The 121,227-nt window shown below is 39.7% G+C and overlaps 2 protein-coding genes across 3 annotated transcripts in view; both read left to right on the top strand.

Annotated features, from left to right (window-relative positions):
- LOC149297868 (prefoldin subunit 1-like) overlaps positions 1-11,932 on the top strand; it is a 15,941-nt gene extending 4,009 nt beyond the window's left edge. The window contains exons 3-4 of the mRNA XM_089488110.1: positions 1,984-2,068; positions 11,849-11,932. Coding sequence (XP_089344236.1) covers positions 1,984-2,068; positions 11,849-11,932 — 169 coding nt within the window. The remainder of the gene's footprint in view (positions 1-1,983; positions 2,069-11,848) is intronic.
- Positions 11,933-33,528: 21,596 nt separating this feature from the next.
- On the top strand, positions 33,529-120,891 carry LOC149297867 (rap guanine nucleotide exchange factor 6-like). 2 transcript variants are annotated; one of them, XM_089487999.1, is made up of 30 exons: positions 33,529-33,597; positions 39,379-39,449; positions 41,780-41,836; positions 44,022-44,105; positions 71,486-71,555; positions 74,122-74,265; positions 82,683-82,814; positions 87,563-87,743; positions 88,245-88,381; positions 90,187-90,345; positions 92,676-92,828; positions 94,224-94,388; positions 95,622-95,729; positions 96,337-96,540; positions 96,800-96,908; positions 97,606-97,852; positions 98,859-99,016; positions 99,719-99,733; positions 104,284-104,527; positions 104,844-105,227; positions 106,835-107,046; positions 107,462-107,585; positions 108,226-108,249; positions 111,965-112,185; positions 112,701-112,889; positions 113,125-113,259; positions 114,558-114,768; positions 114,973-115,005; positions 115,178-115,620; positions 120,869-120,891. In XM_089487999.1, the coding sequence occupies exons 1-30, from the start codon at positions 33,529-33,531 to the stop codon at positions 120,889-120,891; spliced, it is 4,506 nt and encodes a 1,501-aa protein (XP_089344125.1). The 2 variants fall into 2 exon arrangements, with proteins under 2 accessions (XP_089344125.1, XP_089344126.1); XM_089488000.1 differs by lacking the exon at positions 99,719-99,733.
- Positions 120,892-121,227: the final 336 nt, after the last annotated feature.

The following is a 121,227-nucleotide window of genomic DNA, read 5'->3' as shown; positions in this document are numbered from 1 at the left end:
ATGCATATTGGTCACTTTTTTTTTTTTTTTTTTTTGCATTTGGTGTTCATGGTATTTAATATTGAGTACTGTGAAACCTTAAATGTAATATGCACAAATTACTGTATTTGCTCGATTATAAGACGAGGCCTCGTCTTATAATCGGGGTCGTTTTATAATCAGACCTCAAATAGGTCTGACTATGAGACGACTAAGATCCAGATCCCCCGCACCGCTGCAGGGGACCTGGATCCTCCTGTCTCTCTCCCCCCACCCCACTTACCGGTACTTCTGATTCTCCGGTGTGTAGCTGGGGCAGCGTGTAAATGTCTATGCGATTTGTGTAGACAACTTCCACTGCAGCAGAAAGGAGGCGTGGCTAGCAGCGGGGGTTGTCTGCGTCCATCGCGCAGACCTTCCCCGGCTGTCAGAGATCAGAGAGGAACTCTGATCTCTGACAGTCGGGGAAGGTCTGCGCGTAGGATGCAGACAACCCCCGCTGCTAGCCACGCCTCCTTCTGGCTGCAGCGGAAGTGCGTGGGATCTACATGCTGCCCCGGCTACATGACAGGGAAGTTAGAAGCACCGGTAACTTTGGGGGGGGGGCGGGGGAGTGTTAAATGGGGGGCATAAGGCATTTCTGGAGGCAGAGTGCTCTGTGAAATGCTTTTTAACCCCCTTAATGGCACTCTGCCTCCAGAAATGCCTTTTAACCCTCTATACGCCACTCTGCCTCCTGAATGCCTTAAACCTCCCTATATGCCACTCTTCCCCATAATATGCCTTTTAACCCTCTAAATGCCAGAGTGTCATATAGGGGTAAAAGGCATTTCTGGAGGCAGAGTGGCACATAGGGGGTCAAAAGGCATATCATGGGGCACAGTGGCATATAGGGGGTATAAGGCATTTCTGGGGCAGATGTGCATAACTGGGTGGCAGGTTGGAAAATAGAAGGAAATAAAACCAAAATATTTTTCTCAATCATAGCTTTTATTAAAAAAAAAAAAAATACGTTTACATGAATTAACATTTACTGGTAAAACTTTTTTCCTATAGGGTCGTCTTATATTCAGGCTTTTTCTTTTTTCCTAAATTAATATTCAGATTTGGGGGGTCGTCTTATAATCGAGCAAATACGGTACAAATTTTTAAGCAACCCCTTAACTGCCATAGGCAGCCATGACCACCTCACCCCACTGCATTATCTCTAATGAGAGTGATTGCAGCATTTACATTAACTAATGCGTTAAAGAATAAAAAATAAAAATAACAGCATGGACCTGGAAGTCAAAGGTGCTTCCAGGTCAGCTGCACTGTCTTACCTGTCATAAGTTTTTATTTATTTTTTTACATACCTGATCAGTGGTTAGTGTCATTTTAGGTCTCTATTGATTGGATTCACTGGCCTAAACATGTCACTGGATTCAGTGGCTTTAACATGTCTCCTACAAGTTATCTGATCGTGTTTTTCCTAATTGCTATGTGGTTAATGACTCTTTAGGTCACCAGTTATAAGACAGTGACCTAATCTAGTAGGTGTGTATTATACAGAATCTCATAACAGGTATTGCTCCTTTTTATAATAGCTTACAATTTCTAAATATGGAAGATGATTCAGAGGTTATTTTTAGAGGATTATGTTTAATTTCATTTGCCTGCAATCAGTTTCCCAGGCTTTGTGCAGAGCCACTTGGATTTCCCCCTTTTCAGATTTAAAGCGTGTTGGGCTGTCAGCAAGCCAGAGTGCCATTGGTACTGATGGGTGGCTACTGCAAGGAGAATGCATGTCAGCACCCAGTGCCTGTTAATGTTTTGCGTTAGCATGGGCAAAAACCTAGTGGCGCTGCCTGGCTTACTTGGAAGCAGCCAATGGGGAAATTGTCAAACAAATGAAACACTGTTTAATCGATAGGGAATTAGAGAAGCAAACGGCTTGCTATGTCACTGTGCTATTTATCGTGGAAAATAGCTTAAAATAAAAACCGTAATGTTTTTGTATTTCAGGTTTGTACTTCAAACAAAAGAAAACATTCATTCCCAGTTGTTAAACAAGCAGAAAATAGCTGATGAGAAAATTTCAGAGTTGGAGGTTGGTCTAAAATATTGCTTATTTCGAACATTGCAAAAGTAATTGTGCCGTTTTATGTCCCTGACAAACACCCCCCCACACACACACACACACACTAGAGAAGGATGCATATTAAAGTAGTCTGAGTACTTTAACCCCTTCAATCCCCTATAGACGTTCCCGGACTACCAAAAAATGCCCACTAAGAAACCCCTATGGATGTCCCGGTACGTCCAGCCCCTCGTGCAGCGTCAGGGACACATCCCTGCCGCTGCACGGGAGACCAGGCTGTCGATTGACAGCCTGGACTCCCCCCTGGCAGCAGAAGCCGGCTTTGCCGGCTTTCTGCTGTCCGATCGCCTGTAACAGCTTCCGGCGTGGAAGCCGGTAAGCTGTTACACGTAAACTGCCCGATCGCGCAGTTTCAAACGCGCGATCGGGCATTCCCTTCCGGATATCATGGATATCCTGCCCTCCGATGAGGCACAGGGACCCTGCGATCTCTATGCAGGTCTGTGAGGACCTGCATAGAGATCACAGTGTGATCGGTGCAGGGGGATCGCGGCGGGGGAGGGGACTGAGAAACCATCTCTCTCACTCCCCCTCCTGTCCTGTAACAGAAAAGCTGGAAAAAAAAAAAACCACGGTTAGTCATTTAAAAATATTAAATAAATCATTAAAATAATATAAATACTAAAAAAAATTATAATGTGAGCTGTGACATCACTGGCATGTTCAGGAGGTACCTAGGAGGACCTCTAACCATTACTGTGTAAAAAAAAAAAAAAAAAAAAAAAAAAAAATATATATATATATATATATATATATATATATATATATATATATATATATATATATATATATATATATATATATATACAAAAAATGTAAATAAAAAAAGATAATAAAAAAAATCTTAAAACCTTACATCCCATTGCCCTAGCATAACATCTAGCCAGTATAACCCTCCTGCCCCCGTTCACAACCCCCAAACCCGTTAAGCCATAGGCATAAAAATTATACAAAATTGTACACCTAATAGTATGCTCCCTGGTGCTGGGAAAGTCTGGAAAATCTATATAAATTAGGTATTTCTGAAATCAGGACACCTGATGAATTGATGAACTTGGAGGGGATTTTCCATCACTTTACCTAATTTTGTGAGGATTCAGAGGGAAAATGTAAAAAAAAAAAAAAAAAGTTTATTTTTCTAATCTTCGCTAGTTTTTACTAAATTTCTCATTCTAAATTTTCAGCTAATCATCCAACTATGGTATCAAACGAAAGCTCTATCTCTCCTTGAAAAAACAATATATAGTTTACATGGGTACACTATTCACAGGAAAAGAGAATCATCGCTAAACCGACATACCCCAAAAATGGCAAAATTGCTCTGGGCTTTGAGGTACCAAAAACCCCTGGGATTGAAGGGGTTAATATGCATCTTCCAAAACATAGAAGATGCTGCAGCAGCTCTCTTCCTCCTGATTGATTGGCTGCAAAAAAGAAGCCAATCAGTGGCAGGAAAGTGCTCCCATTAAAATCATTAGGAACACTTTCATACATGTACTTAAAGTAGATATAGTTTCCCCCAAATTGTTACAGTTCAGTGTACTAAAGTAAACATGAACGTGCTTACAAATGAAAATGTTCTTAACCCCTTAAGGACCGGGCTCATTTTTCGTTTTGTACCCTGTGGGACCGAGGCTGTTTTGACACTTTTGTGGTGCTTGTGTTCAGCTGTAATTTTCTCCTCACCCATTTAGTGTACCCACGTAAGTTATATATTGTTTTTTTCAGGACAAGATGGGCTTTCTTCAGATACCATTATTTTGATCGTATCATCTTATTTACTATAAAAAAAATTAAAAAAACATGGTGAAAAATTGAAAAAAAAAAACATTTTATGACTTTTATTTGAAAAATCTTTTACTCACCTAAAAAAGCAAGTAAAAAAACTAGCTAAATAGATTCTACTACTTGTCCTGAGTTTAGAAATACCCAATGTTTTTTTGCTGTTTTTTGTAAGTTATAGGGCAATAAGTACAAGCAGCGTTTTATGATTTCCAAATCTTTTTTAACAAATCTGGTCAGTCTGCCTCCATCTCCTCTTTGGAACATCTTTGAAGCCGGTTAACTCAATTTAACCCATTCAAACCATATATTATTGAAAACTAGACACCCCAGGGTATTCCAAATGCTGTTATTTTAACCCTTTCCATGCACCAATTATACAACTACACTTTGTCAAACTTTGTAATAGTAATTTTTTTTATTTTTTTTTCCACACAAATTGTACTTTAGTTATAGATATACAGGTGCTGGTATATGTCACTGTCAAACAACACCCCAATGTGTGTTCAGCAACATCTCCTGAGTACAGCGATACCCCACATGCATGGGTTTGTCAGATTGTTTGGCTGGTAAAAGACTACTTTTGGGGCATGCGTAATTCAGGTGGTCATTTGGTCATTGTGCCTCCCTCTCCTCTTTGGAATATCTTTGAAGCCGGTTAACTCAATTTAACCCATTCAAACCATATATTTTTGAAAACTAGACACCCCAGGGTATTCCAAATGCTGTTATTTTAACCCTTTCCATGCACCAATTATAGAACTACACTTTGTCAAACTTTGTAATAGTAATTTTTTTATTTTTTTTTCACACAAATTGTACTTTAGTTATAGATATACAGGTCCTGGTATATGCCACTGTCAAACAACACGCCAATGTGTGTTCAGGAACATCTCCTGAGTGCAGTGATACCCCACATGCATGGGTTTGTCGGGTTGTTTCAGATTTAAAATGCCACATTTGGGAAGTGCGCTTTTTTTTCTCCATTTTGGTCAGTCTGTACCTATGCCCTATCTTTGAGCTAGGCCACTCCAATTTACCCCATCAGCCATTTTTTTTATATATTAGACACCCCTTGGGTATTTGAAGTGCTTTTATTTTATTTATTTTTTTCAACTTTGTTGAGATTTTTGAGAAATTTTAGCACTTGCTCAAAATAATAAACTTTATTTTTTAATTTTATTTTTTTAATACTTTTTTAATATTTTTTTTTACACATTTTGCTGGTACTGGATGGTTCATCTAGTGACATCACTGCATAATTTTTAAATGTTAGCACATTTTTTTTTTTTTATTTTTTTTTACTTTTTATTTTTTATTTTATTTTTTTTTGAATATTTTACTAATCACATAGTGATTAGAAAGCTGGGCTCCATTGACTTGCATGGTTGAATGCAGTACCTGTATTCAACCAGCAAGTGGAGCCAGTTCTCTAGAGGGTCTGGAGACCCTCTAGCGAACTTTTTCGTCTTTATTGTTTTATTTCCCGGGCCGCCGCCATCTTGCTTGATGGCGAAGATCACCGGCAGCGGCGGCTGTGACCGCTCTCCGGAGCGGTCACAGCCCACCCAGAGGTAAGTGTTTGGTGTCGCTGGATGCCTCCTGATCGAGGCATTCCAGCGACACCATTTAAGTTTAGGAGGCGATCGTTGATCGCCTCCTAAACGCTTTTAAAACGGGCTGTTGACGCCCCGGGGAGGGGCCAGACATGGCCCCCGATGCCGATCTCGGCCTTGCTGAATGCCTCGACATCGAGGCATTGCAGCAAGGCCGTTTAAGCGAAGAAAGTGATCCTTGATCACTTTCTAAGCTTATTTAATTTTTTGACGGTTCAGGACCGTCAAAGGTCATTTAGTGACCTTCTTGTTATGACGGTCCTGAACCGGCAAAGGTCGCGAAGGGGTTAATAATACGAATAAGATCTGACTTATATGTAAAATGCTGGGGGCAGCCGTCATCTTTACTTCCTATTCTCAGGATTTGTATGATTATTCTCCCTGTTAGTTTATTTCCTATTAGTTTTTGATACGTATTAGTGAACCACCATTCATAGAGTAAGAATCACACAACATTTGACCTCATATGTAATGTAATCTTTACCGACATTGAAGTACAAATGTCTTTGGACTGTCACCTCTGTGACGAGTACTGCAGTAACCATTTTTGCTTCCTTGTTGCTGGCTGTTAGCATAGCTAAATTCATTTTATAACCTTTAGATTTCCAGCTATGCCTCACATTTACACTTAAATACCTAGCACCCTTCTGGTAAGGGAAAGTTGCTGATCAATATGTGACTTACAGTAGCTTTTCTGTCAGCACAATAAATATTTTTTCCTTAAATGATACACCATCGATGATAAAAGTTGATGGAAGTTCACTAGAGGACAACATAGACCTCCCCCTGCTGGCTGATTGCACACATTGTGTTTGGCAATGCAGGCCTATGGTGCACTGCATGCTCATCAGAATGATCAGCACAGACAGATAAGAGGGAGAGACTTCCAAAAAAAATTATTATAAAAAGTGTTCAATATCTTTTCAACCCCACCACTACAAGAAAAAAGTATAACAAAAAGTAACCCATTGAGCTAGTATTAATAAATGTATAATAATGTTATATGTGAAGTATGGATGGGACCCTTTTGAACATATAAAAAAATATGTAAGGTGTAAATGCGGTCAGGGAATGTTGCCCAACATAAATTGTGTCATTGTTTGGCTGTGGCACCTTCTATGTAGAATCTACATATCACTGTTGTGTGTAGGTCTATGATATTGAAAGAAGGCACCACTTGTCTTGAACAAAACAATGCATCGTTTTGTGTGGGTAAATCAAATATGGAGGTGGTTGGCTTAAGGTACACAAAAATTTTAGTCCTGAAGTAGTAAAGCATCAAATCAGTAAGGGGTGGTGCAATACAACTAGGGCTGCAACCAACGATTATTTTTTTCAATTAATCGTATAAAAAAATGAATGTAAATCTTTCATTTATTTAAAATAATTTAATAAACAAATGATGTTAAAAACAAACAGCAGAATAAAAAAAAACTTTGCTAAAATGCATTTCTTGTCTTTATTTCCCAACCTGTCCCCTCATTTTATAATCGATAAAAATCGATTCAACTAATCGATAATGAAGTTTGTTGGCAACAATTTTCATTATCGATTAGTTTTTGCGGCCCTAGTTACAACTTCACTTTAAGGTAAGATTTTATTTTTATTTCAAGGAACTGCTTGTTTTCTGCTACCTAGCCAAGGAACATATGGTTCCAACCTGTGCTTGGATTTCAACCATTGCAGATGCTGTACTTCATGTCAATCCATTAAACCCACAAAAGAACTCGCGTGCAGATTAACTTGTACATTTTTTATTATGCATCACACTTTTACTTGTAACCATGGCCTACAATGTATAGGCAAAGCCTTTCCCTTTCCATCCTCTGCATCAGTAACCGTAAGACCCCTTCTGGCCAGTTTAAAAAAAAAAACAATAAAAAACTATTAAACCCTCCACTCCACTTCCACGTGTTTCCTGCCCTACCAGGTAAGGGAAAAGTCTTTTCTTTCCTTTTTAGTGTTCTTTAGTTTCTAGATGGGCACCATATCCCTGCTTTGTTTACATGCCCACATTAGCGTATGCCATTTCCACCTTCCTTTCTGGGATCTACAGCTAGGCCTGTGCATGCAGGGGAAGCATTTTATGTAGGTCAGGAGGAACCACTGTACTATGTGGAGAGTGGCTGGAGATATTTTCATTCATGTGTGGTCTAACATAGTAACATAGTTCATAAGGTTGAAAAAAGACCAAAGTCCGTCAGGTTCAACCTATATACCTATTGTGTCCCTACTGTGTTGATCCAGAAGAAGGCAAAAACCCTTATGAAGCAGATGCCAATTGCCCGATACCAGGGGGAAAATTCCTTCCCTACTCTAAATATGGCAATCAGAATAAATCCCTGGATCAGCGTTCTGTCCCTATTAATCTAATATCCATAACTTGTAATATTATTGCTTTCGAGAAACACGTCCAGGCTCCTGATTCCTGGAACAGTTGTGCGTATGTGTTTTTTTTGTTTTTTTTCTTTTCCCATTTGGCTGGGACATCTATGCAGTACTTACTGCAGGTTCTGGGAGCCCTGTGCATATGTTGTTTTTTCCAAGCTGTACCCTTTGGTCTGCCTTCTGCCCCTAGGGTCTTCACAATTATCATTTTCATTGTAGTAGCCTATCTGAGACAGCAAGGGGCCACCTATGTTCCACACCTGGACAACTGGATTCTGATAGCAACCTGAACTGTCTCTTGGCTTTGCTCCTTTCTTTGTAACAGATTAACCTATAACCTGCTGATTTGTTTCTTTCAAAATCTCACCTCTTAGTGTAGAGTCTAACCTCCCTGTGAAATTAATCATGAGGTCTCTGAAATCTTGACAGCAGCGTTAGTTTCCCTGCACTGAGGTTGCATTCTGTAAGGGCAGCAAAATTATTAAGAAACAATGTGAGAGACTTCTGCATGTCAAACCTTTCCTTGTCCAGAACTAACTGTTGTCCATCTCCCATTTTTAGGAAATTTGTTTGTACATCTCATACTCCAATTTATGAATCTTCTGGTGTAAAAGCGAGAATTGCTAGATAGCGCTTTATACTAAATGCTATCCTGATGAAAAGCAAAACAAACACACTTTAAGGATTTTGACAAGTTTATGCAAAGACTCAATAATTGCAGTGTTGACCCTTTTTTTTCCCCCAAGACCTCTACAGTCCGCCCTGGCATGCTGTCAATTAACTGATGGCAGCCCATTTTTACATAATCAATGCTTGGAGTTTGTCAGAACTTGTGGGTTTTTGTTTGTCCTCTTGAGGATTGACCACAAGGTCTGAGGAGTTTCCTGGCCATGGACTCAAAAATGACTTGTTCCCTAAGCCACTTAGTCATCAAGGTGATCCATCTTGCTTGAAAGGCATTGTTCATCACCAAACTGTTCTTGGATGGTTGGGAGAAGTTGCTCTCGCGTTCACACCTGCCTGCTGCCAATCCTGAGCAAGCTCTGCACTGGTGGCGCCCCAATCCTGCAGCTGGATCAACTTTAGGAAACGGTCCTGGCACTTGCTGGACTTTCTTGGGTGCTTTGACGCATTCTTCACAACAATTGAACCTCCCTCCTTGAAGTTCTCGATGATCCGATAAATGGTTGGTTTAGATGCAGTCTTACTAGCGGCAATATCCTTGCCTTTTTTTGTGCAAAGCAATGATGACAGCACGTGTTTCCTTGCAGATAACCATGGTTAACAGAGGAAGAACAATGATGTCAAGCACCACCCTCCTTTTAAAGCTTCCAGTCAGTTGTTCTAACTCAATCAGCATAACTGAGTGATCTCCAGCCTTGTCCACGTCAACACTCATCTGTGTTAATGAGAGAATCACTGACATGTCAGCTGGTCCTTTTGGGAAATTACTTTAATTCCTAAACTATTTACCCAATTTGGATGTAAATACACTCAAATGAAAGCAGAAAGTCTACACTTTAATCACATCTTGAAATTAAATTTTTATTTTTTATTTTTTTTTACCTAAGTATATGGGGGCTATCACGAAGTACCCTGAGCTGTCTTAGTTTAATTCAGTTATTCATTAGGTCTTCCTACTTATATCTTCTAAATAGCACAAATATAGCGTGTGTTATACATTAAAAAATGCTAGGGAATTTATACAGATGGAAAAAAAAACATGATTGCTTATTTAGAGATGTGAATAATTAAGATGTTAAACTGTATCTGTGACTTTTAGTGCAATCAAGAGGGACACCTAGTGGATAGATACTAAATTGTTTATGTTCAGTATGTATCTGTAAAATAAGACAAGGAATTTGGTTGTACCATACCTTTTATGTTAAACTACTACATTTTGGTTTGTGCTATTGCTTGTTTCTGGAATACAAGACCTAGGGTTACCCCCTTCACTTAGTAATTGCAATTTGATATAGGCAAAGTTATACTTGCCTTAAAGCAGCTGGTGCCATTTCCTTTTTGTAGGTGCATAGCCCAGTCTGAGAAGGGCAGCCTGGATAGTGGTAAACTGCTTCAAGTTGTCTCTTCCTAAAGTGACCACTGCTTATTTTCAGAGCTTTCTTTTTTTTCTGAAGGTTGAAGTATGCTATGCTGATCACCTACATGTTATACAAAGAAGCAGTGCTGGTTATAGAACCCTTGGGGGCTCAACAGTCCACGAGGTATTAGCTGCTATGCTCTTACTGCACCTGCCTCCCAGATTCAGAAGTCTGCATGATTCAGCTACTGCTGATTGCTGGAGGCTGTAAAGTAACTGGAATAACCCCCCCCATATAATCATAGGTTCACACATGAGTCACTGGCACATGCCTAGTGGGCCCGATTGATAAGCCGCTAGTACAGAGGAGGAAGCATTCTGAGCTGCCCATACATTTGTATGTTTTATAAGGTATGGTTGTAGCAGCTGACCTGATATATCGGTTAGAAGGGTGGAAGAATAAAGATTATCTGCAAAGACTAAGGGACCTCAATTATTATAGCTTAGAGGAAAAGAGAGAGGGACATCAAAAACACTTAAATGCATAAAGGATTTAACATGGTAGATGAATATTATCACAGGTTTAGGAGGGAAAATGTTAAACATGTTTTAAATCTAACAGATCTGATGTAACATGAGGAAGTTTTACTTTACTGAGAGGGGGGGGTAGATAAATGTAACTGCCTATAGGTAAATGCTAATATGGTAAGGGAATTTAAGCGTGCATGGGGTAGCTGTATGGCTATTCTAAGTCAAAGGCCCAAGGATTAAGTAAGTATTGTCTTTCTACCAGGGAAATGGACACACTAGATAGACCAAATAGTTCTTATTCAGGGGAGGGCTGGTAGCCTAAGGCCTGGGGGCAAGTCTAGTCACGTGGCCCGTTGCACCAACGAATCGGTCCACCATCCATGCCCATCTTTTCCTTATTTTCTAATGCATATTGATGTAATGTGATGTGATTGAGAGTAATCGGTACACTTTAAAAAAAAAAAAAAAAAAAAAAAAAAATCATACACGGAACACCTGAAGCCACAATTTACCGCCACTAATCCTTTTTAATAAAATATGCAGATTGAAATAGAGTAAATAACACAAAACCTTTACTTTTCCTCCCACTGACTTCTTGGCCTTGAAAGTTGTTTTTTTTTGTCCTCAAGTGACTACAAATTCAGGAGGGAGCTTTATCTCTGGATAACTAAAAATTAAATTTTACAATTTATTCCTAGAGAAAGTAAAGTGCCAGGAACCAGATGACCAAATACACACCAAGACAGGCTCTGCCACACCGACACCCAAACACGCATACCAGGACAGGCTCTGAAAGGCACAGTGTATCCTGTCACACCTTCAACAAGATTACATACCAAACCTTGCACAACGGGAAAATTACCTCTTTAATGCCATTCTTTTCTTGAACTGCGTTAGGGATTAAATCTTGTATTGGTGATAAGGAGCCAAAGTCTTGTTTATTGGGTACCTGGTTTTGCCGCTGAAATGCATGTAGTGGATGTTACCCTGCATGTTGTGTTTGGGAAAGCTACCATGTAACAAGAGGCGTTCATGGCCCAGTAGGACCACATTGTGGGCTTATTACCAACCAACGTAAGAGAGGTTGTTTAAAAATTGGGCTTTAAGGTGAGGCTTAACCACAAGAGCTGGGATTTAAAAGGTAGTATATTAATTCATTTTTAAATGTGGTTATCACCAGCCCTGCCAACATTTCTGACAATTCCTTGTTGGTACTGAAACAAATGTAGGATTTAAAGAACATGCTATGTGGAATGCAGAGCTTCAGGCAAGCTATATCTATACTCTTCACTCTATCCATTAATACTGTTTTAATTGTGACATTAACAATGTATTTTTATCTTCAATAATTATATATCTTTTGTTTTGCAGCAAAAAAAATCTTATTTGGAGCGCAGTGTAAAAGATGCCGAAGATAACATAAGAGAGATGTTGATGGCTCGAAGAACACAATAAAAACTGTCTATTTTCCATTGTTTTAACTTAAGTATGCTAAATAAAAGTAATTTACTTGCTTTACAGCTAATATACTGCGAGTGATTACTAACACACAGGGTGAATGCAACATTTTGAACTAAAATATAACTTTGGGAGGGAATTATTTATATTTTCGACCTTTTTATGGCTTTCTGTGACAAAATAAAGTTAGCATTCAGGAATATGGGTAATTCATTGTACCACAAGGAATATAATTTCATGGTCAAGAGTATGGGACAGAATACTCATTTAAGAATTATTTTCTAAATATGTTTATGTAGACTGAACATTGCATCATCACAGATTTTAGCATAACTACATTTTATTAACGAAATACAGTTTGTCCCTTTTGTCAGTTTAATTGATTTTGTTTAATGGATGCTGAGATGGACAGCATGACTATTATTGTCTGATCAATATCATGTCCTAATATGATCATATAGAAACAAAGTCGAAGACATGAATAGGCAGCCCTGGAAAAACACCCTTCAGAAAAAAAAACCTCACTTCCCCATAGTGATGTCGCATGCAAACAACCCCCCCCCCCAATATCTGGAGTACACTTCCTGAAGCTTTTTACACATCATACCTGCTGCTGCTCTCAGGCACCACGAGAACTTGAATCCTCACATTTTACCTTCAAAGTTAATGACTGACTAGACACCACAAGACGTTGCTATTATTTATAAATAATTAAAAGCAAAGGGTTGTTTATTGATTGGGCATTTCCCTATGTCTAAAACCAAATAGGATGTTTTTTGTTAAGAAGACACCGCAATTGGGCACCTTAATGTATATGATGGCGTAGTGGAGCGACGTAATACCAGAGAGGAGGAAGCATGTTACTGCTCTAGAGGTGCAGCTTCTCCTTTGGGTAAGTGGGGGTTTTTTGTGTAAGTATAAAGGATACATATTAAAGTATGTGTTCTCTTACCAAGAGGCTGCCTGGGTAACACAAAGCTCCAAGATGCTACAGTTGTGAAAATGTAACCATTTGGGCTGCAGCTTTTCAACTAATTATGTTAAAAACTGCCAAAGCTTTAAGTTGCAAAAGTAACAAAACTACTATGCTTTACAGAGTAGTGGAACTACTTACCTGAGTGAGAAGCTTCATTTCTAGAGCATCAACGTGCTTCCTCCTCTCTGGTCTGATGTCGCTCCACTGTTTGGTGCTTTTTTAAAAAATTTATCAGTAGAGATGGGTGGACGCGTGGATTTTTTTCTAGCCCTGCTAATGTGTTTTCCTAAACTTATTTTGGTCAAGCAATAAAAAATGTTATTAATGTTTTTTTTCCCCATAATCCAGACCTTTTATCAGCACTTCACCATATGCATACAATGCATACATACATATTCTAGAAAACCAAGTACTAGAAACTCAGGGTTGTGGTAAATCCAACTGACATTCCAGAGTTACTTGTATTGCATAATGCTGTGAAAGTGTCTGTGGGGAAAAAACTGGTCCATAATGACAACGTTTGACAAGTTTGGTATGGAGGAACTGAAGCGATCCTGACTTTAACCCCACTAAACACCTTTGAGATGACTTGGAATGCTGATGGCCTCACCTCACAAATGCCGTTTGGATTGTCAAAAGCCTTCCCAGAAGTGTTATATCTGCAAAGGGCGGGAGGCACTCTATATTAATGTCCATGTCTTTGGTGTGATGGTCAGGTGTCCGCATACGTTTGCTCATACAGTATAGAAACTGTGCAGTTTGGCAAATAAGGTTCAAAACTGAGTTCCTGCCAGATCTCTGGCTCACAGAAGGAGTAAGGTGGCAGTTCTTGTATATACTTTAGGCCATGCCAAATCAGAAGTATTGCTTGAATCTCAGGGATATACACCTGTAATCTAGGCCTTGATTATGGGCGATAAGGTGGTATGGCAATCATATCCAGTACATCGTCATTGTGGGCTTTTTGGTAATATCCATAAAAATGGTTAGCACCAATTAACTCACATTAGTATATTTCACAATATTTCATTGGTGCTTTGCTACAACACAAGTTAGGTTTTTCAGCCAAAAATTGTTGTTCTAATTCCATGGCTGGCAGGAATATTTGTGTAATTTACTCAGATGAAGATAACCACCCCTGTGTAAAAATGGCCTGTGTTTGCTATACTTTATATTCCGTCAGTGTATTTATTGGATTTAATTTTAAAACAATTTTAAAGTAAATACCACTTGAATTCCGAGGGATTCCTCACTAACCACCAATCAAAATTACTAACTAAAATAACTATTACGCTGTTAACTCTTAAATACTATTGTTTTTCCTTAAGCAACAGTACTAATGCAACTAGAACTTACTAAAACTAAGAGGTATTATTAGCTACTTAAGTACTGACTTTTTTCACTTAACATTATGCTCAATAAATAAATATAAGGAGTTCCCTGACAACTATTACTTCATCCACAATTACTACTAATTTGTTCAAAGTAATCAAAAGTATGTAAAAATGTCCTAAGGGACAAAAAATTTGAATTCTGGTACGCAAAACATACATTATACAAAATAAATGAAATTAACTTTCTTATAACTAATTTAACAACTTTGGAATGTTTAGAATAGGATGTGGTAACACAAAGTTCTGTCTCTATACATACAAAATGAGGAAGACGGTGAAATTGAACACAGGCAAGGGCAGTGCAGTCTATTCACTAAAGGAGAGCTGGCAACAGAATTGTGGTTTCAATTCACTCACTTCACTATTGATTACCAAGGGCCAACACTGCCTGGTTCCTCTTGCTGAGCCGGCCCTGCATAAAGCATAATTAAATATGTGAGGAATGGAAAGTATTGTGCGGTTTTCTTTTTTAAAACAATTTTCGCTTTTCTGTTAAATGTTTGTTTTTTCATAATACAATGTTTTTAGACAGCTGCAATTGTTTATTTTTTTGTCTTATCATAGTCAAATCTAATACACAAGCATGTTGACTCCTAATAATGCAACCAGATGCCAAGGTTGATGAATGAAGAATCAGATCAGCGTGGTGTTTTAGCAGGAAAAGCCACCCAAAATATCACGGCTGACAATGGCAGCCTCCATGTGCATTTGGAATAAAATGAGATAAAAATCATGAATTTACCTTGGTAGACATTCCCGGTGGAACAAGTCAAATAGCAAAGTGGTTTAAGTAAATTAGAAGGATAGTCAAGAGTGTTGGCAGCTGCTGTTCAGTGTTCAATGTAAAATAATGCATTCGGGACTTAAGGGTAAGAAGACAATACAATAAAGATCTCAAAAAGCAAGTGATAAAGCTTATATAGCTAGAGGCATAAGTTACAAGAAGGGGGGACGTGGTTCCTTTACAGATTTCTGGTCAGATCTCACCTAGAGTGCTGTGTACAGTTCTGGAGACCCCATCTACAGAAAGATATTGACATATCAGACAGCATTCAAAAGAAGGCTACCAAATGAATGAATGGTTTTCAGGATAAATGTAATAGGAACATAAATACATAAAGGGATTTAGAAGTACAGGAGGGAAGTTTTATTTCAAGGGGGAGAAATGTTAGAACGAGAGGTCATAGTCTAAAACTAGAAGGTCAGAGGTTAAAAGGAAGTTTTATTTTACTGAAAGGGTGGTAGATAAATGGAGCAGCCTCCCATCAGAGGTTGTAGAGGCTAATACAATGAGGGAATGTAAACATACATGGCATAGCCATAAAGCTGTCCTGAAATCCTGAATTTAAAACAAGATCAAGGACTGATCAAGACCTGAGTCTTACACCAGAAAACATGGTCAGACTAGGTGGGCCAAATGGTTCTAATCTGCTGTCAAATTCTATGTTTCTATGTTCATTACATGTCTTTTTGTTTGCATTGTTAGCATTATACCTGCACGTTGCTTTCTGTATAGCTCTAAAACGTTCAATGATATGCTTACTTCTCCGCCACGTTCACAATCTGCATCGTAGATCTGCATGATGGTATTTTTCTTTCCCAATAAGGTGTAGTTGCTCTCCCTCTGCAGAATAGCATTTTCATAATCTCATTACTCAGCGATACGGTAGTTACCTAACTTTACCTGCAGCTCCTCTGACTTTAATCATTTGAGTGCCAGAGGCGTGGATGCTGTAAGGCTTTCATACTTCATCTAGGGGAGCCATTTGCTATATGAATCTGCCTTGCTTCATCTGGGCTCCTCTAGGATTTAACAATGATACTTATTGGGGACAAGTTTATTTTGGCTGCTTACATGTTACATTCAGAGCTTTATTACTACATATGCATGTCTTACAATTCTTACAATAGTATTGCTACAGAATTGATTCTTTTGCAGCACATGGAATATATTATTTAAACGGCATATGCGTTGTTCTTCAGATTTGTTACTATTGGGTTACTCAGAAGAGTCTGTATATGATCTAATATGCTGTTAAGTATTGGATAAATTGTATTACAATTGTATTGTTTTACTTTATGCTATTATGTATTATACATTTTCTTTGGTCTGTCCAGGAATAAGATATGATACATGTCCCAAAGGTCTGTTTTGTGACACGAGATGACAAATACACAGCTGGGAATTTTGTCCATCAGGCACTTATTGGGACAGGAGGGACTGGATCACAATTGGCATTCCAATACATCCCAAAGGTGTTTCAATTGAATTAAGGCCAGGGCTCTGTGCAAACCACCCAATTTCGTCCACGGAGCTTGTCAAACTATTTCTTTATAGAACTTTCTTTTTGTACAGGGACAGAAGTCAGGCTGGTACAGGAAAGGGTCTTCCACAACCTGGTACCACAAAGTTGGATGCATACAATTGTATAAAATGTCTTTGTATACTGTAGCATTAACATTACCCTTTACTGGAAATAAGTGGCCGAGCCCAAACTCTGAAAAACAGCAATGGACCATTACAGTATCCATTATGCATTCCAGTGTTCGCTGTCATATGCCAAACCCAGATTCGTTCTTCAACTTCCAGATAGTGAAGTGTGATTCATCAATCCAAAGAACACGTGTCCAGTGGCAATGTGCTTTACACCACTCCAGCTGACTGCATGAAATTGAACTTTACTCGAAAATCTGATATTCTTCTCAATAGTAGGCATTCAACTTCCGGGCTTGGAGCATGTTTCTTTTTCAATAATGGCATTACATTTGCATTTTATTGGAACACCTCCAACTGTAAACACATTAAGTTAACCCATTAATGACAAGACTGTTTCTTACTGTTTTAACAATTTTCCAGTGTTGCCCTTTATTTTTGAAAACTAGATACCCCAGGGTATTTCAAATGCTAGAATTTTAACTCTTTCCATGCACTAATTCTAACACCAGCCTTTGTCAAACTTTATTGTAGTAAATTTATTTTTGTTTTTTTCCCCACACACATTGTATTCAGGTATGAGTTTATAGCTTCTTGTATATGTCACTGTCAAACAACACCCCAATATGTGTACAACAGTGATACCCCACATGTATGGGTTTGTGGGGTTGTTTGGGGACTAAAAGGCCACATTCAGAAGAATTTCAAATGCTGGTATTTTAACTTTTTCCTCTTCGGAGCAATCACAAGGAGATCGGGGTAGGGAGGTTGTGTTGCTAAATGCTTCGATATCGAGGCATGTCAGCAACACAGATTACGCTTAGGAAGCGATTGCTGATCACTTCCTAAACTCTTAGCTGGCTGATGCCATCTTTGCATCTGCGATGCAGGTTTTTGAAAGCAGCCCTTACATGAACGGGCTTTGTCACAAATGCATTGCATCATGAGCCTGTACATGTACGGGCCTTGTTGCAAAGGGGTGTAGGTCTATAAGTTACTGTATCTGATGTTGTATTTACCCAATTTTAGACCTGCTAAGGAACAGATGATTGTTATTATACCCTGATATGTAAAACTATAGAATTCAAAGAGGGTGTGCTTTCACATGAATGCACAGTCTTTCTGTTTACTTTCTGTAACATTCATCTATATGTTTTTTTCTTTAATTTATGTCACCTTCCTATAGAGCCAGATACGTTTTCTTTTAGTTGATCTATTTGCTGTTAGATTCCCTGTAATCAGTCTTTTTTTCTTTATAAATGTGTGGTGAAACCTTTCATCCACTACTATATTAAACTGCATTGACTGTTGATCATATGATCCCAGGTTTTCAGCCGCAGACAGACCTAACACTGCATCCCTGTGTGCGAATATAATATATAACATTACCTTAAAAGTTTATTCCTTAGATTGTTTTAATGATGTCCCCTATAAGGACTCTTGATGATACAAGTGCCATCTAATCCACTTTTGACATAATTCCCCATTATAATGCTTCCTTCGTGTTCATTATATTATATAACATATAATCATACAATGAAAAAAAACAATTGTACCACTGCCCCAAGCTATTATTATATTGAAGAAGAAGCATTGAAGGGAAACTTATATTTGACCCTATGGTAGAAATGACACATCAGTATCCACCAGGGTTTCTTGAATTGTGAGAAAAAACTGTGACAGGTTATTAATCACATTGTGGTCAGCTAGCCCATGACAAATCCAATGCTTTTGTGTAGAAACCGTATGTTCCAGTAAAAGTATTAAACAAGATTTTCCAGCAGTGTTTTCCCTGTGTGACAAGCTGGAATTTCTACTGAGAAAGGGAGCGAATTGTGTGATAATGATTACTTCCCCCAGAACAAATCAAGTGGTGCTGCTAACTTTCTAGGTTTCCAATGAGACTCCTACACATTAAATACATTATTGCTCATAGTTCTACTTAGCTTTGCAGGGAAGTTTTTGTCACCCTTGGGATTGACTACATAATTTTTGATCCAAATTTCATGTAAAGTGTTTAAATGCAAAGATATCTCACTGTGTCTAAATCAAAATCACGTCATATCAGATGTAACCCTTATTGCCAATATGAACTCTAATACTTACACCCACTAATTGTATGCCCACCTCCTATCTCCTTATAACACGTCTCATACTAGCATTATGCTAGTTGTTTCCCTAGCTGTTTGCTAGATATCAAATTGATAGGTAGTTATTAAAATGCTTAATATGGTATACACTGCAAAGAAAGCAGTTGAGTATTACAGGACAATGGGTTGATTCAGGATAGTTTGCATGAAAAGTTTGATTCCAACTTCTTAACTTGACTATGCATTATGATGGAAAATGGCTCCCTTTATAAGGCATATTTGAATTTAGTTATGTACCGTATTATAAGACGACCCTGATTATAAGACGACCCCCCAAAATCTGAATATTAACTTAGGAAAAAAAGAAAAACCCTGAATATAAGACGACCCTAAAGGAAAAAAGTTTTACCAGTAAATGTTAATTCATCTAAACGATTTTTTTAAATAAAAGCTATGATTGAGTTACGCACATCTGCCCCCAGGCTTGCCACACCAATATGGCACTGTGGCCCATGATATGCCTTTTAACCCTCTATATGCCACTGTGCCCCATGGCATGCCTTCTGACCCCCTATGTGCCGCTCTGCCTCCAGAAATGCCTTATACCCCTATATCCCATTCTGGCATTTAGGGGGTTAAAATGCATATTATGGGGCAGAGTGGTATATAGGGAGGTATAAGGCATTCCAGGAGGCAGAGTGGCATTAAGGGAGTTAAAAGGCATTGTATAGAGCACTCTGCCTCCAGAAATGCCTTATACCCCTATATGCCACACTGGCATTAAGGGGGTTAAAAGGCATATTATGGGGCAGAGTGGCATATAGGGAGGTATAAGGCATTTCAGGAGGCAGAGTGCTCTATTAAATGCCCCCTTAACGCCACTCTGCCTCCTGAAATGCCTTATACCTCCCTATATGCCACTCTGCCCCATAATATGCATTTTAACCCCCTAAGTGCCAGAGTGGCATATAGGGGTATAAGGCATTCCAGAAATCCCCTATGCCCCCATTTAACACACACACACGCACACTTACCGGTGCTTCCAATTTCCTGCTGTATTGCCGGGGCAGCGGGTCGACGTCTCCTTCCGCTGCAGCTGGAAGGAGGTGGCGTTGGCAGCAGGGGTTGTCTGCGTCCGTCGAGCATACCTTCCCCGGCAGTCAGGGAAGGTATGCGTGACGGACGCAGACAACCCCCGCTGCTAGCCACACCTCCTTCCGGCTGCAGCGGACGTTGTCTACGCGGATCGCGTAGACGTCAACCCGCTGCCCCTGCAATACAGCAGGAAGCACCGGTAAGTGTGTGTGGGGGGGTGTTAAATGGGGGGGGAGACAGGAGGATCCAGGTCCCCTGCAGCGGTGCGGGGGATATGGATCTTAGTCTCATAATCAGACCTCTATTTGAGGTCTGATTAGAAGACGACCCCGATTAGAAGACGAGGGGTATTTTTCAGAGCATTTGCTCTGAAAAAAACCTTGTCTTATAATCGAGCAAATACGGTAGTTAGATTTTTTCAGTGTGCTCACACATTGAATTTTGCATTATATAGGGCCGGTTTTCCCTCCTTGCGAGACAAACCAGCCAATGAGGTCTCTTCATAATGAGTAGTGGACGCATTAAAAATGCAGACTCTTCTACCAAATGAATGAACACCAAAACAACCAAATCTGCCCCCGATATCCAAACTGCAGTAAACCTTAGACATGTGAGCTGCAACTGGCCAAGTAAAAAGGTCCCAGTTATGTGTGTTTTATTACCTGAAGACACTGCTGCCTCTTGAGATTTATAGGTATGAACATTTTCAGACGCTAACCATATCATGAGGTTTGGACCAGAAGTTACTTCCACTTGGTAAGATAAACAGGTTGAAGGCCTTCTTCCTTGAATGCTGGACATACACAGAGAGATATCTCACCTATATCTAAATTGCCATTTCTACCTCAATCTTCCTGATCAATTTGAAAAGAAAACAAAATGAGGGAAGGATGATCTCATAATTAGCTTAAAAAAAAGAAGATGAAGATAAAAATGGTTCATATAAATTAAGTCCTCATTGAACGGTCTAGCACAGAGACACTAGCATAACACTAGACTCATAAACAGACCTTATTTGCAGAACTGCTTTGAAGAAATGCAATACCTAGATCTAGAACCCATCTGAACAGTCAGAGAGCTGAAACCTGGAGTCTAAGGAAACTGAGTCAACAAACTGTCCAAGCTGAAAACAAGTCCAGTTACTGAAAACCTACCAGTTTCTGTGGCTGTGGAAGAATGCTTGTATCCCTGCAATAATAATAATTACTTAAGACCTTAAAACTGTTGGCTTAATCTCCACTTGTTAACTTCAAGAGATGGTATCTCCAAGCATCAGTACAGACTGTCAGTGTTCATAATGTTATGGCTGATTGTATGATTGGCTAGTTCCTGTAGAAGACCATAGTATGTGACAGCAGATGCTTGTAGCTGGAACATAAGGTAAGGTAGAGGCTTGTAGCGAGAGTCTGAGAAAATGTAGAAACTTGTTGCAATTGACTAGATTATAAACTTGTAAAAGCGGGGCCCTCTTCTCTTTTTGTATTAGTTTGTTATTGTCTGTGATTTTAATTTATTTTACTGACTGTTGAAAAAAAAAATGCTATTAACATCAGGGATCCAGCAGTATGTACTATGCTACTCAAAGCTATCAAGGAGGAGAGCAGGGGCAAGAAACTGGATAAATTAAGAAGGTAACAAGCAGTAGACTCTGAGGGTATATGTTTTGCTTGGTGCCTAAGTAGTATGCATGAAGTTCCCTGTATCGTTGTGCCTTATTTTGTGTTTCTCTGTTCTTTGTATTTAATCTGCCCCACCCTGCTCCTTTGTTTCTTTCTTACCTGCTACAGGTTCTGTTTTCCCTGTTTAAGGGTTAGTGTTGGGACTTGCCTGATGTACTGTGAAGTGGTGGCAAGCTTACATTTTATGGCCATATGATAAAATAAACCTTTATATATTTGCATTCGTCTCAGCTCCTAGAGTTCGCTTGTATGTTTTGTTTTCATCACTATTTTGCTTTGTGCTTTGCTGTCCCTGTCATTTTGCTCCTGTTTGCCATGTCTGCTTGTTACCCAGATCTGGCTACACACTTGTGCCATCAGATCAGGCCTGAACTTGGATGAACTCGGATCCTGCCGATATGGCTTATCTTTGTCTTTGTACCGGATGCCTACTAATGTATATTGGACTCCATCTTTCAACACCAGACCCCTTCCCCCTTGTCACATGACATAGATAAAACCATAGTCAAAATGCACACTGGCTGACATACCCAATAAAGGAGCTAATTGTACCAGCGTATGCAGCCAGGAAAGTAGTCAACAAATGCAAATGCAACTGGCACACACACTTGACATTTCTTTTAGGAAAATGCTGCCAGGACAATTACTTATATCTGCATGTGAAAAGCATAAAGTGACCCACAATAAAAACAAAATATAATCTGAAATTCCAGGTAAGGCCTCCCCTCTCACTCGGTAACTAACAGGCGCACTAGCACACACACATTTACTGTACAACTACACACTCATTCTACGATACAGACACATTAGTACACCGTCACTCTAACTCACAAATAGCAGGAAGTATAATATGCTTGCTACTATGGTAACAAGATCCATCGGGGGGGTATAAGTGCCAGCATGCTACCATCTGATCTATCATGATATCAGATGACTGGCATGTTGTTAAAAAGTCTGGGCTTTCCTTAGATTCATATCTAATAGTCAACTTTTTCATAATTACATAATTTGAACACAAGTTTGTGTTACTCCACAGACCATCAAGACGTGAAGCCCTTCTTCAGTTTGTAACTTAATCTGAAAAACGTGTTAACTTTTACACATTAAAAAACTGGATGGTCATAAATGTCCAGGAAAACTTTGATTTGTAATGCATTTACAGACTCAGTGGTAGCAGTATTCCCTAGGAGATAAAACCAAGTATCACACTATTGCTTGTAATAGTAAGGAAATAGTAAAAAGTCTCATTATCAGTGGTATTTGTTCTCTGTCTAGTTCCAGAGGTGTCTTGACTTGTATGTGATATTCAGTTGTTAAAACCGCGATACCATGGGCTTGGTTCAATCACCTGATTAAATCTAAGGAAAAAATAGAATGAGCGTACATTTCATGGTAGGACTGCACAGAGGTTGCTACAGTTAAACCCTAGAAAACCTTGCCCTTTCATCGATTCGATAAGGTGCTCAGTTTGTATGGGCACCAAAATTGACACATTTTTGCCTCACACATTTAATACTATCAAATCTTTCTTCTAAACCTGACTGAACTAAATGTAGACACAGTGCAAGAACCAATTAAACACACAGCATATGCACAGTCATGCAAACATAAACCTTACCAAGGACGTGTAATCGTTTTAACAGTGACACCACCATGGAATATATCTCATTTGAACACATTCACCATATTGGGGCTTTTCAGGTTATTTTATACCATTTGATTCTGCAAACAGAAGAACTAAGATATTTCTAAATGTGTCCATTACTTTAGTTAAATGTCATACAAAACAGTAAAGTGACACTAGAATGTATCGAGGGAGTTCAAATGAAAAGAAAACATTAAATAGTTGGAATCAGCATTTCCTATGTCAACAGAACATACCAATGCGGCTTTGTATTTGTCCTTTGATCTAATTGGTGGTTAAATGGTTTTGTTGTTCTCACGTTGAAAGTTGTGGTATGATTAGGTAATATCGACGTTTACTACTTATAGGCATTTTGCCAAAAACAGTCAATCATCAGCTTTTAGTCAGGAACATTGAATTGCCCAGTACATACTGTGTGCAGGACGACTGTTTCAATTGAATCAACCTAATTATCAACCTTATTATGTCTGAGCTTAATTCCAATTTACTGAACAGCAGCAAGAAGTGAAAATCAGCGCCATATTTAGAAACAAATTACCAGTGCTCAAATTCAAACCAACAATTCAGACTTTCAATAAATGAGGCTTTAGTACTGCATTTTGGTTAAAGCATTTAGGCTCATAATACCCCTATGAGAGGTGTCACTGACAGTGTCACTGACAAAATGGTTTGGCTCCCAAATGAAGGGCAAAGTTTATATACCTCACCCATTTAAACTTTAATATATATATATATATATATATATATATATATATAATCTATATATATTTCACCTGAATGCTGTGCAGGTCTGATCTGCAGCTACCAGAATCGCTTGATTGATGTTACTTCTGCCAAAGGAGGTTTGGCCAGTTATTAAATGGAAGGATTCACTTACTTTTTTCCTCCAGCACTGTGAATGTTTAATGGGTGTGTTCAATAAAGACATGAAAGATTACTATTGTTTGTGTGTTATTAGCTTAAGAACATTGTGTTTGTTTATAAGTGTGACTTAGATGTAGACATTATATGAACAATTAATGCAGAAAACCAGGGTTTGTTTACTTTTTCTTGCCACTGTACATTTGCCTCATAAAGGCCATCATAAAAACAGCATGCTCTCTCCATCCCCCCCCCCTTTTCTTCTCTCCCTCTCCCCTTTTTCTTCTCTTTACACAGCCATCTTTGTTCTCTACCTCATCTGTTTCTCCTTTCTCTTACCCATTCTTCCCTCTCTCATCCCTTACCCTTTCCTCTTTTACCCATTTTCTCCCACTGTATTATCTTCCATCTCTCATTTCATCTGTTCTCTCCCTCTTTCTTTTCTCATTTTCTTTGCTCTCCCCTTGTCCCTCTCTTCTTTTTGACATCCCACTCTTTCTAATATTTTGCCTTTTTTCTCTCCTCTATTTTACTTTATTTAATCCCATTTTTCTTTTATCCCCATTCTCTGTTCTATCTCTCTGTTCTATTTCCACAATCTCTTTCTCTTGTATTTTCATAATCTTTTTCTTCTCTCTACCTCTCCTTTTCTTCTTCCTCCTTTTTTGTTTCTCTTCTCTCTCCCCTCTTTTTTCGCCTCTTCTTCTGCCTCTCCAGCCTGCCCACCATCAAAAACAATATGAGTTAGCAGCCTCTCACACTCCATACTGCCAAGCGCACCACAGTCCATGAATGAGCAGCCTCTTGCAAATTGGTGGTCAAGCTGTATTTAGGGTAAATCAATATTTATTGAAGTTTTTTACGAAGGGAGATGGGTACAGAAAAGAAAAATGGGAGGGGGAGGGGAAAATGGCATGAGGATTTATTTGAGATACAAGGAAGAGCAACAAGTGAATACAACATGAGCCTAATAGCAAGGAGTACAGTTTAGTTGACATAAAATATAACACATCTAGCCAGTATGGTCACAAGAGCATACAACAGACGGAAACATAGTGGCTTTGCCCGTGAGAGAGGCAGTAAGCGAATACAACAAGTGCTTAATAGCAGTAGTTGGCGTAAAATATAACACATCAAGCCAGTATGGTCACAGGAACATACAAGAGGTGTAAACGCGGCGGCTGCGACCCAAAGAGAGACAACAAGTGAATACAACATGAGCTTGATAGCAGGTGAGTATCAGGCAATACTGATCGGAAATGTGACACAACCGGCAAGCATGGCCGGAAGAGTATGCAATGTGTGAGAATAAAATGACCCCAGCCAGAAGAAAGACGACAAGGGAGTCAAGAGGAACAGAGTGAGGTTAGTCAAGCTGGATTTAATGCAAAGGCCCAATCAGACTCCAGCACATGAACTCTGATTTGACTTTTACCTTAATCCCTGCCTGGCATGACCTATTCCCATGGTGACAATGATATATATACCACCCATTCCCTTCAATGTATTTAGACAGCTGCATACCCCAGAGTTATTAGAGACATTGACCTTACAACTGACCTTGTGTTAATGGTGTAAATTCAATTTCCATACCAAAATCAAATTTGCAGATTTCCTAATATATGCTTCTTAGAAAGGAATGGAAAGCTACCACCCCAAAGCAATTCAATGGGGTGCGCAGAGTATCAACACAGATACATTTTTACATGTACATTCCACACTATAAAAAAGAGGAAATGTTTAAACATGTCTAAAGGTCTACCGTGGAAATCTGAAATAAATTCACTGTGCATGCACAGATGTGCAAAAAGACTGCATACCAGTGAAGACTTAACCCATTCGATATAGTCATTTTTATTATAACATAAAAAATTAGAACCTGGACTTCCCAAACATCAACATGCATTATTAAGACATGAACAACTAAATATAGTGAGTGCTATAACCATATAACAAAATGCTATAACAAAACATTAAAAATAATTACATAAATTACAATAAAAAGTGATTAGTGTGCTTGGTGATATAACTGTAATAAAAATTATTCATTTTTTCGGGTTAATTTCTCAAAATAAACATGATATATAAATATACAGTGAAGGAAAAAAGTATTTGATCCCCTGGTGATTTTGTATGTTTGCTCACTGACAAAGACATGATCAGTCTAAAATTTTAGACATTTTAGATATTTTTGAACAGTGAAAGGCAGAATAACAACACAAAAATCCAGAATAACGCATTTCAAATTAGTTATAAATTGTTTTGCATTTTACTCCGTGAAATAAGTATTTGATCCCCAGCAAGATGTATTTAAAAGGAGTGCTCCTAATCTCAGCTTGTTACCAGTATAAAAGACACCTGTCCACAGAAGCAATCAATCAGATTCCAAACTCTCCACCATGGCCAAGACCAAAAAGCTGTCCAAGGATGCATGGGCGTAGGAACCCCTAAAAATCTGGGGGGACATCATTTTCCCCCATCAGATCCCCACTTTCTCCCCATCTCTCACACTATCTACCCCCTCTCCCCTTCTCACATTATCTACCCCCTCTCACACTTTCTTACTATCTACCCCCTCCCTTCTCACACTATCTACCCCCTCCCTACCCTTCTCACACTATCTACCCTCTACCTACCCCCCTTCTCACTAGCTACCCTCTCCCTACCCTCCCTTCTCATTAGCTACCCTCTCCCTATCGCCCCCTTCTCACTAGCTACCCTCTCCCTACCGCCCCCTTCACACTAGCTACACTCTCCCTACCCCCCTTCTCACCAGCTACCCTCTCCCTACCCCCCCCTTCTCACTAGCTTCCCTCTCCCTACCCCCCCCTTCTCACTGTCTACCCCAGGGGTGTCCAAGTTTTTTCTGCAGTGGGCTACTTCATCAGAATTGTATACGTGCGCGGGCCGCACTCATTTTTCACTGTGAGAAAATATGGCCTTTAATAAAATATGCAGATTAAAATAAAGTAAATGACACAAAACCTTTACTTTTCCTCTCACTGATTTCTGGGCCTAGAACGTTTTGTGACTACAAATTCATAATTAATTCATAATTAAAAATGAAATAGTTCTATTTATTCTAAGGATGCACCAAAATGAAAATTCTGGATCAAAACATTCACGGTTCACTTAGCCAAAACCGAAAATGACCCCCCACCTTTAAAAATAATAATAAAAACACAAATTTTTAATAAAAGTAGGTAACACACCACAATTGGACAAAAAAAATATCAATATGACTTGGCATGATAGGAGTGTGATTGCTAACAGCAATCACACTCCTATCATACCCAGGCAGCCAGTACATGCTGGTACAGGGTGTCTGTAAGTGATGTGCAGACCCCATATTGCTGGCAGCATCAATACACAAGGGGGGCAGCTAGCTAGGTTTCAGCATGTACTGGCTGACTTGGCATGATAGGAGTGTGATTGCTAACAGCAATCACAGTCCCATCATGCCTAGGTTCCAGGACTTACACATCCAACTAGTAAATGCTGGAACCTAGGCATGATGGGACTGTGATTGCTGTTAGCAATCACACTCCTATCATGCCAAGTCAGCCAGTACATGCTGGTACAGGGTGGCTGTAAGTGATGTGCAGACCCCATACTGCTGGCAGCATCAATACACAAGGGGGGCAGCTAGCTATGTTTCAGCATGTACTGGCTGACTTGGCATGATAAGAGTGTGACTGCTAACAGCAATCACAGTCCCATCATGCCTAGGTTCCAGCACTTACACATCCATGCTATCACACACACACTCATTCATTCATATACTCATTCATTTACAGATTCATTCCCTCAATCACGCATACTGATTCAAACACCCTCCCCACCCCCTTACCTGCACTGCAGCTCCTCAATGCCGCTCACAGACTTCAGCAGGGGGCGCGGCCTTACCTCTGCGTTCTCTGGTACTGCACAGAGGAAGCAGGATGTGATGTCACGTGAACTCTGCTGGGTTCCACTTCCTCTGTGCAGTACAGAAGACCCTCCCACAGGTAAGTAGCAGGGCTCTTGTTGTAGCAGGGCTCGAGGTGCGGACCGCGTAAGATCGGTTGCCCTGGCTGCCGATCTTACGCGGGCCGCACCTCGAGGTCTTGCGGGCCGCATTTGCATTTTCTATTTCTATTTGGGGGGGGGTTCCTACGGCCCTGGGGGGATTTCTTCATTATCGGTCCCCCCCGTATGAGTTACTGGGGGGGATCTGTCCCCCCCCCGTCCCCCCTGGTTCCTACGCCCATGCAAGGATGTCACGGACAAGATTGTAGACCTACACAAGGCTGGAATGGGCTACAAGACCATCACCAAGCAGCTTGGTGAAAAGGTGACAACAGTTGGTGCAATTATTCACAAATAGAAGAAATAACTGTCAATCTCCCTCGGTTTGGGGCTCCATGCAAGATCTCACCTTGTGGAGTTTCAATGAACGGTGAGGAGTCAGACCAGAACTACATGGGAGGATCTTGTCAATAATCTCAAGGCAGCTGGGACCATAGTGACCAAGAAAACAATTGATAATACACTACGCTGCGATGGACTGAAATTCTGCAGCACCCGCAAGGTACCCCTGTTCAAGAAAGCACATGTACAGGCCCATCTGAAGTTTGCCAATGAACATCTGAATGATTCAGAGGAGAACTGAGTAAATGTGTTGTGGTCAGATGAGACCAATATTGAGCTATTTGGCATCAACTCAACTAGCTGTGTTTGGAGGAGGAATGCTGCCTATGACCCCACCGTCAAACATGGAGGTGGAAACATTATGCTTTGGGGGTGTTTTTCTGCTTAGAGGACAGGACAACTTCGCCTCATCAAAGGGACGATGGATGGGGCCCATGTATCGTCAAATCTTGGGTGAGAACCTCCTTCCCTCAGCCAGGGCCTTGAAAATGGGTTGTGGATGGGTATGACAAAGCATACCCAAAACACACAGCCAAGGCAACAAAGGAGTGGCTCAATAAGAAGCACATTAAGGTCCTGGAGTGGCATAGCCTGTCACCAGACCCTGATCCCATAGAAAATCTGTGGAGGGAGCTGAACGTACGAGTTGCCAAACGTCAGCCTCGAAACCTTAATGACTTGGAGAGGAGTGGAGCAAAATCTCTCCTGAGATGTGTGCAAACCTAGTGGCAAACTACAAGAAACGTCTGACCTCTGTGATTGTCAATAAGGGTTTTGCCACCAAGTACTAAGTCATGTTTTGCAAAGGGATCAAATACTTATTTCACTGAGTAAAATGCAAATCAATTTATAACCTTTTTGAAAATGTAAATTAGGTATTTCTGAAATCAGGACTTGAATTGATAAATGTAGAGGGGATTTTCTGTCACTTACCTAATTTTGTGAGGATAAGAGAGGAAATTACCGTACTGGCTTGAATATAGGCCGCACCCTTAAAGTTTGGTGCTTTTTTGAAGAAAAAATACACATTAGTGGAATGGTGAAACAGTATTTTATCTAATGAACAGGCATACATGCGTTTTTGTTAACAATTTAACAAACAGAAAACCAATAGCCATTTTAAGGTCCCCCTTAATTCATAATGCACCATACTTATAGATATGCCCCCAGATATGCCACTCTGTGACCCAGATATGCATTATAACCCCTGATATGCCACTCTGCCCCCAGATATGCTTTATAACCCCTGATATGCCACTCTGCCCTCCAGATATGCCACTATGCCCCTAATTTGCTTTATGCCCCCTAGAAATGCCCATCTGCTCCCCTGATATGCTTTATGCCCCCATAGAAGTGCCACTCTGCCCCCTGATATGCCACTCTGCTTCCTAGAAGTGCCACTCCCCACCCCCTGACATACCAATGCAACCCCAGACTCCCTGGTGTCTAGCGGAGCTGGCCGGTGGACATCTGCACGATGCCCAAGGTTGTCTACGCACATCGCCGCAACCAATGAACGTCTGCCCGTAGACAACCACCATAGAAGCGGAGGTTGTCTACTTGCAGACGTCCACAGCTGCCGGAGAGAAGGATCCAGGTCCCCTGCAGCACTTCCGGAGATCCGGATCCTAACCCTGCTGCTTACCAAGCAGGGATAAATGAAAAATAAAAAAGGAAACACCCTCCCGGAACTGCATGTTCCGGGCGTCAGGTGATACGAACTGCGCATCCCTGCGCTAAACCCCAATTATAGGCTGCACCCCCACTTTAAAGACCTAATTCGGGCCAATGACCCGGAGATTGCCGGGTGAGTACTGCTTTTCCGGGTCAAGACACGAATCTTGACACGCCCTGCTCCCTGCCCATTTTTCCTTTAAATGGGGGTGATTCCCACTGCCATCAGCAGGAACTCCCCCGACGGGACCGCCCACTTACGTCAACGTGCAGTCCTGGCCGCTTCCCACAAGGGAAGGCTCCGGGTAGCGGAAGCCCAGACGTTCCCAGGTATGATAATCACTGAACCCCCATATACCGCAAAAATGGCTCTTGGACTTGAGGTACCAAAAATCTCTGGGACTGAAGGGGTTAAAAACATGAAAAAACTAAATTTTATGTAATGTATTTAATATTTCATATAGAAATATGAAGGCTACACCAAAATATTATATTTCAAAGTAATGTTTATTTTTGTTGCCTGTAAAGCTCTAACACTCCTGCGTGTGGTTGAGGACAAAATGATGGACAAGGGGGGGCTGCAAATATTACAGGAGTTATCTAGAACCCTTACTGCAATGCCAGATGGTTCTAGTGGTTAAGAACCACCACATTCTAAAGAGGCCTTCACAAGAACTAAAGAGCTTTAGAGACCCCAAAATATATATATATATTTTAAATTAACGCTTATTATCTCCTAACCTCGACCCTCAAACAAATAGCACTATAGCTGACACTATAATCTGACTAAAACCCGATATTGACTGAAGCAACAGCATCCCTTTTTTGCTTGGCGGCCTCTTGTGGCCGGTAGTGATGTCCGGATCATGAACGAATCGTTCATTTGATCCGGTTCTTTTTAGTGATCCGGATGAGTCGGTTCACTAGACTGAACGATTCGTTTGTAGCGGTTCAGTCTGTGAATCATCATGCAGCTGTAACCTGATCCTAGAGCTGTGAGTCATCTGCAGAGCACTCTGGGGTCAGGTTACAGCTCATTAATTCTCACAGGAACGATGACTCATAGAGTCAGAGATTCGTTCAAAGAGTCGAATGATCCGAAGAGTCGAATGAACCGAAGAGTCGAATGAACCGAAGAGTCGAATGAACCGAAGAGTCGAATGAACCGAAGAGTCGAATGATTCGAATCTTACAGGGATCCGGATCTTACAAGGATCCGAATCTTACAGAGATTCGAATCATTCAGAGAAAATCACTGATACCATACTTTTATAAATAAATACATTAATAATGTTCACACTGCCCCCAGGATTTAGATTCCCCTGAGTTTGCCCCCCTTTACCTATAACTGCACCTACAGTTAACTTTATTAAATTAATTAAATTAACCCTCAATCATCAGCATAAAATTAACCCTTATACCCCATCAACCATAACTGCCCCTGAAATTAACCGTAAAGATCCCATTAACCATAACGGCCCCTGAAATTAACCCTAAAGACCCCATTAACCACAACGGCCCCTGAAATTAACCCTAAATACTCCATTAACCATAACTGCCCCTAAATTAATTGCATGTACTCCAGATAAATTACCTAATAAATTGGTATGGTTGATGGGGTCTTTAGTGTTAATTTGGGGGCAGTTATGCTTAATGGGGTGTTTAAGGATAATTTAGGGGCAGTTATGCTTAATGGGGTCTTTAGTGTTAATTTAGGGGCAGTTATGCTTAATGGGGTGTTTAAGGATAATTTAGGGGCAGTTATGCTTAATGGGGTCTTTAGTGTTAATTTAGGGGCAGTTATGCTTAATGAGGTGTTTAGGGTTAATTTGGGGGCAGTTATGCTTAATGGGTCTTTAGTGTTAATTTAGGGGCAGTTATGCTTAATGAAGTGTTTAGGGTTAATTTGGGGGCAGTTATGCTTAATGGGGTTTTGAGTGTTAATTTAGGGGCATTTATGCTTAATGAGGTGTTTAGGGTTAATTTGGGGGCAGTTATGCTTAATGGGGTGTTTAGGGTTAATTTGGGGGCAGTTATGCTTAATGGGGTCTTTAGTGTTAATTTGGGGGCAGTTATGCTTAAAGGGGTCTTTAGTGTTAATTTGGGGGCAGTTATGCTTAATGGGGTCTTTAGTGTTTATTTGGGGGCAGTTATGCTTAATGGGGTGTTTAGGGTTAATTTGGGGGCAGTTATGCTTAATGGGGTGTTTAGGGTTAATTTGGGGGCAGTTATGCTTAACGGGGTGTTTAGGGTTAATTTAGGGGCAGTTATGCTTAATGGGGTGTTTAGGGTTAATTTGGGGGCAGTTATGGTTAATAGGGTGTTAAGGGTTAATTTTAGGGGCAGTCATGGTTGATGGGGTGTTAAGGGTTAATTTTAGGGCAGTCATGGTTGATGGGGTGTTTAGGGTTAATTTAATGGTGAGGGTTAATTTAATTAATTTAATAAAGTTAGCTTAAGGTGCAGTTGCAGGTAAAGGGGAATGTAAATCCTGGGGGCAGTGATTATGAATGTATTATTTATAACAGTATGGTGACATTCTCTGAATGATTACAATGCCAATGAAGGCAGAGAGTCGTTCAAAGATCCGGATCTTACAATGATCCGGATCTTACAATGATCCGGATCTTACAATGATCCGGATCTTACAATGATCCGGATCTTACAGTGATCCGGATCACTGTAAGATTCGGATCCCTGTAAGATCCGAATCTTTGAACGACTCTCTGCCTTCATTGACATCACTGGAGGCAGGGGGGAGGATTCATAATGAAAGGGGCGGGGCCAATCGTTAGTGTGCCTGCACGGAGTTACTGGAAAACAGTAACTCCGTGCAGACACACTGAGTGATCCGAAGATCCGGATCATGAATCGGATCATTTCAGTGAACGAATCGAAATGATCCGATTCACTTTAATGATCCGAACTTCCCATCACTAGTGGCCGGAGCGCAGTTCACGAGTGGGCGGTGGTTTCCCGCCCGCGCATGTCAGTGCTGGCTGTGGGCGGTCTCCTGAAGAGACGACTCATGAAGTAACCTGGAAGAGTTATCTGAGACTCACGAGTCTCACGAACTCTATCGGTTCGGATGGGCAGAAGTGACTCGGTTACCGTTTGTGAAATTACAATGCGTGCTTCGTTGATTCTTGCGACCGGGGAGAGCTTCATATTGCTTTGCACTCACTTTAAGTTGTAATGAGTCGTAAACACTGCCTGAAGTGAAGAGGAAGTCACTGGTTTTTAGGAACGGAGAAGTAATGTCTGTGGTTTCTTCTGGTTCTTTGTCTTCTTGTGTTACGTTTGGTATTTAAACGACAGAAATATATATTTATACAATGTCTTTCCGCATCGAGCACAAGTTTAAAGAGGCATTGAGGAAAAAGCCTAATGAAAGAACCCATGAGGTAATTATGTTCTTTATGTTTATTTTCACCGTGGGACGGATACACACGGGAAGTAGATGGCAGGAGATATAAATCCAGTCTAGACCCAAAGACGGGCCGGTTACGTTCTGTAATGATTTAACGCAGCCAGCAAACAAAGGGTTGAATTGCCAAAAAAAACAACTGGGGCAAATCGCCAGTAGAAGTGCCCCATGCGGCGCATCCTATGTCGCTTTGCCCTGTAACGTGCTGGCTTTATTGGTTGGATCGGTGCCATTGATCATATTGTGAATCGTTGCCAAAAGTTACAAATTATCTTACTTCTGTGTTTTGCTGCTTAACGTATTTTTTCCACCAAATCCTACTGTTTTAACCACTTGATGACAGTCATTCATAATCAAACGTAACTACTATTACTGGTCAATGCCCTATCCTTTTCTAGAAACAATTCTTATTTTAATTTGATTCATTCGTATATTTTGTTTTCCCATGAACTTTTTTATTTTCATTGATAACAAAGTAGGCTCTCATAGGTTGTTGCTATAGAAACTGAAAACACTCTTTTTACATCTTTATGTGGTTAAACATCTAAAGAGACAAACTAAAACAAATCTGCTGACTTAAGTGCTAGAGATTAACCCTAGCCCTTCCTGGCTAGACCTGAGCTTTATTTTTGATTTGTGGAATTCTGATTCTATTTTTTTCATGTATTGTTTTCAAGGGAGGATACGATTTGTGTTTGAAACTATTTTAGATGCTTAGTGCATTACTTAGTAAAAAGATATTAGAGACAAACTTAAGAAATACTTGTTTTCTCTCTAATGAAATTGACATAACTCACAATATATTAATTTAAAGGGGCACCGCAGCCACCATATGCACTTTAACATGTTTGACATGTGTTCCTCTTGCAAATGCGTAGGGGGATTCTGCAGAGTCCACCAATATTCATTTACCAACGGGCTACTTTCTGTGTTTGGCCGAACACATCTCATGGCATGTGACGTATTTATCGCCAGTCAGCTCCAGAATAGTTTATATTTTGAAAGCAAAGCAACCGTATGATAAAGTGTTTGAAACTTATTTTGGGTGGGTGTATTGCTACACACCAGTGGCCATTTGTTTGTTCCAAGGAATCTAAATAAGAGAAAATCTGAATGTACCAGTTTGTGGAAGTCCCTGGAACAGCTACTGATGGCTGAGGCCTGGCGGGAATGGCGGTAGTAGCTTGAGTCTCATCTGATGACTATTTCAGCGCACATTCACACATTCATTCGCAAACTGTGTGGGGGGAATAGGACTAGAAAAATGTATAAGGACGTTCTCTGATTCCAAATTTGCAGACCATGGTGGCTAATAATAATTTTAAAACAAATATATATGTATTTCTTTCCTGTGGCACTTTTTTTTGTAAAATATATATGCATTTTCCATGGAAATTAAAGCCAAACCAACGGCAGCATTTATCATATTTGTGATATTCAGTGTGGCTGTAGACCAAATCAACTCTGAGGATGTAGTTTAGTTGTTCTTCAGCTTCCTTTGCTGTTAAGGACCGGTACTATGTGTATGTTAGAAAGAACAAACACATCCTCTCTGCCTGTATAAGAAAGGGCTAGCAGTTCCACGTTGCGTAAAGCTATTATTGTGATTATTGTGCCACAATTTTTTCTTGTGTACCATTTAGCGGGGTAAACCCCTTCTGTTTTTAAAAACCGTGCCACAGGCCAAGATTTAGATTTGTTTTATAACCATTCATAGCTGCTAAAAAGGATATCTAGCCAAAAGGTGTCGTTTCTTTATTGGTATACAAAAAGTTAAATGATGAGTTGAAACTTCTGACTTCCCTAACCAATTTACAAATATCACAATGTAACAGGCCAAAAGTTTCATTCTTTAGTTTTTTTCTTCCATTTAATGTATTTGAAAAGAGAGGTTGTGGCATGTCTTGCTTGTGATGTTTCTCATTTTCTACTTTAGTCATCCTAGCTGCCTCACATACACATTTCATGTGTCTGGATTTTGTAAATGATGCTGCTGATCCCTTTGATTTATGTCTTAAATGAACTTCTCTTTTTAACTTCCTGACTGGCCGTTGTGTTAAGCCATGCTGGTTTTAACTTGCTACCCAACAATACGTAGATATTTTATTAATATTAGTTTCCATCTATTCCACAAATGTTAATGGCCCAGGGCCCAATGGTTTACATCCCTGTGTGCTTGGTGAACTTAGCCAAGAAATAACCAGACCATTGTTAATGGATTTCAAGGATTCTCTCATCTGGCATGGTGCCAAAAGACTGAACTAAAGCAAAAGTGGCACCAAAATTAAAAAAGGAATCAAATTCTCAGCCACGCATGTGAAGCTAATATCTGTGGTAGGGAAATTATTTGAAAGTTTAATAAATAATATTTGAGAAAACATTCCCCCCCCCCCCCAACAATATCATTGTCAATGTGGTTTTATGAAAGACAGGTCGTGTCAGACTAAGTTAATTGCATTCTTTGACATGGTAAGCAAAACATAGATGAGGGTATTTCAGTGAATGTGATTTATTTAGATTTTTTTAAATCAATTTATACAGTTCTATATAATATTATAGTACAAATTGAAAGAGACAATATTTCTTGCACTTGACCCATTGCTAGTTAAAGGTGCTATTCCACCCAGGGGGCCTCTTAAAATATCACCAGCTAAGTACTGTATTATGTAGAGAGAAATAAAAGAAACCTATGTATCATTTTGGTTTTCCCCTTTATGCTCATTGTCTCATTAACTGTGTTTCAAAGTTTATTACTGCAAAGGCCTCCTCTATGTATTACATCATAGCAGGCCGACCACCTACAACCACTCCCATGCCATTTAATGCTCATGCGCGGGAAACAGCAAAGATCTGCAGACCCCAATACACCGTGATGAGGAGTGCGTTATGATTTGTTATAGATGTGATAGGTGTGAGTGAATGGGATTCCTATAAATCAGAAGACAAACGTAACACCCCTTCTGTGATGTCAGGGATTGGTAGCCATAGTGGAGCAGACGGTCAGGATTAAGAGGCCCTGTATTGTGTATTTAACATAAAAATACAGCAAAATGTTTTTTTGCTGTAACCCCTTTATTAACCTTTAGATGTGCATGCATGTCCACAAAAGTTGTGGTAAGATTCCCTTTAGGATGTATCTGTATGCACTATGTTTTTCACAGCGACAGGGACAGCGCTTTTTTTTGCTGCATGGGAGATAAGGCTGTCTATTGACACCTTAGAATCCCCATCAGCAAGCACCTGAGATCGGGCATTCCCTTTCTGTCACTCACTCCTCTTTGGAGGAGAGATCCAGCAGGGAATATCTACACCCTACTGGAATCTCCGATTGCTCCCCCGCAGCGACCGCAGTGTGATCAGTGCAGGGAAGATCATAGGGAAGAGAGTGAGAAACAACGTACCAAATAGACATGGTATCCATGCTACTGTAAACAGTGTCGCTGGCCACAATCCTACGTCATTTGTTTTTTTTTGGGGGGGGGGGCGAATTTACCAGGTCTTTGCGTGTGGTGGAAGGGAGGGGGGTGACTGGTTGTGGTGTAGCTTCTACTTGCCTGCATGGTAACTAACTATAGATCAGCTGGCAGCCTGTTGGCACACTCTTTGTAAGTGTAAACGTGAAGCTCCATACATATAGGAAGTCTTCTCTTTACATGTGATTGTGTGAGATTTCTGATGCTCGTGTACGGACAGTAATGGTTTTTGAGGACTGCACCAGGAACCATGATGTTCCATGGTGCTCTTTTTCCAATGGGATTAAAGGTCATAAAAGTGCTAAGGGAATAATATACATAATAGTGTGTGTGTGTTTTGAAGTCATATCACACACAATATCATTGTAATAGTGTGATTTTCAGCACTCTCTTAAATTTTCCAGGCGTGGGTTTCAGACTAGGCATCTTTTGGCAGAAGAATAGTATTTGAAGCTGATGTTCTTTAACCCCCCAGCGTTCTAATTGATGTACTATGTGCCAAGAGTACCCTTGGACATAACAGTATACTCATTTTTTGCAGCAGAAGCTGGCATCATTGGGTCTGTTTTGACAGCTCCGGGGTAACAGCCTGATCAAGTGATTCAGTTCTGTGTATTTATTGCTCATTTTTGCAAGTGTAACACTATATTATACTTGAAGCAAATTGTGTTTAAAAAAAAAAATAAAAAATGTGGCATTCAGGAATGAGGAATATTTGGTTACTTGAGTAAACAAGTCTTTACCTTGTGTTGATGTGCGATTCTATGCTGTAACTTGCAAAAAATGTTTTGTTCCTGTGGGCTATTAAGCGGTGGAAAAACCTATGAAGAGCTGGACTATATTTCAAAGTATAGGAGGCAAACTGTTATCCAATTTACACCACTGAAAACCTATAAGATATTAACACACAGCCAGCCGATAACTGCATACCATAAAAAGACCTGTTGCTTATGGGCCCCGATATTTTCTCCTGTCTCTTCCATGTCTCATTTTCCTGCTATACCCCCACCTACCTCCCTACCCTTTTCAGTTAGGGGGACTGCATTCAGCCATTTTTCCACGACACATATACATTCACTTACATTTACTCTCCTGTGAGTTTATATGCCCCGCATACTGCAGGCAAACACTTGCATGCTCAGGTCAGCAACACCATGCGAAATGTGTGTGTGTGTGTGTCCTATATGCTGGATGCGATCGCCCTACTTTCAGTAGCAGGGTATATTTTAGTTTTTTGAGCTAGTTACCTACAAAAAAACCCATTTAAAAACCAGTGAAAGGGCTTTTTTTCCTTATCTCTAGAAGTATTCAAGTTTACACAGATGCCTATCTTGGGATTAAATGTGCATTGTGTTAGGAAATGTAAGTCTTAAATATATAAATGTAACGTTTGAAAATAAACGTTATGTTTCCTTTTTCCAGGGATTGGTGACCAAACTGGCTGCCTAAATGCTCCTAGTGAACTAACCTGTTTTTTTTTTTTTCCTCCCTCCAAAAAATACACCCTTGGGTGTGAGAAACTCTCAAATGAAACTTGGGCTTCAGAAAATAAAATCTGAACACTTGAAGTTTGGAAAAGGGAACAGGCATAGTTCTGTTTTGTGCCCAGTAATTTCCAGAGTGCTTTAAATTCAGGACACTTAATATATTTAGTGGGGTTTTGAACACTTTTTCTTTATTATGATATCATATTAATACTAAATGTTAGACTACACATCTAAAAATTGTATCAAAAGAAAGCTTGTATCTGTCCTTGAGAAAACATATATGTGCGGGTGCATGAAAAATGAAAAAGGAGAATCTTGGTGTAAAAATGCTGAAAACACCTCGGGTTAAACACCCTTAGTAAAGAGAGGGTTAATATAAAACAAAAAAAACCATACCCTGAAGAATGCCTAAGCAGCATGCCACGTCCTCTGCTGTCTGGGTTTGGCACCGGTTTTGGAGCAGCTAGTTACTAGCAGGAAAGCGCTGGGTGACACATGCCTGCACATTGGTAAGCTGGGCAATTCTGACATTCTGAAGAATCCTTCCATGTATTTACACTGGAAAAAATTAATTACGCTCCATATGGTAGCGGGAGTGTCCCTAAAAAGAAAAGTTAAATATTTTTATTTTTTATTTTTAAAAGTCTTCCTTCCCTGGATTTGTATGTAATTATCCTAACTTACTTGACAAGCCAAGGCACATGTGATTCTTAAAATTACTAAAATCAATTTAATCTTGCTGGATAATTTTATTAAAATAATTGTACTCTAAAATATGTTCTTTTGACTTCTCTGTAGGATTTAAATACTATATATTCACACATGCATAGAATGGATATACTGTCTCATCTTAGGGAGCACCAGTTACGGTAAGATATCTTTTAAATTACCTATGCTGTTTTTCCTGGCCTGAAATGAAGGTTGCTTATTACAACTCAACAGTTATGAAATTCCTAATAATTTTTATAGTAAAAACTTTTTTTTTGTCCTTCAAATCTGTCATGTTTTCAATAGTTCTTAGCTATTTTATAAAATGATGTGTGATCGAAAAAGATTAATCATGCAGTCAATATTTATTAAGCTAATGTAGAAATGTGGCTAATTCAATGACCTGTCAAAATCCAGACTGGGTTTAATGAAGGTCAATAATGCATGGTTTGCAAATTCTTAGAGGTACAATCTAGATAACCATAGCTAAAAAAAAAATGCTACAGTGATCTAATGGAAACATCTGCACTCTATAGTGTGATTTAAAGGGGACCATAGAAAACGGCACTTGTGCAGGTCTACAAATTTGTATACTCAACACAGAGCTCAACAAACCTTTGACTAAAAACCACTTCCTGTCATGGTTTTGCAGGGCTGCCATCATGCGTGGTCACATAATACTTGCTACGTGACCCCACAGGGTGCCTCATGTCACTCACTTAACCGCACACCCGCTGGAAAGTATAGTGTGCTGGATTTGCGATGGCAGAAGATAGGCAGTGGCGTGGCAGGTCAGATGGGAAGTAGTGTATGTGAGCGTGTGTGTGTGTGTGTGTGTGTATGTGTATACCATAGTATCAGAATCAGTGTGTTTGTGTATGTGTTTATAGTGCTGGAGTCAGTGTGTGTGTGTGTATTTATGGTGCTGGAGTGTGTGTGTGTTGCTGAAGTCGGTGTATGAGTGTGTGTATACTCTAGTGCCGGTCAGTATGTAAATGTCTAGTGCTGGAGTCAGTCTGTAAGTGTGTGTGCTATATGTATAGTGCCATAGTCAGTATGTCTACTATATTGTCATGTCCGATTTCAGTGTCCATAGTGTTAGTCAGTATGTGTGTACGCATGTGTATACACATGTGTATAAGAGGGTGGTGGTAGCATGTATGGTGTTATGTTACACTATGACATTAGCATGTCTGCATATAGTGTTAGTATGTGTAGTAGTGTATGGTGTTAGCATGTGTATTATTGTAGTGTGTTAGTGCTTGTGAGCATAAGATGTTAGTGTGTGTCTATTACTGTATAGTGTAATAAATGGGGTGTAAATGTATGTTAGTGTATGGCAAGGCTTGACAAACTCTGGGTGCCAGGTGACAGGTTGGGTAACATTTAAAAATAAAAACATGATTGGGGAAAAAAAAGCTGGCTCCTAGAGCCAAACCAAATATGTCAACCCCCGAGGTAAAACTAATACCTAGCATATGTGCAGGGGAGTCTAAATACCCTTTAGCATTAACAGATTAACCCTTTTATTGCCACAAAAATATAATATGCCAGCAGGGCAATGCAAAAAGTGGTGTAGTTTGTTGTGCAAATGCATATAATGATTTCTAAAAAAGAATGCATTTTTTTTTTTTTCTTTTTTCATACTGGAGTTTGTCTGCATACCAACATCACTACAAAAGTATCCCTATAAATAACCATATTACAAACTTTATTGCCTTGAGTCTGTCAACCCAAGATTGCTTTCAGCAATGAGTACTGTTGGGCAGACTGCTAACCCTACGAAGATAGAAAGTTCACAAAACATTCTGACATCAAGGCTAATTCAACTCTATATAAACTACAAGATTTTTTTCCCCCCTTAATGCCCCTCGTTACTTTATTTAGATGTCCTTTTACTTTTCAGAAGTCTCCTCGCCTCAAAAATGTGTTGGATAAGGGTCTCCTAATAGGGGTGCACTGTTAACATATTTGTGGGTATAGGTATAGCTGCCATTTTTTAGATTACTATGGCATTAAGTTGCCATCACTGCCCAGACGCAGCAATTGACTGCATTCTCTAACAATTTTTATGTAGCTATATAAACACATACTAATTACCTGCATGGGCACTCATCTACGACTTCCGTTTTGTGATACAATAGTGTGTGCGCTGTTACACGCGGAACATTTTGTGAGTTGGTGCAGGTTTTTTTTTTTTTTTTTTCTTTCTCATTTCCTTTGCTTTTAATCCTTATATCATAGAGATGATACGGACAATGTTATTGTTTTAAATAAAACGCTTACGTGAAAAAAATTAGCTTAAAATGTCTTTCTTTAAAATGAGTTATATTGTATAGTTTTACTTTTCAAGTGGCTGCTGCTTGTCTTTTGTCTGTGTCTCACTCCCCTGGTGGCAAGACTGGATATTGCTGTTGCATGTCACTAGTCTGCTAACCCTGATCTGGCGAATAATAATGTCATTCAATAATGTTGTTAATGTTCACTCTAGGTTGATGTCTGCAACAGCGCGTTATGAAAGATATAGCGGAAATCAAGTTCTCTTCTGGTAGGTTCACATACCTGTAATGTATTTATTATTCTCTTTCAATCATTATTTTATAAGTTATATATTTTCTTAGCCTCTATTTAGATTTAATTTACTTTTATATACAGTGTGTGTGTATGCTGAGATTGTTCCTTCCCCCTCCTCCCCAGCTTACTTTGGCTAACTTTATACCACCATACTTACCTTTGCCTTCTCTGTAACCTCCATTCATGCATTAACATTTTAAATACCTCATTGCTTGGGGCAGGCCCGGACTGGGACAAAAAATAGGCCCGGGCATTTAAGCCCGAGCAGTCCATATTTATTTATTGTTAAAGCCCACCCTTCATGTACCATCTTTGCATTTACTCATTCACACAAATCATTAACACATTCATTAATGCAGTCTCACAAATCATTCAAGCAATTCATCCACACATGAATTCTTTAATTGTCATACGCATTCACACAATTCATCCACACCATTCATTCATTCATTCATTCATTCACACTACCCCCTCTCCCCATCTTATCTGCCCCTTCTCACTATGTTCCCCCTTTTCACTATGTACCCCCTGTCACTATCTATCCCCTCTCCCCATTTCTCACTATCTAACCCCCCTCTGCCCCTTCTCACTGCACCCCCCTCCCTCACCCTACTTACCTTGTTGCCGGAGCAAGCAGCACCTGCCCCTTAAGCCCGCCGCAACTGTGACCGGGTCCGCCACTCTAAGGGGCGTTAATGCGGCCGTAGTGAAATTCCTTCAAAGTCTACTTACACATTGAATTATGTATTATGTAGGGCAAGCTCAGCCCTTCACAGTGGAGATTTGACAGATTTGGCCCTTGATAATAAACAGCGAAGTGAGAGAGTTGGAACCACAACTGTCCCTTTAGGGCAGTAAATTGTTAATCGCATTAAACTTATTCACTCTTAACAATGAAGCAAACCTTACGTCCATGAAAAATTAAGTAAAAAGATGCATTATATACCTTACTTCGGATCGCTTTCTACTACCTGATCCCTCTTTTCGGTAATGCGGGCTCCAGGAAGTGTCCATATCAGATCTTTTCTTCTGCCAGTACCCATAGTGTTGGGGAGGTAGCAGGATGTAATCTGCAGCAAGGTGAATAATTTATATATGTGGTTGTATGTAAATACATATATATGTGTGTGTGTGTGTGTGTGTATATATACACATATATATATATATATATATATATATATATATTAAAAATTCCCGTATCGTAAGCTTTCCTGTAGTCAATCCAGGCTGTGCTCAGGTTGGTCTGTCTAGACTTTGAGTCTTGGACCACTGCTCTGTCTATAAGCAACTGGTGCTTATAGACAAAGCCTCTGATGTTCCCAATGCCCTTCTGAGCTGTGCTTGTGTACTGGCCCATATGTTCCTGTAGCTATGATGCCTGATAGGACTTTCCATGTTGTGGGCACGCAGGTTATTGGCCGGTATGTGTGAACATCTATTGATCTTAAATACGTAAGATAACAATTGGTTAAATCTTAATTTTCATACAAGTAAGGTTTTGCTTAATCATTTCTTAAGGGTAAAAAAAGTTGAATGGCACTTTCAACTCTGATTTAGAGGGAGATAACACAGATGTTAGAAGAGTTTTGTAACTTTCTTATAAACACTAGCTTCAAGTATGTAGACTTTTCTGGGTTTTTTTTTTTTTTTGTTTTACTAGCTTTAGTTTTTGCATAATGTTTGCAGGCAGTTGTATGTATTCAAGCTCTGTTATCTTAGCCCAATCTTCCAACCACACTGACTCCTTAATATACTGCCTACGGTAAACAGAATGGCTCACATAACTGGACACCTTAAATGAAAGTATCTGATGGAACTGACGTCAATAGTACTGCAATAAAGTCGCAGCTAAGTGTGATGTTTGAATAGTAAAAATCGCCCTGACTGATAACAGCAGCAGCCTCCAGGTCTACAGATAAAGGAACTTTATTGGAAAAAAATCTAAGAGAACATGATTTTTGTCACTGCTAAGGTGAACACTGTTTTATGTGTAAGGAGAATATTTTTTCCACAGGACTTCCCCTTTAATTTTGTGTTACCTCTGTGTTACACTATGTTTTTGGCTGTCTAGTTTTCTGTCACAAATATTCAATTTTGTGTTTGAATAACATGCGTTTTTTTTTGTTTTTTGTTTTTTTTTTAAATCTTTTTATTTATAGTTCTGAAAGCCTGGCTAGATGTTGGTATATTCTTCTGTCTGGTTCGGTTTTGGTGAAGGATTCTATGTTTTTACCTCCATGCAGGTATGTACTAAAATATTGTAGCTCTTTTTTGTTAATCACACTGTAATTCAGTTTTTTATTTGTGGTTGCTGGTATTTCTTACTAAATTCCAAGATCGAAATGATTTAAAGGCATTTACAATGAGTAAACTGATCATTTAATTTCAATTGAGTTGTTGCATTTACATTATTTTTGTATTTTTATATACAAATTTAAATACATATATAAAGGTACATAAATAGCTTTTGGTTTTGGATTTGGTAGGATCCATCTTTCCCTCAATAGACATTTTGTGACTTGTAAAGCAGACTGTAAGAACCAAGGATAAGAAAACCACAAATGCTGATCAATTTCAGAACCTAATAATCAGAAATGATTTTTTTTTTGCTTTGATATATGTGTGTTGACTAAGCTTCTCCCTTCAAAAGTCTGAACAAAAACAACAAATTCCAAAATGTCAGCTAACACAAAACATTAACAAGATAATTCAAAGAAAAAAAAACAATTTTCCACTTTACCTGCACAAGGCCAATAGTTTCAAGCCGGTGGTCTCCACTCTCTCTTTTAGAAATAGATTTTCCCATCCATAACCCGATCCCATAACAATCAACGTACAAGGGTTGAACTCACCACATAAAAGGTCCTACCTCTATGATCTCATGTTAAAAGAAAATATAGATATTGCGTTTATTCAAGAGTCTCATTGGCAACAGCAACAATCTCTAATGTGGAAGTACCGTAAATATCCCTATATCTATACATCTTCTATGTTTAAGGAAAAGAAAAGAGGAGTTGCTATTATATTATCTCAGAAAAATAAATTTGAATACATTATACATGAATCTGACAATGAGGGGAGACGACTAATTTTAATATGTAAAATTAATGATATTCTTTATACATTTATGTCCCTTTATGCTCCCTCTGAATCAACAGCCAAGTTTATTAATGACTCAATGGAAACCTTAGAAAAAATCGGAAAAGGTTTAGTAATTATAGGGGGGGACTTAAACTACATTCAAGATTTCAATTTAGACAGAATATCAGTAAAGAAAACGGAAGCATATGACAACAAATTAAGGAAAAAAATTGATAGGTTTATAGCTTCACTATCCAAACATAACTTGTATGATGTTTGGCGGACTATGCACCCTCAAGAAAAAGATTATACTTTTTATTCAGCTCCCCACAAATCATATTCACGTATAGACGCTATTTTTATGTCTGGGCTAACATTAGAGAGATGCTCCTCTTCTTCGATTGGCAACATTACTTGGTCTGACCATGCACCAGTCTTTATTCAAATTTTAGACAACCCAAATTATAAAAAATATTTCAGATGGCGCCTAGATGAGCAAATAATAAAATCAGATGAGAATAAAAAAGAACTTTGTAATCTAACTAAACAATTTTTAGAAGATAATGACACCGGAGAGACCTCAATAAGCACCTTATGGTGCGCTTTGAAATGTTTTTTAAGAGGTCACTTAATCAAAAAAGCTTCTTGGATTAAAAAGTCTAGAGGGGAAAATCTTGCAGACCTATATATTGCCCTAACAAAAGCAGAAAGGGATAATAAGATCAACCCCAATCAAGATAAATATGAAGCAATAAAATTAATTAAAGCGGACATATTAATTAAATTACAACTTAATGCAGATAAAATTGTCTCGTCTGAAACAACCATGGTACTGCAGCAACAATAGAATTTCTCGGGACTTAACAAATAAACTTAAAATACAAAATCAAAATTACAGGATTAAACAAACAAACTTTAAGAATAAAACTTGCTTATCTCCGGTTCAAATAGGAGACGCCTTTAAAAACTATTATGAATCGCTTTATAACTTGGACAGTTTGAATAAGACAGAAGAACAGACGTATTCTTATTTAGATAAACTAGATCTTCCGCAAATAACAAGAGAACAATCGAATGTGTTGAACCAACCTTTCGCCACCGTAGAAATAGAGGAAGTGATAAATAATTTCGCACCAGGCCCGCATGGGTTTTCAGCGTTACTTTTTAGAACCTTGAATACGGAAATAAATCCAATTCTTGAACGACTTTTTAATGAAATAGGAGAATTGGGTAGATTTCCGTCCGAAATGCTGGAAGCTTCGATAATCCGGAAGATCAGGAGACGATAATACTCGTAGACTTTTCAATATCTTAGAAGAGATTCATAGAAAGAAAACTCCTTCAGCCTTTTTAGCATTAGATGCTGAAAAGGCTTTTGATAGAGTTAATTGGAAATTCATGGAAGCAACTCTCCATGCATTTGGATTAAATGGAAAATTTATAAGATCTATTATGGCACTATATTCCTCCCCTACTGCCAGAATTAAGGGAACAGCATTTGAATCAGAAACTTTTAAAATCCAGAATGGTTCGCGTCAAGGTTGCCCATTAGCTCCATTGATATATGCAATGGTTATGGAGCCTTTAGCAATATCCATAAGAAACTCAAATGAGATCTTAGGGATAAAAATAGGTTCTCAGGAACATAAAATTACATTATATGCAGATGACGTACTTCTAACACTATCCTCTCAAGAATACTCATATTTTTCCATCTTGGAAGTAATAAGGGAATATTCATCCTTTTCTAACTATAAAATAAATTTCTCAAAAACACAAGTAATAACATTAAATTTGAATGAAAAACAACAAAGATTTCTAATAGAGGGACCCAATGCAATTAAAATCCAGCATATAATTGAATATTTGGGCATTAAAATTACAAAAAATTTATCAGAAATAATCTTTTTAAGTTTTAGTTCCCTATTAGAAGAAATGAAACTTTTAACCTCTAGATGGAAAAAGGTAGAGTTATCCTGGTTAGGTCCAATAAACATACTTAAGGCATATTTACTACCAAAAATCTTATATTTCTTTAGAATGATACCATATGTAGTTCCTAAGAAAATATTGAAAGATTTTGATAAACTATTCTCAATATTTGAATGGTCAACAAAGAGACCTAGGATCTCAAAAAATATCTTGAGGAGGGGTATCTCTCAGGAGGGGATAGGCTATCCAGATCTATATAGACTTCACGAAGTTTCTCATATTTCCCACGCGATGGCATGGAGACAAATAAATAAACATAATCTAGGTTGGTATAGCATTGAGAAAAGTATAAATAACAATGTCGAACCATTTAATTTAATATGGCTTCATAAGAAAATGATTAAGAAACTAGGAATATCAAGTCTCTTAATGAAAGATATATTAAAAGTAGTACTCAAAGCTCGGGAAAATTATGGCTTATCAACTGCCATATCTGAATTATCCCCTATAGGAATTTTGAATTTAAATATTAGAGACCTACATATTCAGAGCTGGAAACAAAAGAGCATACAAGACATCGCAGATATTATAGAAAGACAAACAGTGACCCCATTTGTAGATCTTCAAATCAGATATAACTTATTAAATAAAGACCTTTTCTCATACTTACGTAGAAAACAATTTTTATCTACAACTCCAATAAGGGAAGGTGACAAATTGGATGACCTCTTCCTAGAACCCCCGCTATCAAATAAGATCTCGAAGGTAGCAAAACAACTGGTCAATCTCTTACCTCAAGGGAAATCTAAGACGATTTTACTATGGGAAAAAGACCTTAAGATTGAGTTTCAGTATCAAAATTGGTACAAGGCTTGGAACCATACTAGACAAGCAGTTCACTGCTTAAATTTACATGAGCAATATTTCAAATTACTACATCGCTGGTATTTGGTCCCATATAGTCTTAGTAAGATGTTTAACGTAGTTAATAGTCTGTGTTGGAGGTGTAATCAAGCAGTGGGAACTCATCTTCATATATGGTGGGAGTGCCAAAATCTTGACGTTATTAAAGAAATAGCCTGTTCTATATTTTTAACAAATACAGGTATTAGAACCTGTTTGTTACCCCAAACTTTTATGTTTCATTTGGACTTACCACATACATCTAAATGTAACAATATTTTTTTTATTAATATACTATTGGCTTGTAAAATTTGTATAGCTCGTCGCTGGAAAACTCAGAATACTCCAACACGAGATGAAATCTTTAATCAAATTAATACTCAGGCTACTTCAGAGAGATATTTCTTTCGAAACAATCTAGTCTTTTATAATAAGATTTGTTCTAGTTGGAACCAAAGTTTTACTTAGATCTTAAGAAATCTTTCTTATTAGCTGAGCCTGGATAGAGTTCAACCATCCTTACTTAGCCATGTGACACTATTGCCCCCTCCTTAAAGATTTAAGGTTTCAATAGGACCATCTTTCATAGAGCTTTGTCATTTATGTTAAGTCTTGTATTAGGTACAATGTAAGTTAATTTACTTGCTTGTGTGTTGGATGTTTGTTATATGTGCCTTTTTTTAAAGAAAATTTTTCCCATCCATATTAAATAAGAAAAATGGCTTTTTGGCATGAGAGATTTTCCTTTGGGTATAGCTACAACTGTGGCCTGAAGAGCTTCCTTTGGGAAACTTGTCTGCTCCATACTATGGAAAACCTATTCGCATGCAGAGCCAGAATCATCTTTATTTTTAATAGTAAAATTTACTAAAGCCTTCGGGGCCTGACGCTGTATGCAGAGTCTATTACAGAGATAATCCCTTCATCTGAAAAAAGCCGTTAATGTTCTCTGCTCTTAACTGAGAAAGGTTGAACGGACCCCCAAAAATCAACATCTTCTGGCTAGTATAGCAGTAGAGTGCTGGTTCTGCCTGAAAATAATTATTTGTAGACAGTGTGGAAATATACAGTCACGTCGTCTTTGAATTCAATGGTTTTACATGTCAGGGCAAAACACTCATCTGTTCCTTAGCAGGTTTAAAACTTGGGTAAATACAAGCTCAAATGAACACATGACATATTACATTGTGCCATGATTTATTCAACAAAATAAAGCCAAAATGGGTTCCATATAAATTAGGATGTTAAGTAGCAGACAGGTGCTAATCAAATGCCCTTGATTAATTGATGGCCAGCAAGTGGGACCACCAGTATCAAAACCAAAGTTTTAGCTGTTTGCTGGTCTAGATAATTCAGATGAGTGTTAACAAAATCCCAAGGAGGAAAGACATCAGCAATGAAGTCCATCAATTCTACAGTGAGAGAGATTATGTGGAAAACATTCAAGACGGTTGCCAATTTTCCCAGGAGTGGATGTCCCATCAAATTCACCCCAAGGTCAAACAATGTGCAGTTCTCAGAGAAATTGCAAAACTCAGACTCTACAGGCCTCAGTTAACATGTTCAAGTTCATGACCCTACAATTAGAAAGAGAATGAACAAGTATGGATTGTTTGGAAGGGTTGCCAGGAGAAAACCTCTTCTCTCTAAAAAGAACATGGCAGCACGGCTTAGGTTTGCAAAGTTGCATCTGAACAAACCACAAGACTTGTGGAGCAATATCCTTTGGACGGAGGAGATCCAAGTGGAGATGTTTGGCCATAATGCACAGCTCCATGTTTGGTGAAAACATGAGGTTGTATTTACCTAATTTTTAGACCTGCTAAGGAACAGATGATATGTTCTGATATCTAAAACCATAGCATTCAAAAGAGGGTGTACTTTTATTCACATGACTATATTTATATTGTTTGTGTGTGTGTGTGTGTGTGTATATATGTATGTATATATATATATATATATATATGTGTATATATATATATATATGTATATATATATATATATATGTATATATATATATATTATGCAGACACACAGGTATATATTATAAATACACCCTATAAAGCTTTTCTACATAGGATGATGTATTTACACATTACTCCTTGTTTTTAAAGTATACAAACAATGAATTTCAAGGTTATAGATAATTGATACCTTGACTGCCTTTCCCAGCAAAACCACAAGACCACTGGGACCACGCATGCAGTGGAGAAGTTTCAGATCAATAGCTTTTTGTGTGTTTTTATTTCTTTAGTTCCTGTCATCTCAGCAATAGACTGGTTTTGGAGCTCCCTCTAAGTGTGTGACTGCCAAAATGTTTGTATATTTACTCCCAATTAAAAATGCATTTTCTGCATTTTTTAAATCTTACAATGGAATTACTACCACAAAGTTTGACAAAGGCTGATGGTAGAAGGTACCCAAATACCTTGGGGTGTCTAGTCTTCCAAAATATATGGTTTGATGGGGTGTTTCTAAACTCAGGAGAAATAGTAGAATCTATTTAGCAGGTTTTTTCATTATTTTTTATAGGAAATTAAATGGTATGATCAAAAATAGTACCTGAAGAGAGCCCTTCTTGTCCTGAAAACCCCCCCAATATATAACTTGTGTGGGTTCACTAAATGGGAGAGGAGAAAATTACATCTAAACACGAGCACCGCAAAAGTGTTAAAACTGCAAGGGACAAAAAAATACAGGGATACTGTTTATATTTAAAACTCCAAACCATGTATAGATATTCTCACTCGGGGTGATAACTGCATTCCAGTATTCTAAGAAATCTGCATAAAGCCTCACCGTGAAAGAAGAACTTAACTTAGTCGGAAAAATGAATCTGGAGTGTCACCCGATCGCTTTTGTTTTTGTTTACAGAGTGAACCATTGTGGACAAATGGGGGAAATATACCAGACTTTTTATTTCTCAAAAATAGGCATATGAGCCACTGTGGTTGCTTTTTTTAAGAGTGATATACATGATGTAGGTTTTTGCACAGGCACATGATCTGGGCAACTATGTACCTAAGGAGTAGAGGTCTTTAAATAAAGAAAAAAAGCAAGTAAAATGAATATAATTTGTTTCAAAAATGAATTGTGGTGTAAAATTACAAGCATCAGTTTCTACCAGTTTATTTGCTGATGGACCTTAATTTCTCCTTGTCTCGGGATTTTACACTAATTACATACAACTTTGTTAAACATTAAGTGCATTTTCTTAAGAACTAGTAATGTATTCTGATTTCAAACGAAGTAATGTAAATATGGTTTATCACACAAATGCACAATGGTGTTAATTACTAAAATATAATTTATAATAATCCGTAACGATACAAAGAGCAACTGTATTATACGTATAGCATAGAAACATAATTTGATGGCAGATCAAAACCAGTCGAACCATCTAGCCTTCTCTTTTCTCTTGCTGTGAAGACTAATTTTATTTTTATTAAGTGTTCCTCAAGAGCATTTTATTAAGTTTATTTGGCTTAATACATGTAGATTTACGGCATATAAAGCAATAATCTTTCCACCTGCTCTGCCCAACCAACAGAATTAGCTCTGCCTAGATTATATCACAATCTGATTTGTCATTGCACCCCTAGGACTTGCCAATGCGCAGTAAACACTTTTGTTTTAGGAGAGTGGGTAGGTAGCCGGTGTAGGTTCTAGGTTTCCTGGGATTGAACCCTGCAGGCACCTGTGGGTTCCTAGCTGGTTAATGTGCTATCACCCGGAGGGCCCAGGCCAAGAGAGCCCATTTATTTATTTTTTTACACAATTGCTCTTTAAAATAAATAGATTTTTGCTTACCAACCAAATCCTAGGTCAGCTCTCTTGCAGTATAATATACACATTATGTATATGTATGTATGTATGTGTGTATGTATGTGTGTGTGTGTGTATATATATATATATATATATATATATATATATATATATATATTATACACATATTACTCAATACATATATTAACTAATTCCAAAGCATAACAAATACTTTCTGGTAAGCCAGAAAACAAACATATGTATGCTATAGTTATAGTAGTTTAGGTTGAGAAAAGACTTGCGTCCATCAAGCTCTCAACCCTTTTCCTATTCCCTGTTAACTGCTGTTCATCCAACAATAATACATGTTGCTGTATTATATATAAATTCAAATGAAATTGACATTAACCCCTTAAGGACCGGGCTCGTATTTTCTTTTTGTACCCTGTGGGACCGAGGCTGTTTTAACACTTGTGGTGCTTGTGTTCAGCTGTAATTTACCCCCATTTAGTGTACCCACATAAGTTATATATTGTTTTTTTTCAGGACAAAATGGGCTTTCTTCAGATACCATTTACCTATTTTGATCGTATCATCTTATTTACTATATTTACTTATTTACTATAAATAAAAAAAACATGGTGAAAAATTGAAAAAAACCTAATTTTATGACTTTTATTTGAAAAATCTTTTACTCACTTAAAAAAGCAAGTAAAAAAACTAGCTAAATAGATTCTACTACTTGTCCTGTGTTTAGAAATACCCAATGTTTTTATGTTTTTTTGCTGTTTTTTGTAAGTTATTGGGCAATAAGTACAAGCAGCGTTTTATGATTTCCAAACCTTTTTTAACAATTCTGGTCAGTCTGCCTCCATCTCCTCTTTGGAATATCTTTGGAGCCGGTTAACTCAATTTAACCCATTCAAACCATATATTTTTGAAAACTAGACACCCCAGGGTATTTCAAATGCTGTTTCAACCACACTTTGTCAAACTTTGTAATAGTAATTTTTATTTTTTTTTCACACAAATTGTACTTTAGTTATAGATATACAGGTTCTGGTATATATCACTGTCAAACAACACCCCAATGTGTGTTCAGGAACATCTCCTGAGTACAGCGATACCCCACATGCATGGGTTTGTCAGATTGTTTGGCTGGTAAAAGGCTGCTTTTGGGGCATGCGTAATTCAGGTGGTCATTTGGTCATTCTGCCTCCATCTCCTCTTTGGAATATCTTTGAAGCCGGTTAACTCAATTTAACCCCATCAAACCATATATTTTTGAAAACTAGACACCCCAGGGTATTCCAAATGCTGTTATTTTAACCCTTTCCATGCACCAATTATACAACTACACTTTGTCAAACTTTGTAATAGTAATTTTTTTTTTTTTTTTTCTTTCACACAAATTGTACTTTAGTTATAGATATACAGGTTCTGGTATATGTCACTGTCAAACAACACCCCAATGTGTGTTCAGGAACATCTCCTGAGTGCAGTGATACCCGACATGCATGGGTTTGTCGGGTTGTTTGAGATTTAAAATGCCACATTTGGGAAGTGCGCTTTTTTTCTCCATTTTGGTCAGTCTGTACCTATGCCCTATCTTTGAGCTCGGCCACTCCAATTTACCCCATCAGTCATTTTTTTTTTTTTTTTTTTTTTTTTTTTTTTTATATTAGACACCCCTTGGGTATTTGAAGTGCTTTTATTTTAAGCACTTGCTCAAAATAATAAACTTTATTTTTTTATTTTATTTCATTTTTTTTAATACTTTTTTTTTATATTTCTTTTACACATTTTGCTGGTACTGTATGGTTCATCTAGTGACATCACTGCATAATTATTTTTAAATGTTGGCACTTTTTTTTTTTTGTTGAATATTTTACTAATCACATTGTGATTAGAAAGCTGGGCTCCATTGACTTGCATGGTTGAATGCAGTACCTGTATTCAACCTGCAAGTGGAGCCAGAGTCTTTATTGTTTTTTTTTCCCCGGGTCGCCGCCATCTTGCTGATGGCGAAGATCACCGGCAGCTCCGGAGAGCGGTCACAGCCCATCCAGAGGTAAGTGTTTGGTGTCGCTGGATGCCTCCTGATCGAGGCATTCCAGCGACACCATTTAAGTTTAGGAGGCGATCGTTGATCGCCTCCTAAACGCTTTTAAAACGGGCGGCCGCCGCCATACAATGTATGGTGGCTGTTGACGCCCCGAGGAGGGGCCAGACATGGCCCCCGATGCCGATCTCGGCCTTGCTGAATGCCTCGACATCGTTGATCACTTTCTAAGCTTATTTACCGTATTTTTCGCTCCATAAGACGCAGTTTTTTTCCTCCCAAAGTAGGATGAAAAATCAGCCGCGTCTTATGGAGCGAAGATGCAGGCAGGGAGGGGGCAACGATATACCGTATTTATCGGCGTATAACACGCACTTTTTTAACTAAAATCCGGAGCTTAAACCCTACCTGCGTGTTATACGCCGATAAATCCGGGGTCGCAACTGAGGCAGGCGGCGGCGGCGGCGGCCGCCAGCAGAGGAGTCCTGGATTTCTGCCAGTCAGGGGGGCCCAAGGGGTGCCGAGCGGTTGCTGAAGACAACCGCTCGGCAGCTCTCGGGCCCCCCTGCCTGACAGATATACAGGAATCCTTTGCTGGCGGCGGCCGCCGCCACTGCCGCCTGCCTCAGCGCTTCAACTCCTGTGTTGGAAGCGTTTGTCTCGGGTGCCGGCGCTTTACGCTGGGCGCCGGCATATGACGTCAGACGCTGGTGCTCAGCAGTGAAGCGCCGGCACCCGAGACAAACGCCTCACGCTTCCAACACAGGAGTTTAAGGTAAGTGACCGGGGCGGGGGGGGAGATCCTGAGAAGGGGGGGGTTAGGGAGTTAGAGGGGAGATCCTGAGAAGGGGGGGTTAGGGAGTTAGAGGGGAGATACTGAGAAGGGGGGTTAGGGAGGGAGGTCTTACTGTGTGTGTCTTACTGTGTTTGTGTGTGTGTCTTACTGTGTGTGTGTGTGTCTTACTGTGTGTGTGTCTTACTGTGTCTGTGTGTGTCTTACTGTGTGTGTCTTACTGTGTTCATAGCTTATTCAGTTATTGTAATAAATATTTTAGCCCATTTTTTAGCTCAAAATATTTTTTCCTTTTTTTTCTCCTCTAAAATCTAGGTGCGTCTTATCAGCAGGTGCGTCTTATAGAGCGAAAAATACGGTAATTTTTTGACGGTTCAGGACCGTCAAAGGTCATTAAGTGACCGTTTTTCCATGACGGTCCTGAACCGGCAAAGGTCGTTAAGGGATTAAATGAAGCATATAAAATGAGTTGGCATGGAGGGCAGATCAAAATAACTAGACTTGGGCACCAACCAGGGGGCTCTTCGTGTTCATCTTCGTGCCCGTCTTCGGAGAAAAAAAAATCTTCGGATTCCGGGAATATTCGCCCCCCGTTCCTGTCTTCTTTTCGGGCGAATATTCGTGGACATTCTTCGTGCTCGTTTCATCTTCGTTTTCTCCCGGCTGCGTAGCAGGGGTTAATACGGGGTTAAGAACACATCGGAGCAGCAGCAGATGCGTTCGCGCTGTGAAGGTACGTGTGTGCTACTCTATTGGTCACCGGAAGGGGGCTGGTCTGGCATCAACAAATGAATTGCAGAACTGCAGAATGCACTTCCTTTGTTGATGGCAGGCGAGCCCCCTGTCGAAACGACCAATAGAGTTGCACACACGTACCGAGGTGTACACGATACACATTGCCCGAAGCTGAGGGCCAAGTTCCTCCGAGCAGTTGTCTTGTCTGAGACCTAGACAAATGCTCCAAGGAACTTGGCCTCCTTTTTATCATACACAGTCACACATCCATAGATGTTTAATAAAAGAATAGGGATTATTTTATATTTTTAAATCGATTTTGTACCACTTGTAATACATGCCTAACATTTGCTACCTATTTATAATGGCATACTTTGCAACAACCCAACTTTTACTGGACAGGACTGGAAAAACGCAGGGTGTGTTGGCAGGTATGCGAATGGAAAAATGTTGGACAAGAACTAAAAAATGGCTTAGGGTTAATGTACGTTTATGTTTAAGATTATTAGCAGTGCACTGTTTTGGTTAAAGATGTATTATGTCTAAATAATTTTAATGGGTGTTAAAAAAAAAAGGGGTTTATTTAATTTTATTTAAAAGTTATATTTATTATTTACTTTATTATATTTATTTAATGTTGTAGTTAGGGCTGCAACTAACGATTATTTTCATAATCGATTAGGTGGCCGATTATTTTTTCGATTAATCGGATAAAAAAATGAATGTACATTTTTCATTTATTTAAAATAATTTAATAAACAAATGATGTTAAATACAAACGCAGAATAAAAAAAAAACCTGACAAAATGCATTTCTTGTCTTTATTTCCCAACCAGCCCCCCCAATTTATGCACATTTGAGCACAGGCTTGCCACGCTGCCTCCCACATATGCGACGCTGCCTCCCACATATGCCACTCCACGCTGCCTCCCAGACATGCCACTCCACGCTGCCTCCCACATATGCCACTCCACGCTGCCTCCCACATATGCCACTCCACGCTGCCTCCCACATATGCCACTCCACGCTGCCTCCCACATATGCCACTCCACGCTGCCTCCCACATATGCCACTCCACGCTGCCTCCCACATATGCCACTCCACGCTGCCTCCCACATATGCCACTCCACGCTGCCTCCCACATATGCCACTCCACGCTGCCTCCCACATATGCCACTCCACGCTGCCTCCCACATATGCCACTCCACGCTGCCTCCCACATATGCCACTCCACGCTGCCTCCCACATATGCCACTCCACGCTGCCTCCCACATATACCACTCCACGCTGCCTCCCACATATACCACTCCACGCTGCCTCCCACATATACCACTCCACGCTGCCTCCCACATATACCACTCCACGCTGCCTCCCACATATTCCACTCCACCCTGCCTCCCACATATTCCACTCCACCCTGCCTCCCACATATGCCACGCTGCCTCCCACATGCACATTTGAGCCCAGGCTTGCCACGCTGCCTCCCAGACATGCCACGCTGCCTCCCAGACATGCCACTCCACGCTGCCTCCCAGACATGCCACTCCACGCTGCCTCCCACATATACCACTCCACGCTGCCTCCCACATATGCCACGCTGCCTCCCACATGTGCCACTCCACGCTGCCTCCCACATGTGCCACTCCACGCTGCCTCCCACATGTGCCACTCCACGCTGCCTCCCACATGTGCCACTCCACGCTGCCTCTCACATGTGCCACTCCACGCTGCCTCCCACATGTGCCACTCCACGCTGCCTCCCACATGTGCCACTCCACGCTGCCTCCCACATGTGCCACTCCACGCTGCCTCCCACATGTGCCACTCCACGCTGCCTCCCACATGTGCCACTCCACGCTGCCTCCCACATGTGCCACTCCACGCTGCCTCCCACATGTGCCACTCCACGCTGCCTCCCACATGTGCCACTCCACGCTGCCTCCCACATGTGCCACTCCACGCTGCCTCCCACATGTGCCACTCCACGCTGCCTCCCACATGTGCCACTCCACGCTGCCTCCCACATGTGCCACTCCACGCTGCCTCCCACATGTGCCACGCTGCCTCCCACATATTCCACTCCACGCTGCCTCTCACATATTCCACTCCACTCTACCCCCACATATGCCACTGTGCCTGATACGCCTTATACCCCCTGATACACCACTCCATCCTCCCCAGACATGCCACACTGCCTCCCAGACATGCCACGCTGCCCTCCCCACATATGCCTTATATATCGTATATGCCTTATACCCCCAGATATGTCACTCCATCCTCCCCAGATATGCCTTATACCCCCAGATATCTCATAGTCCCCTCAGAGTCACAGACCTGTTCGCATCACACTGACACCATACTTTTATAAATAAGTACTGGGTTAATCTTCACTGCCCCCAGGATTTAGATTCCCCTTAGAGATAAAGGGGGGGCAGACTAACTGCACCTTAAGTTAACTTTATTAAATTAACCCTCAGTCCTCATCATTAAATTAACACTAAACACCCCATTAACCATAACTACCCCTAAATTAACTCTAAATACCCCATCAAACACAACTACCCTAAATTAACCCTAAACACCCCATTAACCACAGCATCCCCTAAATTAACCCTAAAGACCCCCATCAACCACAACAGCCCCTAAATTAACCCTAAACACCCCATTAACCACAACTGCCTCAAATTAACCCCAAACACCCCATTAACCACAGCTGCTCCTATATTAACCCTAAACACCCCATTAACCATAACTGCCCCTAAATTAACCCTAAACACCCCATTAACCATAGCTGCCCCTAAATTAACCCTAAACACCCCATTAACCATAACTGCCCCTAAATTAAACCCCACCTCCCCTAACTTTCAGCAGCCCAAATATTAATTTTATACTTACAGTTAGATGAGTGTCACAGCCATGTGGTTCTGGCCTTCTGGGAGAAGGAAGGGGCGGGGCCAGTTGTCACAGTGATTACAGGGAGGGACTGGTAAGTAGGAGCTGCTGCTGTGAGTCACTGAAACGGTTTATATAATGAGGGGTATTTTTCAGAGCGTTTGCTCTGAAAAAACCCTCATTTTATAATCGATAAAAATCGATTCAACTAATCGATAATGAAATTCGTTGGCAACGATTTTCATTATCGATTAGATGTTGCAGCCCTAGTTGTAGTGCTACCCTACCCAGCTATACGTATGTGCACTAGCATACCTAGTTTAGCTAAATTTGATGGGACAGGAAAAAAGCAGGACTGTCTCTGATAAAGTTGGGTCTGTTGGCAGGTATGTGGATGGAAAAATGTTATAGGGTGAAGTGTGAGTTATAGCGTTAATGCTAGTGAGTGTAGAAAAAATGAAGCCAGGGCAAATAACAGGAGGAAAGGTCCTTGTGATTTGTGAATTGTATGTGTGTGTGTTGTGTTATGTCACTGTGTTATATGTGTTATGTTTGGTAGGTTGTGTATCAGAAATGGAAATGGAAAAGGCGAATGAGTGGGCAATTGGCGACCCACTCACCTGTTTCACCCCAGGGCAAAGCATCCAAACACTGTCAGTCCTAGACGTTTGGCAGCGGACTTCCAGAGCTCAGACACAAGGCACTAGCGTAAGCTGGCTACTCCGGCGGAGGTAGCAGGCGTTGCCACACCGCAAACAGACACAGCCAGGGGGGAGAAACTACCCTTACCATTAGGGACATTTTGGGCATGACACTAGCCAGGAAGCGAACTGGCAGAGAAGAGACGCTGGCACCACCACCACTAGCAGCATTGGGAAAGGCGAATGAGTGGGCAATTGGCGACCCGCTCACCTTTTTCACCCCAGGGCAAAGCATCCAAACACTGTCAGTCCTAGACGTTTGGCAGCGGACTTCCAGAGCTCAGACACTAGGCCCTAGCGTAAGCTGGCTACTCCGGCGGAGGTAGCAGGCGTTGCCACACCGCAAACACGTGCAACCAGGGGGAGAAACTACCTTGAACATTAGAGAAATAAAATTATTTAACCCAACTTGGGCAGATTGAATTTAAGAAAGGCAATCTGCTCCATCAGATGAGGTACCATGCGTGAGCGCTGTGGATGCAGTATGTTTCCAGTCATAGAAAACACGCGCTCACTTTGAACAGTGGTTGGCGGACATGATAGAAGCTACTGCGCAACCCATGAGAGTGCAGGCCACACACTCTTTTCATCCCAGTAGCTAAGAGGATCAACATTAGGTGCAGAAGGAACTTCACAGAGGTAAAGTTTGACCATTTCAGCAGCACTACTCTCCTTTCTGCTGCTAGCTCTGTCAGATGGTCCAACTATACTCCCTCTTCCCAAAACGCAGCTGCTCCACTCAGCTGTGTTGTTGTGATGCTTGTGGCACTGCTGCTGATGCTGCTGCTAGGAGTAGCAGACCACATCATCTCTTCCTCCTCCTGCACCTCTCCCTCCTCGGACAGCATTCCCATTTTACGCTGCCAGTCACGCACCTTGTTAACCAATTGCTCCCGGTAGCTACTGAGAACATTGAATTTCATTGCTAGCTTTCCCTTAATTCTTGGATCGCAAAGGCACGCTAGCGTCATTTCGGGACTCTCTTCCATGCGTTTGCGAAGGTGTACTTTTAGCAGATCCTTCAGCTTGCTAACTATGGCTGCTATGTCAGGATGTAGAGTGCCACCTTGAACAGCCTTACGGTTTTCAAGGGACACATCTATCTTGCTGCCTAGATGGGAGAACACTGGGATTACCTGGGCCAGACTGGCAGTGTTTGAGCTTAAATTTTCAGTGGCATCCCTGAATGGTTTAAGGACTGCCACTAGCTGGGCGATCACTGTCCAATCCTCCCTATTCAATGGAGATGTAATCCCAATATTATGCTCTGAGGCAAGATTATGGATTGCCCTCTGCTGCTCCAAAATCCTCTCCAGCATCTCTAAAGTGGAGTTCCACCGCGTACTGACATCCTGTCTTAGGCAGTGTATGGGAAGACCTGACCTCTTGCTCTTCCCTCAAAAGTTGGCTAGCCTTAACACTATGGTGAAAGTGCCCAGCGATCTTTCTGCAGCGGGACAGAACTACTGCTGCTACATTAGTTCCTTCTGACATTGCTGCCTTCACTACAAGATGGATGATGTGGGCTGCACAGCGCACACCAACAATATGACCATCTCGCAGCGCTTTCCCCATATTGGCACCTCCATCAGTTACCACAAAACCAACTTCAACATTGGTGCCCGCCTCTGCTCCCACCCAAAGGCTAAACATTTTCCTCATCGCATGCAGAATATTTTGGGAAGTGTGCTTTTCATCCATCACTTTTGCATGGAAAAGGAATGATCGGTAGCCTGCTGCAGCAGGTTCCTTAGACACACCGGGCTGCCACCAGTGTGCTGTCAAAGAAAGAAAGGCATGCTGCCCACTAGGTGCACTCCACAAATCTGTTGTGAAATGAACAGACTGACCAGCAGCCTTGGAAAGCTCCTCTTTCACTGCTGCAACACAGGACCGATACAATGAGGGGACAATGTTCCTACTGAAAGTGGAACGTGACAGAACTGTATATTGTGGAGCCACAGCCGCCATCAATTGTTTGAAAGGCTCCCCTTCAATCATGGAGAAGGATGCCCCTCCAACAGCAATGAACTGACCAATAAGTCGCGTTACTTTATTGGCCTGCTGTTTGGGCATTGTTCTCTTGGAGTGGAATGCCCCAAATTGTTCCTTGGTCTCTGGCTGCCAGCACTAGCTGCTGCTGCTATTGGCTCAGAAGCAGCTGTTGGGGTTTTTCCACTCTCTCTGGAGATGGTACTAGTTGTTGTTGTAGTACCGCGGCCACCAGCTATGCTGCTTGCACTACGTTTTACTTCTGCATCTTTCCCCAATAGCACAGCGTTGTGTTGAGTGCTGAGGTGATGCTTCATGCTAGCACTGGTAAAATGGCCAGACACTTTCCCTCTGCTTATTAGCTTCCCACAATGTTTGCACTTTCCATAGCGCCCTTCAACATTTTCAAAGTGCTCCCAAAATGGGGCGTGCATAGCCTTGGAGTGTGCCTTGGGTGCTGCTTCTGCTGCTCGGGGTGGATGAACATCGGCAGAACTAGTGGTGGTGGCACTGGTGGTACTACCAGTACTGGCCATAGTGGGACTGCTAATTGTTTTAACGCTACCAGATTTGGTAGGTTTTGCTGCTGGTGGTGGTGATGATCGTAGCGGAGAAGGTGGAGGCTCAGGGGAAAATTGTGCACTAGTCATTTGTACACTGCTCCCTGGGGAATCTGATTCCTGACCACTCATCTCCTCTACTTCCTCTGGCTCATAGTCTAGTTCTTCATTAGCCAGATCGAATGGAATTCCTGCTAGGCTGGAGCTAAGACTTATATCGTGACTAGCAGTAGTGCGAGCAGGAAGTACAGACTCTGCACTTGGCCTCTCAGTCTCGGGCTCCTCTGCTACCTCGCTAGGTGGAGTTCCACTATGTGTAGCTCTCTCTCTAACTGTCTTTACAAAAATATTGTAAGGACTTGGTGGCTTGCTAAAGGTACTAGGAGGACATGGCGTGGCGGTACCAGTGGGAACAGTAGGCGCAGCACTAGTGGTGGTAGAGGCGGTAGTGGTGGTTTTCCCTACAAAGGAATGAGATCGCTTTGGTTTGGGAAAACCCCTCTGAGTCTTGCTGCTAATTTGGCTCTGCTTGGTACCTTGCATGCTGCTTGTGGATGGGGGAAAAGGCACTTCTTTTTACTCACTGGGCTAGTAGAAGTACTAGTTGTGCTACCCTTTAACTTTGAACGTGCTTCTGGTGCTTTGGGCTTTCCGTAAAAAAACATAGAGCTTGTGGGCCTAGCAGCCCTACTACTGTCTGCTTTTGGTGCCTTTCCTTTACTTGATGATCCTTCAAGCAATGCTTCCCCAAATGATAAGCGAGAGCTTGGCCGACTAGACTGACGCAAAGGCTGCATCTTAGAACTGGTGGTGGTGGTGGAGGATCAATTTCAAATTTTGTGTTGTGTGTGTAGTGTAGTGTTTAAAAAAAAACTATAAAAAAAAAGGGAAAAAAAATTAAAGACAAAAAAATTAGAGGAAGTTCTCTTAAGTGCTACTGCTGAAAAAGTAAAACTATGCACAACTGCACTGTACTGTTGTGTGCAATCTGCCAAAGTGCTCAAGTTATTTAAATTATTAACTCAAGATTAACTATTTATATTAACTAGCAGTATTTTATTTTTAATTTGAATTTACACGGGCCTAAGAGCCTAGCCTACTACTATGCTAAGCCTAAAGCTATATTCCTTAGTATTCTAAGTCTAACTCTAGGCAGAGGCTCTCAAGCCCACTAAGCTAAAGTGAGGTTAAATCAGATTCAGTATATGATTTATTAATTAATATTAAGTTATATAATAATAGATTAGAATTATTTATATTATGGATTATAGATAGAATATAGATTATGAATTAGAATTACTTATATTATAGATTATGAATTAGAATTTATTATATTATGTTATTGTTGTGGTCGTGGCCTGTTTTATGCAAAATTATGCTAATATTTAAATACACAATTTAGACAAAACACATCTAACAATACAACAATAAATTTGATTCAGGAATACAGTTAAATTATGTAAAGACGAATACCAACAGATGTTATGATGTATAATGATATACTTTATTAATACCTCTAGCGGTAAAAACAATATATCGAAAAAGGTTACCATAACAAAGTTACAGACAGTCAACAATTATATCCTAATAACATTGTAATAACATATGTACTTAACTTCAGAGAGTATCAGCATATCAAATGACTCCTTTGGTGTTCAGTTTCCAAAATGGCTCTAGATACCAGGATCATATAGAAGACTTTAAAGGATTCTTTCAGTAGTTGTTTTCTAATTCTTAGTTACAATACTAGGCACGTAACTAGTCCTAGCTTCTTGGCACTTAACTAGCCCAAGATGGAAGAGCAGCTTTCTATTTCATACTTTTGTCTGGCAAACTTTTACAGCTCCCTTAGCTTCTGCCATGCTGCTTCCTTCCTGTCCTTCCAGTCTCCTCTGCTCCTCCCCCTTCTTCCTGGAGTTCCTGATATCCCATTGTTCCTGGCATAGCCCACATGGCTTTTCATGTAGGTAGCCATTATCTATGGTCTTAGATAAACAATAGATGTACACATCACTCACTCTCTAGTGCTACCTGGTGGTAGAGGTAAGGCACTTCTTAAACAATAGAACTAATTGGTATTGTAATGTATGCCACAGTTAGAGGAGTGGTTTATCCAAAGGGAGATACAGATATTGCGTCTGTGACGCGAATCACTAATAATGGACGATGCAATCCATGTCCATAACATTCCACCTCTTGATTCACATCATATAGCAATAATACAGAAATGTATCTCTCCAGAAAAGAATCCCCCCACCATGGCACTCATTTCACAGATATCTTGTACATACAAACATATATAAAAAAAAAAACATAACAGTTATAATAACCCTAAATGTTATTCACAAAAGATTGTCCAACTGAATCTTTCCCTCGTGACACTCCTCTTGATCTTGATCGAGTCAAGACAGCAATTCCAATAAAATCCCTGGAAGTGGAACTCCATGCTCCCTGAAGTGTCTTATCCTCAATAGAAAGCCAGGATCTCTTAAAAAAGACACCAATCTGCTAGAGAGAAAATAAGACACGGTGAAGCATCACACTTATCATTCCACTACAAATCATGCACAACAGTACATTTGCTGCCTTCCTGACTAAAGCCTAGTAACCTCCATTAATATCTTCCTATAATAGCATTATCCCTCGGTCATCCTTATACTACCAGGGCTGATTTGGATATCCAAATGGATTTCTAATCCAATTCAGTTCCCGGGGTTCTGAAAACAATACAACCCTCTTCCACAAAGCAAATATCAATGTTTCATTTCTTTACATCAACCCCTCATGTTTCATACTCTGACATCCTCTTCAACCCAAATTCCCACACTATAATATTTTGTAGTCAGTACTTTACTAAAGAATTATGGTTGCAAACCCTTTCCCACTCTCTATCACTACTGGGGACAGTACTCGAATGAGCTCTCCTAAAAACTCTTTGCACCACTCTACCATCCTAGTAGCTTTAGGTGGTAGGCAAGGGACCACTATATGGTTAGTGGTAATTGGATAATACAAAAGTCCATATATGCAAACTTTCATCTCTTTTGGTTCTTCCTTGAATTCTTTTAACAGTCTCTTCTTGCTGGATCCACAACAAGCCACAACTCTTCTGGCAATTCAATCCACCTCTAGGTCTTCAGTCTCCACAGCTGAACTGCCTAATCTGCCCATCTTTTTTTCTTTAGGGCTACTTTGTGTGGCCACCCTCTTCATGAGGAATCAACTACTCATTCTCTTTCTCTGAGTAAATTCACATGTTCTGTGAGCCATTTTTTAACAGGTTTGCAGCTGCAGGAGTACGGAATTACAATGTACTCTGTGACTGGCAACCTTGCTCGATGTTTCTTCTTTGTATCTTTATAATCTGCCACTGTTAATTGTTCTTGCATTATGCTCAAATATACTCAGTCCACTGTGTCTTGATGCACTACCTGTATGTATACAATTTCTTCTTCCAGGCAGAGCCAACTTGTTTGTTCACCACTGGTGCAATGAGAATTAAAGAGAGCATTCGCTTATTCAATCCCAGCCTGCCACGTGTCTGCCTGTTTACATATACATTCATCTGCATTGACTTACTCTGAAACGCAGCACTCACTAATGGTGCTGCTGCATCCACATCCAGATTGTCAGCAGTCAACCCAGAGTCATCCGACTTTTAAAACAGGCAAGACAAACGTGTTAATAGAGCTGTCAGCTGGTCGAATATCTACCTCTTTTCTGGCCTCCAGGCTGTCGGTTCTGCACATGGCAAACCGCCATGGCTGAGGAAGAAACATTTACAGGTTTTACATGTTCCCTTAAGTGGTTTTTACTAGGGACGCACGAAAACAAACACCCCTCACTAATAGTTTCCGTACTGTCCCGTTTCATATGATTAACCCCTGACTTCTGACTTGCAAATTTGGAAAGAGTTAAAACACCTGCAGGCACTTCAATTGTCAAAGGGCTGTCCTGCAACACCTCTTTAGTTTCTGCCCCCCTTATCCATACCCCATTCTGTTTCCTTGCCTTATCCCTCCCCCCAGCAACCTGTTGGCACCGATCTCTAGTTGATACTGTTGCCACATTTACCACTGGGAGCACACCATCTTGTAATAATGGTGAGGTCATGGCCCTGTTAATCGTCCTGCCATCTTTATCATTAGGTAGGGGTGGCTCTTCTAAATATACATTGGTATGTATGTTTAAATGTGGAGAAGTCTTTGTCAGTGACCCACTAATACTACGAGGGTTGTAAGCAACTTTGTGTACCTGCCTAAGCCTTCTCACTACCGATTTCCACTTTTTAAACATCTCTGCAGTAGAAATACCATTTATCTCTTCTCTGGGTACACCATTCTGTAACAAGTCATGCCACATTTGCCTTCTAGTCATCCTACTCAGATTCCCATCCGACTTTTGTACTGAAAATTGCACTCTAGCCTTTTCTGATTTATAAACCCTCTTAGTGTCCTTGGTTTCCATGTTTAACTCTTCTATCTCAGCCAATAGGGTGGTTACATGGTGTATTTTTCTATTGTTTCCCATTCCATAGAGCAGAGATAGCAGGGGAACTTTTAGATATGGCAGTGCAGTCTTTAGAAGCTTTGACCGCATGCTAGCTGTAAAATCCTCCATATCAGGGCCTTCCCAATTACCCTTGTTCAATCCTGCAACACAACCCATAATCCTTACATGATTTATGGCATCTTTAATTGTTACCCATGGGGTCGATGGCTCAATATCTGAGTGTGATGGATAAACTTGTAATAAAGCATGGCGAACCATGTCTACCAATGAAAAGTTCCCCCTAATCTCTCTCACCCTCCGTAATGCCTGCATGAGCTGCAGATTCAGTGTCAGCTGCCCCATACTTATGGCTTCCCTTGCACTCAACAGCACACTGTCAGCTCCTCCATCCCACATGCGTAGTAACCACTCGCCCACATTTTCACCCACTTGCTGTTTGTGTCTTAGCCAGCTCAATGAGCTCCATATGTGTGTAACTCTTTACCACTTCCTTCATCTCATCACGTGCACCATTTCTCCAACCATGCTCCCTATCTTGGTCGCAGTGTATTCTCCTTTTCTGCTGTTGTATAATGATAGGACAGGCCTGTCGCCGGTCCAGTTCATTATCATCTTCAGAAAAGGACACATACGCATCATCGGATGACCGGAGAGTCTCTGCAGGATCCCATGTGGGATCTGCCACCATTGCGCGCACCTTACTTACAGGCTCTAGTTTTCTACATCTCTGCAACCTCCTGTGCTTGATCTTTCTTACCATTAAGTTAGTACATTTCTCTTCTAGAGCAGCCAAATGGCACGCATTACTACGCATACATTCTTTGGTCATAACTAAAGAATCTTTGACTTCCTGCAACTCTGTCTTCAATGCTTCATTTCTCTGCACCTCACGGCTAAAGGCCTGCACAACTATCCAGCCTGTGGTGGCAGCGGCTTTCCGCTCTTTCTTGGAGTAAACTCCTAGGTCTAAACGTAATGCCTGCACACCAAGTTCAGTACCAGCATCAGGATAGACTGGAGCTGCATATTTTATGAGTTCCTCAGCAATGGCTTTCCAAATACCAAATTCTGCCCATACAGGAATTGTTCCATATTTGGATCGTTCTTGCCCTGCTACAGCTGCTTTCTGTTTGAGTGTTCTGAACATCTTTACACACTATTACAAGCGAGTTCTATGCACTAGACTCTCTACTGTAATATAGGGGTTATGCACTAGAGTTTAAACACACAAACACATGGCTTTAGAGCACTAGAGCGTAAACATACAAATCTGTAACTTTATGCGATAAATGCACAGTAAATACACGGTATTCTCATTAATAATCTTTACTGTATCCTGCCGACTACGCCAATTGTTGTGGTCGTGGCCTGTTTTATGCAAAATTATGCTAATATTTAAATACACAATTTAGACAAAACACATCTAACAATACAACAATAAATTTGATTCAGGAATACAGTTAAATTATGTAAAGACGAATACCAACAGATGTTATGATGTATAATGATATACTTTATTAATACCTCTAGCGGTAAAAACAATATATCGAAAAAGGTTACCATAACAAAGTTACAGACAGTCAACAATTATATTCTAATAACATTGTAATAACATATGTACTTAACTTCAGAGAGTATCAGCATATCAAATGACTCCTTTGGTGTTCAGTTTCCAAAATGGCTCTAGATACCAGGATCATATAGAAGACTTTAAAGGATTCTTTCAGTAGTTGTTTTCTAATTCTTAGTTACAATACTAGGCACGTAACTAGTCCTAGCTTCTTGGCACTTAACTAGCCCAAGATGGAAGAGCAGCTTCCTATTCCATACTTTTCTCTGGCAAACTTTCACAGCTCCCTTAGCTTCTGCCATGCTGCTTCCTTCCTGTCCTTCCAGTCTCCTCTGCTCCTCCCCCTTCTTCCTGGAGTTCCTGATATCCCATTGTTCCTGGCATAGCCCACATGGCTTTTCATGTAGGTAGCCATTATCTATGGTCTTAGATAAACAATAGATGTACACATCACTCACTCTCTAGTGCTACCTGGTGGTAGAGGTAAGGCACTTCTTAAACAATAGAACTAATTGGTATTGTAATGTATGCCACAGTTAGAGGAGTGGTTTATCCAAAGGGAGATACAGATATTGCGTCTGTGACGTGAATCACTAATAATGGACGATGCAATCCATGTCCACAACAGTTATATAATAAATATTAGAAGAATAATTTATATTATGGATTATAGATAGAAGAATATAGATTATGAATTAGAATTTAGAATTACTTATAAATTCTAATTCATAATCTATAATATATTATATTATTGTCACGTACAAGTAATAGGAGACACCGTGGTCAGGTAGGACTCCAGGACAGAACAGTTCATATAAGCCGAGGTCAGGATTCCGGAGAGCAGGATAGTCGTATAACGTAGCCGAGGTCAGGATTCCGGAGAGCAGGATAGTCATATAACGTAGCCGAGGTCAGGATTCAGGAAAACAACGAAGTCAGACGAGCCAGGATCAAACACGGTTAACAGTAATCAAAACGCTATCTGGGATCTAGCACTTGGCATAGACAACCATCAGAAGGCAAGGCAACATAGAACTGAGCAGGTTTAAATAGTGAACCGCAGGGGAAGTACGAATCTCCAGCCAAAACGTCATGACGTCACTTCCGGTGTCTGGGACTCGTGGCCATCATGAGTGTGGCGTAACCTCCCTTCATATAGCCCTGCAGGACGCCGTGTACCTGGAGGTCTGCCTCTCCTGCGCGGCACTTCCGAGGACGGCAGCGGCTGTGCGGTGGAGGGAGGTCTCCCTCTTCCTCGTGGCGGCTGCTGTGGAGATGGTCGTGCGTTGGAGGGGAGTCTCCCTCTCCTTTGCGGCGGCTGTTGCGACAACGTGGGAACAGAGGACGGGTAAGTAACAGTTATATAATATATTATATATTAAGATTAAAGATTAGAATTATTTTAGTACTACAGCTAGTACCTTGAAGCTTTGCTTAGTACAGTTGTCGTCACACAGTCAATCTTTCTTGAAAAGAAATTAGAAAATAAAATGTCACAGCAAAACAGCTTCACTGCTTGCTGAACAAAAACACACAGCACTTATGTGGCTGCACTCACTAGCCCAACAAGTTCACTTCACTTCACTGATGGACTGAGGTGACCAAAACAAATGAAATAAAATTAAATATTATTAATTAAGAAAAATTGACTTGGTCTCTTGCTGTTGCTAGAACAAAGCACAAACTAAAGAGCTGCAGCACCAGTACTAATAAGATTAGCTGAACTATAAGCTAGTAGTAATTAATTGTTAATTTTATTTATAGCCAATTAACTATTAAGCTAGCTAAAATGAATTATATAATATTACTGATTTTAGATTAGACACTAGTAGATGTCTTGAATGTCTACAGTACACTCTACACTAGTATACTAACTAACTATAGTATATATATAACTGACAAATATATATATAATTTTATAATGTATTCAATTATTATATATTCTATTAAATTATTATTTATAAATTCTATTATTTAATTTATCTAAGTGAAGACAGGACAGGCAGTAGGCAGTGCCAGCCCAGGGCAAGGGCACCCCAGTGAGGCACTGGGTGTACTGTCAACTCAACAGCACTACACAGTGGATGACAGACGAAAGCACTGAAAAAAAATTAAATAAAAAAATGACTAAATTAATAAAATTATTAATTCAGTAGAACTGAACACAGTACACTGTGAGAAATGGCAGGCTGAGGCTTACCAGTCTCACACAGAACAGAAGCAGAACTATCTCTCTCTGTAATGCTCGGATGCAGCACAGCAGTGTTGCCAAAGCAGTCACAGTGAAAAATGAATGGATCTCTCAGGCAAGCTCTGGTCTTATAAAGGCGGTTTCAGAATTCAAAAAACAGCAGCACAGGCATTGGATGAGAACCTTAGCGTGACGTCACACGAGCGAGCTGATTGGACAGACGAGGATCGGCTCACTCCTGTTTGAAATTTTGGCGGTTGCGCAGCAAAAACGATTCTTCGTGGTTGTGAGTCTTCGTCTTCGCCTACGTTTTGCCGGCACTGTATTCTGTTCTACGTTCATTTGGAACGAACAAAAAAACGGCCTCTTCGTGCTAGTTTTCATGTTCGCCCGAAGACGAATGCGCAAGTCTAATAATAACCTGGAAATGAATCAGGGCTTTAATGCTAGAGCATTAAGTCTCAGCATATTACTAGTTAATTAAATGCATTAAATAAAAATATATATTTATAAAAAATACTAAACAGAGGCCCTAAGTTACCCGCTTGTTACAGGGAATCATTCTATACCCTTTAGGCCCAAAACAGCAATAGTATCAATAGACTCAAAATCTAAAACACTGCCCTTACCAGGGCCGGCCCAAGGCAAAATGCCGCCCCCCCTTATCTACCCTCCACCCCCCCCCCTTGTACTTACATTTTAGCAGTCCTGCGGCGAGTCTCCCTGTTAAGTCTGGGTGCCGGCTTGTAATGTTGAGCGCCGGAAATCTTCCGGCACTCAGCATTACAAGCCGGCACCGAGACCGAACAGGGAGACTCTCCGTAGAGGAGAGAGAGAGGGGCGCCGAGCGTGTACTGACAGCTTGGTAAGCTGGTCGGCGCCTCTTTCTCTCTCTTTAGCTTTAAAAAAAAAAAAAAAAAAGGGGGCTTGGGGCGGCAAAGTGCCGCCCCTTCAAAAGTGCCGCCTGGAGCGGTTGCCCCACTCGGCTCCATTGTCGGGCCGGCCCTGGCCGTTACACACACACACACCTGCCCATACACACACGCTTTCCCATACACACACACATGCTTTCCTGTTTGGAGTATTGCACTGTTTAACAAAATGTTTGTATAGGTTACTAGAGCTATATGTGTGCCTCTCTAATACTTATTTTTTGATATATACACATACACACACACACACACACACACACACACACTGCTTTCACACGCCTGCCTATACATAAGTATGCACTGCTATTCTGCTGTTTACCCTCTGTTCATCTTTTTCATTTCTCTCTCTACCCCCTCTCCATATGCTTAGTTTCTCTCGCTATACCAGTTTCCTTATCATATTCATGCAATTGTCTAAAATGTCTTTGTATGATGTAGCATTACAATTGCCCTTCACTGGAGCGAAGGGGTGCATTATCCCTCCTCCACTAAACATTATAGTAGGCACTATGCATTCTGGTAGGTAGCGTTCATCCATCAGACATCCAGAGAACTCGAGTGTAGTGGAGTTGTGCTTTACACCACTTTAGCTGAGGATTTGCATTGTACATAGTGATCTTTAGCTTGTGTGCAGCTGCTTGGCCATGGAAACCCATGACATGAAGGTCTTTTGCTTCCAGCGGCAGTTCGGAACTCTATCTTTAGCACTCTGCAGCCCCGCTCCGCACGTGCCCATGGTCTATTGCTTTGTAGCTGAGCCATTCTTATTCCTAGATGTTTACACTTCACAATAATTGCACTTAGTGGATTGAGGCAGATCAAGCAGGGCAGAAATTTCACAAACTTAAACTATTGCAATTTAAATTGTGTATTTTTAATTTGCGTTCTAGCCTGCTCATTATCAGTTGTGCTCTGAATTCAAATCAAGAAATATAATGGTCAATCCTTCCATTGATGTTTATTACTCATGTGTAATATATTTATTACATTTTTTTTTTACAGTTTTGGTAAGCAGTCTGGTGGCAAAAGAGGATGTGAATGTATTGTGCTGGAGCCTTCTGAAATGATTGTGGTAAGGACCAATTATATCTTGAGAGAGAGAGGTCATTTCAGCCCTTTGAGTTTCACCCCACTGGCATTGGCACTCCAACTTGAAATTTAGCAATGCCAGGCCCCAGTGCATGTGCATTTGGAACAGATTGTAAGCTCTCAAAAAGCATTTTTCTTGGCATCATAACTGCCATGCTGTTTTTTTTTGTTTAATGCAGTAGAGGTAAGCTACAGCTCGGATAAAGATCTGCAGTTATACTAGTTCATACAACATACAAATGTGGGGAAGCTTTTCAAGTGCTTACATCTGGCTGTTTTCTGTCTGGCTAGATGAGAGGGCTGCTGCATCAGTCTCATCAGGGGAACAAAATTAGTTTTTAAAAGCCATATGTAAAAACTAGAAAAGTTATTTTGTACTGCTCTTGTGGGAAACAAAAGCCTCAGGCTTCCACATTTTTAGCCTGTGTGCAGCATTGCAGTATTGTCAGTACGGTGCTTAGCGATGTGTCTTAAGTAAGCTTTTGTATCGAAGCAGAAGAGCAGGAAAACATACATAAAGATTTGCATTAACTATGCATTATACATGATCAGCCAAACTGTTATTGCAGCAGAAGCTCACTAGGGTTGGCTGTTCATAATTTATAGCGAAGTGAAGGAGCTATAAAAAAAACCTTTCTGCAAACCTTCCTATTAACTCTCCCTTTAGTGAATAAAACCACCCTATTAAAGCTGAAGTTTTAGCAGTTTGTTGGTCTGGAGCATTCAGGTGTGTGTTAACACTATGCGAAAGAGGACGTCAGCAATGATCTTAGAGAAGCAATTCTTGCTGCCCATCAATCTGAGAAGGGTTATAAGGGTATTTCCAAATAATTTAAATTCCATCATTCCACAGTAAGAGAGATTATTTATAAGTGGAAAACATTCAAGACCATTGTAAGAAGTTGACGTCCCATCAAATTCACCCCAAGGTCAGACAGTTACATCTCAGCCTCTACAGGCCTCAGTAAAAATATTAAATGTTAAAGTTCATGAATGGAGGGTTGGGTTGCCAGAAGAAAGCCCCATTCTCCCTAAAAAGAACATGACACCACGGCTCAGGTTTGCAAAGTTGCATCTGAGCAAACCACAAGACTTCTGGAGCAATGCCCTTTGGCCAGACGAGCTCAAAGTGAGATATTTGGCTATAATGCACAGCGCCATGTTTAGCGAAAACTAAACACAGCATATCAGGACAAATGCTTCATACCAGCTTTTTCAACCACGGTGGCGCAAACATACAACAGAAATGCTGAAAAAAGAATCAAGGTGCAATGGTTCAGTCAAAGTCCAGATGTCAACCTGATTGAAATGCTGTGGCAGGTCCTTGAGAGCTGTGCATAAACAAATGCCTGCAAACCACAATGAACCAAAGCAATGTTGTAAAGAAGGGTGGACCAAAATTCTTCTACAACGTTTATAGAAAATGATTACTTATTGCTGCTAACTGTGGTTCTGCAAGCTATTGAATCATAAGGTGTACATAGTTTTTCATACATGGCTTCTCCATTTTGGCTTTTTTTTTTTTTTTTTTTAATAAATCAGGACACGGTGTAATATGTCATGCACGGTTGTTCATCTTAAGAAACGGCTAAAAAACATAGAATTCAAACAGGCTATACTATTTTCACACGACTGTATCTAAAAAAAAGAGCTGTCCCATTGAAATGTCAGTCTATAGAGCGGGCACTGTGCAGTAGCCTTGGAGCTCCAAATTCACCTTCATCCCTTTGTGGCCAGGGGTCTTACTCCCTTAAGTGACCAGAGCTTTTTGCTATTTTAGCGTATCTTTGTTCAACCACTATTCATGTTTTAACACAAATTTTATATTTATTTTTTTTGGACGAAAGATAGGGATTTCTCCTAATACCATTTTTGTATAGTCTGTCATTTTATTATGAATACTATAAAAAAGAGAGTGCTTGTGGGGTATTGCCTCTAATGCCTGTAGAAAGACCTATATGTGGGCAGGCGGGAGAGTAAGCATCTCTTGCAGCCCTGGAATCAAGAGCACCTTGCTTGTGTATGGGGGGAGCATGTCACAAGTAACAAAACATTTGCATGGGGTGGCATTCTAGACCTCTAAATTATTTAGGAAAGGTAGGTAAATTGAAAACAACATGGAAAAAGTGATTATTAGTCCTTAGTGGGTTAATAGGCAACAATTGCCTTATCTGAACTAATCTGGAAATTGTGTTAAGATTAAAACCTATTGATTGCTTCCTTTTATTGGACACTCCCAAAAACCAGTATTTTATCTCAGCCATTGCTTTTGAATCAGCGTGTGAACGGGGCATGTGGCATCACTGCAACACCAACATAAGGTGGATCTAGCTTGATACAAACCCTTTTAAAAACTGACCACTTGCATGGTATTAACACAGGTACAACTGCTTTATTGAGACAGTCTGTGTTTTGTCTAGACAAAATATGTCGGCAATTAAGTCTACCATGTTTGTACGTTTTCCTGCCTTTTGCACAATCCCATTTGCTACTATTTTTTTTGTCTTGAAATGACTATGTATAATCATTATAATGACATTGTATTTCAGGTGGAAAATATCAAGGAAAACAATGAGAACATCCCCCACAGAGAGACATCTCTCAGACAGTCCCGAAGGCATTTTAGAAAAATCAATCAACATGGAGAGCTCCAAATTATTACTGACAATGTGGATGCTACTAATTTTAGATTGGTGAGTTTGCTTTGAAATGGGAACATTGTTTTTAGAATAATGCAATCTGAAGGTTTTATTGTGATGATTCTGTGACATTGACAGTTACTACAATTTATGTATGGGAGACATATATAATCACTGGGGGTATTTACTAACATTTTAAATTTATTTTTATGTTTTGGTTAATTTTAAGCTAAGAATATTTACTAGATATATTGTTTCATGGTTGTAGTTATTTTCAGATAATTCACCTTTAAAGATGAGGGGAGGACAAGGAAGAGAAATTCAGGACGTTATTATATAATGAGCTTCTACACTAAATATCTCAAAACCAATTACATACAAATCGGCAAGCTATGTGTATTAACAACAAATACATTTATTTATGGCTCCCTTTGAAAACAATGGCTGCTTTGCTTTTGTTTGCCCTAGAGGACATAAATCTTTTTAGTACAATGCATGCAGCCAACAGGTAGACATTCGTATTGTCCTGGAATCAACAAATGCTTAACAGATGCTTTTGGAATGGGAGGGCTAACACCTTCTGGCCTGGAGGGCAGGTACAGCTAAGTGGTCCGGTGGCTACTTGTAACCCCCCCCCCATAACACGCTTGCAGACACATTTACACACCATAGTACACACACTAAAACATACTCGCCCCATCATACCCCGCTCAATCACACCTTGCTATCTCGGACATCAGACCTTGCTACCTTACACCCTTGCTGTGCCTGGCTGGAACTGGACTGGAACTCTTACTTATAGCTGCTCACGTACTGTGTGAACAGCTCCGCTTTTACCGCAGGATTGCGTAACTGCATTCCTGCCCCCAAAGTGGTCTGGTGAAAGTCAAACCTGCCCTGCTTAAATAATTTTAGACTGGCTCGGGGGGCAATAGCTTCCCTGTCTGTTGGTGATGTGCTTAGTATTTGGCCCTTTTAAGCCAGGCGTTTGTCACGTTCATTGAAAACAAATATTTTGTTTTGCTTTTGGTGCGTTCATTTTCGGACAGAGTTTTATTTATTTATTTATTTATTTTTCCCCTTTTTTTCCTTTTTAGTCCTTTCAGTTCAGAAGAAATTTGGAGGGCTTTTTTCCATTCGGAAATTAAACTAGTCATTCACTCTTACATTCTAGTGCTCTCACGGTCGCTCTCAGTGTTTACCCACCTTCTCCCCCGACTGATTCCCTGTCTCCTTTTCCACAGCGACCCTTCTTCTCTTGCCTCTTCTTCATTCTTCGTCTTCTCTTGTATCCGCTCTGTTATCCAGGTACTTCTGCAAAAGGATGGTGCCCCTGTGCTTGCCCTCTCCTCCAATTGGAGGAACAGAGGAGAGGCCGCCCCCGAAGTGCTTACCATGGCTCCGCCCCTTTTTAATTAGAAGTTCTCTAAGAAGCTTAGAGTGTGCACAAATGCTTCTTTCATTGAAATTTGTACTAATTTGAATGCACAGGTCTAAAATGTGGCATCTTTAAATAAGAGGAAATATGGTCCCATACCATTTCTTACTGGTTCCCAGGGACAAAGGGCAACCTCGCAGTCAAAGCCTGCTTTTCCTTTCATCTCTCTCTCTCTCTCTCTATATCTATATCTCTTACAATTGCTTTTAATAGTTCCCGGGAGGATCACTTTTATATATTGTATCATAACAGGGATCTTGTACTCTAAGCACCCTGTCATTCCCTTTTGAGAGAAAAAATTATTGCTTTTATGGAACATGCTGCGCATCTAAGCTAATTACCTCCTCGTCCTCAATGGCATAGTTGCTGGCAACTACAGTTATCTTTCTGGACCATCTGGAAAAACTGTTTTGTACATTATTTGTGCTGCGATATATACACATGCGATACTGCCACTGCAGAGACGCTGTGTAAAACCTAAAAATGCAGTAAAATATCAAATATGGTATTTCACAACAGATTACTTGAATTCAGTAAATATACCGTATTATTAACTCATTTTATTTGACATATTAAGTAAAACAGGTTTGAGTAAGGCAGACAGGCAGAGGCTGTTCTTTATTGTTGGATGTGGCTGATGCTAAATTTAGAAGTTGACATCACTCTGCCTGTGATACCAGCCTTTCATTCTACTCCTCCTCCTGTTATCCCTAAGGACAGATGATATTTTCAGATCGTTTATGAAAGGTTCCAACCCTGTTAGCAAGACTGTCTGCTTTGTTAAATATTGCCCTTTAAGGGAGATTCCTCGATGTATCTGTAAGTGAAGTGGAAACGGGCATTTCATGTATATGAGATCATTTACATGCACACGCCTTAAAACCTGTTACTATATTTTAATGCATTTACACATATATACAACAGTACCATTTTATTATTGTACATTTGACATGATTGCGGTCATAGTAGAACTATAACTTAATGCATGTACATTAATGAGAAAAATCATAAATACAGAGATCAATATGCATATTCTTGTGTTTTTGTTTTCTTTTAGGATAATGTGCGAGTGTGCTTCAAAGAGACTAATTGATTAAAAAAAAAATAATAAACATTTAAATTAGCATTCGTTGTGTTTACCAGAAACACGGTTGTAGAAAAGGCATAGGAAGTCGTCATTTTATGATGGCAACTCTTAAAAACAACTTTGGGATGTTGTCAAAAGAAGTAAAAACTGTTAAGTATTATGCCTTAATAAATGTGCCTCAATCATACCTCCGTTCTGTTTTCTACACCGATTAAAAAAGGACATTATTATTATTATTATTATTATGGGCTTCATCATATGGCTGGTACCCTGGTTTGGCAGTAGTCACGGTTACCTGCCCTCCCAGTACATCCCTTTACTTACTCCTTTATGACACCTGGAGAGTGCTCCGTCCCCTGGATAAATGTTCTGACCCCCAACCCGCTCTTTATCGGAATAGCTTACTTTTTGTGCTCGCCTCCTCTAAGTGCATGTGTTGGCAGCGCATATTCATGACATGGTTATCTTGAACGTTTAGAATTGAATCTCCAGACCTTTACTCCCTCCCGTCAGGAGTGTAAAGGAACAGTAAAATCCTGTCTATTTTTTGGAATACGGCCAAGGCTCCGGGACCACATCATGTCATGCCTAGCTAAAATGAAGGAGGTGCATGCACACTAACCTCAACAAAGGTAAAGAGGCTGGAACGCAACCCAAATCCACAAAACAAACGGACCTTTCGTGATGAAATCTTTGGTCCTAATAAATGAAAATACAGATCAGCAGCATTTTTAAAGTGGGTGCCTGTATTCTTACCTTCAAAGAGTGGTGGCAGGCAGGCAGACATTCAAGGAGTGATTATAGTCGCCTTATTAGTTTTACTAGGGTTGCCCTTTAACTAAGTCATGCCAAACATTAATGAAGGTGACCCCCGTGTGAGAGAAAGCTTCCTCTCACCCAGTAGTGCCCACTGCTAGTATTAACATTTATCAACAGCCTTTAAGAATGAATGGACAGACACGTCTGTCTGTCCTGTTAGCTGGTGACAAACACCAGGAGGATAGCCACGCAGAGGCTTCCAAGTATCACATATATCTTTTTATTTATATAGCACCAAAAAATGTATGCAGGGGCAATGCATTGAGTGTTATTGTGTTTAAAGCCCTGCATTGCATGAAACGGTTGAAATAAATGCGTACGGGGTCTGTCCTGCTTTCTAGTGCCTTATAAACCACATCAGTTTAGAATAGTGTGTCCAAAGCTGTACATCTTGTATGTTTAATGGCCTTGTGGATTATTTGTTGCTGTAACGTTGTGTTTTGATGGAACTGTGCAGTCGATCAATATTGTTGTTGCTGCTATTTTTATTATTATTTGGATTTTCATTATGTTCTGAATGCATTTGGAAAATCACATTTTAGGAGAAAAATGTGCTTAGACTCAATTAACTGTACCTAAAATGTGGCACTTTTGACTGATCTCCCGTGTTAGGGAAACAAGGATATATAAACACAATCCTTTCCTGCCGAGACTTCAGATGTGCTTTTTAGAAAGGGTCATATTTCCTGTGCCCTTGGTTCAAATTTAATTTAAAAACCATTTTTTTTTTATTATTTATTTATTTTTTACACATTCTGACATAGTTTACGACGTAACACGCTGTCATAGTGGCTTACTAATTTTGTGACTGCATGGTACGAAATGAGGGGTAGAAGGGGTTAAAATGATTCTTCCTAAATTCTTCTGTCTAGGTGTGTCTAGTTTTTCATTTCCAAGGGTTGCATTTACATAAAAAAGCATGGCTTTAGCTCTGTATCCGAAACTGAAATTGCTTATGCACGTTTCTTATCAGGCGTGTGTAAATGAGCCTTTGGTTAATGTATTATGTCCTAATTGTGATTTGCAATACTTGGTACCGGTTTACCGTATATATAATCTGCTAATCGAGTTACTCCATATGCTAAGGTTCGTTATGTTCATGGTTTGCCTATAAACTATGAGCATATTTACAAAGCCAAAAAAAGTAATGAAATGCAAAATTCAACCTGAAGCCTTGAGTGTTTTGCTATCGTATGTTCTGTGTCAGACGTTCTCTGTTACGGTTAGTCTTTAGAGGGCCAATTGATCTAATGCAGCTTCTAAAGGCTTTCTATATAGATGATGTCATCCTTTTAGCTGTTCCCCTCCCACTCCCCCCTCCCCATTAGATCTCATCTTGCTGCGATCATCCAATCGATGCAAGCTTCTCCATAGGGAGCTGCTTGGAGAAAAAGATAGTAGGCTGAAGGACTTAAGGTTTATGTTTTACTAATACTGCGAGAGTGATTTCTCTTTCTTTCTTTATTTTTTGTTCTGCTTTTTTTTTGTAAACCAGATTTCACTGTCTGATTTTCATGGAAAAAATTTATTTTTGAATTGTTCCTGCATTTGTCTAAAGGCTGGTTGTTGCAGCATCGTTTCTGCATTGCACGCTTCCAAGGGGGCTACGCTTTCCAATCTGCTGCTTCGCACTGAACGAGGAAGAAAGCAGATTTAGTGCCTGTGTCCGTTTGTGAAATCTTATGGTCTGCTTGAAGAGTAAACCGAAACGCAGACCATGGAAATATGTGATTCAGAATCGTCGCAGTGGTCGGTGCCAACGCTAATTTCCGGCGTTACATGGCAAGGGTTTTTTGGCCGTGGCTGCTCCTGAGGTCTTTGTGTTGTGTGCCTTTTTGGAAATCCGTTCTTTTCATTGAAATCTTTCTTCTTGCATCTTTGGTCCTGAGTGACCCGGGAAGCCTCTGTCTCCTCGTGTTGCAGTAGTTCATCTTTTTGCTTCAACCGCTGGAATATTGGAACATTTAGGAATACATGTCTACAATTACAGCGAGAAGCTCGTTCAAAAGAAGTTACGGATTTTGCTGGTTCTGGCATATTCACTTAGTTTCCCACAATCTCTTGTTCCTGGATAAAGGGAAGTTTACTTGCTGAGGAAATGGCTTTCCTTGTAAGATGCTATGCAAACTGTCTTCAGCCTTGGGCTTCCAAAGTAAGCGTTGATATACTTGAATATTTCCATTATTAGCTCTGTTTTTGCATTAATCTTGTTCATATAACATTATTTTATTATTGTCCCAGATTACATTTATTTGAGCTCGTTTCCATGCTTATGTTCTCATATGTGATATGTGTTGGTACCTGCTGTATGATGATTGCATAGTTATGGTGAATAGCTCTTTAAAAGGGACACCTAATCCATCACTTGCACTTTAATGAAAATACAATTGCCCCGTTCCCCTGCCCCCGAGTTATTTTCTGTGCACCTGATATACTTACCACTTACTTATACTTAACTCCTGCATTGAGGAGAACCTTGCGTGGGGGGGAGCGGGTTATAACAAGTCCCCACGTGAACATACAGGGAAAGTTCTTACATTGATTTCAAGCAGCCAATCGGTGGCAAGAATTGTTAGACATGGAGGATGCTGGGAGCTGCAGCTTCTCTCCAAGGTTTTTGTATTTTTTTATACTTGTACTCTAAAATGCATTCTTCTTTGATGAGGCTGTCGGGGACATTAAACTGTCCCTTCAACCAACCTGGCGAGATAAAACAATAAGTTTTAAGGAACGTAATGTAATATGTAACAAATGGAATATGATTCCCGTAATTAAAACTGCAAAGGAACCGGTATTCTTTCTAAAGAGCAGTAGTGACAGACTTAAGCAGCATGTTTTATTCTTTCCTTAAACAGCGAATTACTTTAAATGAACGGCTTGAGTTGACCCCGCTACCTAAACTTTTTATCAAGCGACCGTAAATAATTTCTCAGCGCATTGATGTTTTGTTTTTTCCCTAGATATGTTAGCAAGAGGGTTTTGTTACCATAATGTTATTCACATGATCATCTTGTTACGTAGTTACATAGGCAAAAAAGAGACAAGCGTCCATCAAGTCAGCCTTTCCCACATCTGTTAATTGCTGTTGGCATTTAATTTTTTATTTTTACTGCATATTGCAGTAGATGTTGCATGGATTCCAGTACATTTTACTACATGCATTCTTTAGATATGGGAATTTAGGGAATTGAACTTCTGTCTTTATTTAACTCCCCTCCCACTACTGCTCCATATGACCGTGAACTAGGCCACACATCTCTGCATCCTATGTCGGTAATGTAAGATACTTTATATAGAACGTTTCATTGTACAGCAATGATGAATACGATGGTGCTATATAAATAAAGAGAATAATTTCTACTTGCCTCCTCCTTGTGCATGTTATTGTAGAGGAATGTACATTTTTTTTTTTTTTTTTAAACCCAACCCATAATATAGACACACATGTAAATGAAAAGAGCAGGGATGTTTTGTCTGCTGCAGCCCCCTGTTGGTCCATATGGCTAAATTACTGAGAGTGGTGATTTATAACACCATATCCTCAAAGCTGAGGTAGGCAAAAAGGTTGTTATGCTATTACGTAACCCATAGGATTGAACTACATAAATCATTAAAGCTTTTCATTTGTATTACTTAAAGAAGAAAAATGTAGGGAAAAAAGGCAACATTTATAATGGAACATTAGTGGCTGGAACATTGAGCCTTTCCGTATTTAAGCTGCTGTTCCACCTACACTCTTAAAATTCCTAACACTGTTGAAAATATTCTTTTAATCATGTAAAAGCTTTACCTAATTCAAACACATTTGGGATCTCTAATGAACCCCTTGCTGACACATACTGAGGACAGCAATGCAGATGATTACCATGTGAGCATCTACAATGGAGAACAGTATAACAAGAGGAAGGAAATAAAATAGTTATATATGCATGCACACGCACACTGGCCATTTTATTAGGTACGCCTGTTCAGTTGATTTTGAACACAAATAGCTAATCAGCCAATCACATGGCAGCAACTCAATGCATTTGGGCATGTAGACATGGTCCAGACAATTTGCTGAAGTTCAAACCGAGCATCATCAACGGGTTAAACTGCTGGGATTTTCATGCATAACCATCTCTACGGTTTACAGAGAATATCCAGCGAGTGGACGAAAATGCCTTTGTTGAGGTCAGAGGAGAATGGGCAGACTGGTTTGAGATGACAGAAAGGCAACAGTAACTCGAATAACCACTCGTTACAACCAAGGTATGCAGAATACCATCTCTGAATGCACAACACATCGAACCTTGAAGCAGATGGGCTACAGCAGCAGAAGACCACATTGGGTGCCACTCCTGTCAGCTAAGAACAGGAAACTGAGGCTACAATTCTCAGAGACTCAGCAAGATTGGACAATGGAAGACTGGAAGAACATTGCCTGGTCTGCTGAGTCTCGATTCCCGCTGCGACATTCAGATGGCAGGGTCAGACTTTGACGTAAACAACATGAAAACATAGATCCATGCTGCCTTGTATCAACGGTTCAGGCTGGTGACGTTGTAATGGTGTGGGGGAAATTTTCTTGGCACACTTTGGGCCCCTTAGCACCAATTGAGCATTGTTTAAACGCGACAGCCTACCCGAGTATTGTTGCTGACCATGTCCATCCCTTTATGACCACAGTTTACCCATCTTCTGATGGCTACTTCCAGCACGATAATGCACCATGACACAAAGCTCACATCATCTCAAACTTGTTTCTTGAACATGACAATGAGTTCATTGTACTCCAATGGCCTCCACAGTGACCAGATCTCAATCCAACAGAGCACCTTTGGGATGCGGGAGATTCACACCATGGATGTGCAGCTGACAAATCTGCAGCAACTGCGTGATGCCATCATGTCAATATGGGGCAAAATATCTGAGGAATGTTTCCAGCACCTTGTAGAAAGTATTCCACGAAGAATGATGGTAATTCTGAATGCAAAAGGGGGTCCAACCCAGTACTAGCAAGGTGTACCTAATAAAGTGGCCAAGCTGTATCTTTAGAATTATTTCAGTAACTTTTGCTTATGTTCTCCCCAAGATGTTTCTATAAGATCCACAATACTTACTGTCACATACTTTAAATTTTTTCAGCTGCCTACAGACCTTTCCAAGATGCATCTTACAGACAACCCACATGCCCAGGTTTCTCATGTTCCCTCCAGTCAATCCGTATGCAGCATTGCCAGTGACTCTGGAAGCAGCAGCCTATCTGACATCTATCAGGTAACAGAATATATATTTTCCTTCTGACAGTTTCTACCTTCTCTGATTTGTTGTCTTGGGGAAAAAAAAGTTTCTAAAATGTCTGTGTTGTATGCCACTTTGAAACACTTTTGTGTGTTTCTTTAAAAGGGCATTAAGGCCAAGCTGTCATGTGCACTTTGATGCACACAATAGCTTGAGTGGTCCCTTTAAATATCATTGGCGTCCCCCCCCCTTGCAAGTTGCCACAGAGGAGGTGTTCCACTGCAGCTTCTGATAAAAAGTAAATGTTGTTTTCGTTAAGCTTTAATTAATGCATTTTAAAGTACTTACAAAGTACTTTATTAAACATTCATTCTGTATGAGGCTTCCTCGGGCACTGTAGTACATTTAAGTGGAGGAAAAATAATAATTGGGGCAAGGGACAAAAAAATTAAAGGGGAACATTAATCTATATATCTTTTTGCATAACTAAATTAATGAAATTACCCATTGCTTGTGTAATTGGGTTAAAGAAAGTTGGTTTAAAATTTAGGAAGTGACTTCCAGGTGTGTGTTTTTCAGGTGCCCCTCCAAGCTAGAGAAGTAAAATACTATTTAAAACTGAATAAACCGCCAATATCTCAACTAAATATAAGGGTGTCGGGGTGGGTGAGCCAATGGAAATGACAGCTGCCCTGCACTCATTCATTGGAGGCAGCAGGACCTGCGTACTCCTTGCTCTGATCTCCACTGGCAAGCACAGAACACAGTAGCTATTTGTACTACACTAGATTATGGTTGTTCAAATTGTTCTATTCCTGGGATAAGTGCTCTTAAAGGTGGTTGTTGGAGATGGTACGTGAACACTTATACATAATCGTTTCATAAAGTTGAAGGATTTGGGAAACACTGCCCTGCAAAAAAAATATGAGCAGATTGTCAGAAGTGGGGAATAGGCATAGTCATGTTCTGGACAACATTTCAAAACTGGAGACCTGAACTAGAGGAAACAATCTAAATCGGAACCATTACAATAATCTGAGTTATCAGATGCTCGCCAAAAGGAGGTAGCCATCAGCATCACGTTTACAAAGGCACTATAAACCCTTCGTATAAACCGGCCAGAATAGGCCCTCAGCTCAATTCTAACTAACCCCATAACGACCATTGGCGTGTCAGGCACGTTACGTACATGCATCTCCTTAAATGACAATTGATGTACCTGGCACATCATGGGGTTTGATTTGGTTTAGAAAGTGATCAAAGATTGTTTGGGAAAATAAAGCTATGTTGCTGTAATGCATAGATATCAACACTGAAGACTTCTGCGGGGGCCCAATAAAAGTCTGTTTTTTTTATTTATTTTTTTTTCACCAAAATGGTATCTAAAGAAACCCCTTCTTGTTCTGAAAAACAAAACCAAAAACAATAATATATAATTTGTGTAGGCACAAGTGAATGAGACAGAAATGTTAAAACCTGCCATTGTCACAAATGGTATAAATAAAAAAAAAAACTCTGTTAAACTTTTTAATTTTGTCACCAAAATAACTATACCCTACGTATGTATTGCAGACTGGCAGCATTTGAATACAAGGATAAAATTCAATTTTTTTTAAAAAATTACTGATCGATTAAACCTGGTGTTTAAGGATAATTGTCTACATATCATTGAAAACTTGTAGAAAGTGTAGAAAGCCATTTTTAGTTTATTTTACGCAGGTAAACAGAGTAATCAATGGAAAAATACATACCTATTTGATCCTAAAGGAAAGTAAATATAACTTTAAATGATGGACATACCATAGAGGTCCAGCCTTACAATCCAAGCTAATTTTTGAATATAGACAAACGCAATACAATCTATCAAAAGAAAACTGTCAAACTTAACAAGCTACAAATAAAGCTATTTAAATACTTACACTGAAAACATGGAAAAAGAATACCCTCAATGGAGAGTGCATATCCGAGTCCGTATTGACATCAGTACATTAAAACACAACAGTCTCTGTAAATATTGCTGAAATATTATTACTGGGCTCATGAACAGACTGAAAAGTAAGAGGGAGCTAGTAAGCGAGTTTAGGGGATTCCATGGGATAGGCAAAGACGTTTTTGTATATGAACGTGTGATACTTTTCTCCATATATTGTATGCTATACAGTACTGGGATACCTTACCATTACACCAATGGGGACTTCTATGGTGTTGCTTTCTAAATGCATAGACATTAATATAAAGTTGGTCCCCCCTTTGCAGCTATAACAGCATCGATCCTTTGGGAAAGCTTTTCATAGGACTTTTTGAGTGTTTTTGTGAGAATTCGTCCAGTAAAGCATTTGTGAGGTCGGACACTGATGTTGGACAAGAAGGCCAACATCAGTGTCTTTTGCTTATCTTTTATTGTACTCTTCAAAATGTCACAGTTCTAACTCGAACTGCAGGTAGATTGAGAGAACATCTGCTGCAATATCCACTCCAGACGCAGTGGCCTTCTGCTCCTCTGGGAAGTACCGTAAAAACCACGAAATGGACAGCATCCTGTACACGGTCATCTGGTGTCTGTCCTGCAACCTACTTCTAACATTCAGGGCTATAGGGGTCCAGGATGCGGAACTACTGTGGACACCCAACTAGGGAGTGTGTGAGGCTCTTTAATACAAAAATATGTTTGGTAATCAGCTACTTCAGGTTCCCACTTTTAAAACCAAGGGTGGTTCGTCAGGAAAAAAAAATACACGTTCGTGCAATTAAATGTAATTTATTATGTCAAAAGATATCAAAAAATGTATTTAGCTTTGGTTAGTTCAGCAAGTGTGGGGGAAGCCCCGTGTCAGCTTCAGCCAACACCTGTGATTGAGAATACACATTGGCTGGACACAAAAACACAGTCAGCCGTTCCAGGGGAACTTCAAATGAATAAATTCTCTCTAGATAGGGTGGTGACGGTACGTGTGTCTCCCAAAGGACAGCGGTCCAACATCCAGCAGTGTCTGTAGCGCTAAAAAAAACAATCAAATCAAGGAGAAAGATGAAAATGAACAGCTACATGAGCACTAAAAACCATACAACACAACTCCCATCACAGGGGACAAAACCTATCCCCCCCTCCCAATCCATAAGTGAAATCATACAGCGTTCACCTCTTCAGTTTCTTAATCACATCAAACCTTTGCTCTGCAGCTTTTGTGATATGATCATGGCTGTCTTTGGCCTCACCGAGAGACGGTAAAAAAGCTACAACCAACTTGTGCTCATGTTATTGCCATTGACATGAGCTTTGTGGAAATGTGTGCTTTTGTACTTCTCATCTCGTCCTTCACACAAATGGATTTAGTTCATTAACCTTTCCTGACCTGATGCCTCCTGGGAAATGTAATGTTTTGGGCTATGCAGCATTATGAGTCCTAAGAACCTCCATCCACAGTCAATCCACTAGTGTTTGGGGGTGTGTGTGTATATATATATATATATGTGTATATATATATGTGTATGTGTGTATATATATATATATATATATATATATATATATATATATATATATATATATATATATATATATATATATATTATACTTTCTGTTCTTTCTTTTTTGGTCAGTTTCTCTTCCCTGAGATGTTCTCCCATTTTGTTTTTCGCTTCTTTTTCTGTGGACTGTTAAATGGAAAAATCCACTTAAGTAAATGAATTGTTTGCACCTAGGCAATGTATTAAAGTAACAAGACATTTCAAATTTTTTATTGTTTTAAATGTTTTAATTGCCGACAGTGCTATTTTGGAACACACACTGAAACTATTGCCTTGCGCAATTATCCAATGCATACGTTTATTTTACAGAAATACACCTCGTAGTAATTTTGCAAAGTCAATAAAGCCAATAGTGTTTCAGAGTGTGGCTTTTCTAGATGTTTCGTTTGGTAGCCACATAATATTCCTTTACATCCCCAGTTTGAAATCATATGCAAATATGTTTTTTGTGCTTTTTATAGCAATTGGTGGTGGGTACGAGGTTTGGCTGATGTGATTAGTGGTTTTGTTGATGGGCGTTATTCCAAATCAGTTAACATCTTAACGACCATAGGACACAGTATTACATCCTAACCATCACATGCTAAGAGGACATTATAGCGCGTTCTCTAGTTTTTGCAGAGACGACGTCCTGCGTGTACTTGGTAGATAACTCGTAAGACAGTCTGGGGTCTCCTCTGTCAGCATTTTTTCCCCCCTGTTTCTTATAACATAAAAATGGTACAAAAGGGAAAAAAAATCAGTCACTTGGGTAGGAATAACCCTGGGCCATGAAGTGTTTAAGCAAAGATCATATTCTGGGGGGAAAAAACCAAAAAGGTGATATAGATAAGAGAAGCAGAAATAACCGACTGTGTTACTGCCTTATCTTCTGTGCATATCTGTACAATATGTTCTCTTTATACCGCCTACGCTTCCGAACAAATATCTTCAATACAGGATGTATAATCTGAAGAAGGCTTGTTTTAATAATAACTTTTTTGAGATCACGAATGCTGTCTTATGGATATTCTTTAAAAAAATCAAGGTGCAATATTTATAGTGGCATTTAATATGATAAATATGTCCAATAGAATTTAAAGCAAGTAAGTTGACCATAGTACATTATTTTGCTTTATGGCCAAATAAGAACCAGCATGGAAGTCTCAATCAGGGGATTGCTCTCTGAAAACGTGGAATTTAAGACAAACTACTAAGGGTACTCCGGTTTTTGGGTGCAGTGTCAAAGAGAAATGTACATTATGCCATTTACATTTTAGGCAACAGAAAGTGAAGTTGGAGATGTGGATCTCACAGGGCTTCCTGAAGCCCCTGTAGACTCTGATGATGAAGAGGAAGAAGATGAAGATATCGATAGAGCGTCGGATACATTGCTCAGCCGAGATATTGTGAGGGAGTGTCTCGAGAAGGATCCTACTGACCGAACTGATGATGATATCGGTAAGATTAAAAACATTTCATACCAGTGCTTCCTGGTTTGGGAAGAGGCAGCCAGACGAGGACTTCAGTTAGACAGAAGCTTAATTTGCTAATTCTAATAATAAAGTAACGTGCTCAACATCCATCTATATTGCGCACACACACAGTCAATGTTATAGTTTCCAACATATCCCATGGTAGGCTCACTTAAGAAGGGGTTACATTTTAGCTAATTCTGCTAAAAATTAGGGTTAAGTACGAGCGTTCACCCTTCTCGTTGTTCTGGACTAGCATCTGACAAATTGCCTCTCTACACTACAGAAAAGATGACTTATCAGTTGCACAAAGTGATCCCTTACTAGAGGGTACAGAGTGACATTAAGTAGGAGAAAAATAGCTACATAGTTTGTATTAAATGTATTATAATGTAATATTTTATATAACCTTCATATAGCATAACAAGATGCTGTTACTATAACCTGTGGTTACACCATGTCAGTATAAGTGGGCTTGTTTTTATAGAGCAATTGTTGGAATTTATGCATCAGCTCCCAGCTTTTGTCAACATGACTATGTCGGTCAGAAGAAAACTTTGCTCTGTTATGATCTTTGAAGTTGTGGAACAAGCAGGAGCTACCATCCTCCATAATGGACAAGAGGTAAGTTACCTAATATATTAACTTATACATGTACTTAATTGTGGTCAAGTACCCAATTTCATTTATGACAACCTGCTTGATTTGAAACTATCAATATCACCTTCAGTATTACTTATGCTATCAAATATATTCTTAAGTGTTTATGCTGCCTTTCATGTTAGTGTAAGGGCATTTATTTGTGGTCGTGTGCTGCTTACAATTATTTGGGCTCCAAACTTGCTGTTACCTCCTTTGCCAAGGCAGCAGTGAATCCTCAAGGAGTTTCTTGTCGGCAGACACGAAGCTCCATGATTGCAAATCCAGCTGCATCCAAAATGGCGGACCGGCGCAGTCAGCGGCTTACCACACATCCACGATATGGTCAATAGCTTAATGTGCATGTGCGAGCCAGGAGTTAAAGAAACATACTTCCTATTATTCTCCACCCCTCCAATCAACTGTAGGCCATCTTTATGTAGAGCAACAGTTCTTTGTCTGATCCTCAGAGAGTTCTTTGCCATGAGGTGCCATGTTGAACTTCCAGTGACCAGTATGAGAGAGTGTGAGAGCGATAACACCAAATTTAACACACCTTGTAGCACTAACGAGTCACATGACACCGGGGAGGGGAAATGGCTCATTGGGCCTAATTTAGACATTTCCACTTAGGGGTTACTCACTTTTGTTACCAGGTTTTAGACATTAATGGCTGTGTATTGAGTTATTTGGAGGGGACAGCCAATTTACACTGTTATACAGGCTGTATACTCGCTACTTTACATTGTAGCAGAGTGTCATTTCTTCAATGTTGTCACATGAAAAGATATAAAAATAATATTTACAAAAATGTGAGGGGTCTACTCACTTTTGTGACATACTGTAGATACTTTTTATGCTCTTTAGTTTGTGTGCTTCCCTAGTTTGTATAATTTTTGTGCTGTGCATATTTGCGGGTTCTGACCAGATCTTCATGTTAAGCAGATCCTCCTTCCACCCAGGTTCCTCATTGATGGTCTCCAGAGAAGGCTTTAAATTGCTTGAGAATATCATTGGTTAAAATGTAGTACAGTCCCAGTGATTCACCTTTGTAAACAATATAGTCATGAAAAGTTAGATGGGAAACTTTGCGCAGTTGTTGGCTACATTATATATGCTACATTGCCCCGTTTTCTTATTCATACAACCATATTTCTCACATCCCCATCCTGAGCCTCTGTGTCTGGCAGTCTTGCTTTGTATGTCGGCCTGTCAGTGTGACTGCCTGACGCACAGAGGGAGATTGATTATGAGATCTGTGCACCAAACCGTACCAATGTCTTTTGCCCCTGCAGCTGCATTGGCAGCGACTGCCACAGGTATAATTAGCATTCTGGCCATAATAAAGAATGTTTATAGAACTAACCACTTGGCTCAAAAAGTGAGAGGAAAAGGAACAGAAACAAAGCCTAAAATTACCAAGCTTAGAGGTCTGCAAATTTCCCAAAGCTGTATTCTTCTTTTCTTTACATTTACTTGCAAATCTGAATCTACAGAAAACCAAATATGGCGTTTGGTGCCTTAAACAAGGGTAACAAGGTGTGCTGTCTTCTAACAAACAACTTAGAATGAGACCTGTAATGTGAAGTTTACACTACGTTAAACGTAGAAACGGGAGTAAAATGATCCACTCAATGAGTTTTGTAGACTTACACCTAACTATAGTTTTAAAAGGAAAACACAGCTATTGATTAACCTCCAAACAGAAGGTCTAGCTTAAGAGATTGGATTGCAAGCGATCATGGTTTATTGAATTATCATTTCTTGAATGGTGTATGATCTCTCCACAGCTGGACTCTTGGTACGTTATTCTAAACGGCACTGTGGAAATCTCCTACCCAGATGGAAAAAGTGAAAATCTGTGCATGGGAAACAGTTTTGGGATCAACCCATCTTTGGATAAGCAGTACATGAATGGAGTTGTGAAAACGAAAGTGGATGACTGCCAGGTATGTCGCAACCATGACTTCGATATTTTTCTTGAAACTTTTATATTTAACTATCCGCATTTATATGGATGTCCCATGCAGCCTCGTAATTATTTACTATGTATTTGGAAAGGTCCTTCCCTGTGGGGCCTCTCCTGCATATCGCATAGTAATCATGTGTAGTTTTTTGAAAGTCGTCTTGTAAGATATGGCTTATGCAAGGCCGGCATAACTGGCCACGGCGTGGCAATGTTTCGATCCAACTACAGGATCTTTTTCAAGCCTCTAGTTGGATCGAAATGTTGCAATGTCGTTTTTTTATTTTGTTGTTTTGGATCAGGTAGAGTCCTATTCGGGCACCAAGAATTTGAGTGCTGCCTAACATAAAGATTGCGTCTTAAAACATAGTTAAAGGTTTCAACTCCCTCCCACCACTGTCACAGATAACGTATTATTTAAATGTATTAATAACGTCAGTCATCGGCTAAACAATCATAACATAAGTAGAGGCGCACAGGTGAGGTCTTTTTGTAAAAGCTTATTTTAAATTTATAAATATATTTTGTTGATCATACACTGTTCTTTTCTCACTTCCTTGTATCATGTGAGTTGTGTATGGTTCCTCTTTACTAACAAACAAAAAACTAATCGTCTTGTTTTATAGGTTACATTTTCTTTTTTATGTTGTGTTGTTTCCCAAGCAGCTTATCTGTGGCATCATTGCCCCTTGTCTCCCCTTCAACATACACTATGGCACACGTATCTAATCACACTTGTAATAAAAATGTATACATGCTAACACACACTTACTCATACTCGTTAACACAAATGTATAAACTCATTCTAACACACACACACACACTCCCTCTGACACCACTCATGCTAACACTCCATCTCACCCCATTTACACAAACGTGCTCACACACACTTATACATACACATCTGTGTGTGTGTGCAGAGATGTGTATGTATAAGTGTGTGTGAGCATAGGTGTGTGTGTGCTCACACACACACACAGGGCCGGCCTTAGGGGTGTGCGACCTGTGCGACCGCACAGGGCGCCATGGTAGCAGGGGCGCCTGCCCGGGACTTAACTTAAAACATCGGGGTTTTTTTGTTTTTGTTTTAACTTTATTTAACATCATTCATGTTAAATAAAGTTTAAAAAAAAACAAAAAAAACCCGATGCTTTAATCTAAGTCCCGGGCAGGGGCGCCGAGCGGTTGCTCGTGAAGTTCTCAGCAACCGCTCGGCGCCCCTTACTCTCCTTGACTCCGTCGCGGTGCCAGCATCTCATGTTGAGCGCCGGACTATTCCGGCGCTCAACATGAAATGCCGGCAGCGCGGCAGAGCGAGAAGACGGATGCCTCCCGGTCTCACCGCAGGACTCCGGCAACAAGTTAAGTGGGGGGGTGTAGTTTGAAGGGGCAGAGGGGGGGGGTTGTAGTTTGAAGGGGCAGAGGAGGGGTGTAGTTTGAAGGGGCAGAGGAGGGGTGTAGTTTGAAGGGGCAGAGGAGGGGTGTAGTTTGGAGGGGCAGGGGGGGTGTAGTTTGAAGGGGCGAGGGGGTTAGTTTGAAGGGACAGGGGGGGTAGTTTGAAGGGGCAGAGAGGGGGGTAGTTTGAGGGGGCAGTGAGGGGGGGGCGCCAGAGGAGTAGTCCGCACAGGGCGCCACAACGCCTAAGGCCGGCTCTGCACACACACACACCCTTACACATACAAATTCAAGCAGGGTCCAATGAAGTAGCCGGACTCCTCGTGACATTTCAAAATAGTTTTGAAATGGCCTTTCCGATGTGGACCCGTCACAGTTGCAACCCCTGTAGTTATGTCACTGCCAATTAACTTATAATAACATTTTACAGTAAATCTTTCTGGTTTTAGAAAATGTTAAAATAACAGTCGTTTATTGAAGAAGGTGACCTAAATTACTTGGATCATAAAACTGTAAGGTGAAAGAAATGCACTTTGCGAACAATTGTAGACATGTACAGATCAGAAATCTTTTCGTTTACTTTTACGAATAGGGAAGTTTTCTCAGAATTTGACTTATCAGCACTTATAATTCTCATTTTGCTTGCCTGCTTTTAGGAAATGAACTTTAGTTTTAGCTCAGGGTTTCATTTCCAGAAACGATATATTTCTGTCGCGTTTCTTTCCGTCTCCATGAAGTGCTTTTTGGGGTGGCTTTAAACGGAATCATGAAATGGTGCGAAAACTGGCTAACGGAATATGGATCAGACCCATATCAAATGACCTGTCGCTGTTGGATTGTATATGCCCGGCGCTAGTGCACGGAGATATCTTTATGTATTATAGGTTTCTTAATTGTCCGCACATTTTTCTGGGGCAGTTCGTATGTATAGCACAACAGGATTACTGGCGGATATTAAACCATGTGGAAAAGAACACCCACAAGATTAAAGAAAGAGGAGAGATTGTTATGGTCAATGAGCACCGGGAACTGGATCGCAGCGGTACTCGCAAAGGTCACATAGTTATTCAGGTAAGAAATATTTAGAATTTTTTTAGGTTGTTAATAGAATGGTTGTTGTCTTTATCCGAGTATCTGTTTAACGGTTCGACATTTTAATAGTTTGTGTAGAAACCTTGTATATGTAACAATCCAAACTATATCTATTATTTTAATCAATTAGTGACAAAAGGTGACATGCAGACAGGTATATGTTCTAGTGATCCACAATATATTTATTAAAATAATTATACTAAAATGTCATCGTTTGGACACACGCTGTGCATGCTGCTATCCACAGCCTACAGTGTGTGCTCAGATTACGCTTTGCGGCTGTATGCTTCAACTCACGAACCTCTGGCGTGAGAATTAGCTGCATACCCCTAACATGTCGGCTGTCAAAATCAGGACACCTGTGCTGGGGTCTGGACGGAGGTGGGAAGGGTCGGGGTCATGCGGAGAAGTGGGAGCAGGTGGATTCCAATCATCCCCCCAAAAAGCCACCTTGCTGTGCCTAGCTTCAGAATGTCACTTGGGTGGCTTGTAGAGGACTTTACTGTAACAGCACAGACCTCTTGATTTAAGAGCTCCGTTGGCCGGTCAGGTGCAGATCAGAGGATCTCCCAAGCAGGTCAGGGAGGCAGCTAAGTGGGACAGTGCTAGAGGATCAGGACTGCCCCGAGAAAACAGGACGCTTGCAGTTATGTAAATGTGTCCTTTCATCTAAACACGCACTAGCAGTGTTTTCCCAATTTAAACGTATACTATTATAAATGTAGTGCAATAGTTCAGACTGAATCAAAGAAACCTTGAACATCCACCATTGTATTACTAGTATCAGAAATACGTTCTTATTAAAACAGTTTTTGCATAAGTGTTTTCAGGCAGCTGCATATTCGCCGTATGTATGTGTTCAGGCTCCAGGTCTCCAGATACAGAACGTTTATTGGAACCAAATAAGATAAAACCGGTGTTGTCGCTGTGTACAGCACTGCGTTTTATGCCCAAGGATTGTTTTCCTGGGTACGTCCCCCTTTAAATCATCTAACACCAGGCAACTTATAACAATGGCACACATGCTAGAATTATTTATTGCAGCAAGGTGCTTTATTATAAGATATGTGAGCCTAGGGATGTGGATGATTTTACCCATTGCTGTTTGCATGTCCCCGGACTTTAGATGCAGCACAAATTAAGAATTTTACAAATCGTGGTAAATTTACAAAGCCTGGTGGGAGAGAAAAGGTAGCTGATTAATACAGCATGGCTTTATATTTCTCTCAAATTAAATGCTTCTACCTTTTTCTTAAGCGGAACATGCTGTCCTCACAATATAAATGATCATTGAAAGTTTACCCATTTTCTCAGCAAAAAGAAAACATGGTATGTTGTATGATTTCGTTATGAATTTGTTTTCTTGTATTTTAGGGTACACCTGAAAGACTCATAATGCACTTGATAGAAGAACATTCCATAGTTGACCCAACCTACGTAGAAGATTTCCTTTTAACTTACAGAACTTTCCTTTCAAGCCCATTGGAAATTGGGAGCAAACTGTTAGAGTGGTTTCAAGTTGACAGTCTTCGAGACAAGGTTGGTAGATTCTCAGAAATAGAGCAACAATCTCAACAAAGCAGCCCATAACCTTGTTTTGTTATTAGCCTTCAACTAGTGATTTAGACACTATAGTGGTTTGTTTTTTTTGTTTTTTTGTTTTTATTTTCTTTTACCCTTATAGAGCCAAATATGCATATCATCACATGTGGTTGGCCAAGGGGACCCAGCAGGGGTCAACATTTCTCATGCATGGGTAGAGTCCTCTCCATAATGATTTTCTGTAGTGCAGTGGGGCTGCTGCACCTCCCCCTACCTTTGTGTATATTATTGGTATTATTATATTATTTATATTATGGTATTATTATTATTATTTATATTATGGTGGTTAAACTCTTATTATATCTGCCTCCCATCCCGTCTGCTGTCACCTATATCGTCTCTGCGTGGAGTAAACATCTATGTTTTGCTTTTATAATTTGATTCTGCGTACCCTGGGAAATTATTTTCATTGTAACAGTTGTATCCCTAAAGGATTTCTGTGCAGACACCACCGTGCATTTAATAGGTTCTGACATTTTCATTCTTTTACACCTGCTTTTTATCCTTTCAAGTGCCTCCTTAACTCTTGCATGTGTTAGGAGCTGATAAGGCCAAGAAGAATACATGTGTGATTTCTACCACCATCACAGAGCAAGTCTTGATACTGAGACCTCCAATGGGGAAGGGAGCTGTCCTGAATAGTCACCCCACCAAAGCGTGATTTAAGCAGATACAATCGGTCAAAGCTGAAATTTAATTCTATACGCTAACTGGAATTTGAATATGAAGTAGATGTCAAAATCAAGTGTTTTCTAAAACGGAAACAACTCATACTCCCTGTCACAGGACAGTCTAGATTTCCAAGCACTACATATCATGGGCAGGTATGAATCGCCTGGCGATATCACCTCTGTGCATCGTTAAGCCCCAGCCTCAGCGAGTGGATCATTATGCACAGTGAAGAATTTCCCTTTATCATATAAGGTTCAATATTGGTATTTAAATTTAAATAATTTCATATTGATGAAATTACATTTCCACTTGTAAATATTTGTCATATACAATACTCCATCTACATTAGTATGCCCTGTGTATTATGTTTGTGTTTGAAATAGGGTGCCCATACTATAGATATACACAGAATGTTGCGACATGTTTGAATGCTCCCAGTAAGGGCGACACAGCGGAAGGGTCATAGAAATGACATTGTACGTTTTATTTTCGACACAGGTGACACGAGTGGTGCTTCTTTGGGTTAACAATCATTTTAATGATTTTGAAGGGGATCCAGCTATGACACAGTTTCTGGAAGAGTTTGAAAATAATCTTGAAAATGCGGTATGCCATTGTTGTTTTTCTTAAAAATATTTGAATCCCTTTTGGTAAGCAGTCTCACTTTTTAGCCATGTCCCACTGGCCTTTCTCAACACATTTCCGTGTGAGTGTATAACAGTGCTCTACCACCATTATTATCCTAAATGCGTTACTCGGTTACATATATGTCTCCTAGTAGGTCACAAAGGCACATAGAGTCTCCATAAAGTTTCACCTCCCGTCACGCCTCTAAAAAAAAAAAAAAAAAAGTGCCCCTCTTTGCCCACTTGAAATGTTGGGAAGTATGAATTCTCAACTACTTCTGATAGTAAGTCCAGTTCCCTTTTGATGTACTCTTGCAAGGTTACTTATGTAACACTAGAAAGCCTTTGGACTCATTTTTGGCTAATATTTTCTAGGTTAATGGATGGATAGATGCCCACTGCTTAGACCCATGGATTAAAGTTGTACCTTATGAATGCCGTGTTGCACATACGGTAATAACCGCGCCCCCCCCAGCACACAAAAAGTACAATGTATCTTCTGTAAGATTTATAGTCATTGAAGGGATCGCATTGTTTTATATCTGGAATCGCATTGCATCGTGTTAAGAGCAGTCTGTGTTCTACAGAAAATGAAAGGGCACCTGAGGCTCCTCAACATTGCCTGTGCAGCAAAGGCTAAATGGAGACAAGTCACATTGCTAAAACCGTCTCGAGATTCGCCCCTTTATTTCACCTTCCTCGGGGGAAGCGACAAAGGGTTTGGTATATTTGTGGAATCGGTTGACGCTGCCAGTAAAGCTGCAGAAGCAGGGCTAAAGCGAGGTGATCAGGTAAATTATGATGTAGCGTTTGTTATTTGTATCACCCCTTCAAACTACAAAAATAACGTTTTAAATGTAATTGCAGTATACTTTAATCTGGAAATATACAAATACTTCAAATAATAATTATTTTACAGTAATGTCAGTCATCTCGTAAAAAACAGGTATTTTAACACCGTGAAAATATATTGTTTTTCGCTTTAAGCGAAGAGCATTATTAACCCAGTGTTTTTTCCCCCCCCCAATATGTCTTCTTCTGGCGGAAAAGATAATGGAGGTTAATGGACAAAATTTTGAGAACATCACAAATGCAAAAGCCCTTGAAATATTTAAAAATAATACACACCTCTCCATTACTGTGAAGACCAATATTTTTGGTAAGTGTAACAAGAAAGTAGCAATTGCACCAAATAACATTCTTTCTGCCATTGACCCTAAACTCTATATTGTTATCCCTATATATGCAAATATTTGCAGTTTGCAATAAAAACTTGACAATCTGCATTCAGTAACATCCCCCAGGTTCAGTAATTCCCCATATTCATCGGGACAACTAACATGCAAGACATAGCAGTGTGTCCTGCGTCCTTAATGGATTAATTTCCTACAACAAGCAGGAGCTGGAATTCATTCTAAGTACATATTGTCTGAAGCAGACAAAGAGGATGTCATCCTTTATAATGTATTTTTCTTCGTAGACGTGCGAGCTGCCCACAATTCATTACATTTTCTTTGCAGCATCTTTTCTGTCCTCCTTTCACCACTGCCACCCTACTACTGGGGTCATGTAAAGCATGTTGTGTTACCCCTCTGGACCCGCCTTTGCACACCCCTGAGGTCTTTCACAAAACAATAAGTAGGGTGAAGTGATTTACACAAGAAAATATACCTAAGTATAATGAGCTTCGTAATGTTTTGCTTCAAAAAGTCCTTTCAGTAAATTTCCAATTCTTGCTTTATAATTCATCTTTTAATAAGATTCCATTAGAGTACAAAGGCTTTAATTCCGATAGATTTTATGAAAATTACTGTGTTTATGTTTTTCGATATTTCAGTTATTTTCTGTTATTTCAGTATTTAAAGAATTGCTCAGCAGAATTTGTCAAGAGAAGAAGTGCGGAGTGCCTCATGTCCCAAAGATTGCGGAGAAAAAGAGCAACCGCTATTCCATACCCGATTTACCTGTTGATATGGAGCATATGTTTCCACGTGACAAGGCGAACAAGAAAATCAAAGCCAACACTGTGTCTGGAGGAAGGAATAGAATCCGAAAGATTTTAGACAAGACACGTTTTAGTATCTTGCCGCCAAAGCCGTTCAGGTATGTACCTGCATATCTGTAGATGTATCCATGACCCCTCTTAAATATACAGCGCTGCTATACATTCACTCCACAAATGTCTGTGTAAAGGCAATATCAGAATGGACCAGGAATCCCTCTTTTTTAAAAATGAGGTGCATTTTAATTTGTCTTGCTTAAACTTGTAGGGTGACACAACCAGTTATTAGGTTTAGGGGGGATATCTGTTTAAATCTGGGTGATATAGGTCAATGCGCAAGTTTACAATTGGAAGATGTCCAGCAGTACCATCAGCTCAGCATTGACAGAAGAAAGTGGGAACCTGGTACACCCGTCTACAGTCCAGAGAAGACATTAGAATGGTCTACTTGGAAGACAGAAGTCATTTCCACATACATGGAAACAAGGCCAAGTGACTCAAGTATTCCAGAAAACACAGGAACTGGGGTGCAGAAAAATATCCGCAGATGCTGCGGACTGATGAGTATAATATTCGGCTGTAGCAGAAGACGGTACAAGAATGAGTGTTTTCAGGAAAAAATGAGCATGGTTGAGGTTAGGGAGGTATCTTATTGGCCGCACATTTATTCTGCAGCTTGACAACAACCCCAAACATACAGCCAGAGTCATTAAGAAGTATCTGAGGCTGCCTAAATCCGCAGAAGAACTGTGGTTAGTTATACAAGCTGTTTGGAACAACCTACCTGCCGTGTTTGTTAAAAAGAAAAAAAAAAAAGTGTATCTAGAGGAATTGATGTCTAGATGACAAACTGTGTTAACACATATTTAACTGATGTAGATTACTGTAGCATTCTTTGATTGAATGTTTAACTACATGGGATTCACCGTTCTAGACTAATATATTAGATGGTGGGTTGTAGTTTCTATATTTCAAATTTGAGTAAAAAAAAAAGTGATACTTTCACTTCTGGCATGCGTCATACATAAAATATAACTGCTAATTTAAAATGCGCTCATCAAGCTTCTTCGGCCTCCTTAAAATGAACTACACGGAATTGTTTTTCAGCGATGGCAGTGTAATCCAGTCACAGGACGATAGCATTGTTGGAATGAGACAATGTAGACACAGTGTTGCAATCATGCCGATCCCTGGAACGCTTTCCTCAAGCAGTCCTGACCTGCTGCAGCCTACTACAAGCATGTTAGATTTTTCAAATCCAATAGGTAAGCAGTGATATCTGTATTGATCTCATCCATTTTTGTTTTTACTCTGCATGTTCTATCATACTGTATGATATATGATATAGTGCATATATTATACATATATATGTATAAACATGCTTATGTACTTGCATATCTTGGTATGATTCATCTCAATACCTTAAATGTTATTCTGATCGCTTTTATTATCTAATAGATGAGGAAATAAATAAGATGGAGGTAATCATTATTGGGGCTCTAAATGTCCTTACTGGAAAAAAACAACAAGCTAGGTCAGCCAGTAGTAGAGACGTCCTAAATTCTTTACAGGGATTGTGTTTAGGGCAGCTAGTAGAGGAGACAACAGGGAAGTAGGCTGTACTCGAATAGAAAATTTAGCTTTGAATGTCAGTGTAGTTTTAATATATAGTCAGAAAAATGGAAACTTATTTAGATGAGCGCTTGGCGGCCCGGTCATACTTGGATGCAGGAGTTATTGTATTATTTAAAACATGTTCTACAAAAGACAGTATAACATTATGTTAAAGTTGTTAGGCTAAAAGTGAAAGGAAAGCGCTGTGGTGCTCTGTAGAGGTGGTGTGTGTGCAAATATTTGAACTACACATTGCCAGTTATGGGCAGATTCAGTATTACAAACCAATTTCATGTATTATTGTAAATAAAGATTTTTTTTCTTTTTTTGATCTTTTTCCTTCATTCTCGCAGCTGGAGGATTTTGTTGTAAGTATATGAACAATTTAACTGCCGTTTGTAACTTTCAAACCACCGATAGATACATGTTAAAACGTTAACGTTGGTTTCAACAATCTGAACATCGGATGTACTGTATGTGTTCATATTGAAGAAGCTTTTGAACAGCAGATTTATAAATAATGATAAATGCAGGAGTGACTACAAGGATAAAAAGATCAAGCATACTGTAGAAACATGATCGGACCTCACCTGGGAATTTGACACTATTCTTTATGAAAAATAATCCAAAAAACCTGAGCTGTTGCTTGCGGCATTTTCTTTCAGAAAACCTTTGTCATATGGTTCACACGTCTTTCAGTTTTTATTGATTGCTTTTTAAATGTATTTAACTTCTGAGTGCCGGTGGTTTGGACATTTATATACCAAGACTTTTTTTTTGTTTGTTTGTTTGCCATATTAATATTTAGGTGACCACCTTTACACACAGCTTACACGTGTCATGAGAAAAATATAGGTTGAGTTATTCACAAATGTATAGTTTGACAAACATCACAGTACGTGATACAATGGTACAAATAAAAAATAAAAATCTTCTTATACGCCAAACCAAATAAAAGTAATGAAAACTCCCTATTTTTCTTAAAAACATGCAGATTGTCCCAAAAAAAGTACATGTATCATACTTAGGTTATTGTGTCATATGAAATATCAATCATGGCACCCATTGCACAGAAATATGACATCTCCCAGCGGCTGGCTTCCCTTTTCACAAGAGGAAGACGTCTAAGATACTGAATCTGCCCCAAGACCTGCGTGTCAACGCCGTTGTCTGTTTTTCACCCTGAAATGCAGCACAATGCTCAATCTCCAACAAGTGAAGTCCGTTCTATCAAGCCCCTGCGCTGTATGGCAGAACGAGAGACACGTGTTTTATTTAACCCCTTGATGACAATTGCCGGTCCGGGCACGTCACCGAAAATCGTGACGATTATGACAATTGACGTGCCAGGACCGGCACGTCTTTAAACGGGTGAAAAAATCGATCCGTGATCGATTTTTTTTCACTCAAACGGTGTTGCTCTAATGCCTCGACATCGAGGCATTGAGCAACACCAAAAAAAACATTCCCGGCCCCCCCCGATCGCTCCTAGGAGCAAATAAAAAAACATGTTTGAAAGACTGCACGTCTTTCAAACATGGCGGCGCCCGCCGCCGAAAAACGGGTTTAGGAAGCGATCGCGAGTCGCTTCCTTTGCTTAGCTGGTGTTGCTAAGATGCCTCAGTATCGAGGCATCTTTGCAACACCTGTTTAGCAAAGGAAGCGACTCGCGATCGCTTCCTAAATGCTCAACTTACCTTCCCGGTGCCGGCGTCTTCGAAACACACGCGGTGTTTCAAGATGGCGGCGCCCATGAAGCCGGGGGGCGGAGCCTGCCGTCATCATCGGGGGGGGGGTGTTGCTGGATGTCATGGACATCCAGTGAATAACACCCCTAGTGGTCAGATCACTCATAAGAGTGATCATGATTTGCTAAATCAAAGGCAATGTTTTCTAAACATTGCCTTTGATCAGTATTGGATCTGCCTCCCTCCTTCACTTGTTTCTAGTGAGGGAGAGAGACAGATCGGTGTGTTTTCAGGTATTCTCAATAATATATATATATATTGATCCAAAGGCTCTTATAAGAGCCACCCATATAATATTAACCCCTTCATTGCCATTGATCACTGCATAAACAGTGATCTTGCATAGTGGCAATTGTTTTTGGGGTTGTTTTTTTTTTTTTACATTTTTTTTTACTTTTTTTTAGTGTTTTTTTTTTAGTTTTTATTATAGCCATTAACCCTTTCCTTCCCCACTATTTTTGCTGCAATTGTTACCATGCAGCGGTATACGGCTGAGGAGGCGTATGCCTTTTTGGCCACAGATTCTGAGGCCACTGATACAGCGTCAGATTTTGACGTTGGTCAGTTCACAGATACATCTAGTGATGTATCTGTGGCTGTTAGGACGCCTGCCACACGTAGTCGTGGCAGTGCACCAGAGGCATGGGTAGCGCCTAATAGGTACAAGCCAGCTATCCCTCCTTTTTCTGGAATTCCTGGCATCAATATTGATGTTACAGGATTCACTCCACTGCAATTTGTGCAGGTTTTTTTGGGAGACGATGTCTTGGGAGACATTGTCACACAAACAAACATTTATGCCCAGCAGCACCGTGCTGCTAGCCCTAATTCTTTTTGGGCAAAACAGCCATGGACTCCCATTGATGTGCCAGAATTTCTTCAATTCTGGGCACTCACAATGTTAATGGGCATTATAAAAAAGCCCTCCATCCGCTCCTACTGGAGCACCAGCCCCATCTTTAGTACCCCCATTTATGCCCAAACTATAACTAGGCAAAGGTATGAAATGATTCTTCGTTTCATGCACTTTAGCGACAACAGCCTGTGCCCCCCTAAGGAGCACCCCCAGTTTGATAGGCTCTACAAAATCCGCCCCCTGATTACCCATCTCGCTGCCAGGTTTCCAGAGGTTTATACACCTGGAAGGGATATCTGCGTGGATGAATCCCTGATGAAATATAAAGGAAGGTTGGGATTCAAGCAGTATATTCCTTCCAAGCGCTCTAGGTATGGAGTGAAGGTGTATAAGCTCTGCGAGAGCGAGACAGGATATACTCATGCCTTCCGGGTATACGAGGGTAAGGATAGCTACCATGACCCCCCAGGTTGCCCAGTGCCAAGATTGTTTGGGACCTAATATTCCCCCTTATGAACAAAGGCTACCACTTGTATGTAGATAACTTCTATACAAGCGTCCCTTTGTTCAAGCTGCTGTATTGTTTCGATACGGTAGCTTGCGGTACTATAAAAAAGAACCGCTTGGGTTTCCCACAACACCTGGTACGAACCCGGCTAGGAAAGGGGGAGACCTCAGCTCTACGCCAAGAGGAGCTTTTGGCATTGAAGTTCAGGGACAGAAAAGAGGTGTGCATGCTGAGCACCATCCACGATGAAAGAACCGTGGAGGTTTCTGTCCGTGGCAGAGCTGGGGTCACTACAAAGCCAGTGTGCATCAGTCAGATCAACTCCTACAGCCCTACCTCATTATGAGGAAGACAAAGGCCTGGTACAAGAAGGTTGCAATTTATCTAATGCAAATTGCAACCTATAACGCTTTTTTGCTGCACAAAAAAGCAGACACTGGGCTGAAGCTGTCTTTTTTGCAGTTTCAGCTCGAAGTAATTTCAGGTATCTTGTACCGTGATGCACCTGGTCCCCAAGTAGTGATGGGAACCAACAGAATTGGGCCAGGCTTTCTTGTAACCTGTCCCTACTGATAGTTGGGTACAAGCATTTTTCTTTACCCAGATGTAAAATTCCTACTGAATTTGAATTGCTCATGATCCAAATGTGGCCCTTTTGCCCCCAAACAATCTGACAAACCCATGCATGTGGGGTATCAATGTACTCAGGAGATGTTGCTGAACACATATCGGGGTGTTGTGTGACAGCAACATATACCAGGAGATGTAATTTCACACCTGAAGTACAAAGTATGTGAAAAAAACACCAAAAACAATTACTATCACAAACTTTGACAAGGGTTGGTGGTAGGATTTGTGCATGGAAAGGGTTAAACTATCAGCATCTAAAATACCCTGGGGTGTCTAGTTTTCAAAAATATATGGTTTGGTGGGGTAAATTTAATTTGCTGGCTTCAAAGATGCCCCAAATACCACATGGAGACAGAATTACCAGATTCAGAGAAAAATGGTTTTGAATTAGCAAAACTCTACTTGTACTTATTGCCCCATAACGTGTAGAAGAAAGCAAAAAAACATAAAAACATTGGGTATTTCTAAACTCGGGACAAATAGTAGAATCTATTTAGCAGGTTTTTTCAGTAGTTTTTTATGATGAATAAAAGATTTTTCAAATAAAAGTGAGAAAATGTGTTTTTTTTTTAAATTTTTCGTCATATTTTATTATTTTTATTATAGGAAATTACATCATATGAGAAAAATTATGGTGTCTGAAGAAAGCCCTTCTTGTCCTGAAAAAAACAATATATAACTTGTGTGGGTTTAGTAAATGGGTTAAGAGAAAACTACAGCTAAACACAAACACCGCAGAAACGACAAAACAGCCATTGTCACGAAGGGTACAAAAAATAGAATCAGCCTTTGTCACGAAGGGGTTAAACAGCTGGTCTTTGGGAGCGGCTACCCATGCAAGCTTCCTACCATTAGCGGCAAAAGTTCTGCTGAGTATGTTCTAAAAGAGGTGTCAGGAACTCCATCTTCTACATTAGAAAGAAGCAGATTATGGTTGAACAAATTTAGCAATAATTGTGGGGACAAAAAGCCCTAATCGGTGGGGGGGGGGGGGTCATAGCCCTGGTCATGAAGGGGTTAAATGGTTGTACAGTGCTGTCTGTGTTAATCATCTTTACTATGTCTGTAATGATTTGTTTCAATCTTTTTAAAATGATACGCTTGTAGCTCATACAATTGTTATTTGTTAGCCATGTTACGTCTCTAACCTGCATGCGTGTTTTTCCTAACCTTTAGATATTCCAGACCAAGTTATAAGAGTATTCAAAGCGGATCAACAAAGCTGTTACATAATTATAAGCAAGGACACGACTGCAAAAGAGGTGGTGTGCGCGGCGCTGCAGGAGTTCGGACTTGTTAACGTCTCCTCAGAAACATACTCTCTTTGCGAGGTCTCGGTCAGCCCAGAAGGAGTAATTAAACAGAGACGGCTTCCGGACCAGTTCTCTAAGCTAGCTGACAGAATTCAGCTGAATGGAAGGTAAGCATCCTACTGTGTGTTACCTTCTCCAGGTTTTCTGCATAATCGGTGAAATTGGGCTTTTTTTTTTTTTACAGCAAAATCTAAATTTGCTTCAATTATTAGATGAAACTAGGATACCCCGTGTGTATTAATGTAACTTGGATTTATGGTTTTTATGAAGAATAAACTACTATATCAAATGGCCTCTTTCTTAGCATGTGGGAGTCTTCTAGGTACTCCTGAGTTCCGCAAGTTCCTTTCTTGTATGGAGTAATGAAATTATGATAGTAATTAAAGATAATAAAACATATTTAAAAATACCACTGAATTGCAGATACTATCTGAAGAACAACATGGAGACTGAAACCTTGTGTTCCGATGAGGATGCTCAGGAGCTGCTACGCGAGAGCTTTATATCTCTTCTTCAGCTTAGTACTATTGAGGTGGCAACGCAGTTGTCTATGCGGGACTTTGAACTCTTTCGCAACGTTGAACCTGCAGAATATATTGACGATCTTTTCAAAATTGATTCCAAAACTGGGAATGCCCGTCTTAAGCAGTTTGAGGAGGTGATCAATCAGGAGACTTTTTGGGTGGCTACAGAAATTCTCAAGGAGCCAAATCAGCTGAAAAGAATGAAAATTGTGAAGCATTTCATTAAAATTGCCCTCCACTGCAGGGAGTGCAGAAATTTTAATTCCATGTTTGCCATTATAAGGTAGGTTCATAAAAGCAAATACTGAAGGACACTATTTTAGACAAATTGTTATACATATTTTCATGGTGAAAGAACAGTACAGGAGACAAGGCACAAACGCCTTAAATGATGCACAGGGAAATGTTAAATCTTAAATTTTCATTTAAACATTTTGCCCTTCATAGGTAACGAAAAGGACCATAATTTTTTATTTTTTTTTTATTTTTTTTGAGGTCTGCAAGTTCACCCTGCAGGCTCTGGATCTCTGAATTTGATGACGGATTAGCTTAAGCAGCCCTTGGCCTTGTTTTAGACTCGGTATAGCTTTATGCCCGTCCCATGCATGTATTAGGCTTTACCGCTTCACCACATGCTGGGAGGCTGTTCTACTGATCTACCACCCTCTCGCTAAAGTAAAATGAGATTAAGATTACTGTTCAAATTATACAATTACAAGTTTAGACAAACCTGTAATGTCTGTCCCCCAGTACTAAATACAACAGGGTCAGATCAGACTTACAGTGGGATACATATCAGATTTCTTAAATATGTGAGGCTAAGGGATGTGTTTATGTAACATACGCTTGAGAAATCTCTGTAGAGCTTCATTTTTACAAAATTATCTAAAAAAATAAAAATTGCTGATTTTTTTTTTTTCCCATTATTTTTAAAATGACACATTTGAGCGGTTAAACATTTTGGAAAAAAAAATACATACAGGTATTAATATTACCCATATCATGTGATCATTTTCATATAATCTGACGACACTCTGCATAATATAGGCATGGTGCTGATACTGTACTAATCAGATTCCTTGGGTTGTCTAGTTTATGAATATATACACATTTTTTATTGAAATGTGGAACCTCCTACTGCATCTCTAATGAGACGTGGACCGAGCCAGTTTGACGACTGCAAAGTGCAAGTTCCAATTTTGCCCCCGTAACATCCCAGAAACCTGCCATACCCATGCACGTGGGGTACTGCTGTACTTGCTGAATCAGTTATTTCTTACGAGCGTATACCCTGGGAAAGAAATCTAGCCTTGTAACTACCAAACTAGATGAATATACCAGCCATAGGTGGTATTTCCAAAATCAGAACATATACCTTAATATTTTCTTTAGTTTTTATAGGTGAAATCCTGGAAAAAAAATTCTTCATTTTACCCACTTTTTAATTTCTGTCCCACGCTAAATGGCTTAAAGAGTTTGGCTTAAATGGCTTAAAGACTTTGTTTTATGATTTTGTTTTTGTTTACCCAATGTGTGTGAATAAAAGCCCCCAAACTTTATACACATGTAAACCTCTGTGCTGTCTCTTTAAACCCCAACAGACTTTGTGTTTTTGTCCAGTAACGTTTATTTAATTAGTGTTTATATTTGCGTGGCTGGTACCGAAGCATTTGCGTTTTCACCTCTTTAGTAATATACCCCCCGTCTCCTTTTAGATTGTAAGCACGTCACCATAGATCTCCTCGCTCACTATGTCCGTATTGTTGTTTAATGCACAGCTTATGTCCTGTTCATCGATATAACATGATGGCGCTATCTTAAAAACAATATTAATGTCTATGTTAAACAGGCCTCTACTGTTACATTCACTTTTGCTGTTCTTTTTTCCAGTGGGTTAAACCTCGCACCTGTGGCTAGGCTGAGGGGCACTTGGGAAAAGTTACCCAGCAAATATGAGAAGTTACTCAGAGACCTGCAAGACCTGTTTGATCCCTCAAGAAACATGGCAAAGTATCGCAACATCCTCAGCAGCCAATGCATGCACCCTCCTGTTATTCCTCTCTTCCCCGTCATCAAGAAAGATATTACGTTTCTTCACGAAGGTACGAAGGCAAATGAAGAAGAAAAGCTAGTAACAGTTAGTGAGGTTCAAGAGAAACTGCAAAGGATTAAACAAGAGGGAAATCGAATTTCTTGTACATTGTAACTAAATTGTTAAGTTAGTTAGTAGGGGGTCCTGGCGTATATGTAATAAGTTGGAATTGTATCTCGCTCGACAGGCTGTAGGATAAATGTTGGCACATGCGTATAACCACAACAGAAAGTGTTATCTATTCAGTACTATAGGAAAGAAAATAAAGTATTAATATATTTCATGCAAATCCAGAGCAACAACTCCGATGTCGTTTTTTGATGCACAATAAATTTGTAAGAGCAGGTTTCCGTCGCCTTAATACATAAGTAGCATATGTTACTTTTCAGTTTGTATTGGTGAAACCCTATGTATTTGTTGTTTAGGAAATGATTCCAAGGTAGATGGCTTGATAAACTTTGAGAAATTGAGAATGATTGCCAAAGAAGTCCGCAATGTGATTCGCATGACGTCTGCTAACATGGACCCGGCTGTTATGTTCAGGCAAAGGTATGTGAATGTGAGTAGGGCACTCTGCTGTGTACCATTATATTGTATCTTGTGTTGTATTTTAATATCATATTGCTGGGAAATACTTGCTTCCTATCAGCAGCACTGTTTTGTACGTGAATTGCCCTGGGAGAATACGATAACGCCTGGCTTAGTCCCAATTTATGTCTGATGCATCTTTTTGTAACGATTAGCGTTGCCGTTCGAGTTGTAGCGCGTGAGAGCTGTGTCGCTCCAGTAACCATTGTAACGTAATTAGAACCCGTATATTAACACGAATGCAGCATTGGGGTAATCACCAGACTTTTGTTGGTTTGGTAAACCCTTTGTTGTGTGATTAGTCAGCTAAAGGTGTGCAATTAAATATCACCCGCTCACCTGCAGATGTTAATCGTCATTTTATTTGAATTGCATCTCTGTACGTTCCGTCGCTATTATAATATTATGGGGTCTATTTGACTATACTATAATATTGAGTCACCTAATGCATGTTAGTCATCAACAGTTCTGTCCTGTGTCCGTTCTCCCACTTTTCACACTTTGTATCTTCCGTCTAATTCGTAACTGTGCTTTTTTTTTTTTTTCCTGTGCTCTTCTGTTCAAATACATGCTTCAATGTGTGTGTGACTCTTGCTTACAGGAAGAAGAGATGGAGAAGTCTAGGGTAAGTATACAAATAAAAGTGATAGTTGTAGGTTTCCTAATCTCTTAACTCTGCATCCTGCATGCATCTGAAATACAGCATGCATGTTATTAACGTGCTACAACTTACTTGTTCCCAGCATCTAAAATTCATTATCTGGTCTGGGGTCATTGGTTTGTTCTAATGAATACTTTAAGGGCTTGGTGCCTCTTGAAATATGCGTTCATCAGATATATTATGTTTTTCAGACAGTAACTTTACTTTGAACACAAAATCTGTAATGTCAATTCCTCCCTCAGATAAATAGACGAGAAGAGTTGCTTTTATAATAATAAATTACAATCAAGTGATGGCGGTCTTAAAGATGTAGTTTATATGTGGGATCAAACGCTTCTAATATATTCGCCCCACAGTGGCTGGGTTTCTTTCAGGGATCTGAGGCTTGACATGGTTGATATGCTAGTAATTTCACCGGATGGGAGATACCAGACACGCTCATAATGCATATTTTAGTTTTGATTCTTCTTTGTAGTTTGAGCGCCTACTTGTGGCTGATACATACAATACTAATTCTGTACAATGTACAATTATCACCCAACATATGCTATTTTTTTTATTTTCTTTCAATATATATTGCACAGCGCTATGAAATATGATGGTGCTGTATAAAACGAAGATAATAATATGGTCAGTCCAGTCAAATGAAAATGCTTTATACATTTTATGTTACGACTTATGTCTTTTGTGTTTAAGCGAAGGCATGTATATATTTTATAGTATGGGAGACTGTACCTGTGGGGGATAATTTAGCCTGATCAATTATAATCCCTTTAATTCTTTCAAATACTAAGTACACGAGTGCTTTCAGCGATTGTCCTATTGAATCAAATGTTTGCTGAATGATTTGCCTTGGGCCTGCAAAGCTTAAAATTAGAGAGGACCATGCCTTTGTCCCTTCTTTCATCGGAGATTTCTCTATTAAGTGCACATCGTTTCTACAGACATATGTTTTGATCGTTCTATGGTGAGAGTGTGCCGTAGGAAGAAAAAAAAAAAAGAGAAAACAATGTAATACAGGTGGCGCACGTGCCGCAGGAGTGGAGATAGAATAGCAAATCGGCCGTACGAATGATCTCATCGTGTGTTTTGTGATGCCGTTCGTGTTGAACAAAGCTGGCATGAAAGCTGCTGTAGCCAGCAAGGTGCTCGCAAGCAACTGGTTCAAAGCTCAGCAAAACACAAGACCTGGCAACATGAGACCGGCTCGTCATGTTTCATTTAATCCAAGACATACACAACTAGGAAAGCCGCACGGTCCCACACTTGAATTATTTTACGCTTAATCCGAAGTAATAGTAAACTGTAGCACAAACAACTATTTAGAGTCCCCCAAAATAAATACAAGTAATAGAGAATTCAGATTAATGGGCTAATTGTAAGAAGTCAATTTAGATCGGGGCAATATAAAGGCGTAAATACTTTTACAAAACTGAAAAGCAGAAACGTATAAACTGTAATGATTTTAAAATAGATACATAGAATTTGACAGCATATAAGAACCATTTGTCCTCTCTGGTCTGCCGGTTTTAATCAGTCCTTGGTCTTGTATTAGTTCCAGAATAGTTTTATGCCTGTCCCATTCATGTGTACATTTCATCACTTGTTGCCTCTAACTAATCCGTTCAGAGATTGTTCCATTTATCCAGGCGTCTCTAAAATAAAACTTTTGGCCCTCTAGTTTCATATTATGAATTCTTACTCTAACATTACTCCTCATTTGGAATAAACGACCCTCTCGTACTTTGTTAAATTCATTTAAGTATTTAAATGTTTCTATCACATCTCCACTTTCTCTTGTTCCCTCCAAGCTATAGATATGGAGTTCACCTATAGAGTTCCTGATCATTTTTATCCTGCAAACCATTAGTAGCTGTCCTCTGAAGTCTCTCCAGTAAAATCAAATCAAAATCCTTCTGGAGATGGAGAACTGTACACAATTCTCTACGTGAGGTCTGACCAGAGACCCGAAGAACCAGCTGCTAATACATCTTGCTATACAGCATAGGACCCTGCTTTTCCAACACTTTATTAGATCGCCTGCTTACATTTTGTGGTGTGAAATACAGCACTAGTACCTCCGTCTGTAAGGACGACATCCAACGTCTTATTAAATAAGATGGGTCTCCTAAGATTCAATCTAAATTGAATGTGGCCAAATGAAGAAATGAATTAAAACATTTTTGTGCCAGACCATGGATACTCTGGTTGTTTCATAAAACTTCATAACTTTCTAATCATATATGTGTGGATTGATTTTTTGCCACCATGCTCCTACACCAGTGTGACACACGTGTCATCCGTAGTCATAGGCATGCAGATATCTTTATCAGGGGACTTCACTGTTTTACCCTTACTGATTTGCCCTAAATTAAGCTGTCTAACCAGCTTTACCTTCACAAAGCATACGTCATTTTGTACCATACTGTAACGGGGTGGGCCTTGTTGGATAGAACACCAGCCGAATATGTCTTCTGTACTCTTTTATTGTATGGAGTTCCCAACTCCTCTTCTCGGCATACTAAGTATGCAACACTGTCCACAAATGAAGGTGTGTTTGTTTTAAGCAGCAGATACCAGTCGATTAGATTGCCGTAGTGGGCTTAGACTCCTGCAAGCAGTTAACCCTTTATTCAGGGAAACGCTTATACCAGGGGTGTCCAACCTGCGGCCCTCCAGCTGCTGCAGGACTACATCTCCTATGATGCTCTCTTTCTGTTAAGGGGATGGCTGAGGAGTATGGGAGATGTAGTCCTGCAGCAGCTTGAGGGCCGCCGGTTGGACACCCCTGGCTTATACACAGCATCACACATACCTAAAATGCTCACTGAAACTCTTTAAAAAAGGTTCCAAATAGGTGGTATTTTGTTGACAGGGCATTAATCAGGCGTCTAGCTTTATGCAACTGACTTTGCATAAAACCTAGAGAGCTAATTAGTTATAGATTTCCTTTCTGATTTCCATATTTTTTTTTTGTAATAAATATATATATAAATATACTTTTGTGCATGTCCCAATAAGGATAACTAACATAGTGTTATTATTTACCGTTTATTATTACAGATGTTGGTACTTTTGGAATTGTTTTTATTAATTATGCATGACTGATTATCCTTTGTTTTATAGACCTACTATAGCTGATTTTATATATGTGAATTTTACTTTATATTAAGGTAGTTTAATGTTTTGGGCCCTATATATAGTTGCATGTGCGTAAAGCGTGCAATCTTGTGGCATCCATGGTTGAATGCCATGGATTGAATTACCTTTAGTTTGCTGGAATGATATTGCTGTTAATACCGTTAAGATTTTTTTCTACTGTATTTAGTTTTTCATTTTCTTTGTCTTCCTCCGATTTTTTTTAATTTATTTTTTATTTATTTTTTTAAATGTCATGCTAAAAGCTTCAATAGCATAACACATAGACTTTATGAAGGAAAGAAAAAAGGTCTTTGTGATAATTTTTTTATTAATTGGTGTAGCCGCACTTCCATCCCATAAGGGGGATTTGCACTCGCATATATTTAACATATGCCAAGAGTATATCAGATGGACGGAACTACAACTTTGTTTATATTTTGGGCAACTATTATGCAAACAAAACAAAGTAACTTGTGTAAGAATGTTAATAAGAAACAGCAGTTTTATTTCTTTAATCTATTTTTATTTTAACTTTCAGATCCCTAAGCCAAGGAAGCACAAACTCAAATATGCTCGATGTACAAGCAGGCGGTCATAAGAAACGAGCGAGGAGGAGCTCCCTCTTGAATGCAAAAAAGCTGTATGAGGACGCGCAAATGGCTAGAAAGGTGAAACAGTACATTTCGAGCCAGACTGTGGAAACCGATGAAGACAAAATACAAGTCATGTCATTGCAATGCGAACCTTCCTATAGCACTTGTGAGTACCGGCTATCCGTTTCTTTGCTATAGGACATGTCTTTATGCCTATTGATTCCAAATATGCATAATCAATCAAGAAGAAGTTACGGTTTGAGTTTATTACTTACATCATATCAACATAAACAAAACCATACAAACATTTCCTTTAACGGCTTCAGAGTCGATCGTTTATTGCAAGTAAAGTTATTTCACTAAAGAGCATATACTGTTGTGTTGGCATTGCATTGTAGTGCCTGAAGAATGCAATTCTTCATTTATTAAATGCTAGTTGCCCAGCAGTATATACAGATGTGTGTGCCAAGGGTAGCCATTTTCACTCTGCAGCCATGGGGTGAGGGGATGGTTGAGGTTGGTTATGTTTTTTTGGCTTTTTTTATATAATAGACTCTGAGGGATTTTATTTGAATAAAAATATTTGTACTCCTCTGTTAACTTTTATGGCTGTGAATATAAAGTATAGACATCCCATGTCTCCATATTTTACACTCTCTTTCAATAAATATTTTGTTGCAGTGACCAAGAATTTAAGCGAGCGAAGACCTGTTAAATCTGACATGTCTCCTGCACCTCTGAGGCCGTCAGGCCAAACTATTAGGGCTCATATCCATCAACAAAACAGAATTAGCCAGGTCTTACAAGTCCCTGCAGTAAACTTGTATCCCAACCGAAAGAAAGTACCAACTAAGGAGAATGTTCCAAATGGTAAGCATTGGTATAACCATGCCCTGTTAAAACTCCCAATTACATTGAATGTCTGCTTTTGTATTTCAAATGAATGAAAATGGAAACAATGTGTTATTACACGCTAATCTTAGCATCCTTATTGCTTAAAATGGTCTTTCACACAGAAGGGCATTTAGTTGTATTGTTATTTATTTAGAATTTTCTTACCCAAGATTCAATTCCTATTTTGTTTTCTGCCCACTTCCTAATCTAGCTTCTACATGCTGTCAAAAACACATCGGTATGACAGATGATATTACTAGTAAAACAGAAGCAGAAGATACAATATCAATGGTATCATCACTACATTCAAGCCCCTCTGCTTCCCCATATGGATCCCCACATAAAGGTATATCTGTGTCCATTTTTGTATCTTCAATCTTCTTAAAAAATGGCCATGCACCATTTTAAAAAAAATATTCTGTAAGCATTACAATGTATTTTTTAACCATTATTTCTGGATTTTAACAATGTAGAGTACTTGGGGAAACTCCCGGTGTCCATACCAACTCACATTTAGCATGGTGGGCAGGTCAAGTTGTAAATTACTATTATTATTATTACTAGGGTTAAATCAGACTTTTATATAGGTTAACTGAAAGGCAGTTACGACTATACTATTGTGTGTGTATATATAAAACATTGCAAAGTGCATATTTAAAACTCTTTTTTACGATCACATCATGGACTTTCCTTATTGAAATGCGTTCACTAAGAATTCTTGACTAGGTTGAAATATATTAATGTAGTCATGCATGTTTAGGTAGTAGGACTCATATTTTGGTCCACTCCCAGTTCTATGAATGTGTATATGTGGCGTGTGAAAACAAAATAATAGTACAACATAACTATTACCCTTTAATTCAGCAGAATAATAGTTTTTTCTTTTACAGCTGTTAATGCGGCAAAGTCGGAAAATTCCATTGCAATGAACCTTTCCAGCTCCTGTTTGTCGCTGACGAGTGAACCCAGCCAGAAGACCAGCAGTCAGCGAAGCTATGGAATAGGTGGGGCTGCTTGTGAAAAACGAATATCCAACGTAACGGGCAGAACTCTACCCATTCAGAGAGAAAGCTGAAAGCAGTCGTTCCAAACAGCTGGAATTCTGCATTTTTTAAGGGCAGATAAAGCACGATCACCCGTGCATACCTATTACACACATTATGGCGCACAAACCTTTTCAGCTATTTTTGTTACCTGTAGTATATTTGCTGTGATCAAGATCTTAATCAACTTGTTAAATTACATTGTTAATGATAAATGAGCCATTTGCTCTTAATTAAAAAACATTCAACAGAACGTTCCACTAGTTGCTTTGACGATCATATCAATACATTATAAAATAACTGGTCTAGTTATTGACTTGATAAGTACAAGCCTATTTGTTTATGGACAAAAATAAAAATAAAAGTAAATGGAATATGTTGTGATTATAAATAACTTTGCAATAAGTTTTTGCGTACTGTATCTGTAATGGGAGATTTAGAAATAGGACATAGTACAGGAATTGCAAACGTAAACTACATGCTATATTTAGGCTTATTTTACTGAAATTACTTAACATATAGGCTTTTTCTTAATAAAAACAGAGTCCTTTCCCATTTTACCAACAGACAAACACTTTTTTATATTTTTTATTTTATTAAGGCTATACCCTCATACCATCTGCTAAATCTGATAACTTCTCCGACTCAAGCCACAGTGAGATCTCATCGAGATCAAGCATAGTCAGTAACTGTTCTGTGGACTCGGTATCGACTTCCCTGCAGGATGAGAGATGTTTGCCAAATTCTAACACGGATTCCGAAAAAAGGGATGTTCATCAACCCACAGCAGAACGCAACCAATCTTGTATTGGGTAAGAAAATAAAATGTGCTTTGCGGTGCACTGTTGCATTTTTACGTTGTGAGAAGAGGCAAATCTGTAAAATACTCAAAGCACCAAGTCTTAGAATTAGATTTAGACTCAAGGGGGAGTATTTAGTAGGCATTACTCTTGTTAGGCAATCAGTCCATTGTGTGTCATTGATATATGTACTCGGGTATATTTATTGGAGCCTAGCTTATGGTTTCTTTTGAGGCCTGGGATGCTTATGTAAGCTAATATTGAAAGGAACCGATCATGTAGTATTTGGAGATTTAGGGTGGGGAACTGCCATGAAGAATTCATATATGGTGGTAGAGGGATTACATCTAAGCAATAAACGTAATACCTATTTCTCTTTTGCTGTTAGTAACTGGCTTCATGCAAGACATCCAGCAATCAGAAGTGTGGCATCGTGTAACAGCAGTGATGAAGTATCACATGATCACATCACCAGAGATACAGCAGACAGTGGTCGTGGAAGTTGGACATCTTGTTCCAGCAGCTCCCATGATAATTTCCAAGCTTTTCAAAGTCAAAAAGGCTTGGACCTTTTTAGCACTTATCGCTACACACATATGGATGCACCCATCGCTGAGGTAGAGTCAAGTTATAACGAAGATAAATATGATGAAGACTATAATACAGACAAAAGACAATTAAAAGGTAGTCTTGAACTAGATTATTCTCGTCAGAGCTGGACATCATCAAGCTCTGTGTCAGATACAAATGAGACAAACTATGGCACTATAAAACGTAGGGAACTGAGTTCTGCAGAAAAAAATGAAGCTTTGGCTGACACACCCTATAAAACAGTTACTTCGACTACCGAAAAAGGACTAATAGGTAAGAGAAATTTGATCAGCTTGGCTAAAATGCTATTTTGATATATTGGACTTTTTTTTAATTAATATTATTATCACCAGACATTAAAATGACACCACAGATCCAGAGTGCTCACTTTTGACATTTAGTATATTTTGTATGACTCAAAACAGACATTCTTATCCAGTTCATTGTTTTAAAAGGAATAAGGAAGATTCCTGTGCTGTTTAAAGGACAACTGTAGTAAATTCCTTAAACACTAATAACATAATTGCAGTAAATTTTAATGAAAGGATATAGGAAATACCTTTTTCAGCTCCCACACTTCCCATATGGCTTGCTGAGCACTTACATATTGCATAAGATATCGGTCGAATCAGTGCATGTCTGTATGTAAGGGTTTAACCTCTTCAGCCCAAGGGTACCATTAAGCTTGTATGTCCCCCCCCCTTTTTTTTCATGTGTGGGCTTAAATAAGGTTCTCCTTATTTCGTGTCTGATGTATCCACACAATTTATACACCCTTTTTGCAGAGCAAATAGGGTTTCATTTGAAATCATAGAAACCTGAAAAAAATAATTGAGTGGAAGTATGTAAAGAACTAAAAATCTATTAAAAAAAATAAATAAATACATTCTTAGAATTTCTTCTACACAGTAGATGGCACCGATGAACAATGACCCAGTTTATGTTCAGCAACGTTCCCTGATTACAGACAAGCGCCACATACATATATATTTTGTAATACTCCTGGCTTAAGGGGTTTGGGGGTAGTGAATGAAGGAGTGGGGGGTTATACTTTTCACATGTAGTGCTACAGCGATATGATGTAATATTTTTATTATTTAGAGATTATGTATGCCAGTGATGTCACAATGACATCACTGAGCGCACTGTATTTTTATACTTCACTTTTATTGCCTTTTCATTAAAAAAAAATGCGTTACCCCCCCCTTTGTCAGAGGAGGGATACATATTGTTTCTTGCTCTCTTCCCCCCCCAATCTCTCCTGCACTGATCACACTGTGATCAGCAAGCCTCAGTTGACTTGCATCGCAGTGCATATGATCATCCAGCAGAGGGACAAGCTGATATCCTAGCAGGGTCTAGATATCCTGTCCCCCTGTTTAAAGAAAGTTTTTGGTTCCCCCCCCCCCCACTTCAGTTGTCCTTCAAAAGCAAAGTAATTTTCTGAAGAGCCATCTTCTTTTTATTGAAAATTCTGGATAGCAAACAGGAAAACAGAAGTGAAGCACGCGACAGAAGCTCTGAAAAATTCTGCTTATATTAGTAATGCTAAATATGTTTCATTGTAATCTAATTATCCATTGTGGGTGGAGATACTTTTTTAATATTGATTTATGTTCACTAAAATGTTATGCTAGCATCAGAAATATGGTGCATGTTTAATAATATTACTACTATTGTTTTATGTAGTGCCATCAGATTCTCCTTTACAATTAACGTAACAATTAGTATATATTATATAATATACATATTATACTTTTTAATGGTGTATATATATAATAATATAGTATATAATATAAAGAAACAACTGAGGGCCCTGCTCAAATGAGTTTACAATCTAGAGGGAGTTAGTGTGTATTATACAAGAGGTAAAAGTGGCATTGTTAGGAATGAACCAGCCACACTAGTATTAGTATTGCAGGAGAGGGACTAGGAAAGTAGGTTTAGTGAATAGGATGGTGAGGAGTCAAAGGGATAGGAAGGTCAAGTGGGAGACAGTGCTGATATTTTATAATCTAAGAGTTTTCAATTTTATTATTGAATTACATGGAAAAAATCAGAGGCAGTAAGGTTAGTGGGAGGGGTAGTTGTGATAGCGCGAAGAAGCGAATTAAAGGTATATTCATCAGACACAAAGTTACTTTATAAACAGATAAGCAGAAACATACGGTGACTTTCTTCCAAAAACATACCTGTGATCACAGATATTGTGTTCCTTAATGAATTTATGTATAATTGTTTCATTGCTAGTGATGGGCCTTCCCATCAATCTGCTTAGAATGCCTAAAAACATTGGGCTGCCCCAGGTATCCACTGCACATTTAGGAGCTTCATTTTCCAGTACCGTAAAGTCTCGGGTGTAAGAAGCACCTGTGTATAATACACAGGTATAACTTTACACTCAATTTTGTAAGTACGGCTGGTGAATGGTCTGTTGTCCCTTGCTGCCTGCCTCCTCGCTCCTCTCATTCTGCCTGCATCTTAAGGGGTTAAACAGCACACAGAATCTTTTAAAATGCTTGGTTGAGGTTTCATATGCAGACACTTAGTATTGCCCGGAACTTACACTGGAGTCCCTAAAATAAGCACACTACATGTGTACATAATAAATAACGTGCATAGATAAACCCTGGATAAATATATTTTGGCATGAAAAAATGCTGTTTGCTTTTCTCTTTTTTTGATTCCCGGTTAAAAACTTTGAAACCTTTTCATTTTACATAAAAACAAAACCTACACAGTGGACTTTAGTCAGGATGACAGTATTTTTTACAAAATAAATACAGCTGTTCCATTGTTTTTTTTCCCTCAAATCGTATATATAATCCTGCATGTCATTCTTTCTTTTTTTTTTTTTTTTTTATCCTATGGATTTACAGCAAAGATTTGTAACCCCATGTTCTGGTGCTATCATCACAACCTGCATTTCTGCATTTGTTTTTTTATTGTCACCTGTTTTTGTCCTGCCATTGTTAACGTTTCACTGTTTTGTTTTTGTTGATTTTGCATTTGCTCTTTTGTTAACATCTCCCATTACCTGTCTCTCGTTGTGCCAGTGTACTGTGTAACCTCGTCTAAGATGGACAATAGGTATAGGGAGCCACCACCCACCCCTCCTGGCTACCTGGGAATATCATTAGCTGACCTACAGGAAGGACCAGTCCATCAACCACATTCAAAACCTCCAGATTATAATGTGGCAATACAGAGATCAAAGATGATACATAGAGACCTCTGTAGACTTTCAACATCTTCCCTTGCTAGCGAACCTTGCTGTGTCTCTGAGAAGATGTTGTCCCTGTGGCATAACCGACAAAAGCCCTATACTACGGTAGAAGGTTTGGCTGACACAGGAAGTGAAGAGGATGGTATGTTGACCAAGTATTTCCCACTGTACAATATATTTAGTAAAAGCCACTCCATCTTAATCATAATTGTATTCTTCTGAGTACCCTTCCAGTTCTATCCTTCCTAAAAATAGATTGTCTTTAGTACACAGAGTTGTGTATAAATTTTCCATCCAAATCTGTGTCTATGAAATTTGAGGCTTAATTATTTAAATATTTATGTTGGTCATGCCATATTGCATATTTTATAATTTGTTTCTCATAAGTTACACTATAATATAAAGTATTATTGCTTGTTCCAGTTAATTACAATAACTTTTACTCTGTAAGCTTCATATTCTGATAATATCCTAATATACATATGTCCTGGTAAATATCATAGCTCTGTCCATGTTCTGTTACTCTGGGGGAGAAACCTAAAAATTGCAGGTGAGGTAAATTATTTTGCATTAAACTATTTTGTTGTTATGGTCTAATGACCTAATTAGATCTGTTCTAGCATCCAGACAATATCATTCCAAGTCAATTCCACACATGAAAACAATGGCAGTTATATTTTATGTTTATTTCCTTTTAAATATAGATGGAAGCTCTTGATTAGAAGCTAAAATAACTTATCTGCGTATCAGACAGTAACAAGGCAGCAGTGATCCAACAGTGAGAGTCCAAGTCATAGTTAAGGAAGGCTGAGGCAAGGAATTAGGCTAATTGGCAAAACATCACAACACTGATCAAAACATAAGTATATGTTAGCATGAATTTGTATGTGTGAGCATGATTATGTGTGTGAGCATAAATGTGTAAGTGTCTGTGTGAGAACAAATGTGTGTGTGTGTGTGAGCATGAATGTGTAGGTGTAGTGGTGTGTGTGGATGTGAGCACATATGTGTGTGTGCGTGCGTATATGTAAGTTGGGCATGTGTGAGCGAATATGTGCGTGTGAGTCTGCGAGAACGAATGCGTAAATATGTGTGGGAGGGGGTGTGTAAATATGTGTCCCAGTGTGTATATGAGATAACAAGGGGGAGGTGAAAGGGGGCGATTGCTTTATCTGCCCCCTGGCCACAAGTAGCCAGCCCTCCATCTTTGATGCTTTACCCTCTTACACTTATCTAATTTAGTAACTAACACACAATCATAAGTAAATACCCCTGTGTGTCGTGTAAATAAACAATATGTACTCATTAGAAAAGCCACTCAGTACAGCATAAATAACTATAACAGAGTATTTTCAACATATTAATTTATTAAATAACTTTTTGATTAAAAAAGTGTGTGCACAGCATACCATTAGGAGTTCAGATAAAACAGTTTATGGATATTTTTTGGCCGTTGTGTTCACTCAGCCTTAAGCTTGCACAAGTCATCACTTGAAACGCATCATAGACTATTACATATGTGCTTGTCTGTCGGCACATTTTACTACAGGAAAAGCGAGTACAGTGCATCTTATAGTGGCAATCCAGCCATCATATGCACTTTGATGCATATGATAGCAGTGCCCCCTTTACATTTTCATATGGTCCCCCATGCAAATGCATGGCAGGATTATGCAGAATAGCACTCACCCATTTGCTTTTGCCACTCCCCCCCCCCCCCCCCCGCTACTCAGCTTGCAGGAAATGTGATGCTGCCTGCGCCCACGTGGTGTAATCACTGCCCTTCAAATCCAATGCTGGCTTAGGAAGACCTGGAATAAAACTGGAAGTATCATGTGCAAGATCCACCAAGAATATTTGTGTGACAGTGTATATCATAATCCATTTATTACCATACCAAGGATCATTTTTCTTCTGCTCCAAGTTGAAAATACAATCATGGACATTAGTTTAATTTGTATGAAATTATATGTATGGGACATTCTCATCAAAATATAAAATACGAGCAGTTAATATTTTAAAAAACATTACTTGATAACAATGGAGACATTAGAATCCTGTCTGTGGTAGAGCTAAGCAAGCTGGTCCCTAGTGTGACAGGAGCTAGGCTTGTGCTAAGGCCAGACCCTGGTCACGCCAACTTGCCCTCCACATGTGTCCATGTATTTGCATCCGGAGGGATGATGATACATGACCATACTTCAACTGGCTGGGGCTTCTCCCATCCAGCATTAATCTGTAGATACTATATTAAACATTATTCATTTAACACTTTGTTTTCTTTTCTTTCTCCAGAAGAACAAGTGTCGGCTGTGTAATTACTGGAATCATTATTATTTATTGTGACTGTTGGAAGGACATTGAACATGGAAGAGTATCCCGTGTAGCGCAAGACCTCTTAAATGCGGTGACATTTCTACAATTACATACAGTGGTGGCCAGCTCCGAGGATCAAGATCACTGTGCATAACAAGCAGTACTCTGCAGGGATAATATCAGACAACAACCTTAAAGTTTATCTCTGCTTAGTCTGACTTAAATTGTTTAGCACTGGACCGACAGCAAACTGCTTACAATCGATTAAACATTACATACTTTTATTTAATCAAATATTATCAGATCGCCCTTGCACTAATTAATCTTTTAGCTAGGAC

This window comes from Sceloporus occidentalis, unplaced genomic scaffold (genome assembly GCF_023333645.1).
Source record: "Sceloporus occidentalis isolate IW3139 unplaced genomic scaffold, rSceOcc1.0.p SCAF_36, whole genome shotgun sequence".
NCBI lineage: Eukaryota > Metazoa > Chordata > Lepidosauria > Squamata > Phrynosomatidae > Sceloporus > Sceloporus occidentalis.
This window is presented reverse-complemented; position numbering and strand designations above follow the sequence as displayed.

What these genes read in the sequence shown, in the direction of transcription:
- LOC149297867 (XM_089487999.1), top strand. Translation starts at nt 33,529, where the DNA reads ATGTCTTTCCGCATCGAGCACAAGTTTAAAGAGGCATTGAGGAAAAAG. An exon ending in CGAAAGTGGATGACTGCCAG is followed by an intron (nt 90,346 to 92,675) that starts GTATGTCGCAAC and finishes TTTCTGGGGCAG; the next exon opens with TTCGTATGTATAGCACAACA. An exon ending in TACCGAAAAAGGACTAATAG is followed by an intron (nt 115,621 to 120,868) that starts GTAAGAGAAATT and finishes TTCTTTCTCCAG; the next exon opens with AAGAACAAGTGTCGGCTGTG.